The sequence below is a fragment of the Lytechinus variegatus genome, chromosome 10 (genome assembly GCF_018143015.1).
Source record: "Lytechinus variegatus isolate NC3 chromosome 10, Lvar_3.0, whole genome shotgun sequence".
Classification (NCBI taxonomy): Eukaryota; Metazoa; Echinodermata; class Echinoidea; order Temnopleuroida; family Toxopneustidae; genus Lytechinus; species Lytechinus variegatus.
Genome location: NC_054749.1, coordinates 21,065,631 through 21,187,526, shown reverse-complemented (window position 1 = coordinate 21,187,526; position 121,896 = coordinate 21,065,631). Strand labels below are relative to the sequence as shown.

At 35.0% G+C, this 121,896-nt stretch overlaps 5 protein-coding genes and 2 long non-coding RNA genes across 8 annotated transcripts; 2 read left to right on the top strand and 5 right to left on the bottom strand.

The window, feature by feature from the left end:
- Nucleotides 1–1,657: 1,657 nt before the first annotated feature.
- Nucleotides 1,658–11,570, bottom strand: LOC121422808 (phosphomannomutase-like). The gene is made up of 7 exons (XM_041618012.1): nucleotides 11,055–11,570; nucleotides 8,780–8,968; nucleotides 5,937–6,028; nucleotides 4,822–4,924; nucleotides 3,607–3,682; nucleotides 3,184–3,296; nucleotides 1,658–2,414 (listed from the first exon to the last, which is right to left on the bottom strand). The coding sequence occupies exons 1-7, from the start codon at nucleotides 11,121–11,123 to the stop codon at nucleotides 2,289–2,291; spliced, it is 768 nt and encodes a 255-aa protein (XP_041473946.1). The 5' UTR covers nucleotides 11,124–11,570; the 3' UTR covers nucleotides 1,658–2,288.
- Nucleotides 11,571–14,099: 2,529 nt separating this feature from the next.
- Nucleotides 14,100–28,945, top strand: LOC121422382 (phosphomannomutase-like). 2 transcript variants are annotated; one of them, XM_041617387.1, is made up of 7 exons: nucleotides 14,100–14,280; nucleotides 17,106–17,297; nucleotides 18,274–18,365; nucleotides 18,800–18,899; nucleotides 20,811–20,886; nucleotides 25,692–25,804; nucleotides 28,664–28,945. In XM_041617387.1, exons 1-7 carry the CDS (start codon nucleotides 14,215–14,217, stop codon nucleotides 28,769–28,771), a joined length of 747 nt encoding a protein of 248 aa, XP_041473321.1. In that variant the 5' UTR covers nucleotides 14,100–14,214; the 3' UTR covers nucleotides 28,772–28,945. The 2 variants fall into 2 exon arrangements, with proteins under 2 accessions (XP_041473321.1, XP_041473322.1); XM_041617388.1 differs by lacking the exon at nucleotides 14,100–14,280 and adding an exon at nucleotides 14,407–14,552.
- Nucleotides 28,946–38,180: 9,235 nt separating this feature from the next.
- On the top strand, nucleotides 38,181–51,149 carry LOC121423238 (lipopolysaccharide-induced tumor necrosis factor-alpha factor homolog). Its single transcript, XM_041618559.1, has 5 exons — nucleotides 38,181–38,339; nucleotides 46,289–46,325; nucleotides 46,971–47,236; nucleotides 47,796–47,944; nucleotides 49,751–51,149. Exons 2-5 carry the CDS (start codon nucleotides 46,292–46,294, stop codon nucleotides 49,857–49,859), a joined length of 558 nt encoding a protein of 185 aa, XP_041474493.1. The 5' UTR covers nucleotides 38,181–38,339; nucleotides 46,289–46,291; the 3' UTR covers nucleotides 49,860–51,149.
- Nucleotides 51,150–55,431: 4,282 nt separating this feature from the next.
- LOC121423237 (centromere protein M-like) lies at nucleotides 55,432–73,795 on the bottom strand. The gene is made up of 5 exons (XM_041618557.1): nucleotides 73,687–73,795; nucleotides 60,662–60,741; nucleotides 60,220–60,318; nucleotides 57,495–57,666; nucleotides 55,432–56,555 (listed from the first exon to the last, which is right to left on the bottom strand). Exons 1-5 carry the CDS (start codon nucleotides 73,765–73,767, stop codon nucleotides 56,421–56,423), a joined length of 567 nt encoding a protein of 188 aa, XP_041474491.1. The 5' UTR covers nucleotides 73,768–73,795; the 3' UTR covers nucleotides 55,432–56,420.
- Nucleotides 73,796–76,687: 2,892 nt separating this feature from the next.
- On the bottom strand, nucleotides 76,688–78,806 carry LOC121423261. The gene is made up of 3 exons (XR_005971251.1): nucleotides 78,767–78,806; nucleotides 77,533–77,662; nucleotides 76,688–77,050 (listed from the first exon to the last, which is right to left on the bottom strand). It is a non-coding gene; the product is annotated as an uncharacterized LOC121423261 (long non-coding RNA).
- Nucleotides 78,807–82,094: 3,288 nt separating this feature from the next.
- LOC121422239 lies at nucleotides 82,095–84,393 on the bottom strand. The gene is made up of 3 exons (XR_005971137.1): nucleotides 84,357–84,393; nucleotides 82,815–82,914; nucleotides 82,095–82,204 (listed from the first exon to the last, which is right to left on the bottom strand). It is a non-coding gene; the product is annotated as an uncharacterized LOC121422239 (long non-coding RNA).
- Nucleotides 84,394–99,191: 14,798 nt separating this feature from the next.
- Nucleotides 99,192–102,565, bottom strand: LOC121422657 (histone-lysine N-methyltransferase MECOM-like). Its single transcript, XM_041617817.1, has one exon. The coding sequence runs from the start codon at nucleotides 102,563–102,565 to the stop codon at nucleotides 99,785–99,787; it is 2,781 nt and encodes a 926-aa protein (XP_041473751.1). The 3' UTR covers nucleotides 99,192–99,784.
- Nucleotides 102,566–121,896: the final 19,331 nt, after the last annotated feature.

The window sequence follows — 121,896 nt, the reverse complement described above, 5'->3', positions numbered from 1 at the left end:
AACCTCGTATTTTCTTCGATCATAATGGTTTAATCATTCAATACATAGCAAAAATCGTTTGCCTTGCCATCAAATGGAATGGAATTAACTTTGAAAGGTAGTGTCAATACAATGCTCTATTTGGACAGCTATACACCCAAGAAGCTCAGGCAGCGATATGTGCAAGAAAAGCACCATCATATTATACAGTGGCGGACCGTGACCTGGAGACGAAGCATTGGAGGGGCACTGTATTGTTTGTGAACAATGCTGTGCCCCTCAAATGCTTTGTTTCCTCTGGGTTACGGGCCGCCACTGATATCATATGGTTGACTGTTGGAAACTTATTTTTTCAATCAGGCAGTCAAAAGTCTGACCAGCAGAAACTTCACCCAAGGATAACTTATTTCCTTCTTCTGACTTCAAATAAAAGCATGCCCAATGGAATGGGCACAAAATAAAAAGTATAAGACACAGAGTGAAATGTGATTTCTAATTTTGTCTTACTACATGTAGCACTGCTACCAGCATTTCCAGTATAAAATATAAAGAATCACTTGCTAATAACACCCAAGAATTTGCTAAAGGCCACAAAATATATAACTGATATATTTGAATATACAAACCCTGTAAATTTCAGATTAAGAAATTAATTGATATTTACAAGGGTCATTCAATGGAAATGTTTGCTAATATGTTGTAAGACAGTAAATGTGAACATTAAAAATTGAGTGTCAATAAAAATTTGGTCACATCCTTTGGATGGATTAAAAAAAAATGAGTCGTAGTAAGTAACTGCATAACCCAAAACCATTTGTAAAATCTGTGTCATAGTCAGAAAAAAAATCTACAGAAAATAATTCAAAAGAAGGTTAAAAGTTAGGAATAACTGTTATGGATTAGACTGTTACAGACTACAATGAATTAATACAAGAATGAACAAGTATATCATGATAAAATAGATACATCATATTAAATTATTAAGCTAAATCAATTTTTATCAAAATACTATAAAGTTGAGCCTGATACTATTTTCATAATTTGACAACATATTCTCACTTCATCTGAGGGAAGGCTGACTGAATTATCATTTTTGATTCAGAATGACAATGTGTATATTTCATATGAAATTTAAAGGTCAAATCCACCCCAGAAAAATGTTGATTTGAAAGAATAAAGAAAAATCCAACTAGCAAAACGCTAAAAATTTCATCAAAATCAGATGTAAAATAAGAAAGTTATGATATTTTGAAGTTTTGCTTATTTTTCACAAAACATTTATATGCACATCTCAGTGACATGCAAATGAGACAGTCGATGATGTCCATCACTCACTATTTCTTTTGTTTTTTATTGTTTGAATTATACAATATTTTATTTTTTACATATTTGATAATAAGGACAAACTTGACTGAACCATGTAGTCTTTGTTTCACTTGACAATGAGAAAATAAGAATATTTCATGTAATGAAATACAAAAGAAATTCATTCAGCACGTTCATTTGTTTAGAACCATGGCATGACAACATGGCAACTGACGTCATCGCTTTGGTACTATATAGACTTGGAAAAAGGGAAATGTTACTGGCACAATAAGTTTTTTCATAGGTAAATAAATTTCAATAGACTTCCTGAATGTTCATGTGCTCAGAACTAGCTTACTTTTCATGAAGCATGTCTTGTATTGTTCATCTGTTCCACCATTTTGCCCATGATTGGTTTCACAGAAGAGTAAAATCAATACTGTTCGGATGATTACATAACAACACCATGGAGCTATTGGAGCTAATTGGTGGAGAACCTGGCTAAACAAAAGGGGTAAATTGCAGATAGAAAAGCAAGCTATCCTGGGCTGGACTGATTAAAACTATTGTTGGATTCTTACAAAGCCAACCTGGCTAAGAGGTGCTTGAGTCTGATGATGAAATGTCCGAGCTTTATAAAAATATCGGCACGGCTCAATTCTACATCCATAACCCCGAGAGTGATGACTACTGTCCTATGCAACCATGTGTTGAAATTGGCCAAGGTGGACGACTCTGGCTTACATTAGTAATTAGTTAACCTATAATTTCCAAGGATTGGTTTTGCAGAAAAGCAAAACTGTCTGAAGAGCAAGTGACATAACATGCATGATCCTCTCATCTATGGTATTTGGACACTATGTCTGCTTCCTGACTAACTTTCAGCCATCCAGGGAGCCGAGCAGTGGAAGCGTTTCGATCTGGACACGAATTGGCAAGTCTGGTGCCAGTCCTACACAGAGTACTGATGCTGTAAAAGTAGTCCCAAGGCAATCAAATGACACTCATGAGTCTGTGTTTGGTTGCTGACTGAAGAACAGTTGTTGTAAGAGTTGCTTGGTGTGTTCAGGACTGGTCACAGTGTGGCTTATAGTCCTGCTATCGTGAAAGATCTCGTAGTCATTGCCATCCTAGAAAAAATAATAAATGGAGAAGGCATACAGATATTTTAAACCTATCAGCAGAAAGACAATTATGATATCTGATATAAATATAAACAATTTGAATAGAATGATAGTCCCATGCTTGAAATGATTTTAAAATTATCTTTAACTTTTTTTTAGGGGGGGGTAGATACATGTATACCAATGGATGTATATGGTATACTGTATTTTTCATTATAATCAATAACAATTTTGTTACATTATGTTGCATTATGTCAACCACAAGGATTAATCAGTAAGTAATATCAAATTAAAACCAAGAGATGGAATGAAAAAAAAAATTACTCACAATGGTATTCCACCTACTGGGAATCACATCAATCAATCTGAGCCACAGCAACACAGAAAATTTAGCCACAACGGTCCGTATTCTGAAGTCGGGTTTAACTTAAACTCAGGTTTAAAGTTGTGGTTTAAGTATGGACAGCCAATTGTTACATAATCACTAACAGTAGAGATATCATACTTAAGCTCATTCGGCTCTCAAATCATTCATAATTGTGTAGGAAGTATAAATAGATGATTGTCTTCACCATTGATGAATCAGGAAAGAGCACAGAAAACATAAGAAACATACAACTTAATAAAAATTTTGATACATTTGGCTTCCCATACTTAAACCACAACTTTAAACCTGAGTTTAAGTTAAACCCGACTTCAGAATACGGGCCTTTGACTCCAAGCGATTGAATTTGACTCTGCATGGATAAGGGTGTATATATGCCTATCAGCCTACCTTTGATGTTCTATCGCCAAAGAAGTATATCTCTTCATACTCTTGATCCAAGTATTGCAAACAGAAGGTCTTATCCCATCCCATCGGGTACACATCAAAGCTTGTTTGCCCTCCTATAAAATGATACGAGGAGATTACTAGTCAGTGCCATGTTGCATTTATAACAGACTTCAGGGAAAAGATCAAATAAAGTATACTAAATATCAAACCAAAACAAACATGTCAGATATAACGCACAACTTTTATTGCATCATAAGTTATTCATTGTGGCCCACTGAGGTGGAAGTAAAAAAGAACTGGAAGCACACATAAAGAATAAATTTATATTGCATACAAGGAAGTAAGTAAACTATGAAGAAGTGGGTATTTTTTTTCAATGGCTACAGAAGAAATACAAGTAAATTATTAGATGAAGAACCTTACCTATAGAAAATTTAAGCCCACTGGAAGAAAATCTCTCCCGGAGTGTTTTTACCATCTTCTCTCTGACTTTATGTTTCTACAGAAAAAACAAACGAGAGGAAAGTGCTTTGTAAGAAATATAATCACATCACTATCATCATCATAATCATATTCATCATCATCATCACCACCATCATTATCATCAAAATTGTCATCATTATCATCACTACCATAATCATTATTATGATGCTCCTCTTAATCAGCAGCAGTAGCGTATTCATAATCTTCATCACTATCACCACCATCAATCAATACCATAATGAACATGATCTAAATCTCCCATTATCAGCAGTACTTAAAAAATTAATACAAATAAAAAAGAGTGAAAATCATTCTTCATCAAAAATCATAAATTATCAGAAAAATATCACTATTATACAATTCTGATGACTCATCTGCCCACATCCTTGCAATAAAAGATATCCTGGCAGAAAACCACACACATATATACAAATAATATCACAGTAAATATAAAACAGTAAAGTGGTGTACTGTTTGTGGTTATTGGAGATAACTGCCTATTCCTTCCCAGAACAACAAAATTATATTCAGATATATATATTTTAATTTATTATTTTACAAAATATTTTGACACAATACTTGTCATTCTTTTATTCATATCTGACCTGTTTGACTTTTAACAAGCCAAATTCACACAAAAATCATTAGTTATTACATTTGTTTTATTAATATTTCTCCCTCTATTGCTGTTTTTTTTCTCAATGGTAAAACGTGTACCCTTTCCAGAGTGTTGGCATCCTCAAATACATATTCATTGCCTTACAATTCCACCATTCAAAATAAATACTCCTCCTGCCAAAAATTTGAACAAATTTCAAAGTGAGTTCATAACAGATATCAATAAAATTAATAACCTTAAGTGTCTGAATGTATGAATGAGACAATATATGCTAAAGTGTTCTGGTAGAAATCGCATAATTGATTAGGAATTAGCAAAAAAAAAATTTTTTTCCAAACAATAAAAGTACAAGTATCAGTGTTAGTGATCTTCAGTGTGATTATTTTTCAGCTTAGATTTTTTTTATTTCAAGAAGTTCAGTTTAAGTCACTGTTCAATGTTCTATTATAGAAACAATTGAAATTTGGTTTAATTACAGACTTTATAATGAAATCAGTATTTACTTCAACTATAATCTCACTTTTCTTTAAACATACCTTGTCATATTCACAAAATATCCTTCTGTCCTCAAACGTTGAGTTGCATCGTCCCATAGGGCAAATATTAATCATACCCGTCCGACATTCCACAAAACATCCTCTGAAAAACACAAATTAACCAAAATCAAATTAAACTCTCCTGGCACCATGACCTATCCAAAAAAAAACATATCCATATATAGCACACAACTGAACAGTTCCCACCTATGAGGAAGGAAAGGCTGAAGTTTTAAAGGTGAATATCATTGGGGTATTTGAAATAAAATAAAATCATAAATATATATAAAATCGGTGCCTTGCCTTTCAAAGAATTGCTATTAGCTACTTCCAATAGATCTTCACTATTTGTAAAAAAAAATATCTAAGAGCAATACAAATGAAGTTGTCCATGCTATTCAGGTCAGTCAATAAAATTATGCCTTTGCTACACACTAGTTCAGGAGGTCACAAAACATTCTGTGTCATATGCTAAATGTACACTGTATATAAAAAATATAGTAATCTAATCATGCTCTTAAGAGAAAATAATGGTTTTGAAATGCACAGTGTATACAATTTAAGTGAATCTTGAATTAGTGATTATACCCCCTCTCCATCCTCTACTGATGGAACAACAATGAAAGGTATAAGAAGAATACAAACATGAATGAAATTATACAAAAATACAGCAACAACTTTGACATGCAGATATGAGATCAGTGAGGAGGGGGCAGAAACTAAAAATGGTGTATTCATTATACATAGACCTAAGGGGTGGGAGGTGGCACAGATGAATACCTGAAAATGACACATTAATTGCACAAATCTGTACTGATGCCTCAATTTAAGTACATTTTTAGTGCCCCTCCCCCAAACAGCAACAACAACAAAACAAATAATCCTTTGCATTCATCCTCCTTCCCACCATATCCCTAAAATCATTCATTGAACAACAAACTGGTTCACTGACTCGATTGTTCTGTGATTTCAAAGTGCATTGTTAGTCATATAATAGTTAATAGGATACAGTATATAAAGCTCAGTGGCATATAACAATAAGAAGATATATTGAAGTGAATTCTCAAAAGCTATTGCGTCAAATAACAAGGCAACAGGAATGTAGGTCAAGATACCTTTTGATCGGGAGATGTAAGTCAGCCAGATAATGTAGCACATAGTTGATGACCTCTTGTAATTTTTCCTCTCCAATTTGCTCAGACATATTCTAAAAGAGAAAAGAATTGCAAAATGAAAATAATGGGCCTTATGATAAAAATGATTAATGATGATGGTGATGACGATGATGATGATGAAGATGATGATGATGATGAATAAATAATCATTCAAGATTCATTTATTTAGCCATATGTAGTTATATTTTAAATACAAAGAAACGTAAACATAATCATTATACAACCAGAAAATAAAATGTGGAAAGGACCCGGGAAGGACCGAAAGAAAAGTTTAAAGGACATACGAACCAGAAGCCTCAATAGCCCCCACTGCCCACTGAAGTCCTCAACTACTCATATCTGGTCAAGTTCTTTAACCATAATTCAACATTCTCAGCAGTGTATAGTGGGTCTATTGTTATGAAGGCACATTTGAATAACACACCAATTCACTACTCTATACATTCATATTGCTGTAATCATGTTAACAAGTTTCCAATTAGCCAAACAGCTACATAAAAAAAACAGTTTAAAAAAATAGTCACCTAATATCATCATTAATAATATTCCATAATATTCAGGTTTTTGTAACGTGATGGTCAGTGGTATCAAATACCTTAGGCCCCTATGAGTTATGATAATAACAATGATAATTATCAATTAAAAAAACCACTAATAATAAAACAATTCATTTTAATTACCATAAGAAATGAAAGGCACAATGAAAGAAATCAAATAGTCAGTTTATTCAAGGCTTCCATCATTTAACAAGGGAGGACTGTAATGTTAGATTTAAGGTCTGAGGCACAGAGTGACAGACCAATGCCAATCAGGAGTAAAGTTAACAAAAATATTTTTAGAACGTTCAAGACATCCAAGGTTACAATGACATGGCTAGTATGGATTGCTTATTTCTAAAAGGAAGTAAACCCACCTTTCTCAGATCTGAGAAAAACACATGTTTCCCATATTTTGTAAAGTTAGCCTAGTATATCAGTAGAAGACATAACCCACAGAAAAGTGCACTTTGTTTCAAAATTGTTCTCAAAGTTATATTCATATCATTATGTAGGCATATAATGGGATAATACTGAAATTCAAGGCATCAGGACCCCGTTGCATAAAAGTTACACAGCCAATCAAACTTGTGGATTTCAGGAAAGTTACCATTGTATGGCAAAGTTACCATGATAGTAAAGTTTATGCAAGTGGACCCAGGTTTTAAACAAGTGACTTTGGCATCTTTTGGAAAAATTTAATTATACAAACATTATCTTCATGATTGGCAGGGGCAGATCCAGGAATCCACTAAGGGTGGGGGTGGTCAGCCGACCGATTGCTCAGCATTTTGTGAGCAAGTAAAAAGCAAAAATACATCACTTAAAAGGAAACATTCATTGTCATAGAAGGGGAGGTAAAATTCTTTTTTTTTCCATCAATTGGTTCTTGCCCCAAGTGACCCCCTCAGATCTGCGCCGAGCCTAGGTAGCTGCATGGAGACTTTCAAGGATCTACATGTACTTGATGATAAATTTCCCAACTAGATCCTTGAACGTCGCCTTCTATCTCCCAACCTTTTAGTTATAAAATGAAATAATAACACAGAGGAAAAAGGACGAATATCAAGTAAAAAATATATGTTTGGAGATGCCATGTTTATTCTTTGTGTAAAATGGAGACCATTGTGATTGCCTGAGGAAAGTTTAAAATATTGTGAGATGGTGAAACTTATGATAGATGGATTGAAAGATGGACTAGTATAAAGGCCTACTTATCAAAATGTGAGGGAGATACAAAGAGACATGTTGAAAAAATAGATAAAGATATAAGATAATGGTAGATAGATAATAAGATATATATTTAAGATTTCGTTGTTAAAGGTCAAGTCCACCCCAGGATAATGCTGACTTTAATAAATAGAGAAAAATCAAAATAGCATAGTGCTGAAAATTTCATCAAAATTGGATGTAAAATAAGAAAGTTATGACATTTTAAGTTACCCTTATTTTTCACATAACAGTGATATGCACAAGTAGGTGAGTCAGTCAATGATGTCCATCACTCACTATTTCTTTTGTTTTTTATTGTTTGAATTATACAATATTTCATTTTTTATAGATTTGATAGTATGGACCAGCTCGACTGAACCATATTGTATTAAACAATGCTTATTCCACATTGTTCAGGGAGGAATTAATCGTTGCTTGCATCACTTGACAATGAGGAGAAAATTCGAATATTTCATATTTCCTATAATAAAATACAAAAGAAATAGTGAGTGATTGACGTCATCAGATTTCATTGATTATAAGCTACACCCCTTCAGGATCCTTACATTCCTCCACTTCCATTTCTCTCATTACCCCCAAAGTTTCCAAATCCCAGGGGAAAAGATCCTGTGTCCAATCATCCTTTAAGTTACGGAACAGCCTTCCTGAAGTCTTAACAAATATTTAACTTCTGGAACATTAGAAAAATACATAAAAACATTCCCCCCTTCTTCATTTCATTATTAAATAGCGTCTTGGGCACTCTACAAAGTAGATTTGGCGCTATATATAAATCCAAAATATTGCAAATAAGAGGGGCCAAGAATAGAGGTAAAGGGGAGGGGGAAAGAGAAATAAAATGATAATAGAAATTAAAGGAAAACAAAATCAGATGAAAACAAAAGACACCCCAAAGATTTGGGAAGATTGAAGACACATGCAGGTGAAACCCTGATTATTCTAGGTTGTCTTTAATTCTTTAAAGAGACATTTTAACTTAGGGTTAGTATTAATATTGTTTCTATGGTAACTGACCTTTTTAGCAAATACCTGGCCCTTCTGATATGCCACCATGCCGTTCTCTACGAAGACGTAATCAAATATCTGAAGGAGATCGTGACCAAGTTGATCCTCCACACTCTTAATGTCTGAGCCGGTGATCAAACCGATTGGAATGTCAGTCTGAAGCTCCAACAGGACATCAACCATTTCGGGCTCGATCGTCTGATTCGATTATGAAATGAAAAAAAAAACTCATAGTTTTATTTCAATCATATCTATGCATTGATCATTTATCATTGTTTTATTAATTAATAATTCAATTGTTTTATGTTTCAACTCAATCAGTCGTTCAATGATTATTTGAAATTCAATTTCAACTCTTATAATATGAATCATTTTTAGCTGAATGAAATTGTGATGTATGCTAAAATTTACATTAAAAATGTTTAAATATAATGTTCATTTACCTACATGTATTTGTTTTAATGCCAAATTTCAAATTTTTATTTGAAAATAATGTCTATCATACAGTTGATATTCATGCAAAGACATTTTCTTATGTCTGAGTAACATGAGTCTCAAGACGATGGAGGAAGAAGAAAAAAATTAAGAAGAAGAAAAAGGAGACTAAGAAGAAGATTAAGAAGAAAGAGAAGAAAGAAAAAAAAAGAAAGTGGGGCATGGTGGAGGAGGAAAGAAGAAGAAGAATAATGATAATAATAATAATTCAAAAATAATACTAAGAAGAAGTAGAAGAAGAAGAAAAAAAAGAAAAAAATAAGGAGAAGAAGAGGAGGAGGGGGGTGAGTAGGAGAAGAGGAAAGATGGAGATGATGGAGAAGAAGATGATGAAGAAGAAAAAGAAGAACAAAAAAAAGAAGATTAAATTAGAAGATGTGATGACACAATCCACAATACTAGGAGCAGGTGAGATGTGGGTATGTCTATTATTGTCTAGATTCTTATTCTAAAAAAAAATAACATAGGCCTGTAATACACCTTTTTAATGTAATAATGCGAATATAATTTGACCCAAAACCCGTACTCTTGAATCTTTTCAGGAAATGATAATGCAGAGTTGTGACGTAATAAAACAGTTGCTTTCCTGGTATTCACACTGTCTATTCATTTCCTATTCTCTGAGTTATTTCCTCATTTACTGTCACAACCCTTTACTCCATGCAGAACTTCAAATCCCCATTTAGTTATTATTGATGTAGCCTAGCTATAATGAATGACGCACGCCACCCTTTTATAACTGTAAACAAGTCTAGGCATAGTCATATGCATATAGGCCTACTCAATCACCCCCCCCGGTCATTACCTTTCATATTCTCCCCCCCCCCCCCCCCCCTTGCCACATAGGCGAACGGCATAAACATATTTTGGAGAATATGTCTATACTTGCTATGATCCGAAAGGAACGTTACCACCAATACAATGATCAACTATCCGATTCCCTTAGTTTCCTCAGGCCCCATTCTGGGTCCTGTGTACATATTTTACCATAGTCACCGATAGCTGAATGTCACTACAAAGTCAAACACGTCTTGTTATTGTGACGTCATCGACACACCCTCCATATACCTCCGCATTCCACCAATCAAATCACCGCTAGCCCGGTGGTAAACCGCGATGTTTTTGGAATGGAAATTTACATTGTTCAGGCGGCCGAATCCGGGATACACCAAGCCCATAAGCATAGCACGCAACTCAGACAATTGAAATATGGAAATACCCTTCTAAATAATGTATCTTAAAAAGAAATGAGGGTTATTGTGTCCTCCACTACCCGGGTCCCCTACCCATTCAAGATTATTGATTTACTGAGAGCGGGAACTCCCGAACTTAACTGTATTGCATCACCACGGCGCGCCACGGCCACAGCCATGGCATACATGGCGCAGCGAGTGTAATAATCAATGGTAAAAGGTCTACGTGCGAAAATGCTAGTTGCTCGAGCTCGGCCCCAAAGGGCAAGGTTCTGGTGCCGATTATCTGTGAAACTCTACGGAAAAATGCTATTGTCATGAAGTGATTTACAATCATGGTAAACAGGGATAATCTCACATGGATAATGAAAATTTAAATAAAATTAAATAAAATAATGCAACATGCATACTGATTGAGAGCACGATAAACATCGATCAAAATGTATTGATATCATCAATCGGAATTAAACAGGAAATTATATAGGGCATAGACATATGAATGTAAGCGTCATTTCTATCATCCGTTTGAAATAGTGAATATAAAATATATGAATATGAATTATTAAAACATGAAATCCATTAAGATACATGCTTACCTTTCGAGTGTGTGTTATTGTCCCGTCCATGTCAAATAGACATATTCTTCTACGATTTTTGCCCATCATGAATAAGAATTTATTAAATCCACCAAGAATCAAAGTGATCCAGTCGCCCTGGTCCAGTCGATGTGACACTGACAACAAAGCCTGGTCTACATCCTATTACAATATGAGTGAAATACAACTGATGGATCTGTAGAACATCGAATTTTAGAAGGCTTATATTCCACCGTGTAACGGCTTTTAATACACACTGCGATTGCGAGAGCTAGAGGGAGAGACTGATCTGCATCTGATCAGCGCTAGCCTGGCGGAGTGTGCACCAGACAACGTCTGTGCTTTCTATGTACTCAAGCGTACAGGCTCAAACTGGACTGAACAAGAGATGGGAATGACCTCAGGAAATCGAGAATATTCATTCGTATTTTGCGTTGTGTTGAACTTGTCAACAAACGAGAGCGGAACCGTCGGTGTCCCGGTCAAAATAGGACTGAGCCTGGATTTTGTCTTCTTGACACAGGGTCGATCCCCGGGTTGATTCCAGGAGGCACGTATACATGCAACCCCCCCGCATGATCCCCCTTTTTTCCTGGGGGGGGGGGGGGGAGGAGGTATACAGGTGTGCTTGAGAGTTATTTGTTGGGTATGGCGACCAGTTTTAATTTCATTTGTTTATTCATTTTTTTTGGGGGGGAGGGGAAGGGGGTGGGGTGATAAACCCAAGCTGACGTGACGACGATACATTTCATAAAACTTAAATATATACATTTCAAAATAGAATAACATAATTATTGTCTGTCGGGTAAAGTGACAAATTGATGCATGACCCAATCCCTACATGTATAACCTCAATTTCATTTTATAACAGATTTAAGCACAATCTAAAGCTATATTTGATCAAACGTGACTCTCGTTGAATTCTAAAGGATTTTTTTTTGTCTTTTACTTTCACCCCCCCCCCCTCCTCTGCTTTTCATTCTCTCCTTCCCTTTTCATGTATGTTTGTTCTGGGTTTGTTTTGGTACAAGACGCAATTCATTTTTATTTACTGAGTATTCACTGAATTTGTTCTCCGCTGTTATTAATTGATCAAATCTTATGTTATTAACTGTCTTGACAAGCCCTCTATGGTCTTTTACAGCTACACCTAATTTCAATACTTTTTTTTCCTATTCAATATGCATGTACATGCCATTGAATTACTTTATCTTATCTTGAATTGCATTTTTTATTATGTGTTCTTAAATGTTTTTAATATTGGAATTGAATAAAGTTGAATTGAATTGAAAAAAATTACTGTGACAAGATATCCGCGCTTGTGGATATAAAATATTTTGGCTCTCATTGTTTTGTTTTTAGGTAGAGGAGTGCCTCATATATATTTTCCTTTTACATATGCATTATGCCTTTTCCAATACTTTGATTTATCTTAAAGGGCCTTTTCATGATCAATAAAACGGTAAATGGGCGGACAAAATGAGCCCTGCTCCCCATTTTGTACTTTACTACCTGAGTGATCGGTAAAATATATAGCTCGATCACTTCTTATCCGCCAAAGCCAAGGGTTCTGTTTGAAATACCCCCCCCCCTGATATATTTCACTTCGAGCGAGACTTATGACAAAAATAATGTATGATTAGAATTTGTTAGGGCCCCGCGGGTTCAGTGGGACGGTGGAAGTTTCATACTGGAACTTATTTTTTTGTTTGGTTACCATAACCTGAAAGATGCGTTTGAATAAAGAAAGAAAATAAAACAAACAAAAAACTGAAAATTTCATCAAAATAAGTAAGTTGTGAGATCTTATGAGGAGTAAATTACAATATTTTATATTTCATGTTAGGAAATACAAAAGTAAAAGTGAGTGGATGGCATAATCAGTCTCCTCATTTGCATACCGATCGACCAGCATGTGCATAACTGTTTTGTGAAATTTTGAAATGTCATCAACTTTTTTTTAAATTTTACATCCGATTTTGATGAAATTTTCAGTCGCGTACTTGTTGGATTTAAAAAAAAATATATTATTCAAATCAACTTTATTGGGGTGATCGACTTGTCCTTTAAAAAACACTCGAAAAGCACAATATGTTCAGTAACAAGAAATTTTAGTGAAAACTGCTGCTTATTATCGATACTGAAGACAAAATGTAAATCAAATCATTGCAAATAGTAAGTCTAAATTAATACCGTAATCCGCCTTATAGGGGGCACAAGCGTCCCGCCCCCTCGTAGGTATAATTATGCACCCCCATCGCTATGTTCCTTATGCTGAAGTCACATATTTCTTCTACGGGGCCGTTCGGCGAGTCGAAAACAACCGTTTTTTCATTATTATTCAAACCACCATTCCTTATTAGCTGGCAGGCCTACAATTTTTTTTACAGAAGTAAACCGGCTGTTTTTGACTCACTATACGGCCACCAAATGTGACTGCGTCATTGATATTATATTGAGAAATGAAATATTCATGATAAAGTGATTTATAAATTTTGTTTATTATTATGGCCATATACTTCTTTTCGAAAAGAAGATATAATCATATAAAAAATAAAAGTATTTATTTATTTTTATTTCATATATATATATATATATATATATATATATATATATATATATATATATATATATATATTTTTTTTTTTTTTTGGGGGGGGAGGGCTAAAATGCGTGCTTACATGGACGTGAGCAGCGGATTTTTATGAAAATAAAACAAAAATATGAACAAAGGGTCATGGGAAGAATATGGGGGGGGGGTGTCATAGAATAATTACGCGCATTTAATATTTTGGCATAATTCTTATTTCTTTCAGTGAATTGGAAAATGAATGGATTGATTTATGATTTTTTGTTATACTAATTTCTTTTTTAATGGTACCTTGCATGATGTATCAAAGTTTAAGTTATGAAATTTATGAAGCCAGTTTTCACTGGAAGAAGCAATAAAAAATACTGCACGCATCGGTATAAATCAGGTATAAATCGTACACAATTCTACGTGCGTGCGATATATCGATGCAGTATAACAATACAACGAAACAGATCCCGCACTGGTTTTGACAACGTGTCACTTGTCGCTATCGGCTGCTCCTGTTTGTGTGTTTTTGTTTGTTGATCTCTTGCCGTTTTACATTAAAGTAAGAGATTACAGTTCAATATGTCACGTGATACATCTAAAATCATTCTTTTTGATGTCGATGGGACCCTTACTGCTGCTAGAAAAGTAAGTGATATAACAAACATTTTTCCTTAACTTTGAATGTAGAATGAGAGCCTGGTCCCATATGTGGACAATGATGTAATGGTTTAATCGGTGGGTTGTTCCATCCATATTTTGGCGCGAGCGATCGGAACATGGCCGTGTCTCTCGCCCCAATTCGGGACAGGGCACTGAACCTGTCATGTTGTTTGACGCAAGGAAGGATATGAAAGTGATAAGTGATTCAGTCTAGTGATTTCATGAAAGTTGAAGCTGTGGATGCATTCTGGGCCTGGGTATAAGACTTCCAATGTCCCCTCCAATTCTCCAACAACATGTCCAAAATTGAAAAAAAAAAGATATGGAGACATGTCATGGGAGAAGGTTTACTTTATCAAGAATTATCTAACATGCATAAATCTAAGAGATTTAAAAAGAAAAGTTGGATATATACCAAAATATGGCTTATCCGTCAAAATTTAGAGTTTGTGTATTTCCCAGTGGCTGGCAAGTGGCATTGATTTATTTAGTCAGAAGCCACTCATTCAATGAACAAGGTTATAATATAACCTTGTTCTCAGTTATATCTCCATGTGTGACAAAATAAGGGAAACAATGTTTGGCTTATTTTCTTTGGGGCAAATGCTTGATTTTTTTACACTGACAGCTTCCATTAGACCTGTTAATTCATACTGCTGGGCTCTTATTTAAATTTGATTCTTTATATCATTTATTCTTAATTAAAAATAGAGATAAAAAAATGAAAATTTTCTTGCCATATTACTTTCCACCAATAGAGGGCGTACACAAAAATATGCCCAAAATTCAAGTTTTTGAGCGCTCTGGTGAATACAAAAATTATTCCCACATTACTAATGATAAATAATAGCAACTGTATGGAAATTAGTAATTTTGGTCACAAAAGTGATATTTTAATGATTTTTTAAAGTGAGTGCTCTATACAGCATTGGCATACCATAGTCCTACCTGTAGATTCTCCACAGGCCAGATGGTAGCAGTGAACAAGTGTCAGAAGCTAGAACTTGAGAAAAGTAAATACCCAATTTGCAATTGCCACACTCTTGCAGAGTAGTAAGTAGCAAGGGGTTCACTCTAGCAGGATTTATTACCATTCTGCCTGTGGGAAATCAGGTCAGATTATATAGTATACCAATGCTGTAGGGGAGATCGGGGTTAGTTGGAACATGGGGTAAGTTGAAACATTGTAATTTTCTTTAGCACCTGTAAAATAGATTTATGCAACACTGCCCTCAATTTATTGCTATTAATAATACAACACTGTTGTATTATCATTTATCCCCTTTTTGCAAGTTTTATATTCTTGCCTATTTTTTATTTGCTGTTGAAATATGAATTTATGTAATTTAGCCTTTTAGTTTTGTTTCTTATTTTATTTTATTGCAATTATCACTAATTCATTTTCATTGTGAAAACTGAAAAAATCCAAAACTATTGATATTTACATCATTAATTAGATTTACAGGAAGTCACTCGCTGCATTGTTTGTAATAATGGAAATCCCAATTCTTGGCAAGAATGAGGATTTGCTAATAAATTGATATCATGATGATCCTAAGCACTGTTTAAAGACAATGAAATTTGTGAGATATTTCCTATTTTTGAGCAAGCGCCATGAGCGCCCAGCTGAGGCGGATACCGGCGCTTTACAAGAACCCATCATCATCAATGACATGTTGTAATGAATGAGGGATTTTTTTCTTGGGGAAGGTCTCTATGATCTCAAGTTACGAAAGAGCTCAACATCTGATGACAAAAAAGAGCAAGCAGAGACAATTAAAAGCAACCAAAGAAATAAAAATTAAGACAAACTTCAGCAAAACACATCAATGCAAATATCAAGTCGTGTTAAAGACCTTTTTCTTTTAATGGGAATATTGATGCAACATAGTGACAGTAGTATCCCATAGATACAAGAAACTCTGTCTATATAGTTGAATCTTTTTAGACCACAGAAATCTGTTTGATTTAGGAGGAATTTTACTTAAGGTATAGCGCTTTCAACTGCTTTGATTTAGAATGAAATGTAAAATTTGATGGGAACATTGAGATATATGGAATGTCTTACTGTGTAAAGGTCTAAATCATCATACAAATATGTATTTTCAAATCTGTGACTATGCTTCCATCCTTATTAGAATAAAGCGAATTGATAATTTTGTCGGAATGATGTCATAACAGTTGTTCGATTGGCTATGATATGAAACTGATTTGGCCTTTACCACTCATGAAGTCGACAGGCTTAACCCAGACCATTTTTTTCAACTAGCTGACAGTACTACAAGAGGTCATAGATACAAACTTGTAAAGCCAAGATGCAGAACAAATGTGAGAAAGCAAGCTTTTAGTCACCGAGTAGTCAATGATTGGAACTCTCTCCCAGCTGAGGTAGTTGAAGTTCCCACAGTAGACACCTTCAAAATCAGGCTAGACCGATACTGGCAAGATAAGCATTATGATTCCCACTACTCTTAGATATGAAAAGTCAATTTTCACCAACTTGCCCCACTGCCTCCTTAATTTATTGAAGCATGATGGAAGATGACTAAATTAGAAGATAGATCTGGAATCTCGACTGCTAATTCAGCATTCTTCCAGTATTTGCGGTAAGGTAAAGGTAAGGTAAAAAAAAGCCTCTCTTATAAAAGGAGAAGGGATATACATGTAGGCCTATGTGGAAATTTGAATCAATATCCAAATAATTTTGGAACAGTATGTCGCTTGTGTGTACTTATGTTTCCTCTTTGCATCATATACCAGTCTATGAATTAAAGATATCATGACTTCCCACTTTATCTTCTTCCATCTAGGTTATCGAACCTGATATGGTTAGCTTTTTGGGGAATTTGATGCGTAAGTACCCAGTTGGTCTCGTTGGAGGATCAGATCTGGCCAAGATTGAAGAACAGATGGGTGGAAGAGATAGACTCAATATGTTTGATTTCGTCTTCGCAGAGAATGGGCTTGTTGCATTAGCCAATGGAGAGATCATTGCTACAGAGGTATTCATTAGAAAGTAGGATTGTAGAATTGGAATTGGAACAGCACTCGAGTCATGAGTTGCAGTGATACTTGTTTGCATTGTGTCATTTCAATGCAGAAATGACAAAGATAAAAGTAACCCTTTTTTCCATTATGTTGTGAGAGTTAGCTACCCTTCGCAAAGAGGAAAAGTACTGAGTGAAATTGATTGTACATTATACTTTATGAGTCTCCTTTCTGCTCACAGTGAAGCAGCTGCTAATGAAATGGGATATTTATTGAGTATAGTACCCATGATGTAGTGCACAGCTTATGCAATGATTGGGAAAACTAGGTCCATGCTAAATATTGGCTTTCAGTAAACATCACACAAATTGGAAATAAACTATTGATTGATTGAAAGAATATCTGATTTAGAAAGGAGTGCCAATTTCTCTTTGGCAATGCAGTTCCATTGTAAAAGGATATTTTGTGCCAATCTTTTGTCCTGGCTTCACTGATGACATTGTGAAGCATAAATGCAATTTTCAGTTAATGCATTTCTTGCTGGTGAATTAATTGACTTTTTTATTTACTCCATTTACTTTATAATTCAATCTATATTTCAATTCATATTCTTCACAATGATCAGGTTTGTCATTCATGACCTACATGTAGACAATGATGTGATTGCCATCATTGTCACTAATAATATTACATACATGTAACTTGAAAGCCATTTTGATTTGTCAATGATACAGGTACCGGTAGTTTGTATGAAACGTGATTCATGATGCCAGCCATTTTAACTGGAACTTTTTAATCTACACATATGATACAGCCAAATGAGTGAATTGATTTGGGAATCAAATATTTCTCTGTCCACAAAAGTCTCCCTCTTTTTTTATACATTACTTCTATTTTACAAAAGTATTAGGATGGTTTAATTGTACCCGAAAGTTGTAATTATTCTTATGTACAATTCAATGTTTATTAATGTTCATTTTCATCCTTCAGAGTATACAAAAGTTTATGGGAGAGGACAAAATACAAGAATTAATCAACTTCAGTCTTGGATACCTCTCTGGTGTAAAACTACCACGCAAACGGTATGTGCAAAGTCTAAACAATATTTCAAATATTTTCATAATTCTTATTACCAAATACAAGTGTAGGATGCATTTATTAATTTGATAAACTTATGGATTGATTTCATAATTTCAGTGTTCACAACTTCACACTAAAGTTAGAATAATGATTTCTAAATTACTTTAGAAGAATATGCTTTAGCTATGGTAACATCCCATTCATGAACATTACTTTGTAGCCTGAATATTTAAATGGCAGATTTATTTTCACAAGTTTTGTGACTTAACATCTGCAAAATGTATTTTTTTGAAGTATACAGCAATTCAATTTGAAATGTTACCCTGTCTGAATTTTTTTTTACTCCAAACATCAGTCATCATGGTAATGAGAGAAACTGTTCTTCACCAAGTTGATTTAGAGTTCAATTTTTTTTAATATGTATTTGCTATTTCAGAGGTACATTCATTGAATTCAGGAATGGCATGCTTAACATCTGTCCAATTGGTAGGAGTTGTTCTTATGAAGAGAGGGGAGAATTCAGCGAGTTTGACAAGGTAAGATGTCAAATAATGGAAATGACTAAATTTGAATTATGAAAAATGGTGGACTTGGAAAACAAATAAGAATTTTCCCTGAATTTTCAAATTGGTAAATATATATTTTAGACAGCTTTTCATGCTGCAGGCAAGCAAATTCAAAATCCCAGCTGAAATCTGATATTTGTCCTAGCCCCAAAGTTTGCCCGACACTTCAGGTGTTTGGAACCATTGTCAATTTCAAATTGACAAATTATTTGTTATGAGAACCCTGTTTTAATATTTTGGTTAGTATTTGATAAGAATGTTATAATTTCTATGAATATCTCCAGATTCCCAGGTCATAATTTGTATCATATTTTACTTTTAGATTGCCTGATTAATATTGATCAGGTCAATCAGTTCAGACCTCTTTAATATATAGGCCTATCTGCTTTTGAAGAAACCACCCCACACTTCTTTGATTCAATTTTTTGGGTTAGTCTGAATTCAAGGCATTTTCATTTTACTGATCAGATATTCAATAGAAACTCAAGTCATTTTCTGTAAAGGGATCACTCACTTTTACTCCAATAAGTATCATTGCTGTATTTGTGCATTGAAAAATGATTCTCCCATTTTTGTCTTGCCTGCATAGCAGAGCGTGACCATAGGTGCTGCTTTTCCAACAGCAGCGACAGCATCAACATCAAATCTTAACCTAAGGTTAAGTTTTTGAAGTGTCATCATCATAACTTCAAAAGTTATGTACCTATTTCATGAAACTTGGACATGGGGGTTATCAAGTATTAGTGGACATCCTGCCTTAGTTTGAGGTCTCATGACCAAGGTCAAAGGTCATTTAGGGTCAATGAACTTAGACCATGTTGGGGGAATCAACATCAAAATCTTAACTGAAGGTTAAGTTTTTGAAATGTCATCATAACTTAGAAAGTATATGATTCTAGTTCATAAAACTTGGAGATAAGGGTAATGAAGTATTACTGAACAGCCTGCCTGAGTTTCAGGTCACATGACCAAGGTCAAAAGTCATTTAGGGTCAATGAACTTTGGCCATGTTAGGGGTATTTGACTTTGATTTCCATCATAACTCTGAATGTTTATGGATCTGGTTCATAAAACTTGGACATAATAGTAATCAAGTATCATTGAAAATCTTTTGTGAGTTTCAGGTCACATGACCAAGGTCAAAGGTTCTTTAGGGTCAATGATCTTAGATTATGTTTGGGAATAAAAACAAATTTTTAACCAAGGTTAAGTTTTTGAAATGTCATAACTTTGAAAGTACATGTACATGTATATGGATTTTAGTTATTAAACTTGAACATACATGTAAGTGTAATCGAGCATCACTGATCATATTGCACAAGTCTTCGGTCACACGGTCAAGGTCAAATGTCATTAAGGGTCAATACGAACAAAGCATTTTATCATCATATGAATGGTGTTTCTGTAGTCGTTTTCAAAGTCAGCACTGCTGCTATAATGCAGACGGGACTGCGAGAGGCGCTCCACTTGTTTATCTTTCAATTATAATGTATATGGTTGCCTTGAAGCTCTGGGGCCTTTAACACTGAGTTTAGCAATCAATAGTGCGGTTGACAGAGATGTTTGATTACACATGATGATCAATGTAATTTATTAATTGTAAATAATGATATCACCCTCTGATCAAATAGAAATGTCTGTGTTACAGGGCCCAGGTGGGTGTTTCATAAAGCTGTCCGTAATATACGACTGGTGACCCATTCTTATGCTAAATGATACATCTCTATGTCATTCAATTTAGGACATAAGAACATGTTCCAGTCGTTCGTAAAGTTCTGTGTAACTGTATGAGTAGCCTTATGAAACACCCACCAGGTTTGTTATGATTGATGTTAGACAATATGTGATGATTTCTCAAATTGTTTTTTAATGTCTTTATAGCAACATGGAGTAAGGACAACAATGGTTGAAGCACTTCGCAAAGAGTTCACCAAGGATGGTCTTGTGTTCTCTATAGGTGAGTCTATGTGAATTTTGCCATTATTATCAATGATTCTCATTTTATGGTAAAATACCAAAAGGTGGTTTGACAAAGCTGTCTGTAAAGAAATGTATGTTGAACGTTTTTGCTAGGAGGGATGGGCAGGACACTACAACTTGTAATAAGGGTGCTTTTGCACATTGTAAAGTGAAATTGAAGGATTTTGTGTATACTTTTGGTGAATTCAAAAAAATTAAGTTTTCAAAATTTATGGGGGGGGGGAACTGGCCCCTCCCCCTTGCTATGTTTGGCCATATGAACGTATGACATAACGGGTGACTAGAACATGTTTTGGGGTGATGAATTAGATCCTCAATCACTTAAATTCCTATTGGCTAAAGATGATATCTGTCAACCAAAATTATAAGTTGTAAATGAGCAGTTCCATGCAAACAGCTTTATTTGTCAGAGTTTGATCAGGAATAACGGATGTTCAGCCACACTTTATCAAAACATAATGGAAAAGGGAATCTCATGAGAACTTTGCAGCTCTATAAAACCGTCCATCTCACAGTAGTGATATAAAAACCAACACCACCACCAACCATTTCTTCTGCTGAGCTATTCTACTTTATTTTAGGGGAAGGAAAGCTCTGCAATATTAGCCCTATTTTAATCATGCTATTTCAGATCAGGTATTCATGGGGAGATCTGAAAGGGGAGACAAAACTGACTTTGCCTGCTGACCGCGCAATTGCATGCTAGTAGAGGCGGATGAAAACTACAAGACTGTATAGTAACATTTTTGAAATTACATCTTAATATTTTGTAAGTAATTAATTGTGCAAGTAGATGTATGAATTTTTTTTGTTGCTTTTCACTCACTTGTTGATTTTCACATTATGACCTCCTGATAACAGATGCACCCTTTTCCATTGTTGTTTTAATTATATTTCTTACTTTATTATTTACATGTTTATATATTTCCATTTCATATTTTTATCATTTTAATCAGCTTGGTATTTCATTTTTTAAAAATCTACACGTATGTGTATATTTTTCAATGGAAATACGGTACACTGTAAATAAATGAAAGAAATTTCTTTTAAGAAATTACCACAGCACAAAACAATTGTTATTTACATGTCCCAAGTTGTGGGGATCATACTGAATAAGTCCATCAAAATATAACGTAGGTAACACAAGTTGCTTTATCATGTACATGTATAGTACCCTCACATATCTAGTTTTAGTCCATCTTTGATATTGAGCTAACCCTGACTTTGTATCAAAGTGCAGTCATGTGAAACAAACTATGACAATGAAATAACACTGCAGAAACGCTACCACACCCTTTTTTTACTACCCTATCAATAAGAGTGTCCATTGTCCTATAGCAATTCTCTTTTTGTATGAATCTTTTGTAATTCAACTCGTTGTGTACTGAACTGATTTGTGAGATTTACACATGAAGGGTCTTTGTAAAGGTAGAGGGGATATTTCACTGATTTCTGTACAGCAGTTCATATAGTTCTATTAATGCATTAATGCATGCCTGTGGATGTGCTTCACCCATGTTTGCTTACATGAATATAAAGAATTAATGTTTGTCCAGACATTCAAAATAAAACTGTATCGTATTCCCATGATTTCTAATGAACTGCAGTTAAAAAAAAAACAGTTACTATTTCAGAATTTGTGTTTTTTATGTACAAACTTAGTGGAAGATGAAATTCATAAATGGGTGATTATTTTATTTTTCTAATTGGTCTGCTTAATTAATTTCTGTGTTCATTTGTTGAATGGTTGGTAATGATTTTTCGTTGGAAAAAGTAGGAGATGAAAAAATTAAATACATATTCTAAAAACAAATAAGTATAAAGGAAATAACCCCAACCCCTCCCTGTCATTATCTCTGAAAGTCCTTTTAGGGTTAAGAAACCTTCTTGTGTGTGTGAGTGTATTTACTGACTTATATGAATCAGATATGATTATTTACGTCAGCTAGGGTCCGACCATTGACATCACCATCCAGAAGACATGATCAGGGCTCGAACCTTGAACCTCTGCATCAATTTATAACTTCCCCACATAAATCAAGTTTGGATTTAGGTCTCCATCAGAAAGTCGGGACAAGGGCTCGAACCTCTAAGCTCTGTAAGATTTGTAACTTCCCCACGTACATGTTGCTTGGATTACAAGTGCACGCCACAACACCCAATTAAAGGAGAATGAAACCTTTGGAACAAGATAGCTTGTGTGAAAGCAGAAAAATCAAAGAAACAGATCAACGAAGGTTTGAGAAAAATCGGCCAAATAATGAGGAAGTTATGAGCATTTGAATATTGCGATCACTAATACTATGGAGATCCTCAAATTGGCAATGTGACAAAGATGTGTGATGTCACTTGTGAACAACTCTCCCCATTACTTTAGTATATTTCCCTTAAATTGCCTCTTATCACATCTATCAGTAGATCATGGGTTCTTTCTATAGACCAATTTCACGGCCGGTTTATGTATTTGGCCCTCTATCGGCGATGCCATTGCTGCGGTGGGCAAGTGCGCTGACCGCGATTGGCTCTGTGTACAAATTCAATGAAAGATTACAGATAAGCTCTGATATTGTGTCATTAACTTCATCATAAATCAATAAAATAAAGCATGGACACCTGGGTAGACGATGTAAGACAATGGCCATATCTGACCGATGAAGGTATGATGAATTTTTGCACTTTGGCTACTTTTTCCCCTTAGTTTTGTCAGTAAAAGTGAGTTGATGATGACCAAGAATCGCTGTTGGTTTTCATCAGGGAGCTCACTTCTTGTTGCTAGTAAATTGTGTTAGAGTAGCGGGAGAGCGAACGAGACATAGAGTGAGAGAGAGAGAGGATGAGAGAGAGGATGAGAGAGGGGAGAGAGGGGGGAGAGAGTATGTGTGAGAGGAGGGGGATAGTGAGAGGGGAGAGGGGAATAGTGAGAAAGGGGGGTAGTGAGAGAGAGGGGGGGGGGGGCTAGCGAGAGAGTGTGTGAGAGAGGGATAGTGTAATACAGAGAAGGGGATAGTGAGAGGGAGAGAGAGAGAGGGATAGTGTGAGATAGAGAGGGAGAGAGAGAGAGGGACTGATATTTCCATCTAAGCATGATCAAATAAATCCCCCCTCCCTCCCCCCCACAAAAAAACCACCACCACCACATTTTATGCAGGCCTATAAGTATCCAAAAGGAGGGGGCAAGGCAAGAGAATAAAACAGAGAGGAAGGAGAAAGGAGGAAGGGGAAGAGAGGGCCAGGGCCCTGTTTCATAAAAAGTTGTTATGATAGCAACTCCTGCTGGAATGTTAACTACCATGGTAACAGTGAGAATGCCCATTTCATAAAAAAAAGTTATGATAGCAACTCTTGCTGGAATGGCAACTTTTATTATAAAAGCCAATCAGGAAGCAGAATACTCACTTTTGCCATGGTAGTTACCATTCCAGCAGGAGTTGCTATCATAGCAACTCTTTATGAAACAGGGCCTTGAATGGCTTTTTTTTTGGTGAAAGTTGTCATTCCAGCAAGAGTTATTGTAACAGCTCTTTATGAAATGGGGTCCTGATCCAACAACATAATGCTTTTTTCATCTAAGTAAATCTACCTATGGGCCATCCACCCCCCCCCCACTCTCTTTCTCCAATTGTTGTGGCAATTGAACACAGCACAGCTGCGACCTGAACTTCTCCGATTAATGCTCATTGTGAATCTTACAAGAAATCTGCTCAATTGGTCCAAAATAAAAAAAAATCGAACGAATGTACCAAATACCCTATTGACTTGTGTACTATAAAAGTTGATTCGCCCACCGCAGCATGGCGACCAGTCTGCTGCCCTCTCACGTTGTGAAATTGGTCTATAGGAGGGCATGTAATACATATTTACAAGAATACATCATGGATAAAGAGTTTTTATCACCATAAGAAAAATCAGAAAGAGACATTTTGAGGGTATTTTATAGTCCATCAAAGGGAAAGTTGTTCACATGTGACATCACACATACATCCTTGTCACATTGCCAATGGAGGATCTCCATAGCATTAGTGATTGCAATATTCAAATGCTCAAAACTTTCTCATTATTTGTCCGATTTTTCTCAAACTTTCTATGTTCTTATTCTTTGATTTTTCTGTTTCGACACAAGCCTACTTATTCCAAAGGCCCGGGGGGGGGGGGGGGCCACTTCCATTCACGAGTGGATACCATGCGCGACCACGGGGTCTCGAAAAGCACCCTAAACACGTAATTTCCATATTATGAAAATGCACCCCTTAACAAGTATTGGCGTGTGAAACCCTACCCTTAACAAGTATTGGAAACAAAACGATACTCTTGGCAAATATGCCCTGAAATGAACCCCTAAACAAGAACAGGAATGTTTTATTGTTACGGGTCCTTCGGTCGTCGGCTTTACCTTATTTGGTTAAGTACGACCCCACCTTCTACACCTCGCGCAAATCGGACTCTAAACACGAAGTGTTTGGGCAAAAGGACATCCTTTATAAAACATTTTAATTTTGATTTATCATCCCCGCAAATTCGACCCTAAACACGTAATTTTCCTAGCGAAATAGATACCCTTTTTTCATTATTTTTGTGTTTTTGACACCCTTATCACGTTACGTACGTAACGTGCCCTATCGTGAAAAGGACATCCTTTTTACGTGTTTTTTTGGTCGCGCATGGTATCCACTCGTCAATGTAAGTGGCCCCCCGGGTCCAAAGGTTTCATTCCCTTTAAGAACGCACTCTGATAGTCTTCTCCATTACCCTATTTTCTTTCCATATATTTGTTTACCACCATAGGAGGGCAGATCAGTATAGATGCATTCCCAACAGGATGGGACAAGACTTACTGTCTTCGATTCGTGGAAAAGGACTTCAAAGAAATCTACTTCTTTGGTGACAAGACATACAAGGTGAGTTTGAAAATGCTGTGATTACCTCATGAAATATCAATATTTATCTCAGGAGAGTATTTCTTTCACGGAAGGACTCGTCAGACTGGATGTTTTATCCAACAAATGTCAGGATGTTGAATGTTCTATCCAATGTTCATCATAGGAACCTTGCATCTCAGCAAATCAACTCAAGGAAAGTTGTCAGATCTGGGGCCCGTTACAGAAAGAGTTGCATTTAAACGCAAGCCAAAAAATCAGTCGCAAGTCCCAAATGCACGCTGTTTATTGGTTGAAAATCAAGTTGCTCATGATTTATAGAGTTGCGATTGATTGTCACTCTTTCTACAACGGGCCCCTGGCAACTTGTCAGACAGCAAATAATAAGACGCTCTCTTGGGCTGTAGTACTGTTCGTATGTATTTGAATTATATGGTTGAATTGCCATTGACAGACACCCACAGGTTCAGGGAGTTTGCAAAACTAATCTAAAAGAATGGTATGCTATTTTGATTACCTATTCATGAATACTAGAAACCGATGCAATAATTACAAAGTGAATCGGTTATATTACTAACATTTATGTGAGATTGAAATGCGAGAATAATATTCAATTCGCATTATTGAAACATTAACAAAGTTAATGAGCTAGATTAGTTTTTGTCTCACCTGTGAAGCAAAGTGAGACTATAGGCGCCGCTTTTCCGACGGCGGCGGCGGCGGCGTCAACATCAAATCTTAACCTGAGGTTAAGTTTTTGAAATGACGTCATAACTTAGAAAGTATATGGACCTAGTTAATAAAACTTGGCCATAAGGTTAATCAAGTATTACTTAACATCCTATTAGAGTTTCATGTCACATGACCAAGGTCAAAGGTCATTTAGGGTCAATGAACTTAGACCATGTTGGAGGAATCAACATCGAAATCTTAACCTGAGGTTAAGTTTTTGAAATGTCATCATAACTTAGAAAATATATGGACCTAGTTCATGAAACTTGGACATAAGGTTAATCAAGTATCACTGAACATCCTGCATGAGTTTCACGTCACATGACCAAGGTCAAAGGTCATTTAGGGTCAATGAACTTTGGCCGAATTGGGGATATCTGTTGAATTCCCATCATAACTTTGAAAGTTTATGGATCTGATTCATGAAACTTAGACATAATAGTAATCAAGCATCACTGAACATTTTGTGCAAGTTTCAGGTCTCATGATTAAGGTCAAAGGTCATTTAGGGTCAATGAACTTTGGCCGAATCGGGGGTATCTGTTGAATTACCATCATAACTTTGAAAGTTTATTGGTCTAGTTCATTAAACTTGGACATTAGAGTAATCAAGTATCACTGAACATCCTGTGCGCGTTTCAGGTCACATACCAAGGTCAAAGGTCAATGAACTTTGGCCGAATTGGGTGTATCTGTTGAATTACCATCCTAACTTTGAAAGTTTATGGATCTGATTCATGAAACTTGTACATAAGAGTAATCAAGTATCACTGAACATCCTGTTCGAGTTTCAGGTCACATGATCAAGGTCAAAGGTCATGTTAGGTCAATGAACTTTGGCCATGTTGGGGTTTTTTGTTGAATAACCATCATATCTCTGTAAGTTTATTGGTCTAGTTCATAAAAAGTGGACATAAGAGTAACCATGTATCACTGAACATCTTGTGCGAGTTTAGAGTAGTATTCAAAGTCAGCACTGCTGCTATATTGAACCGCGTGATGCAGGTGAGACGGCCAGAGGCATTCCACTTGTTGTAATTTGTATGTTTTGTAAGTTGATATTTGTATGCGGTGCAACATGTGGGGGTGATATGCTTCCGAGCAACAGCTGTTTATTATGCTTTTATCACCCCTGACCAGCATGTAACATTGCTCTGGTTTTCTGTATTGTTTGTTTTACCATGTAGCCTATAATGTCATATGGTTGTATCATGATTTGGTCAAATAAATGATTATAATAATAATAATAAGTTTTAGACAGTTTCAACCCGGGTGTGGTAGAAATGAACAGTTTGGTAAGTAACATGAGTTGAATACAAGATGATCTCACACACTATGTACAAGGTGGATGTCTTGAAACCCATACTTAAAGGACAAGTCCACCCCAACAAAATGTTGATTTAAAAAAAAGGAGAAAAATCCAACAAGCAAAACACTGAAAATTTCATCAAAATCGGATGTAAAATAAGAAAGTTATGACATTTTAAAGTTTCGCTTAATTTCACAAAACAGTTATATGCACATCCTGGTCGGTATGCAAATTGGCAGACTGATGGCGTCACCCACTCACTATTTCTTTTGTATTTTATTATATGAAATATTCTAATTTTCTCCTCCTTGTCAAGTGAAACAAAGTTTTATTTCCCCCTGAACATGTGGAATTACCATTATTTTAACAGTTTATTGTTAAGTTAAGTTGGTCCTTATTGTAAAATCTGTAAAAATTGAAATATTGTATTATTCAAACAGTAAAAAACAAAAGAAATAGTGAGTGATGGACATCATTGACTCGCTCATGTTGTGCATTTAACCGTTTTGTGAAAAATAAGCGAAACTTAAAAATGTCATAACTTTCTTATTTTACATCCGATTTCGTTGAAATTTGCAGCGTTATGTTTGTTTCATTTTTCTCTATGGATTCAAATCAACAATTTTCTGGGGTGTACTTGACCTTTAATTACTTCCTAATCAATGTTCATTTGCTATCAAAAATGGAAATGAGCTTGTAAAAAAATTAAATAAATACATGTACTGCTATACCAATGACCTGACGTATCCATTACAGAGACATGCAATACTCACATCTTGTCTCTCTCTTTTCTTCAGTTCTTATTCTCTCATTCTTTGCATCTTTTTGCTCATCTTTAGGGAGGCAATGACCATGAGATATTCGAAGACTCAAGAACAAAAGGCTTTACCGTGGTGAGTCCTGAGGACACCAAGAAACAAGTATGCCAACTCTTTGGTATAGAATGATGTCTTCACTTGTAAATCATATTAGTGTGTATACCTAAGAATGTAACATATATTTTTACAAGATTTACAGAGTGGCTAAAACAGTTAGTGAACCCCACCAGAAAATGAACGTAAAAGTTCTGCCTTGTTACAGATATTTTAAAGGGGAATCCAGCCTAAGCCATAAAATATTGTGTTGGGAAGGAGAAAAATAAATTAAACAGAATGGTGAAAGTTTGAAAGAAATCGGACCAACAATAAGAAAGTTATAGATGCTTTAAAATTGAAATCACTAATACTATGTAGATTTCAAATTGGCAACTGAGTAAGTAAATTATGACAAGGGGCAAGGACAACTTTCCAATAGGCCATGTACTTTATTATCAGGTATTTGTGGTTTTCTCCTAAGAACCCATTCCCCTGGGGCCGTAATCTAAATATAACCCCAGTAGTATAATGTTTTATGTCCTAATGAAAGAAAAATATAATTTGAAATAAAACTTTTGGGAAAAATGACATTTTAGCCATAATATGTATTGGAGTACATGGAAGAGTGTCCTTGCCTTACATCACTATGACATCCCATATGCGGCCAATTTGAAGTCTACATGGGTATAGTGATTACCAATATTTACAACTTTTAAAAATTCATAACTTTCTTGTTGTTTGTCCAATATTGTTCAAACTTTCACCTATCAACTTGTCTGATTTTTCTTTTCCTTATAAAAACAAGTTTTTATTTGGGTTGGATTCCCCTTTAATTGTAAAGTCAGGTAATGAAGTTTGTTTCTCTGGGCTCGCCTAAACATTGTCGTGTTGTTCGTGCATTAAACACTCAGCATGAAGGAGTGCATCTTCTGGTGGAGTTCACTAACTTTCTAGCACCACTGTATGTGCTAATTTAATGTACATTCCGTTTTATTCTGTGATACATTCAAATTTTAATACGATGCAGCAGGGAGGAGGTGAAGTTAATAATTATTTTTGTAGTAAATCCATCGGCAATTTACAGAGATACTTCTGCAATTTTCAAGTGTTATTGGAAAAACAAAACTAGTAAAATTGACCTGGAACCCACTGTAAATTTACTCCCCAGAATGCAAAGTGTTGTTAATTAATTAAAATATGTTGATTAAAGAAAGAATGAATATTAAATTGGATTTATTTGTAAAGTTAGGACAACCAGATTGGTAAAAGACATACAGCTGGTATTCTTAATTTTAAAATGGAAAAACTGTACCTCTCCTTTATAGAATCATAGACTGATCATCATTATTGAGGAACCTACCTACAATTATTGAGACACCTATCTACCTGTATGTTTATGTTTATTCATTCCCAACGAATGGTCCTCATTAAATAAGGACCAGTAATCCTGATGATTTGTGACATATTTTTAAAGCTAAATCTATTATATTTTATGTGATTTGCAAGTTTGGATATAATTTTAAATAGTTTGGGGAGATTCATTTTAAGGGGTAGATGTTTAGGTTTTATCTGGGGTCCCCCCCTCATTAAGTATTCATTGAAATCTGAAAATGATTTCTACAAGTTTTGATTTTTCTATATTTCTGTATCAAATTCCTTATGATTTCTTGCTTGACTCTTGAATTATGTATTTGAATTGTGTGTGTAATGTTCATGTTTTTTATATGATAAATTTGATCACTTTCAGAGTTTCAGTACAAATAATTGGTGGAATTAAGATTATTTTAGATTATATTTTAATACATCCTGCAGCATTAAGTTATTTACAAACATAATTGGAAAAAGCTGTAAGTTTTAGTTTATAGTTGCAATAATATCATACAAAGAAACCTTTGAAATTTGAGACCTTATTATTGTCATTTTTTTGCTATTGTTTACAGAATCTGTTGTATAGTGAATATGCATGTATGTGATATTGGTAAAGGTCTTTCTAGGAGGAGTACTTTGATTTCAAAGTGGATTATTGTTGAAAAGTTTCTGTACATTTAAGATAGATATAATTCAAATAATTATCGATGCTGATGTAAATATTATTTACATGCCTAAAATATGTTGGAAACCATTATCTGTGGTACGTTACATGCCACTTATGTGAAATGAACATGTCAGGGTTTTTTTATAAGTTTTTACATAGTGAAGAAATGTTTGGTAATGTAAGTGTAATATATAGGATGTTCAAATTTATGTCTGCTGCATCTATACTACAATACTGTCAACGCATATTAAAACTTAAATAACTCCCTATTCATTGGGCTGAAATTTTCAGGATATAAATAACATTAATTCATGTTTAAGTACCATGTATAGATGTATTTTAGCAATAATTTATGATCATATTTTTTCCTAAGTGTATAAGTGGTATATGAGTTTCAGAAAACAAAAAATTATTGATTTTTAGCCATGTTTTTTTTACAATGAAAACAAAAATGCCAAGTCCTTCCTGTTTGTTCCCATGGAACAAAGTGACTTAAAAAAAATCATTACTTTCGATAGATTGTTTCATAATGATTTTGTAAATATATGACATGTTTATGGCTTGTTGAAGTAAACATAATGCATGTACCTAATTTAAAAAAATTAAAGGATCATATAAACGATGAGTACAAATGAATTATCTCTGTTTATTCGTTATTATTCAATTTATATTTTTGAAATGATAAAATGGAGGGATTGGTTTCAATACTGATGCTTATGTGTGAATGTACCAACAATGGATTTTGGAGAAATAAAATATGTGATTTGGGTTTAAAAACAAGAGGAAAATGTATAATGATCATCTTAGAACTTTTATTGGATTTTGCTTCACAGGCTTGTCAATTTACTTAATTTTTTTGTTGTATAATAACAATGAAATTGATCAATTTATTCATTTTGATGGATTTCCACAACTTTCATTGGTAGATGAAGTCAATGCTATTCTTGATCATCATATTTATTCATGATGTAACTTGAGTAAATTGGGACAAATTAGATTGAAAAATTAAGTAAGTTTTGTTAGATAGAAGAGCATTACGAGTTGATTTTATAAGGATATGGGATTGCATAGGAGACTTATATAGAAAGAACAACTTTGTGAAGTGATATAACTTGTGGCAGCGGTGGGATCAATCTTGATAGATGAACATGGTCAAGCACAATTAATAGAAAGAACCAATAAAAGCATGGAATGCTTAAACTATAGAACAATGAAAACTTTTGGAAAAGGGATGGAAAAGGAAGAGAGTCTAAGCCATGGAATGAGGTGTTGGTTGCAATGAACGCGTTGCTGTAGCCATCATTCAATGATTGTGGCGATGGAGTGAAGGGTGCGGACATGTCTTGGGATGTGAATAAATAAGATGTAAACAATGAAGTATGGAAGCAAAAATTTAGACTTTGCTTTATCAAATATTGGTAGATTTGACTGTTGTAGTAGTGGTGATGGCAGACTTATTGATCCTTGGAAGGAATACAAAAAAAAACACACAACTTATATCAAAGGTGGTTTATATTCAAGCAGTTGGCCTACTTCTAAGACAGTCTAATACAACATTGGCTAACCTACCCCATTTGATCTAATTGCTCTTAACACCACCCGTAGTTTGATGCCTACTTCGGGGGTGTTGCAAGAAAATATTTGCGAACAATCACAAATATGTTCCAATTTTACAACTGATAGATCAACGTTAGATGAAGCAAATCAGATTACACTCCTTGTTTCAAGAAGCAGATTGGCAAGCAATCATAAATTTGCAATTAATGGCAAGACATGATAGATTAAGGGAACAAAAATTGACTTGCAATATTGATCGCAAGTTTCTTGCAACACTGCAATTGCCATATATTGATTTTACTGCCCAGTTTCATAGTCTAATTTCCACTTATCTTTTATTTGGCCAAATGAAAATTTGGTTAAAATAAGACATGAAAGAAATCAAACAAGGGATATGAAAGTATGACTGCTATATCTGTCTATGACGATTGATCTGGCAATAGATCACTAAACTTTGCAAGTAAACTATGTAAATTGATGACAAAGTGTAGTTGCAAGAGAATAATTGCAATTAATTAATAGCAAATATTCTGTTGTAAACTAATAGATTTGAATGTAGTAAATCAGAATACACTCCTAGTTAAAAAAAAAAACAGGTTCTCGATTATTTTCATGATAGATTTCAAATAGATATAAAGGTAGACAGATGATTGATTGCAAGTTTTTTGCAACACAGCTCTTTTGCCACATATTTTCAAAATAACTTTCCTATTGTTTCAAAATTCAAGACTATCTGATATTGTTCAAACTTTCATCTACCCCTTCAGCTTGTCTGCCTTCTTTTGAAAGATATTTTCCCTCTGAAAAACAGCTTTCTACAAAGTTTGGTAAAAAAATGTTGATCTATGTGTCTACGTGTATTCAAGGCCCTATATAAACAAGGTTGCGACACCGGAAGTTGCCGTCATTTGCTCATGGAGCTTTTCAATAGTTCCAAACTCACCGAAGTTTGTGTACAAAGTCAATGGAGGAGATTTTTCAACAGCAAATTTCAGGTAATTTCAATTGTTATTAAGAAAAACAAAATGATAATTTTTAATGAGAATTTTATTTCCTTTATTTTGATATGATTGGTTTGCAATAATTTTGAATTTTAACATGCTTTTTTACTAATTTTTAATAGTTCCAAGGCGTAAACATGACAGTAAAGATACGGTATGGGACTGACAACTGTAGCCGGCAGTGCGGCTGGCTCAGTAGCCCGATATACCGTACGCTGTGGTTGTGTTTCCTGACGGGTTGGGTCCGGACTCATGACATCTCCTTTCAATTTTGAAAAGTTTACAAGAAATGTCTTTGATTTTTTTTTAGCACAGAATGTAAGAAAATATTATAAAGAACAAATAATGATGGTGAAAAGCAGTATTCAAGCTATACTTTTTGCTTTATTTTCCTGAGAAGTGAGATAAAAATTAAAAAAAAAGTGAGATAAAATACAAGGCTTCATTTTTCAGTGTCCGGACACCAAACCCCTCATCGATGTTCCACAGATCCAAATCAAGCTATATTTTTTGCTTTATTTTCCTGAGAAGTGAGATAAAAATTTAAAAAAAGTGAGATAAAATACAAATACAAGGCTTCATTTTTCAGTGTCCGGACACCAAACCCCTCATCGATGTTCCACAGATCCAAAACCAATTTTTTGAAATTCATAGACAATTCCTGGAATTTTCCATTTTGATTTTTAATGAAAATCTTGCAATAATAATACAGTGAGCCTAAATTTGGTCCAAGAAGACTCAAGAAATTAAATTTTTTTTGTTCATGTCCTCTTGAAAAATAGGAACAAAATTATGAAATGACGAGGGCAGAAAATTTTGAGCTCCGACGACGTAGCCTATGTCTGGATCCGGAGGAAGATCTAATGTTAGATCTAAATCTTTGTAAAATATTACATGAATATTTTTAAGTTGCTACAGTAAATTGTCATTTAATTGTAATCATGGGCGGATCCAGGATTTTCCAAAGGGGAGGCACATTTTCCTGAGGAAAAATTTGACATGCAAAAATAAAAAGGACTTCACTATTAAAGGGGGGGGGGCAGGGGCACGCTTGCATTTCTACATTACAATTTTGCTTCTGAAGGGGGCCCCCTTGTAATTTTTGGATTTCCCTGAATTTCCTGGAATTTTTTTAATTTCTGGAACCTTTCCTGGAAAAAAAAAATTCTCAAAGTTCGGGAAGAGTGGAAGCACCCCATCTACTTGCACTCTCCAACCACTCTTTCTGTCTTGAGTCAATGCAACATTCATGTACAATGCACACTCAAAAAGTCAGATCCATTCAGTTGTTTTCATTCTAGACTTAGAAATCTTTTTTTTTTCATTCACAAGAGTGCTCAAAAACTTCTAATTTTGAGCATATTTTGGTGAGGCCCTCTGTGACTGATGCAGATCTTCATCTCCACAGGCTCTCTTTTTCTCTTTTTAATTAGAAAAAAATAATAAATTTCAAGAATTCAATTTAGTTTTTTGCCAAGGCATTTTTTTATGATGATGAATTCACTGTATATTCAAAATTGACTGTTCCAAAATATCAAGTATTCATCCAGTCTAGATCAAGAGAAAATTGACAATCTTGTTCACCACACAGGTTACTAACTGCGAACAAGGTTATCACAACCTTGTGATAACAGTGGTGTTAGCTTACAATGTACATGTAGCACTGCATTTTTTAAAAGTGGTGTTAGACCACATGGATGTTATCACAACCTTGTAGTATTGGATAATTGACCCCATCCCCCATCATACCACTAGTTGCATGACCGGACAGGTTGGATATCTAGACCAAAAATATCTTCGACAAGGCCAAGTAATTTGAAATGGTTTGGAATTAAAATCAATTCTTTGTAGTTTTTCAAAGAAACTTTAAAGGCCTAACATGTAGACCTCTACTCTGTTGATGTTGTGATAAGTATTACAAAAGCCAATGATAATAGATGCTTAGTTGACAAGATAATCATTGATGCACCAAACTTATCTAAGTAAGGTCTTAATATAGATTTTATAGGCCCTAATTGCTGCCGATTGATCTGTTTTGGATGAGAGGAACTACTGGATAAGCCCGTAAGCTGTTTGATTTCCATCATGATAGTATAGTAATAAGATGTGATTATATTACATACATGTAGGGCTACATTGTGCAATCAATCTTTCTTATTTCCTTGAAATCTTCTCCTTTAAATCATGCATCATGTATCATTCCGCCTGTCTTCTGACCGCATTTTGTGCAATGTTGGATGAGTTCGACTCTCATGAAGTTCCAAATTTAAATTCAGAACTTTCATTGGTGGCAACAGCATAAAATAAGGGTCAATCTCTCACTCTCTACCTCTTGTTTCTTTTATTTCATATTAAGTGTACATGTAATGATAATATACGGTAGTTGGATCATGCGTTAATTTAGATACCGGTAGTTGTAAAGAGGTTGTTTTATTAAGCAAATACATTTTAATGCCAATATGAACATTATATGGCATTGGATGTGTGAGGAGGTGCCATGGCTGCATTAGTCTGCAGGCACAGACCGAATGAAACTTGTTTAAGTGTGGCTCCACGTAAAGACTAGCACATACAAAACTTGCTGTCTGAGTGAGAGGGCTTTCAGTACACAAGGCATGAGTAGGATGACAAGAACACACTTGTCGAAACATCAAAATTGGGTGGTCCTTTTCAGGACCAACATTTGCCCAAGAAAAATACATGATGACCATGAAACCTACTACACTATCTCAGATGTTTTTTGCTACACTATGCTTCTTCGCCATGGAAACTTCCAGAAGTTACAACATCTAAGATGGTACAGAGATTGAAGACTTGGTCTAGAAAATGTGCAAAGTATTAGCAGTGCAGAAATTAAAGTAATATTTAATAAAAAGGAAGCTACATGCAAACCAACTGGATTACTAAACTCATTTGTCCATGTACTGACACCATGAAAGCATTTAGGGTTATCATAGACTTGGTGGTCAATGATGTTCGAATATGCCTCGTGAGAATTGAACTCACCCAGTACACAACGAAGAGTTTATAGCCAAATTGGTACTAGGCTAGACAGGAATAATCATTTCTGGGGATTTATTAAAAAATTTCTGACACTTTACTATACGTGTGAGAAGCCAACGCAGTTCAGCAAAACAATTAAATACAGATACTTATGCTTTTGGTCTAGTACTGTACTAGGCCTTCTTGGGTATTTCACTTTCCTTCGGAATAGTTTTAGTTTTACATCACAGTGGCAACTATAAGGATAACCCTGGTCTGTATCATATGAAAATGAAATAAAGCATGTTGATCTCGAGAGCACCGAGATACATGTATATAAGGCATTGAAGAAGTATAAAATCCAAAGAACACCATGATGTTTTTACAGGGCATAAAGGGTAGAAATATTAAGAATGCTATAAAAAATTCTGTAGCGATAGGAATATAAGGGGAAACTAGCACTAGCCTTATTCTGGTGACAACTGACAAGACCACTTATCCAATGTAAACTTTTATGATATAAATAGCCTAACATGATCCTCATTTAGTAAACCTTGTGCTGTGTGGTGACTGAAATGAATAAATATTAATTTACTTTCTTTTTTATGTTCTTTTGATCTAAACTGGATAAAGCACTTCATTATTTGATACAGTCCTCAGTCCTGGTTGTAAATTCATTTGATGCATTGGCCCCAAAATAAATTGAATTATTGAAATTAATTTTGTTCTATCTTATTAAGAATAAGGTAAGTGGAATTGAATATCTGCATTCTGCACAGCACTTATCCCACTTTCCATCAAGCAATATATGTTTCATCTTCAAAATCTAAATTCACAAGTTTGATTCAAATTGTCAAAGTTGATTTTAATATTAAATGAATGTAATTCCCAATAGGATACCGATAATCTTTCTTATAACATGTTTGCATACATTTTTTCCTGTAAATTTTGGCATGTTTATTTTAACTCACTGCATGTAGATCTAGATCTAACGACTAACGTTAGATCTATTTGGTATCATTAATAGATCTAGTAACATTTTTTGCTGTTATTTTTTATAATAGGGCCACTTGTTGGAAAACCAACAAGTTGATATGTGCCGCCCTGTGGCCTATTTAAATATCAGAAATCAAAAATAAATATTTAAGGGCCTACTCAGTCAAACTCAAACTAAAGTCAAGCACAAAGATATCCTGAATCATTCATGTTTTTGAGTGCTCTGGTAAAAAAAATGGCCAAATCGTGGTTTTGGGAACCACTCGTAGATTTGTGTACGCGCACTTGTGTACAAAGTGAATGGAGGTGGAAATAGGGAACCGTGCATGTGACTGAATAAAGCGCTGCTGTATGAAGTGAATGGTGGTTCCCAATATCACGATAATGCCAAAAAATTGAATTCAGCTAAATTTACAACGGCACAAAATCTACAATAAGAATTTAGGATATAAAACTAGTATTTATGGCACCACATGACATACCGATACATCTCACCTCTCGCTCTCCAAACGACCCGTGGGGGACCAGCAGAGCCTTACATCCAGCCCCACAGTTCCGGGGAAAATCAGTGCAGCGTCCCGCTCGCTACAGCAGCAGTGAGCATTTACGGCGTGCGACGAACTCGATTGCCATTTTTCAAATCAACGATATTTCACGTATTTTGTTATAAAATCGTGCAAATTTCATAAATTTAGGTGGTCGCTAGTATACTGATATAAATGTGCAGCGTTAAAATAAATTTCTAACGTCAATTTCCGATATAATTATAAAAAATGATTCAAAATTTTGCACGCATTTCCAATGGTAGCAGTCGACAAAAAGGCCCGGTTGGAACTATTCGAGATCCTTCAAATTTGACCTTTGACCCCTCTTGTCGCAACCTTGTTTATATAGGGCTTTGCGTATATTGTGTGTGCGCCACCACTGGTACGGTATGGCACATTAGCGATTGTTATTGAGGTAAATTCCGGTAGAGACGTGAGATATAATTTCGAGTCGTAATTCTACATATCCTTATCATTTTGTGTAGATGAGACAGCCTTGATTAGTCAGAACATCTTCCGACCGAAGTAACCCCCAAACAATAACGGTAAGTATAGAGTATAATGTGGTTAATTAACTGTTTGAAACTAAAGTTTTCTTGACAAGTTGACTAAGGAGTCCATGGCATTAACCAGTGTTGGTGCATGCAATTCGTATCCAATGATGGTCCAATGGGTATATCACATCTTCGTGATATTGATGTACGAATTGCATAGGAGCTATTTCGCCGGGTTTTTGCTGAGGGTTGTTAACTGGGTGACTTGTGTTGTTGAATGTTGGTGATGATGTCATGACATGACTCATCATGATGGTGGCGGTGGTGCATGTCTTCCCACCTTTAGCAATCATTTTTAGTAGGGTGTTCGGTGACTTTTTGAAATCCACTCATTCATGAACAAGGTTATATGATATCCTTCAGTTAGGCCTATACCTCCATCCAAATGATCCATGTGTGGCAAAATAAGGGTGGCAATAATTGGCTTATTTTCTTTTTCTATGGGACAAATGATTGATTTTCTTATACTTTCAGTTTTCACTACAACTATTCATCATATAACTTGGCTCTTATGTAAATTTTATTCTTTAAATTATTTTTTCTTAATTGAAAATAGAGATTGAAAAATGAAAATTTTCTTGCCATATTACTTTCCATCAATCAGCGTTCTCGCCAGGATTTTTCTTACGCGTGTCGCAAACCCGCCGATTCGGTGGTGGCCGATTTTACACGTGATGTTTTGATTTTCACATGTGCTTTGATGATTTGATCCCGGTAAAGTCAAGTTTCATTGCCAATCCGCGAAGTTCACTGTAATATTGTTCTAATCGGCGGCGCACACCAATACCTAACTTAGAGTTGATATCGGCAAAATGTTGAAATGTTAAGTTGCTGTTTATCTAAAAATGTATGGGTCTTTTTGTCTGGAAATGTTTTAAAGTGTTTTGAGCTGTATTGACTTAAAATATATTTGAAATACCTTTCGTTATGGACTCCCGTTCTCCGAGAAGAAATATAAATCACGCATCTATCAGGACATGTTTTAACATTGTTTTGAGGTGCTTGAGTTGAAATATATTTGATATGCCTTTCGTTACGGACTCCCGTTCTCCAAGAGTAAATATAAATCACGCATTTTTCTGACAACCGCGGGAAAGAAAAATAAAAGAAAATAGAAGTCACAAATATCTCAGATTAATGAACGATCTATTAGGAATGTTTTAAAATTGTTTTGAGGTCCTAACGAGTTAAAATATATTTTATATACCTTTCGCTATGAACTCTCTAAGAATAAAAATCACACATTTATTCTGACAACAGCGGAATTGAAAATAAAAGAACAGAAGTCACAAACATCTAAGTTTAATGAACGATCTATCGGGACATGTTTTAACATTGTTTTGAGATGTTAATGAATTAAAATATATTTGATATATCTTTCAGTACGGACTCCCGTTCTCCGAGAGGAAATATAAATCACGCATCTATCAGAACATGTTTTAACATTGTTTTGAGGTGTTTGAGATGCCTTTCGTTATACATGTATATGGACTCCCGTTCTCCAAAAATAAATATAAATCACGCATTTTTCTGACAACCGCGGGAAAGAAAATAAGACAAATTAGAAGTCACAAACATCTCAGATTAATGAACGATCGATTAGGTATGTTGTAAAATTGTTTTGAGGTCCTAACGAGTTTAAATATATTTTATATACCTTTCGCTTTGAACTCTCTCAGAAATAAAATTCACACATTTATTCTGACAACAGCGGAAATGAAAATAAAAGAACAGAAGTCACAAACATCTAAGATTAATGAACGATCTATCTCAGGACATGTTTTAACATTGTTTTAAGGTGTTAATGATTTAAAATATATTTGATATACATTTCGTTACAGACTCCCGTTCTCCGAGAAGAAATATAAAGCACGCAATTTTCTGACAACAGCGGAAATGAAAATAAAAGAACAAAAGTCACAAACATTTTAGATTAATGAACGATCTATCAGGACATGTTTTAACATTGTTTTGATGTGTTGATGAATTAAAATATATTTAATATACCTTTCGGTACGGACTCCCGTTCTCCAAAAATAAATATACCGGTAAATCACGCATTTTTCTGACAACCGCGGGAAAGAAAATAAAACGAAATAGAAGTCACAAAAATGTCAGATTAATGAACGATCCATTAGGAATGTTTTAAAAAATTTTGAGGTCCTAACGAGTTAAAATATATTTTATATACCTTTAGGCTTTTGCTATGAACTCTTTAAGAAATAAAAAAATGAAGCTACAGCCAAAGCAAGTGATACCTCCTTCGTCATATAAGGTACATTGCGTAATACCTTGGGTGAAGCAGCTGGGCTAGATCTGTCATCAGGACACTCGACAACAAATTTAGATAATCTGCCAAGATTTGCTGAACCATTAAATCAGGTAAACATGAGATGAAAATCGTTTCTCTTGGGTATCATTTGGGCAGCCACTGAGGTCATTTTAAAACATGAGCCATGAGAGCGATTGCTTTGGGTGGTGACGGACATTTCATTGATTTTTTTTCAATCAGCGACTATACAAATAAAAAAAATTATACAAATTCTAATAACTTTTAAAGTCTTTGATGGATTTTCGTAAAACTTTCATCAATGCTTATCATTATGTTTAAGTTCTGCTATGTTTACAATAAACTTTTTGTCAGGGTGAACTCCCGCTTTAATGTTTGGTCACTTGAAAATGACACCTACGTATCACGAACGTGTGTTTTCAGTAAGTTAATTTTCAGTTGGGAAATATTGGAAATATACAAAATCACTTATTCATTTTTACCATGCTTTATTTTTTTTCAGGTTGAGACTTCGAAAATGTGTTGACCATTTTCATCATTTTGCAATTCAAATTCCCTTTAGAGAGATGTTGCAAAGTCTTAGGCATATTTCTGATCTGTACGATGCAGGATCTAGGGGCGGGGGAGTTGGCATGACATATCGATTAAAAATACCTAAACATCGATCTCACGCCACCCCCCCCCCCCTAGAACATCAATCAATAGAACTGTACACACATGTGAAAAACAATACAAGAAATTATAGTCTGTTTTAGATGAAAGAATGAAAAATAAATGGTGAATCCAGCAATTAGCTGTCATACAAATAACATTAACATCTCGCTCCCGGGATCTCGCTTTTTTCCTTTCACAAAATCATCCACATGTATATCGCAAACCGTTTTAACATTCATTCACATTTTCTAATATCAAGAATTAATTTCTTGATGTCAAGTATTAATTTCTTGATATTAAGAATTCATTTCTGATTTCGAGGGTCAATGTATTGCAAGAAATCATTCTGATTTTCAATCAGAAATTCTTGATATCAAGAAATTAATTCTTGATATGGGCAATTCCATGGAAAATGTTCACTTTAGAGAAAAAATGAAGTTTCAGATTTCACTCAAGCAGTCAAATTTTCTTAAAAAGTAATCTATAAAGTCTCAATTTCCAATAGAAAAATCGCAATATTGATAAAATTTTGTAGTTTTTTCCATCATCAAAAAAATAGAATAGTATATTGCAAAATGTAAAAAATGTGGCTATTTTTAAACAATTCATCTTTCCTGTCTCTACTAAAAGCAAACAAGGTCCCAGAGGTCTCTTTTAACTTTTGAATAGTTGATTAATGTTTAAATCAACAGAAAATAATCGTTAAATTTTATGCCATTCATCAATTTTACAGAAATCTGTCTTCAGATTTGTGTGATTTCTTTACCATTATCTGTGTCATGTCCGTTACGTTTTTCACTTAAAGTTTTCACAGCTTACAGGAAGTTTGTCTAAAGGTACTGCAGATTCAGATTCTATGTTAGAATTAAACCCCCTACCATGTGTAGCAATCATTTTCCCTTACCACTTCTCATTTTCATAAAAATGGCGTAACGGACATGACAATTCGCGTAACGGACATGACGCCTTATATATGGCAAATGGCAGCATTTACAAAAACAAAATATTAGGCTCAGTGTCACAGACTGGGGTTAGTCTCAATTGTTTGAGGATAGCTGAATGTAATATTTCCTAGAATCTGCATGTCATTCAAGCTATTTTTAGAACTTGGTGAATGAAGAAAGTTCAGCTCTTGTTCTGGTAGATTTTTCTGAGAATTAACGGTATGCCACATAATACTAGGATAAGATGCAGCTAGATCTGGCAACATACTCGGCTCACAATCTGCATCATTCGTGTTTGAACAAACATTTGATTATCTTAGGTTCTTGCACTGACAGTTTGGAGCATGATAAAAATCCAACTTGTGAATTCATGATCATTGAGGATATTACTTCAAAGTATCTGACATTCACCAACCTCTACATGTACTTCTTCAGTGATGGCATGGGAATTGGGCTCACATTTAAAAGCAAGTTTGTATTCGGATATCTGTGTTTCATGATGTAGCTCTATGAATCCATGAATCTACAGTGGCACTTCTTTGCAATATCACAAAGCAAAGGGGCCGTGGAAAGAATGTGGCGCGATCAATAAATTATGTCATCATAGTATTTTGGTCAGCCATAATCACGATTTGAATGATGTATCTTCAATTGTACATAAGCAGCGCGGACAATACAACAAAATTAGATACAGCCACATTTGTCAGCAAGCAAGATTGTAAGATTTACATGTAGAATATTCAAGATTTGATGAAAGGATGATTATCCTCAGGATGATACTGTACATGTAGTTATTTTGAATGACAAAAAATCTCAGAAGCTATTTACAAACATTCCGATTACCTTTCAACTCGTACATAATCGATAATGAAAATTCCAGGTACTGCTATCAAATTATAATACCATTTTTTGTAATCTTAAAACTGACATTAATACTAGTACATGTTCTTTATCATACAATACACTCCATAATATATTCTTAGATTTATACAGGTCTGGTAAATTTTGTTTTCTTGTCACAAAAAATGAGATTTGGTCTTCTCAGTGTGTCGTAGTGGTATGACAAACATTGTATTCAATATAGAATTATCACTTAGGCTATAGCTATTAATTTAATGATACCTGCTAATAATATCTACATATTTTTCTTTAGAGTGTTAGTAAAGGTTCTTTGCTGTTACACAATTGCATTTATTATTCATATTTCTTTCATTTTGAAACTAAGAAGTGCTATTCAAGTTCACTTCGTAAGGGTGTCATGTCCGTTACGCTAGTATGTTATCAAATATTAGGGCATGAATAAAAAATAATCTTTTCTATCAACTTTTTCTCCTTTAATTAGGTGTGGTGGATGGTAGTAACTGGAAAATACTCATTAACTGTTGTTAATCGGTGTAAAATAAATTTTTCTAAATATTTTTTTTGTTTTATAAAAATTGTACAAAAAGACCCCCTCTCAAATTGCAAAATAATAGGAGATATTACAGATTACCAGTTATGATATGTGTCTCTAACCTCTAGCCTTAACATGAAAACAATTAGACTTGTACCATATCTTGTAATAAAATAATTATATTCGCTTACAAAAAGTGGACGAAACTGTCATGTCCGTTACGCTTTGTGTGTCATGTCCGTTACGCTACATTTTGAGCTAGGAATACAGAATGCACTGTAAAACTGTTGTTAAACACCATTTTATGGATAGAGCATGATCTTAAGGTTAAATTAACACCAACGTCAGGTGCATGCAATCTAAGAATTCACAGGAATTTTGATAAGCAATAGGAGGTAAAAATGCTTCGTCCATTTCGTGTCATGTCCGTTACGCTCACAAAGAGTGCAATTTCTCCGCAACTGTTGAACGAAATGATTTGAAATTTTATGTGTATGTAACTGATACTTAAATGTGTCTGATAAGCTTAGTAACAATTATACAAAAAACTGCTATTTCTACTGTATAAACCTTTTAATTACAAAAATTTGTCTGAATGTCATGTCCGCTGGAATTGACCATATCAAGATCTTCATTTTCATTTCTGATTTTGTGCATGCATCAATATATTGCAAGAAATCGTTCTGATTTTTATTCACAAATGAATTATTGATATCAAGAAATTAATTCTTGATATCAAGGTCTTCATTTTCATTTCTGATTTCGTGCATCAATATATTGCAAGAAATAATTCTGATTTTTATTCAGAAATTAATTCTTGATATCAAGAAATGAATTCTTGATAACAAGAAAATCATTCTGATATTTATTCAGGAATCAATTCTTGATATCAAGAATTCATTTTCATTTCTGATTTCGAGCGTCAATGTATTGCAAAAAATCAATCTGATTTTTTTAAAGAAATGAATTCTTGATATCCAGAAATTATTTTTTTATATCAAGAAATGAATTCTTGATATCACAAGAAATGAATCTTTGATATCAAGAATTCATTTCTGAATTCGATCGTCAATTTATTGCAAAAAAATCATTCTGATTATTAATCAGTAATGAATTCTTGATATCAAGTTAGAAATTAATTCTTGATATAAAAATAAATGTTTTTGGGTATCAAGAATTAATTTCTTGATATCAAGAAATCGTTTTATGATATCAAGAAATGAGTTCTTGATATCAAGAAATGAATTCAAGAAATTAATTCTTGATATCAATAAATCTAATAATTTTTGATATCAGAAAATGTTAAAATAGCTTGCCATACGCACGTCGCTGGCCGGCCAAGCCTATTATATTAGAGTTCATACATCCAAGAATTTCAACAATTATTTCGTTGTTACATGACAGCAGAAATTGAGAATAAACGTTAAGAATATACTTAGCAAGTAATTACCAGGAAAATTATATGGAACAATTCATTTTAAAATCAAAATTACTTGAAAGTTATCAGAATACGGTATCATGTAAAAATGAAAAGTTACGTCGCATCGCGGACAATTCAGTTCCAAACATTGCGTGCAGGTCCGGCTCTGGCTCAGCTAGCTACCCGCGCCAGCGGGCTGGCAAAGCTAGCGTGGCTGGGTGGCTGGCTAGCCGGCTGGAAGTGGAAATGCGCCAGTGTCTATGCATGGATATTATCCGGTCAAGTGATAAGATCATAGTTTGTCTGTTGCCGAAATGATTCTGAAACATTCTATATTTTTTAGGATTGATGATGAATAATGCAACAATTATTTTCGATGATTTTCCCTCACTTTTTATAATTTTTTTTTGCCCGTGTCGCTCACTTTTTGCGCGTGACGCACCAGGAGCTTGTGGAATTTGCGTGTGTCGCATGCGACGCGTGTGTTCTACACTGGCGAGAACGTTGTTTCCACCAATAGAGGGTGTACACTTAAATAAAAGGGAATAACACCACTTCCTTTTTTTAATGGCATATGGAGGAGCTACTTAACTGATATTACAAGATTAAAATTTCAAAAATTCATAATTCTGTTATTTTTCAATGGTGTTTCATCGAACCAGCAGTTTTTCTGAAAATTTTCTGCTTTTAAAAACCAACTGTCAAATTGATCTAGATTAGATCTACTTGCCAAAAGTTGGCACTAATTAGACTTCCATGGCCAGCTAAATTACAACTTGATTAGCAAACTAATAGATTTTAGTTCAATTTTTACCCAGATTTGCTCTGCAAATTTTAATGTGTACTGTACTACTGTACTGGTTATTAATCACAGCTGAAATTCAGCCGCATTGGAATAGCTCTATTTCGGCTTCGATCTCGAAGTCGTCTATATCTCAGTCAGACTTTGTCCACGTTGGAACCTTTAGGGTACCGTACTACAGCATTGATTGAGTAGGCTCACTACGTAAAAAAAAAGTTAAATGATTCATTCAGTACCAGCTTAATTGATACCTAATTGATTTCTTTAGCCAATTAGTCAAAACTCTTTATATTGCAGATTAAAAGTATATATACAGTAAAAAAAAACACGAGTGACTATCTCATCTACACAAATTTCTATTACAATACAATTGTAGTAACTTAACAGGTTTTCTAAATATCATATGATTTGTAAAATCTTTTTTTTTTCATCTGCAGAACATGTCAGCTGTTCAGGGACCTCCCCCACAAGAAGGTACATTTTCCTCTTTTCTAACAATATAATAGTAATGGAATATGAACACATTCTTAGTCGTAATCTAAATTTTAATGGAGTTGAATAGATCTATCGAATTGACTGAATACTGGGGCTACATGGATTTATCCCCCCCCCCAAAAAAAAATTAATCAAGGTAAAAAAATTGGATAAGTATTTTTGTTTGTGTGCTTGCCTTTAAAAAAAATGAAAACAAAGTATTGAATGAGATAGTTCCTGTGCTGTTACAAGCAGATAAACAGTTACATTGTTTCAGAAATGAAAATTTAATATTATTAGCTACTTTCCTTTAACATATTGGGATGCAAATGAAATTAAATACCTTTTTCAGTATGATATTCTTATTCAGTTATTTGCTTGTACAAATGAATTTGAATAACCTTTCGGATTCTGTTTTTTGTTTGGAAAATTACACAATAATCAAAGATAATTTTCTTTACTTTTCTCGTGCCACATTCAAATATAACATTTCATTTTTTAAATGTTATTAAAATTATTTTTGAGAACTATAGAATTAATAAATTCAATGTTAACTTTTGACTCTCAAACTTTGGAAACTCTTACAAAATTTGGCAACATATATATTCCTATCATCTCTGACAACTTCTTTGTTGGCTTATGTAGATAAAAGCCAAGAAGCTGGAGGGATGCAAGCTCCACCCCCTTACACCCAAGCTGCGGAGCCATCCAGTTACCCCACCAATCCTGGCTATCCAACTCAACCTCCACCAGCATCAGGCTATCCTGTGCAGCCTCCTCCTGCTGCTGGCTACCCAGCCCAGCCCCCTCCTGCTGCCGGTTACCCAGCCCAGCCCCCTCCCATGACTGTACCGCCCTACACTGGTCAACCACAGGGAGTTGATCCTAGCAACGTGGTGATTGTTAATCAGGTTTGTGAAAATAAACGTAAAAAAATATATATATAAAAATATATATATATTGGACTTGCCCATAAATATGAAAAAGGAATGTTGATGAACACTTCAATGTCCTGTTGCAGGATAACAATTTCTGCAAAAGAATTTGTACATACTGTATATATAAAGTATGAGAGCATACATAAATGCTTGGAGGAGGGAGACACATGAACATGTTCAGACTTGATACTTTGTGGTTTAGTTATAAATCTTGTTCTTTTTTATAACAATATTGTGCCCCATAAAGATATTGAAAATAAAATCAATGGACTTAGTATCTTTTGACATCAACTTGTAAATCTGCATATCAGATTTTTTTGCAAGTTACAGAAGTCAAATTCTCCATTTCTTCAGCAAAAGTTTGGAAAAGATCAGAGAAAGGCAACAATTTCATTTGTTGCAAAAATGTTGAACTGTACTGACCTTGATAAATCATTCTGACAGTATTAAACATTCAGCTTACCGGTAAGTAGATTTTAAAACTTACAAGTTTCAAACTTCTGTCCATTTCCCTCCATTCTGTATTTATCAGCCTGGTGTAGTGGTCCATCATCACCTTTTATTCCGAGATGTTCCAGTGGCTTGCACATGTCCTAATTGTCACAATCAAGTGACGTCTAACGTCCGTCGGGAGGTTGGAGGACTTACTCTCCTCATCATGGGGGCGCTCTGCATCTTTGGGTAAGTCCATTTTTGTCACATGTAGAGACAGATTTTACTTTTTAAAGTAAGTCGCGCTTTGTATTTCAGAGGATTTGCATTTCATTTTTCAGAATGAGTTAAAAAGTTTTGCCATAGATTTTCATGCTATAGTGGGCCTACAAGTGATATTAAATTTGGAAAAAATAGGATGTGGATAGGAGTATGATTCCCTTACTCATTTCTAGATTCATTCATTTAATTTTAATTTAATTTTAAGATCTATGTTTTGAAGTGAATAGATAATGCAGACTAGTAGAAAATTACTCAACTACCTGTCCATTTTTTTTTCTGAGGGGGGGGGGGAGGGTTCACTGTAGCAATGCTAAAATTGCTTTCTGGAATTTGATTTTCTAGTGAATGACTGCGCCTTTATTTACTTTTTATTATTAAGTTATGTTATACTGATGTATTATATATCTGAATTAAGATACAATTGGAATAAAAATATCCCTGAATATTCATTTCTACAAATAGGTTTTGTTTCTTTTACCTTTTTATTTGCTAAGATTAAAGATGTTTGGTGATTGTCATTACCCTTCCTTTGTCACTTGATTATATTCTAATATAATATATCAGGCTTCGAGAAAGCATAATGGGAATTATTTATCTGAGGTTGGTCTGGTAATTACTATTATTGCCTGAAGGGCAAAGCCCAACCTTGGAAAAATAAATAATACTACATGTATGCTTTGGAAGGAAAAGCCTGATATATTTGTTTTATATCCAACTTTTGATAAATTAGAACCAAATTCTATGCGCTGAGCTTGCAGAGTGCGGTTACTTGCGATGAATGTCCTACTTTTACCTAAGCCACTGCCCCCAGCGGAACGCGGATTAGTGCCTGCGCCAACGAATCAAGGGACTTGCCCGGGAGGGACAGCTTGCTGACCGGCACGTCAGGCGCGCCTGAGAGATGAAATATCCAGTTTTCTTCAATAAGGATGTCAGAATATTGGTACAGTGAAAATTATATGGAGGTCTGACATCAGGCAACAGCATAGTTAAAATATATTTTGTCACATAAAAATACTATTTGAACCAATCACTATTCAGGAAGTAATGATATCTTACATACTTTATAATGTGAGTTTGTCTATAAAGGATGTTGCCATTACTTGAACACACCAAAGTTGGATTAAATTTAAAGCATGTTTGTTTTTAACATTTCCCAGCCCTTAACATGCACACCCACTATTCATTTTCTGCTTTGAGTATTTTATTCCTGTCCTGTCCTATATCATGGATCCTAGAATATGTGTCTGTATTTTTACTTTAGAAAATATAAACAGGTGCAATATTGAATTACGGTAAAAGATTTAGTTGGGGTAGAAAATTGTAATGATTCTTGACCCAGGTTATTTGGATATTGGATAAGAGTAAAATAGAATGTTTTGTAGTTATCATACTTGTCTTATAGTCTTGTGGTAGGTCTGTTATGTGAACACATTACAATAATAATAATAATAATAGGCATTTATATAGCGCCATCTATCTAGAAATATTCTATTCCGAGGCACGTTATTATTATTATTACCCCGGCTTTAGCTCGAGCTGCCTTTCAGCACTCATGCATTCAAGGAATTAATCCTGCCGGGTACCCATTCACCTCACCTGGGTCGAGTGCAGCTCAATGTGGATAAATTTCTTGCTGAAGGAAATTACGCCATGGCTGGGATTATTATTGTTATACCAATGAATCCTTTCATTCCTTTGACTTCCGTCATATGGCATTATTACTGAAAATTCAGTTGGTAATTCTTGCAAATTTGATCTTTGAACCTGCAGACTGTGGCTTTTCTGTTGCTTGATTCCACTGTGTATCGATGCCTGCAAGGATGCTGTCCATACATGCCCTGTGTGCAACCATCAGTTAGGCCGCTGGAATCAGCTTTAGAAGCGAGACCCGCCACCACAACTCCCAGATCAAAGTCAACCAAGTACTAGGTCACTCACTCCCCTCTGCCTGAGGCCCAGGACCAAAATTCAGTCCCATTTAGATTCCCTGCTTTATCATCAGAAAGACCCAGATGCAGGACCAGGAACACATGAGAAACCCTGTGCATAGTACATGTACCATCAAATAGGAAGATGGATGATGGATTGTAATCTTCAAAATAAATAATTTTCTGGATGTCTGTTATTGTTTTCCTTGGCTTGTAAAATAGATTTCTTTTTTCTTGATGGCTGTGGGACATATGTACTTCAATTAAAACATTGACCGTATAAAGAAAATTGATCTGGGGCCTGTTGTAGAAAGAGTTGCAATCAATCGCAACTCTCAAAATCATGCGCAACTTGATTTTCAACCAATCAACAGCACGCATTTTGGACTTGCAATTGATTTTTTTAACTTGCGTTTAAACGCAACTCTTTCTGCAACGGACCCCTGGTTTGCTAAACTGTTAGCAATTGTACAGAATGATCAGACTTAATACAGGTATACCAAATGAAAGTGAACAAAAATATGTTTTTAAATGCTCTGACTAGAATTTATATATTTTACAGCCTCCTAAGTTTTGGTGAATCCCCTAAAATTGGCTGTTACTATTCCATTTTACATGTAATACATGATGTGAATGGATATTATGGTGTGGATGATGGAAAATATTCATGTTTTCGTGGATGTATTTTGTGATATTTGATTGGGAATCTGATCAAAGTGAAAAATATCTGTGCATTTTTTTACTTTCGAAATATATATAAATCCACTTTTCAAGTACGAAATGTGCAGAAAAATTGCAGGATATGATCTTTGTATGTAGATTTCTGGTAGTCATTTATTGAATTTGTATTCAAAGTGTCCTTTTAAAGAAAGAAAAATTGTACTAAAGGGGAAAATAACATAAAAATTCTAATTTTCAATCAGTGGCGGAAAAAAAAATCCATGGCCACTAATTATGTGTAAGACTAGAGTGTAAAATAATGCTCAAGTATCCCATATATTTGACCAAAAGATGGGCTTTGATATTTTATGGTGATGTATGTTAGATGATATGTATCATATCTTTTCATTCTAATGTAGCATTAATGTTCTGAAGCATAGTGAACAAGCTTTATCAAGTCGTAAAAAAGCATAGAGGTATTCAACTTAGCTCAAATGAGTCTTGTTTTATGAAACTATGCGTACTACTATAACTCCACTTAATATGCAAAAGGAGTTTACATTTCTATTTTACAGAGATGATGAAGTCAAACTGTCAAAGTATGATTAGGACCAGATATATTCTAATGGTAAAAATTCAGAAATTATCGTACTATTATTCGAAGTATAAAGTATAGTGCATTATAAATATACCTTGAATTGGAGTAATTAAGATTTAAATGATACAAATTCCAGTTGCTAAGAAATCATGCGGGGGAACGGGCCTTTGCTCATGCAGGGCCTAGCCTGTGGAATTCTCTCCCACAGAGTTTGAAAACCCAGACTTCAGTGACCACTATCGAGGGCAACCTGGAAACATACCTGCATGTATAAGAGTGCTTTTTGATAGACATTGACTTATTGTTCAGACATGTATTATATGTAAATAGTTTTTGTTCTGCTCTGAAGCGCCTTTAGCATCTAATTAAGATGGAAAGTGCGCTACACGAATCTCATGTATTTTTATTATACTAAGAGACATTTGAATTCCCAGTTGCATTCAGTATAAAACACATCACTGCATCGGTCAAATCATGCTAAAAAGATGTATGGTAGGGAGTCCTAAAGCTACGTGGGTCCTAAAGCTATGCACCACTCATCGCGCATGCAGTTTTGAATGGCAAATGCGCACTCTGTGTGTGGAACTGTGACTGCAGAGTGACGAACAATTCCTATTCTTTTTTTTCAACAGAGGCTGCAATAAATCTCTAAATACAGAGAAAACCAATGGCTGCTTGGAATTTCGGAGTTATATTCACTTTAATTTCATATATCCTTTAATGTGAACATATTTTAGAAATTGTGGTACAGGAAATACTATTTTTTGCATGATAAATCGAGTGCGTACATGTAGCTTTAGGACCCTTTCTACATCGGGCGGCGAAATCAAGAGGTGTTCGGAAAACACAGCGGGATTTTCGTATTAGCGAGTTCTGTGATATTTTCTTCTTGGTTAATGATCTTTAGAATATTTGCCACAAATTAGTGAAAGATAATTTGTTCAAATATTGAAATTTGCATAGTTTTTATCGTTTGAAAACAAAGTGCGTAGCTTTAGGTCCCCACATCATACACTTTTGTGTTTTATCATGTGTGTTTCAGCATTTATGCATGACTCTTAAACTTTTCTTTGTGTAAAACACCACATTGGTCATTCATTATTCATCCACAATTCAGTTTGAAATTTTCCATAGAAATCGCTCAAATCAGTAGAAAATCTGCTTTTTAAAATCAGAATTTGATATCAACAAAGGTGGTTTTTGCCTTTTTGAAAATACCGTTTCTTCTACATTACCTTTTATATTGTTGGATTGTGTGTGATAATGTTTTTACAATTTCATATTATTCTTATTAGTATTATCACATAACTCTTTGTAATCATACTTTAGATATATGATAAATATGCAATATGGATTATCTATGTTGTGAAACTCTTAATACTCTGTATTTCAAGTGCTTATATTCACATGTATATTGGTATATCTGTGTATTTGGGGAGTTTTTGTATTTCAATATTCTATTCCATTTTCATAATGTAGTCTACTTTTTTAGTGCAAATAATTGTTTAGATATGGAAGATTTAATTTACCCATTTTAAAGTACACTATTGAATTGTGAACATATGTTTATTAATTATCTTTGTTTTCTTTAAACCCCTTTTTATTTTGGGATATGTGGAATATGGAATAGATATGGCTGCAAGTTTATTTTTATTGAGAAAGAAAATATTGTATTCTGTTTCTTTTTTAATATGGATATTCAAATATTTATTGTGATTATGTTATTCATTAATTGAAATAAAGGTATGTGTACTGTAGAGGTATATTATCCCATGGCACTCTCATATTTGAGGGTTTGCTTTGTCAAAAAAATGAGGAACAAAAATATTAATTGCCTGTTGAATATGACCCCAAAAGATCTAGATGTACACTGTACAAGATGCGTTTCTCTCAAGTGATCTTTTATTTACTTTATGGTTGCATAAGTTTCCTTAACCCCATATGCCTATACATCTAGATCTAGGATTCATTAATTTGAAATTGGACAATAGGCCTATACCGGCTGCACAGAAACGTTGTTAGTGCTAACAGATGCCTTGTTACATCCAGTAATGCCGGAGTGATGCCCAATATCACAACAATGCATTATTCACATCTTGGATCAACGTTATACATCCAAATTTGAAAAGGGTGTTACCAGGCCTTTTAACACTAAAAAGGTTTTTGTACAGCCGATACTGTTTACAAACCTATATATATATATATATATATATATATATATATATATATATATATATATATATATATATATATATATATATATATATATTCAAATCTTGAGACTTTTCTTTCTTGGAAACCTACTAATTACATGTTTGATATATTTTTAACATTTTATTTTGTAGTACAATTATTGAAATCCAGTTACTTGTTGCTAGGTCTGCCAAGCCTGTAGTATGGTTTGAAAATATCTTTGAAAATGTCTTTGACAATAGGTTAATTCTCGGTTAAGTTGTCAACTTAATCTGCCTTATGATAAGAACAAGAGCTGAAAATTTTGTGAAAGAAATATCTTTGAAAGAGGCTTTACTTTTCCATTCAGCTGAAGAAAATTTCAAACTAATTGTACTTATGATATCAATACGATTTCACCAGTTCTTTCTTATTTCAGAGTCACTTTATTGTCTGTCATATATACATATATATATTCATAATAAAGGAAGACACCTTAATACTCAAGAGATCTGTTTACAATGTTTTGCATTGATTATAATGTACAACAGAGTACTACCAACCAATGAGGAAGGGAAGCAACAGTATGAACAAAAATTACAAATAAATGTACATACATGATAAAACAATAATAACATAATAATTATGTCATGAATTTGTCAAGACTTCCATGGACTTGCCTAAAGATAAATAGAAGAACACTGCAATGTATATTGAGACAAATATCAATTTTGAAGCAAAAAAAAAAAAGATGAAGAGCAAAAGCAAAAGCCACTTCCCTTCATCATTGTATGAGTATGAAATGGTTCTTGGTATGGTATGGTAAACAATAATGATGCTTTGGTTTGCAATCATATCAGGAAGGGGGTGTTCAGTTGTGCATGACTTATGTACAACTGGTGACCTACAGTATTCTTCTGTGAAAAGATACCCCAAAATATTAGCTTGATTTCACAAAACTGGGATCATTTTTAACCAAAGAGTTAATATCTTACACCTCAATAATTTGTGTGTCAAAAAAAGAATTTGAGCCATTGTGTAAATTAGAAGTCTGGACTCATTTTGGAACATTTTGCAGCAAAATAATAAAAGTGCAGGTGAGCTATATAATGAAGAAGATTTCATAAAAGAAAAACTTTCTTTTTCTAGATAAAAAATGTCAGATTGCTAATATGAAAAATATATGTTGAATTTCCTTTCTCATGTATTTACAATTTCACTTTAATAGCAATAAATAATCTTTTAAATTATACACAGCTGTACACATTTACAATGGGAGTTTAAAATTTACAAGGTCAGCATGTTGAATCTCTTACTTGGATAAGCAAAAATAAAAGAAACTACAAAAATTGATTATTGATTTGAATTGTTCCCATGAATAGGAAGTGTAAACTCACTTCATTGCTTCCTTTGTACTTGCATACATTACAATCGTGAAGGAAAAATCCGAAGCAAAGGACTTCTTTATATGCTTGTAGGGAAATCACAAATATAAACTGCATATCACAGCCAAATGTATTCATAAGCATAAAAGAAAATAGGAAGAAAATGAGTTGAAAGTGACAGAGATTGAGGAGAAGAAAAGTTTATTTCCAATTATCAGATAGTAGCATAATAATACACTTTTATATAGCGCTTAATACATCGGAACGACATGTCCACAGATATATCATTACCCTGGTCACTGGATTCGATCAGTCATTCCCTCACATGATGTATGCACATCCTCCACTCCCTGGGGAACATTCCAGTCAGTCGCCAGTAAGGCGCACACATTACTGGACAAGCTACAATGACTTTCACATCCTACTGGGTACCCATTTAGCACCTGGGTGAAGAGTGGCAAGGTGTGATTAACGCCTTGCCAAAGGATGCCAGACCGTGGTGGGATTTGAGCACATAACCCTCTGTTTACAAGGCGAGAGTCAGAACCACTACACCACGGCTCCTCCACAAAGCAGATGACTCGGTGCAAACAAACTCAAAAGATAAATTGAACACCTTGGTACAGTTATCAAAACATGCATTTTTTGAGCACAGAATGATGAATACAGGTAACTACATTCATAAGTCAAATCTCTTGGGATCACAGAAATCTGTTCGACTTAGGCGAAATTATTATTCTATCCACATATGCTTTGCATATCCTGGTCTGAAAGAACGTTTCGAGTTTTTAGATGATTCAGTACGGAAGATCATCTCATGCAGCCTAACCTGTACTAGTAATTGGTTCGTTGCTTTTATCTCCTTTCTTGATCTCTGCATTCACACCAGAGATAAGAATACAAGATAGTGTATATAACAAATCAATCATGCAAGCAATGAAATAAGTATTAACAAAATGTACAGGGTATTGTTCATTTAGAATGACAATTTGAAGGAATGCAAGGGACTGTCATCATGCAACCCTATATTACCTCTTCTACAGCATGGCTGATATCATACCACGCAAGAATGTCAATAAATCCAGTTACCTCACCTATATATGAAGGTGGAGTATGTTAATGCCATGCCAAAGGATGTTAGTAATTTAACATGACATGATTCTCACATCCTTCAGTTGAGAGTTAGAGTAGACTTTTGACTGGAGGTTGGAGATCTCACGTTATTCAGTCTTTAGACACCAGGGCTCCGTAACACAAAGGTTTGCGATGAACTGCAAATATGAAAAAAACGTTCTGATTGGTCCCTGGTCAATATTTTAAACCTAATGTGCGTGTAACGTTGATAATGACTGGTCAGTTCATTTAGCGATTGATCGCTAATCTTTGTGTAATGGAGCCCAGATCCAACACTCCTTGGCTTGAACTTGAATCATCATCATCCGAATCATTCTGGATGTTACTAACCCTCTCGTCTTGATGACTAAAATAAAAGGAATCATTCTGCAAGCTTTGGAAAGTTCAACCTTGCTAGAGGCTCAAACAGCCAAGGACACCTCTGAACTGATTCTTGAATCTTCAAAAGGTTTGCTCTGCAATCTAAGACCAGCACCACCTTCCCAGAGCCTGAGAACATTTCTGAATCGACTCTTGAATGTTCAAAAGCAGTTGTTCTGCAGTCGTTGGACAGTTGAACATTATCAGAGGCTTTTAACAAACTGATATGAACGTCTTGTGGACTGGACGAGGAGAGGGCTTACACCATGCTTAAATCCGGCAGCTATCTCTGTCATCTCAACGATGCGCCTTGCCAGGGACTCCCTCTGTTCTTGTGTCTAATTGGAGAAAGAAAAAGCAAACAATGAATATAACATACTTTAATATTAAAGTTCATGTACTGAGAATGTTGTACAGCTGGCTAAAAATGAATTATGTAATAATTGTAGTGTTGTGCTCAGTGATTTTCTGATCTCTCAACCCCATATCTTTTCTTCCATTTAAAACAAAAAGTGTGTTGACTATTTATGCAGTAGAAGTTCATTGCACTGTTAACAAATGGCATGTTTAATCATGATTTCCAAGAACAGGTGATCATTTTTATCCAGGCTATCAGCTTTAGATTCTCTAGGTCTACAAACACTTGGTCTACTTTGCAGAGAGTCAAATACTATATGAAAATCCATAATTTATTGTTCGAAATAGACATGAAATGAAATACTCTGAAAATTTGCTTTGCCCAATTGATTGTGGGCCTGGCAGCCACTGTGCAGCGCCAGATCGACTAGGCTCTATCCCTTTAATCGTTGAACGCCAAACAGGGTAGCAGCAACTCTTTTAACATATTTTTGTCTGACCTGGCCAGGGTTTGAACCCTTGACCTCCCGGTTGTGAGACGGATGCTCTACCATCTGAGCCAACACACCGGGCTAGATCCATTTGATATTAATGTTGTTTGGTCTAACACCCACTTCGACTGGTTGGTCTAATGCCTAGCTGGTCTAATTTCCACTTCATTTATCAATCATATTTTACTTTGTCAAATCAAAGTATGGTCAGAAACACTTCATACATAGACCAGGTGGTGTTAAACAAAGTGTTTATTAGACTAAAGGGTATATTCTAAATGGACAAAATGGTAAATGGGCTAAATAACAATAACACCAATACGAACATGCTGTCAAAGACCTAGTATTAACTATGTGGGATGAGTTCAACTGGAATGAAGACAAAGCAGGTGTAGACCACTGGTACTGATTGGCTGACCAACTTCTCACCTCTAGATCCCCACAGATCAATGGTGAATCGTAGGAATCACACAGAGCTATGATGTCTCCTAAATCAGCGCACTGGGTCCTATCACTGGATGCATTTAGGGCTAGGAAACAAACCCTCCCAAGGAAGTATGTAGGGTCTACGTGTGGCAAAGACTCGGCAATAGTCTTCAAGCTGGAAACCAAGCATGCAAACAAATGAGTAGGGGAAGGCGGGGTAAGTTGTGACAGTTTTTGCTTTTTGCATGTTAGAATTGATATGATTAATAATCTTGTCGAAATAAGTACCTTGCCTTGAAATTTAATTCTTCTGAAATATTTTCCACCTATATATAACTTTCTATCCCCACACTGAAAGTCATCGTGACCTTTGAAAAAAACTATGTCAAATGGCTCAACTTGCCCCATATATGGGGTAAGTTTGAGCCACCTTCTGGGGTAAGTTGAGCCACAAAAACTATGTACAAAATGTATGGGGGAGAACCAGCATGTCAATTTTTTGTTTAAAGTCTTTTCACTTGCTAATTCTTTATAAATACTAACATCCTGTAAAAGGAAAAGAGCAGTCATGTAAATTTGCTCCTTTCAGCCTGCATTTCAATCGATTTTTATGGTTTGTTTGTTTTTTAAGATACATTACCATAGGAATTACCATGGCTCAACATGCCCCATGCTGTTTGGCTCAACTTACCCCAGTCCGAACTTAGTGCGATAATTTTGTATCCACACATTTATTATGCATCCATCGTATAAAAGACTATGACAAGAATGAAGATCCATACCTGGACTAATAATGTTGTTATCATGTCTTTATTATATTTAAAGACGTGTGTTTATAAAGCACTTATCTATTTCACACTCTTTTTTACTTTTTTGGCTGAAATTCATATTTTTCCCTCTAAAAAACTACTTTTTGTTTCAAAGTTGGAAACAATGTGGTGGGGTTAGGGGTTATGCTATGGGTCATCAATACATGACACCACCACAATGTCTGACTCATTCATTATTGGCCTGGGGCTGGTGGCTCAACTTGCCCCTATGCTCAACTTACCCCGCCTTCCCCTACATATTTGGAAATATTTAATAGAAATTTTCAAGTGAAATTAAATCATGTCTGAATGCTGAACAACATCAGAGTCATCATTCAAAAAGTTAAATGTAGTCAACCAATTTCAAATGAAGTATTTTTAAGCATATCCTTCATTAAACGATTATTTGAATGTGGTTATTCTAAAATGTTTATGTGAAAGATTTGAATAAAATGTGTTTTATTGGATAAATTAACACATTTTACATTAAAGGTATACTCTAGGCCGAGGATAATATGATTTGAACAAATAAAGAAAAATCAGACCAAAATCACTAAATATTCCATCAAAATCGGACAAGGAATAACAAAGTTATGACATTTTAAAGTTTTGCATTATTCTGGTGAAATAGTTCTAGGATTGTCTTCATGAGTAAATTGATGATGTCATATCCCCATTCCCCACTTGTTCTTTTGTATTTTATTATATGAAACTAGGTTTATTCAATTTTTTTTCTTCTTCAAAAACTTAAAACATTGGATTGAAAATTGATTAAGAGTATTACATATTCATTGCTGCAACTTATTTCATTATAAGGGAGACATATCATTCAGTTTCACACATGTATGAAATAATGAAACAATTATGATTTCATGTAATAACAAGAAACGAGAAGGTGGGAATGTGACATCATCAGCCCACCTAATGAATACTAATGATGATGTGCATATCACTATTTTCACAAAATGTTGCTTAACTTTGAAATTCAATAACTTCGCTATTTGGTATCAGATTTTGATAAAATGGTCAGCATCTTGCTCTGTGAAATTTACTTTATTTAGATACAAATACTTTCAGCCCGGAGTATCCCTCTAAAAGTTATTTTGATTGGGCACCCGATCAAAACTGTTTGCATATTTTTGTTTTGCTCATGAATATAAAACCCCTTCTAAAGCATTGAATGGACTGGACGTTTCAGGATAATCTCTTGCTTGCAGCTTTCTAAATGTGTTAAACTGGTTTTTCATAATTTAATGGACAAGTCCACCCCAACAAAACCTTGATTTGAATAAAAAGAGAAAAATTTAACAAGCATAACACTGAAAATTTCATCAAAATCGGATGTAAAATAAGTTATGGCATTTTAAAGTTTCGCTTATTTTCAACAAAATAGTGATATGAACGAGCCAGATACATACAAATGAGAGAGTTGATGACATCACTCACTATTTCTTTCGTATTTTATTTTATGAAATATTTTTATTTTCTCGTCAATGAATGTGAAATGAAGTTTCATTCCTCCCTGAACACGTAGAATTCCATTATTTTAACATCTTGTGCTTCAGGCAAGGAGGTCCCAATCGTCAAATTCGTAAAAATTGAAATATTGTATAATTCAAACAATAAAAAACAAAAGAAATAGTGAGTGAGTGACATCATCGACTCTCTCATTTGGATGTAACTGGCTCGTTCATATAACTATTTTGTTGAAAATAAGTGAAACTTTGAAATGTCATAACTTTCTTTATTTTACATCCGATTTTGATGAGATTTTCAGCATTGTGCTTGTCTGATTTTTCTCTATTGATTCAAATCAACATTTTTCTGAGGTGGACTTGACCTTTAATCATACTAAGACCAAGGCTTAATTCAAAACAGAGTTCGGAACATAGGCCAGTGGCTTGAAGTACAGGCCTTACCTCATGTTGATATTGATATCGAAGATGAAGACGATCAAGTCAATCTTTGGCCGTTTCTCATCATTCATGGATGGCAGGGGTAGCTGGGTAGCTGTACGACTAAAAATTGAAAACAATAAAGGCACTGTGAAATTCAAGATATTAAACCTCATTTTCAAAATATACTTTAACTTAACAAACGATCCCACTGGCCTTTTCTTTTTTCTTTTTATTCTCAATTTTGATTTCAGTTTGCATTGACTGTTAATATCAACCAATTCTAGGAGTGCAAAAGTTGGTCTGGAAAATAGGTTCAAATAATTGCGCCTTGTTTTGCATTCAGGGAGTTGCTAAAATATGTTTTGGGCTTGTTCACTGATTTTTCAGTTGTATTATTTCATTTAGATATTTCTTGTTTCAATAGTAGCAATTAAAAGGAATAGCTATCAGCAATTTTACTTACACTTGAAGACAGAAGTCAGTGTTGAGTGCTATCATAGCTTCCGCTAGCTCTTTTTTCTTAATAGACTGGAATCCAATCAGCTGAAATAAGAAGAATGTACCGGGGAATTTAATTTTGACTTGTCATAATTTACATACACACATGATTTTTTGTGAGAATTTTGGTATTCATTGACCTGAAATTATGATCCCTAATGTTTGGGTTTGTTGCAAGCATGCAGTTTAAGTTAAAGTTAATTTTATTATCTTCTGGAGGAGAAAAATCTTTTTTTTTCAGAGAGCTGATCTGCGAATGCAGATTGTCTTTGTTATCACTCGTTATTATCAGTTACTATAATTTTCTTTGAATGTCAACCCTTGCCATCATGCTTAAGAATTAATGCACGTAGTACCAGGGGCGGAGGAACGTCAGGCTCATACAATGAAAGTGGAGGGGCACCTTTTGTCTGCCAAACAATAGGTGCCCCTCCACTTTCATTGTCCGAGCCTGATGTTCCGCCGCCTCTGCATAGTACAGTGTAGCAGGGTTACAGGTCAAGACTACCATGTACTTCAGGCTAGCCTATAATGTAGGCAGAGACTGCTGCTATTAAGCAATACATCTGATGTGGCAAGACTACACACAGTGGATAGCATAGTTCAGAAAGTTTATCAAAGTCCCCAAATGTTAACTTAGATATCACTGTCAAATATTTCTAGATTTACTAAAGTAACCATCTAAATTATAATATTTGCAACTTAGAAGTACGTTCAATGCAATATTTAATATATTTTAAAAACAAAATGCATAAATGTTGAAAATGAAGTTCTAGCCCATTTACATGATTTAGGGCTAGAACTCTTAAAGGTCAAGTCCACCCCAGAAAATTGTTGATTTGAATCAATAGAGAAAAATCAAACAAATATAACGCTGCAAATTTCATCGAAATCGGATGTAAAATAAGAAAGTTATGACACTTTAAATTTTCGCTTATTTTTTACAAAACAGTTAAATGCACAACTCAGTGATATGCAAATGAAAGAGTCAATGTCCATCACTCACTATTTCTTTTGTTTTTTATTGTTTGAATAATAAAAAATTTCAATTTTTACAGATTTGACAAGAAGGACCAACTTAACTTAACTATAAACTGTTAAAATAATAGTAATTCCACATATTCAGGGAGAAATGAAACTTTGTTTCACTTGACAAGGAGGAGAAAATTATAATATTTCATATAATATAATACAAAAGAAATAGTGAGTGGGTGACGTCATCAGTCTGCCAATTTGCATACTGACCAGGATGTGCATATAAGTGTTTTGTGAAATTAAGCGAAACTTTAGAATGTCATAACTTTCTTATTTTACATCCGATTTTGATGAAATTTTCAGCATTGTGCTTGTCTGATTTTTCTCTATTGATTCAAATCAACATTTTTCTGAGGTGGACTTGTCCTTTAAAGGGAAGGTAGGCTACAATTTTGATGTGGCTAAATTTCAAGAGTGACCCATCCTGTGTGCACATGATATAGCCTATAGGGAAAATCCCTGGCTCCATGGAGAGTAAGCACGTTAATGATTTTGACCCTCTCAAAGAAGCCTCCTGGCTACTAATTAACTAGACTGATAAATCTGCTGTTTCGTCTGAGTTTTTCAACATTTTCTGATTTTTTGGGTCCTCCTCCTACACAGATGGATGACGGCCATTGGGCTTGTAATGGTCTAGTGGTTCTGACTCGCCTTTCAATCATAGGGTTGTAGGTTCGGATCCTAGCCATGGCATGTTTTCCGCTTGGCGACAGCACACGATTTGCTGTCGCCAAGCGGAAGACAAAGAAATCAAGATGGCGACGTAAACACGGCCGTAAGCTCTTCCCATCTTTTCATAACATTTTTCTTGTTTTTTTAATGAATTTTCCTTTACAGGTAAATGTTAGTTTTGGTAACGATATCAAAATAAGTTTGTACAGAATCCAATAAAATGACCACCAAAGTGTCTGCTTGTATAAATAAAACGCATGTGCCAAAGGATTCTGGAAGAAATTGTGTAATTGCTGAGGAATCAGCAAATAAGCACAGGATTCGGGTAGAGCGTCAGGCCCGACGCTCTAAGCAATAATTATACATTGTCCCACGTGCGCTTATCTGTGTTGGGGATCTTCGGTGTGAACATTTTTCAGCGTAGATTTCAAGATTTCACAAAGTTCAGTTAATGTAACTGTACCAGATCTAGATCCTTGATGATATACTGACAATCAAGCCTTGTTTTACAGACTTTCTCATGAAATCAGTGTTTACTGCAACTACTGGAATTTCTCTTTAAAAATGAAATCAATATCGCAAAAATGTTGGAAATGAAGTTGAACCCCATGTACATGTGTTAGGGCTAGATCTTTTAGAGGGAAAGTAGAAATCTCGAAGGCGAAAGTTTCAGGTTTTGTACCCATAGTCGTACGTGGGTGAATATAGCTTTGTGACCCAGGCGTCAATGGGGAGTAAGCCTACGTAGAGTAGATGACTTTTACTCCCCAGACGCCTCCAGGCTAGGTAAGCCGTAGACCAAAAGCTTTGGTCTCTGTTATGTTTGTTGTTCAGCTGAACTCCGTTGGCTTCACTTACCAAATACAGAGACTGAAGTTCTAGCGCGATCTGTACAGGGGACTCAATGGCCATTTGTTTATGTACTTAAGATCGGATAAAACGGGAAAGTAAATTTGCGCGACAGCCGAGGTAAGTCACTGTTTTTGTTCCTTTTTACTTGACTTTTCTCTGTTTTTTAGCAATTAATGCAAAGAGGGAATATTAATTTGCATTTTGGTTGCGTTTATTTTCAACATTTTTATTCATTAAACTAAAGGCAAAAATTGAAGGGCCGCGACGGGGGGATTTTGCATTGCAAGTCCCCTAATGGTGGCTGCAGGATAGCGAGCCGTCTGTGTACGAGGAGAAATTAAACAAAATGTTAAAAACTCTTCGAAACAGACGGCTGCCAGCTGTCTAGGTTAGCCCAGGCCGAGTCACAATGAATAGACCTGGCTTCATCCATATAATCGAGGTAAGTGCATAATTTATTTTTACCCTTTTGTCTGGGGTGCTATTGCGACCTCATTCTACCCCATTTTGAAGAGTATCCTCTGCCTAATATTACACGGATGAGTCCTGAGCTTCCTGGGTTATCCTGCCAGGTACCCATTCCCAGTCTTAGTCACTTGTTCACTGCAACCATCCTGCCTGTGGGGAATCTAGACTACAGGTAGGACTCACTTGTTCACTGCTACCACCCTACCTGTGGGGAATCTACAGGTAAGGACTATGGTATGCGAATGTTGCACAAAGCACACACTTTAAAAAAACATTTAAATATCACTTTTGTGACCAAAAATTACTAATCTCCATACAGTTGCAATTTACTTTTCATTAGTAACTTGGGAATAATTTTTGTATTCACCAGAGCGCTCAGAAACTTGAATTTTGGGCATATTTTTGTGTATGCCCTCTATTGGTGGAAAGTGGCAAGAAAATTTTCATTTTTTGATCTCTATTTTTAATTAAGAAAAAAATGATTAAATGAATCAAATTTGAATAAGAGAATAAGTTGTATGAATAAAATAGGTGTAATGAAAATTGTCAGTGTAAAAAAATCAAGCATTTGCCCCAAAGAAAAAGAGAAAATAAGCCAAACATTGCCACCCTTATTTTGCCACACATGGAGATATAACTAAGAACAAGGTTATATCATGACCTTGTTCATTGAATGAGTGGTAGGACTCACTCATTCAATGAACAAGGTTATGATATAACCTTGTTCTCAGTTACATCTCCATGTGTGGCAAAATAAGTGTGGCGATTTGGGCTTATTTTCTCTTTTTCTATGGGACAAATGCTTGATTTTCTTACACTGTCAGTTTTCAATACAGTTATTCATTATATAACTTGGTTCTTATGTAAATTTGATTCTTTAAATTATTTTTTCTTAATTAAAAATAGAGATTGAAAAATGAAAATTTTCTTGCCATATTACTTTCCACCAATAGAGGGCGTTCACAAAATGTGCCCAAAATTCAAGTTTTTGAGCGCTCTAGAGAATACAAAAATTATTCCCATATTACTAATGAAAAATAAATTGCAAATGTATGGAAATAAGTAATTATGGTCACAAATATGATATTTAATATTTTGGTCACAAAAGTGATATTTTAATGATTTGTTAAAGTGTGTGCTCTGTACAACATTGGCATACCATAGCCCTACCTCTAGATTCCCCACAGGCAGGGTGGTAGCAGTGAACAAGTTGTAGGACTATGGTATGGCAATGCTGTACATAACACACACTTTGAAAAATCATTAAAATATCATCACTTTTGTGACCAAAATTACTCATTTCCATACAGTTGGAATTTATTTTTCAATAGTAACTTGGGAATATTTTTTGTATTCACCAGAGCACTCAAAAACTTGAATTTTGGGCATATTTTTGTGTACGCCCTCTATTGGTGGAAAGTAATATGGCAAGAAAATTTTCATTTTTCAATCTCTATTTCTAATTAGGGCCTAAGAAAAAAATAATTTAAATAAAGAATGAAATTTACATGAGTGCCAAGTTATATGATGAATAGCTGTAATGGGAACTGACAGTGTGAGGAAATCAAGCATTTGTCCCATATATAAAGAGAAATTAAGCCAAACATTGCCACCATTATTTTGCCACACATGTCATGGGGATGTAACTGAGAACAAGGTTATATCATAACCTTGTTCACTGAATGCACTCATTCAATGAACAAGGTTATGATATAACCTTGTTCTTAGTTATATCTCCATGTGTGGCAAAATGTTTGGCTAATTTTCTCTTTTTGTTTGGGGCAAATGCTTGATGTTTTTACACTGACAGTTTCCATTACACCTATTATTCATACAACTTGGCTCTTATTTAAATTTGATACTTTAAATCATTTTTTTCTTAATTAAAAATAGAGATCAAAAAATGAAAATTTTCTTGCCATATTACTTTCCACCAATAGAGGGCGTACACAAAAATATGCCCAAAATTCAAGTTTTTGAGCGCTCTGGAGTCTGGTGAATACAAAAATTATTCCCAAGTTACTAATGAAAAATAAATTGCAACTGTATGGAAATTAGTAATTTTGGTCACAAAAGTGATATTTTAATGACTTTTTAAAGTGTGTGCTCTGGACAACATTGGCATACAATAGTCCTACCTGTAGATTCCCCACAGGCAGGATGGTAGCAGTGAACAAGTGACTGAATGGGTGATTTCAAGTACGGTGTTGAAATCTGGTGTTGGTGTTGGGACAACACCAACACCAGCTACAACACCGAACTTGAAATCACGCTGGTGATGGGATTGACCTCGGAAATATTGACATATTTCCGGCAGTTTGTGTTGAGCTCTGGTGTTGAATGTCGTCTGCTGAACCGAGCATTACAGCTGTTGACGATCTACGTGCAATTTCCCTATTCACCAACACCAACCCCCAGGGATTGGGAAAATCGTGATTTCAAGTTCGGTGTTGGTGTTGATGAACTAAAGTTCACGATTAGGAGGCGAACACGATGAAACACCCCCGTAAAATTATCTATTACAGTTAAGATGAGCGCAAATCATTAGAGTTTTACACATTTTAATGAAAAATAATATTTATGGTTTCTGATTATTGCAGTGATTTTAACCTGTGCATTCTGTACGATAAGATTTTACCGCAATTTCTTCCCGATTTCACTTTCGTCGTCGAGAATTTCTCGCGTAAAGTTAAGAAGATGATCAGCAGCGAAGCGCAGAGGCGTGACGTCATAGGATATCGATAACGTTATGGTAAAATGTACCACAGTCTGGGGCACGCGCGACTGCTCCCTACATATAGTACTGTGGGATGGGTTGGAACATAGATGATTCATGTACTAAAGAGGCTGTGTGCACACAACAATAGACCCCAAGCCCTGTGCATTCATCCATGCTTGGGTGCACAACTCAGCAGAGCTGCATTGTCAGGCCAGCCAAGGGATCTAATGATCACTTGAAGAGTCGACATAGCGAGACGAGGACGTCTGTGAACACAACACAACAACCTTTGCTTCGCCCTTTCGCTCTTCGAGTTTATCTACAACAGCTACAAGTACATTATATCTACAAGCTACATCTACATCAGGAATACGTCACATCCCATTAATATCACCACATCGTGCAAGTTACTTTGGCCTGTTTTCGGTTCTTGTTTTCACCGTGCTTTCGGTTATTTTCACCGTGCCTGGCACCATCACTTTCTTGGTAAGTATCACTGATACTTCCCTCCTGTTAACCCCCTTTCCTTCCTTCCCAACAGGTTAATCCCATAACCAATATTCTTATTATTTTACCACAATGGCGCTTGCGAATCTTACTTTGCGCGAATTGGCATCCCATTAGATTTCAATTCATTCGTTTCATTTATCTTGAGTGTGTGTTTTGGGAGTGTTCTGCTTCCTTCATAAATTTTTGGAAGGGGGTAGATTGGATAATTTTGAGTGTGCTCAAAAGATCTAAAATACATTGTGCTTTTGATTTGTTATTGCTTGTGATATTAAAGTGATATTCTGATTATTTTTCTGAATGCTTGTTGTGTTGCAGGGGAGCGAGACTCCACAAATAAACCTGTATTTTTGACATTTGCAAAGCATTATTTTTACATTGGCTTTGAATGGGGTGTCTTGTGTTGAGTTAGATGGTCAGTCTGTCTTTAACAACATTTGTACACCACGCCTCAAGCCAACTCATTGTCTATTGCAGTTCCTGTTATTTTTGGATTCAAAACTTGAACTAATTTTACTGTCCAATTTTAGTGGGATAATTGTATCAAATTCTCCAGATTATCCCAGCTATCAATTTTGTTATATTTCCCACATTGCGCAAAATTGCGAGATTTTGGAACTTTGATTTTCTAGTCTCTTTCCCATATTTTGTTTGTGTAATTTTTGAGTGATTCTGAATGCTGAATTTTCATGCTCTTTGCAGTGTTCTGTTTGTGAATATTTGCCTTGGGCGTGGCTCAGTTAGTGAATGAACCAAGCTGCATTGTGCTTGTTTTCTTTCACTTGTTTGGCTGAGCATTAGTTCAATAGTTTGTTGAATATTGTATAGTCACCACATTTTCCAATTTGAAATAATTATTGTTTTCTGGATTAAAATAAAATAAGTGGATACTTATTTTCAGCCATTTTCCAAGGAAGTTCCCTGTTTAATAATAAAAAATAAGGTAGCTTGATTTTAGGAATTGAAATCAGGGTAGACTATATTCGACTTTCTTTGGTAAATTTTCTTGCTATCAAATCTCAAGGTGGAATTAGCAAATTTATTTTCTGCTGGGAATTCCACATTAATATCAAATTTGAAATTGTTCTGCGCTGAATGCAATTTAGTAGGAAGGTATTTTCAGCCTGAAATTTTATATTCTACTTATATTCCTTCACTGTGATTGGTTTAAATCTTTGAACTAAGCAAATTTGCAAAGAATTTTCTGTTAGTAGGTCCAATTGGGTTTCATGTTTTTGAAATATGGTTGTTTGAAATACTTTTGATCAAACTGTGGAGGATACCACATGTTTTCTAGAAGTCAATGGCAGACCTCTTCCACTTGGTTTAATAAAGAAAAAGTTTCTGTTTTAGACAAACCAATTTATGATGGCATTAATGGTAGTTGGAAAGTTTTTCTTCAACAATTTTCTCGGTATGCCGATAAAGCAGGTTGGACCGCCAGGCAGAGAATCAATAATTTGTATTTGTGTTTGCAGGGGCAAGCTGCTGAATTTTGTGCAGCTATATTTGAAAGCAACCCCAGAATTGATTACTTTGATTTAGTTTTTGAATTGGGACATAGGTTTGGAAACGATTCACCTAATACATACCCTAAAAATGTCCAAACTCACCGAGGGCATCCTGCTTTTGTTTATAGCCAATTTTCTTCACATTATTTTCCCAACCCCAGAACACAATGTCCAGTTCAGGCTACCCCTGATATTTTGCGGGATTCTACCCCAAAGTCATGTAACTATAATTCAAGGGACTCTGATGGAATTGGAAAGTCTCAATGGAAGACTGAGATGGCTTCTATTAATAACAAGTTAGACAATCTCATTAGTACCCTTGCTACATGCAAACTTTCAAAATCTTATAACCACCCAAACTGGGAAGGGTTGAAGATAGAGGCCGACCTTCAACCCCAATAACAGAAGGCCAGGGTTCTAAAAAGAAATTAGATCCACCCAAATCTGGTAGTCTGATCTCTGGCAATGGGGAGGGCTTTGACCCAACAGTTGAAATAAATGTGGCTTTGACCACAGCTCTTGAAACTGAGGGCTCCCAATCCAATGGGGAGGGCTTTGACCCAACAGTTGAAATAAATGTGGCTTTGACCACAGCTTTTGAAACTGAGGGCTCCCAATCCAGTGGGGAGGGTTCTGACCCGAAAGTCGAATCAGAAGTGGCTTTGACCACAACTTTTGAAACTGAGGGCTCCCAATCCATACCTGACCAGGGACTGACTTCAACAGTAAGGGGGAAGTTTGATTTCAATAACAAATTAGATGAAGGTGTTTCCTCATTTTCTAGTAATGGTCCATCCTTATTTGTTAATACTCCTATTATTTCTGAATCTGCAAAGGAGCAGTGCAAAAATATTATTTCTGATCCTTTATTTCTAAGTCCTAAAGTGGTAGAAAAAGAAGCCACTCCAGCCAAAACAGAATTGACAGCTGACATTGTAAATAAAATGACTGTCAATTCTAACACTTCTGATAGTTCAGAAATTGTCTTTCAATCCAAGTCTAATTTGATTGTTGTAAATACTTATAAGATTGGGTTGAATTTGTTAGGATTTAATCCTAACCCAGATAAGCGTGCAGTCTGCTGGGATAGTGCTATAACTATCTCTTGTCAAGGTCTCTCTTGCAATGACCTACAAATTATGCAGCATAGGTTTGCGCGAGATCACCGTTGCTATCCTTTTAGGTTGTACGGTACCACCTTGGTACCACCATGGAATTGCGTAAAATATTTTGCCTGCATACTTTCAAGAAATTGTATTTTGGCATTGATGATTTTCCTTTACTATAATTTGAAAATACCTTGTTATTAATTTGCTCAAATTTGATAAGGTATTCACTGAAGAGAATTCTCGTAACATACTTTGTGTATTTATTACTCAGAGACAACTTGTCTTGTATTCTTTGATTTTGTTCAATTTTTGACTTGGGAATTTACACCATTGCTTGGTATTCATATTTTGTACCAAAATTGATTTAGATTCAAAAGCATGGTGTTCCAAATATCCAAATGTGAAGATAGTCTTTCATTTGTGATTAGGAATCAAAATCCTACACTCGTCATTTGCACAGGTGTCTCGAACACAATTAACTCAAAGTGTCGAGAACACAACCCCCAAATATCAGTCCCAGGGGAACGAAACCCTAGAAGAATTAAAAGACAATCGTTCGCTTAAACATTAAATGAATAAAAAGGAGGGGGTAGGGAATAATGAAAATTTCATTAAATATTTAGTAATTTTATTGATTTAAAATAAATCATGTCTGAACATTGTTACTTTATCCCTTTAAAGTTATATAATTATGTTGAGGAATGCTTTGGAAGTTAAGTTTCTTCTATCCAAGCTTAACATACAGCACACCCTTTAGTTTTTATCAAAAGGGGTAAAATGCTTTTGAATTCAAAATGATTCAATGTTAATTCAATTGATGTTTGTAAGCAGATTCCTTAGGCCATTGTGTTCAAAGCTTTTACACAAAACTACTCCCCATAATTAAGCAGATACTTGAGATAATTTAATTCAGTGCTTTCTATAGATAGTTATTTCCATTGATCAACAGGTTCTTAAATCAATTGGAAGATCTGCAGGAGCATCCCAAAATAAGCTATTGATCAATTTCCATCAAATAATGCAAATGTATTTCTTTTGTTTAAAGTTTCTTAAGCAGACCCTCTGAATATTTGAGAGCAGACTTGAGAAACATCCAAATTTATTGTCTTCAACCCTGCTATTTCTTCCATTTGATTGCAGAACATGAATAATAGGTTGGAATTGCTTTTGTCTATAGAAAGGTAGGGCAATCTAATTGTTTAACATGACCTCAACTTTTCAGACTAAAGGTGAAAGCATTGTAAATAGTTCACCTTTGGAGTAATTTCTCTTTTAGGGCAATGAGTTATGTAATTTGCATTCTTTCTCTAAGAATCTTCCAGGGCTTGGCGTTAGTTTATCTAAATTGTTCAGACATGTTTGCCTGAATTAATCTTAATTGTTAATCAGGGGTGTTACTAGGGAGTTCCAATTCAGTTGGTCTATTCAGCACATATTTTGAGAGTACTTGTTATTTCCCCATGTGCGTGTCCGTGGTGAAAATACATGTAGTTACCTCAGAATATTTTTTGTGCTGACAACTAACAATGTCTTTGTTAGAGTAGCTGCAAAATTGACATTCATTTGCATTTTTATTATCACTCAGGATGTCATTGACACTATTTAATACAATTATTCTTTAACATTGACATACATAAGTCACTTAAATAATGGGACACATTATTTATCATTATGCTACAAATCATTAATTAACTTGAAAAGCTGACACTGTTTTAGCATATATGTAATTGGAGACAAGAATTACACAAATGTAAACACTTGTCAATAATCTTATATCTTTTTGATAGATGAGTTTAATTTGTGGTCTTAAATTAGTTAATGAATAGAACTTATACTTGGAGCAAATGAGTTTCCAGTCCATTGCTTCCAAATGTTTGAGTAGTTTACAAATCAGGTGAAAAATATTATGCTACTTAACATTTTGGCACAATATTCCTGGGATTATTTTATGCAGGTTACATGTGTGAGGTCTTGAATTTTATGACTTCAGAATTCATCATTGTGCAGAGCTATTCATTTTTAAACTTCACAACAACCAGAATGTGTTTTTGTTTTTTCTGGTTATAACCTCCTTGGGAATCTGTTAACTTATAGATTTCTGCAAGGAAGATATGAAAATTGTTAACTAAGCAAATTGATAGAGTTCAATAAGGTTCTCTTTTTACTGGATAGATGACAAATATTAACAGATTCTCCTGAATCTGATTGTTCGTCTCTTGGCAATGAGGGCGGAGATCCATCGAAGGACTCCAGACCCAATCCTGGCGGAGGACGAGCCCCAGAAATTGGGATTTGTATTTATTTAGTAATAATAATCAAGCCTCAAATTCTTACAAGTCTAAGAATTTATCTTTTTGGAAGGGGTTAAGAGTAAAGTCAATTTTATAGAAATGTTGTGAGACCTTTGGATCAACTATTTTCCTGGCTGCTGCAAGCATGCATTCATATGTACATTACAAATTTTAGAAATTCCAGTATTCCTGGGATGAGGTTAAGCTTGTCAAGTGAAGGGTTCAATAATCAATTTAAGGATCCTTTCATATATTCACATTGATGAGCTACCCCATTAACCGTCTGCTCAAAAAGCATAAACTTTGTCATAGGAATTTTTCTGGTTTAAATGAAAATGTACATATCGGCTTCGGTAGACAATTGTTCGGGTGTCGTTCCCTTACAGGAGTAAAGATTTCTAGATCTTGACTTGTGGGATGATAGCCACCAACAAAGTCTTCCCAAGCATTTCAATGAATATATGCATTCATGTATTCTCCTTTCCCTTGCGGGCGTAAGGCTTGACCTTCGCTCTTCTGGTAGTCCATTTCCCTTTCGGGCGTAAGGCTTGACCTTAGCTCCTCTGGTTGTCCATTTCCCTTGTGGGCGTAAGGCTTGACCTTAGCTCTTCTGGCAGTCCATTTTGATATTAATATATTTTTGCAAAACTTTAGAAATCCCTCATGTAGTCTCGGTATTAGCATCAAGTTTATCATGTGGCAGCGTTTGTTTGATTAAAATACTTGTATCCAAAAGTCACATTGATAAGTCCCCCCTTGACCTTTTACCTGAGAAGTTGGATAGTTGTTTTATGTAAAATAAATTTGGGCATATAAATATACCGACTAAATGGCATGTTCATCCTCTGACCCTTGCGACTCCAGACAGTTTCTTGCAAACCTCTGAGAGCGGCAGTGGATTAACATTTATCGTTCCCTCCTTTCACTGAGGACTGCTTAGATCCACATGTGTACATATGACATATGGCAGGACAATGACAGTCCAAAAATAAGGGAAGTAACGATGTTCTAAAGTCGGGGGGAGTGTGGTAAAATGTACCACAGTCTGGGGCATGCGCGACTGCTCCCTACATATAGTACTGTGGGATGGGTTGGAACATAGATGATTCATGTACTATTAAGAGGCTGTGTGCACACAACAATAGACCCCAAGCCCTGTGCATTCATCCATGCTTGGGTGCACAACTCAGCAGAGCTGCATTGTCAGGCCAGCCAAGGGATCTCATGATCACTTGAAGAGTCGACATAGCGAGACGAGGACGTCTGTGAACACAACACAACAACCTTTGCTTCGCCCTTTCGCTCTTCGAGTTTATCTACAACAGCTACAAGTACATTATATCTACAAGCTACATCTACATCAGGAATACGTCACATCCCATTAATATCACCACATCGTGCAAGTTACTTTGGCCTGTTTTCGGTTCTTGTTTTCACCGTGTTTTCGGTTATTTTCACCGTGCCTGGCACCATCACTTTCTTGGTAAGTATCACTGATACTTCCCTCCTGTTAACCCCCTTTCCTTCCTTCCAACAGGTTAATCCTATACCAATATTCGTATTATTTTACCACAACGCGATCGGTATCGCTCCTCTGAACTCAGCTCGGTGTTGGGGCTCGGTTCACGTTCAGCAGCCTTTTTACGCTCTCAACACCAACACGGAACACCGTACTTGAAATCACCCAATGAGTGGTCTGAGTATTGGCACACTGACGCAGAAGTGAATACGTAGGACAACACAACATACATCCAGATTATTTTGTGGTATTTTACGAAGGTTAAGAAAAATTTTGCGTTCATGAAAGGCAGATTTATGATGCTTACCATTACAACGGCTGAATTTAAATCAGGAAGCTTATTGTAAGGATGTAAAATAGGTTGTTTATCACGTAAAGTTGTCTCCATTTTCCACAGAAGTTGTATTTCGCGCAAACCGGCTCAGGGGGTGGAAACTCACTGAGATCAGTGTGGAAACTCCGCTTCTGCATCCGATCGATCAGAATTGAAGAAAATTTTGGAGGGTCAAAAGTGCACACTGCTCCCATTTTACATGTACAAGCCTATGGACACCGCCACTGTTTTGGTACACCAGCGAAATGGAGGCGTGGTCATTAAACGTCCTTCGCGCATAGCGTAAAAATATGTAAATTAGCATTTGGTCACTAATTAGCATAATGCGCGACCTAATTTAATATCGTTGGTGTCTGTGATTATAATACATCATGCCACTCATTCATTCTTAAGTAATCTAATTTTTATTGATTTTAGCTGCAAGTTGCCAGGATCTTTGTTTAGGCAATAACTGGAAACTTTATGGGAGGGAATTTAATTGAGCTTGATTTGCCCTCTTTTCATATAATTTTCATTGTAATTACATTCACTATTTATATTACAGAAGAGGTTCCCAAAGAAAATGTTGCCATAATAATTTTTTCCCCTTAATCGTGTAAGTGTTCATCGGTTGACATTAATGGTTAAATGTAATTACGATGGCATCTATTTATGTTTCTGAAGCCCTTATTTGAAGAGCTCACTTGCAAAAGGGGTTAGGTCCATTTTTCATCAAATTTGATGGGGTTTTTTTCGTCTCAATGAATAGATTTTTTAGTAAATGATACCAAAGAACAGTTGAAATTCCCATTAAAAAGTGATCTAAAATGGCCAAGAAAAATCACTTTTTTTTCAAAAGGGGTTAAGGTCCATTTCGGTTTTGTTGCAAAAGGGGTTAGGTCCACACAATTTTTTATTTGGAAATGAATATTTTACAAAATATGAAGACAGGTAGATTTCTTTCATAGCCAATTTTATGTTCTCATGGTAGGGCGTCATAAAAATTAGTTTTGCACAAAAATATCGCAATATGGGAGAGTGGACCTAACCCCTTTTGCAAACAAACTATTCTGAAGAGCTCATTTGTCAAAAGGGGTTAGGTCCATTGTTCATAATTTTTATTGTTTTCTGTCTCAAAACCTCTATATTTTTAGTCGTTCTAATGAAAACAACGAAAATTTGAAATTCACATGAATTAAATCGTGAATAAAAGTGGCAAAGAAAAATCACCTTTTAATCAAAATTGATTGGATTCATTTCAGTTTAGTTGCAAAAGGGGTTAGGTCCACAATGATATTTTTTAAAGAATATATGGAAAAAAATTGAAGACAGGTACATTTCTTTTATACCCAATTTTAAGTTCACATGATAGGGTAGTACATCATGACAAATTAGTTTCTCATAAGAGTATATTAATGCAGTATAAAAAACATGGATTTTCTTGGAATGGTAAAAAGTGGACCTAACCCCTTTTGCAACTAAACTCTTCATTTATATTTTTATCTTTTCTGTTCATCTTAATTGCAGAAAACTAAATGAGCATTTATTTCATTATTTGAACAAAAATAAAAACAAATCAAATTCTTTTACATAATTAGTGTACAGTCTCCAATATAGGTCCTATTATAAATAGCAGTCGGGAGCACTCAATTTTAAATGGCGACTTCTATGTCACCATCATTTATCAATAACCATGACCTAGGTACAATATTTTAGGGGATTCTCAAAATTATCTAGGCAAGAATGCAAACCGATCGTAGGCTATAGGATATTTATTTTTCATTTTCAACTGGAAATGAATCTGGTATAATTTTTATGTGGAAAGAAAAATACATTTTATATACAGGTTCCACATTTTGTAGAAATAATTCCCCTCCCCGTATACCCATCATGAACAGTAAGGTCTTATGATTGCTTCTTCCAAAACAAACAACTTTCTCTAACTGCCCCCCATTTCCTGCCTCTTCTCTCTCTCTCTCTCTCTCTTAGAAACTGACACACACAAATATATGCATAAAGGCAAACAATTCTGTCATTTTACTTACTTTCCCACTCTTATCCTTATTTCTCTTGAAGAATATTTTAACTGCTGTTTGCTCTCATGATGTCACAGTAGTGTCATTACATTTGAGTACAGAGTGCAACATCTTGTGCCATTTGTGCATAAAAAATTTTGGTAGCAATATATCATCACAAATTGGTGATTAAGAAATGAAAATGACCAAGATTAGATAATTTAATTCAAAATTAACATGTTTATTAAGAAATCCATTTTCTAAAACATTGAAAATAACATAACAATAATAATTAGAGTCTACAAGCATTAAATCAGATTTTAAAAAATATAAAGGATTGAGTATATTTTTCTACACTTTAGTCAAAATATACAATGTTTATTAAAATTTCATTCAAAAGATGTCAATGAGCCTAATAGTTAATTTCATAAAAAGAGCATAAAAATCTGTGATATTCTATTTATTTTTTTCCACAAAAGTTGCCACTCAAAAAAAAGAGGTAAATTCCTTCCAAATTTGCTGACAAGAAATATTCTACTAATGTGAAAGCACTCCATGTAAAAAAAAAGGGGGGGGGGGGATAATTCCAGAATCTCCCTAAAGAGATTTGATATTGTCTACTGTCACTGTGGCTAGAATTCAATCTATTTTTTTAAATATTATATTTATATATTCTTGAAGAGGTAATCCATGTCAATTTTTTTTTTAAAGTAAGATAACAATAAATGCAATTTAATATCCCTACATAATTATTCAGCCATTATATGAAGACTTGCAATTATGGTAACTTTGTCCAAGCCCATTGCAGCTACCATAAAGACCTTGAGTTCTAGTTGCTCAGCCCTGTTACCATGGTAATTGTCATAGTGAAAAGATTACAATAGTAATAATTAACAGGAATGATACTAAAATTATTTCTTAATCCTCTGATCAGCTTTATTAACATTTATCTACGCATGATTTTTATTTCAAAAATATAAATTTTTGTCTTGTATACAATAGGCCTTTAAACTGGAAATTATATTTAATTTCACGAAAACTTCTAAGAACTAGTATAAGTATTAAATATTAATAAAAGTTGATACATTTGCCCATTGGAAAAAAAAATTCTTACTTGTATTTTGTGTGAAATTTTGTATACTTTAATATCATTGCCTGCTGATGAATCTGAACTTGAACTGCACTCTTTCTACAGATATGCAGTTTAAAGAACATTCAATGCTTTGTTGATATATCTATTCAAATTAATTTAAAGTAACTACTTATTAACTTGGCCTTCATATTTCTTCCGTCTTGGTACTTGTATTGATACCGGTACTTAAACAGCTTGGGCAGTGGGAAACCTGCATTGCAAAAAATAGAGAAAGAACAAAATGAACTGCTGATGTAAATTATTCTTACTCATCTAGTCCAGTTTTATTAAGAATATTTAAACTATATTTAATACTTTTGTCCTTCATCCAGATAAATTGATATATCAATATAACAATTTACAGTATGTTTTGATAGTAAAGAGTGCAAATTATTTCACATATTTATCAGATGATAACTGTTAATATCATGGTTTTTTATGTACAAGTACATAAGGTACAGAAGGTATGATCGGTGAAAATGGAAATACTGGTGAATCTGAATTCAGGCAAATATTCACTATCAATGGAGCTTTAATTTTACGTGATATCTTATCTTGATTCAGCTCAATTGGCCATACCCCCCCCAAAAAAAAGAGGGAATATTTATTTATTTAGACTATTTTTTTTTTTGGGGGGGGTGATGAGCTTAGAATTAGATACAGCCTGTATTATTATTAAAACAACAAGCATACCTTGCAATTTTCCAATTCAGATGTCCTGTTCCTCATTAGAGTGTAACTCACACTTGCAGCTGATCTGCATGGTTCTCAATTTTGTCCCTCTGACCGGGTGTGAACTGCTAAGATCTTCGTCCTATTGGATCTGCAATAAACATTTTTTAGTTTGAGAGTATTAGAGATAAATAAAACTACTCTTCTTAAACAATATTTTAAAAAATCCAGCTGCCCATATCATCGAAGTATGAATATTCCAAACTAAATTATCTGGTCCAAAAACTTCATTCTCTCTCTATCATGAAGTTTCACAGAGGCATACGCATACCAGGTACCCGAATGTTTATTAAAGTAAAATGAATGTAACCACATATTGCTCCAGCTGTATCAGGACCTGGTCAATGCTGGTCCTGTATATAACTAGAGAATAACATCACATTTCAAAATGTTTTCAGAATACCACCCCAGGCCAGGCCCAGGGCATCCTGTTCAAATAGAAACTTGATTTACGTCTAAGTCATTTCATTCAAAATCAAATCCTAACACTAAATCAATTGGATTTCATTCATGATTACTCTGAAGTAAAAAGTTTCTGAATAAAAGAAGCTGCTGAGAATTATACTTATTCATATGAAGATGAAATAGCGTGGACGGACTAGGCCTAAACTTCAACTTTCAAGCTTGAAGTTTGGGCCTAGTCCGTCCCCGCTATTTTCATACCCCATGACTACATCGACAATCTCGCTAGCCGGCTAGTGCCGGCGATATCAAGGCCGGATCTCGCTCTGACCAAAATCGATAGTTTGTCGTTACTAAAACAGGGGTCCGTTGCAGAAAGAGTTGCAATCGATCGCAACTCTAAAAATCACGCGCAACTTGATTTTCAACCAATCAACAGCGCGCATTTGGGACTTGCGATTGATTTTTTGACTTGCGTTTAAACGCAACTCTTTCTGCAACGGACCCCAGGAGGTGGGAAACAAGTCCACATCTACCCCTGATAATTGACAATAAAACTGAAATGCAGGTTTACTTTTTGCCTACATGAAGCATTCCGATGAGATCTACGACAAATGGTAAGTTAGGCCTATTTTTTAGAAACTCACTGATAGATGATTTATTTGGAAGTCAGGCAAAAGAAGTGTATGGAAATGGGGGTTACGTAGTAAAGTAATACGGGATGGGCCCCGAACCCCGGCAAACACATCACCATTGCAAGTGAGATCAAAACATGAAAATGAACTTAACTTACTTTTATTCTTATGGAATGTCATTAAATTAATATTGATGTTCCCTCCAAGATTTTCTGCTCCAATGAAGTTCACTCAGAAATCACGATTTCGAACATCAATTCTATAAACAGATGATTAGTCGAGCTATTTCGTTGTAGAAACTGGAAATTCGCAGAGTCCGAAAGAATAACACTTCGCACAGATCTCGTAGGGAATTGTGGGAAGGAAAAACGTGTTTAATTCATAAGATATGAATAAAACATTAGCGTCTTAGCCAATCATAGAAGTGCATTTTGCGTAATTTGACGTCATTCTTATGAATAAAACATTGACCCTCCCGCCGGCAGCCATATTGGCTGTGTACAAAACCTATGGGAAATAAAAACGCGCGAAAAGAGTTATACGTAAGATCGTATCTCTGTGAACCGACTCAGGGGGTGGAAACTCCGCTTCTGCATCCGGTCAGACATGGGGAAATTTTGGAAGGTCAAAAGTGCACACTGCTCCCATTTTTCGCGTACAAGGCTATGGACACCGCAACTTCATGGCACACCAGCGAAACAGAGGCGTGGTCATAAATTGGCCTGCGCGCACAGCGTAAAAATATGCAAACAAGCAAATTGTCACAAATTAGCATAATACGCGAGGTGATTGAATATGAAATGTACCGGTATTCATAGAGCTGCGCGTCTTTGGTAAATTCATATCATTGATCATTCCCCCGTTCACCCCCCCCCCCTCAAGGTATTCAGTTGTTTATTCATCTTATATTTTTAATTCTTTCGCGCTTATTACTACATCAATTAATTCACTTATTTATTTGCTAGATATTTCCCTGGAAGACATTTTGGAAGCTTATAAGAGATTCATTAGTAGGATTGAACTTAGGGATCTGCTTGCTCTATTCATCAGGTGTTCATCACTACCCATTATTTTCATTACACATCATGAATAGCCACAAATATTTGTTTATTTTGGGGGGTGGGGTAAATACTTAAAATGATTAGAAAAATCTGAGCAAGAGAGCAATCAGGTCATTTTGTCTTTATTTTGAAATTGAAATGAACAATCTGGTGCAAATCTTATGAAGATTTTTTTTTTAAAGTCTGAGTTTGGGATGGGAGCAAAAGAGAGCCCAGTACCCCCCCCCATGTATTTGCTCTCATCAAGGCTATCTTAAAGGTCACTTCCAAATAAAATAAAAATTTTGTACCTGCCCACCCCCTATATTTCTCTATCGATTCCACCCCCCCCCCCTCTCTCTTCCACACACACACATTCCACATAATCTGCGAGCAAACAATCATTCTCATTTCATTTTTATTTCTATCCCACTTTTAAATCAAACTCATTCATGTCTTTAATTCGGCTGCACCTGAATGTCACAGTATGCCATGTTGCAATGGCTTTTATGGGCTATCTTGCCACGCATGTTATTTTGATACTAAATACCTGTTGTACTAGTATTATACCCATGGATACCCGACATACAGAATCAATCAATCAGTAGCACCATCATATTCCAGTCATATAGAAGTAATCTTCAGTGCCATTTCATCACAACACAGTTTGGTAGCAATAACATCATCACCACATATCTTTCACGCAATATAAATTGGTGGATTAAGTAAATCACGAATATCAAGATTAGAAAGTAATATTTCAAATTAAAATGTTTATTAATTAATAAATTTTTGAATACATGATAAAAATATTTTTTTCTCTTTTTTCTCACCAAAGCATCAAATTACATCGGCAAAATGCCTATAATGAGTGCAACAGAAATTGCAAGGATATTACATGAGAGGGGATGTATTTTTTTTGTAAAATCTAGAGAAAAAAAATGAAAAAAATAAGTATGTATATTCACTTACATAGTTATTGATAAGCCTTACATAGTCAATATAAGGGGGGGCATCAAGGATGCCATTAATAAAAAGATTATCGATATACCTCTCTCTCAAAGTCAGTTACTCAAATATCAAATAATTTTTTTCAGCATTTGCTGACAAGAAATAGCATGCTAATCTAATTGGGGACACTTCATAAAAAAAGGGGAGCACATTGCCACATTTCTCTAAAGAGTGCCTTCCCAAATCTGCACATTAGAAAATTAGTAATAAAGTTGCTTATTGTCTATTGTTGTGAAGTGCTGCTAGAGCTGTGTTCTATTTCCAGCAAATTCTTTTATTTGCAGAGCTAATCTAATTCATTATATGGGACATCGACAATACAGTGTTACAAAAACAAAGAGATTAAAAACAAAAAAAAATAGTGCAACTTTTCACTTCCCCCAGAAAATGAATTCAACAGCTTAATGTCCAGCAATACATAGAGGTTCTTGTTTCATAAGGACTTCAATTATGGTAAATTGGCCCCAAATGTAACTAGCAACTAGCATGGGAACCCCAATTTTGATCTGTTGCTTTAATGTTTCCATAGTAATTACCAGAATTTCAAAGTTAGAATAGTGGTTAGTCTTAAAGGGGAAGTTTACCCTGACCAAAAGTTTATTGTAAAAATAATGAAAAATATTGCCAAAGGTTTGAGAAAAATTCATCAAATAATTAAAAGTTATTAGAATTTCAATTATTTGATTTGTGACGACATATGCGAGCAGCATTCACACATAGCGAATGGTAAAAAATCAAATAAATGTCATTTTCTCAGAAAATTGAAAATGGTTTTCACCCTACCTTTTGTGTATCAATAGACAAATCATTTCATGCCCAATCATGAATAGAAAACAAAATTAAGTCATCAGGAACCATACAAAATTTGAAATTCATGCATGTTATATCACATAACACATGGGGCAGCTGCTCGTCTATGACGTCACAAATCCAAAACTTTGAACTCTAATAACTTTCTTACTTTTTAACGGATTTTCCTGAAAAGTTTTCTTCAGGGTGAACTTCCCCTTTAATGAATTGGGGTCCAGGACTGAGAGTGATTTCTTCGCCCTTTGTTCTGTCACATTGTTTTTTATTATGCACATTTTATTCAATGAAAATCCATTATTTCTTATCACCATTTATATGTCTGTAGGCATGTATGTTACATAGCCAAGACCTCAGTAAAGGCACATTCTGCATTGTTTAGATTACCAGAATACAACCTATCCCTTTAAAACTACTAATATTATTCAAAGTGCTTTCACTACTATAATTACTACATGTAGATGATTAGAACACTAATAAGGGGGGGGGGGATAAGTGTGCCCTTTGAAAAATATTTTAATCTTGTGTGAAACCTATGGACCTAAATATCTATACTCCAATTATTTTTTTTTTCAACAGATGTGTAGTTTAAGCAGCATTCAATATGTATTGACACATTTATTTAAATTCATTCAAGTTTTTAAATCTGTAATTGCAATGAAGAAACTGCTTGTTATGAACCTGGCCTTCATATTTCTTCTTGATCTGCCCTGGTGATACTCAAACAGCTTGTGAAACCTGCATAGTAAACAAAAAGAGAAAGGAACAAAATGAGCTGCTGATATAAATTATTCTTACTCATCTAGTCCAGTTAATTTAGAAGTTTTAACATTTTTATGAGCCCCTACTCTTCCATGCAATATTATTTAGAAAATGCACATGTAGTAACTTATGTTGCCAGATAAAAATCATAGATCACTATTATAGATCATTATTCATATAACTTTTTTTATTAAGTGTGAAAACCCATTCAAATATATATCAAAATATTTTGTCCTTTTTTATTTCTGTCTTCAGAGTAACTGAGTTTTAAAGTGATTTTATGTATGATTAATATAGCTAAGAGACATGGACAATAAGTATGCATTGATATTAATGGAAATACTGGTGAATTTGAATCCAAAAGAATACACTCTAAAAATGAAGTGCTAATTTAGCTCTTAAAGAGCGTGTATAGTGACTGCACTTCGGAGTGCTGATTTGTCTAGTTCAAATTTGAACTAGACAAATCAGCACTCCGAAGTGCAGTCACTATACACGCTCTTTATCTCATCATGGAGCTTTACTTTATGGGATAACATGATTCAGAAAAAATAGGTTTTTTATATTTTTATGAAAACAAGCATACCTGGCAAGCTTTTAGATCAGATATCCTGTTACTCATCAGATTGTACCTCTTGGTGATGTGCAAATGGTATTTGACTTTGTACTTCTGACTCCCACTGGATCTGCAATTCGATATACATACAATACTTTACAGTTAAAAATTTCAAAAGTGATAAACAAAATTCCTCTCTTAAAAAACAATTTTTTCAGAGTTTCCAGTTTTCACAATTCCCAACTAGAAAAAAGCAGGTCTCGACCAAAAACTAAATGGTTCAAGCATACATGTCCTACTATAGTGAGGTCTTTTGTCAATCTTCAATATATATACACCAAGCCAGCTTTGACAGATGTAGGATAATTATCATTTGTGTGATAATATGGCTTTCGCTCATTCATCAGTGCGAGACAATCATTAATTTTTTTGCACTCGTCTATAAACATGTCTGATTTGAATCTCTACGTTAAGTGATATCCTCTTTAAGTTTGATTTTTATTTAAAAAAAGGGTTAGCTCACTTGCTGGCAGGTTTAAATGACCCTTTGCCTTTCACCACAAATAACATCAAGTGAGGACAATAAAGATAAATCAATTAGATCAGCTGCTCTCTCTGCTTAGCCTTATACTTAAACAATTCAAAATAGGGCACTATAAATTTTCTCAACCCTTCAAAAAAAAAATTGAGCAGTTTGAACCCTGACAAAGAAATGTTGCCCCCCCCCCCGAAAAAAAAGAATCATTAAACTCCGTTGCTAGGCTAATTACATTTTAGTCCAATGGCAATGGTCCAGCCAGGAACTAAAATAAAGTTAACTTAAATCTTTGTAGAAAAGAAGTCAAACCAGACAGATCTAGAATTTTATTTTTTTAAATCTATATCTAAGTTAGACCTATCCTAGGGCCTTACTTTTATTTAAAAAAAGAAAAACGTTAACATCTGTCTCAAATCATTCCATGAGCATGGAAAAATCTACCAATATCATTCCAAACAGATTCAGTTCATTTAGATTTAATTTCATTTCATTTTAAATGCAGATAATTATATTGAAATAGCGGTGTCGAAAAATCAGTACTAGGCCCATGGCCTATAACTTCAAATTTCAACTCAAGCTTGTCTGACAATTAATTTCCAACACCTAATGACCTAGCCTACATCGGCAATTTCGCAGCCGGCTGGCACCGGCGATATCAAAGTCCGCATCTCGCTCTGGCTATATACGGTACGGTAATCGGTATTTGGCTTAATTTTGATGCAGCTTTGCCGTTAAACAAGTCCACATCTACCCCTGATATTTGACAATTAGAACTGAAATACAGATTTAATAAGGGCGGACATGAAGCATCCCAATTAACCAACTTAGTTCTACGAAAACTATGTTATTTTCTGAGAAAATATGTCAGTCATATTTCAGACTTATTTAGGATCAGGACAGGAAAAAGAAATGGAAATATGGAAATTGTGGTTTGCGTTGTAAACTGCACATAAAGCCATGCATGCGACGCCGAACCCCAGCAAACACATTACAATTTCAACTAAGATCAAAGTAAGGAATTGAACTTAACTTACTTTTATTCCTATGGAATGTCATTAGATTGATATTAATGTTTCCTCCAAGATTTTCTGCTCCTTTGAAGTTCACTCAGAAATCATGTTTTCAAACATCAATTCTAAAAACAGATAATTAGACTTGCTATTGTATTTCAAAAAGTTGAATTTCGCAGAATCAAAAAGAACGACACTTCGCACAGATATCGTAGGGAATTGTGGGACGGAAAAAAATGTTTAATGCATGAGGACATGAATAAAACATTAGCGTTTTATCCAATCATACAAGTGCATTGTGCGTATTTTGACGTCATTACTCATGAATTAAACATTGACCTTCCAAAATCAACCTTCAAATTGGACAAATGGCAGCCATGTTTGTTATGTACAAAACCTATGGAAAATCAAAAACGCGCGAAAAGAGTTGCCTCTCTAGCTCCCTTCGTATCTCTGTGGAACCGACTTGCAAGGCCCTTTATATAGGGACTTGCCGACTTGTAGATAGCGCCCTCGCTTGGCCGCGCGCAGGCTATGCAAGACACCAGAGAAAAATATCGATTTGAATAGAGAAAAATCAAACTAGCAATTAAAACACAGAAAATTTCATCAAAATCGGATGTAAAATAAGTAAGTTATGACTAAGGTTTTGAATATTTTTCACAAAACAGTGATATGCACAACTCATATGAGACAGTCGATGATGTCCCTCACTCACTATTTCTTTTGTTTTTTTTATTGTTGAACTATACAATATTTGATTTTTACAGATTTGACAATAATTAGGACCAATTTGACTGAATCATATAGTATTAAACAATGCTCATTCCACATGTTCAGGGAGGAATTAATCATTCTTTTACTTGACAATGAGGAGAAAAATAGAATATTCCCCATTTCATATAGTAAAATACAAAAGAAATAATTATTGAGTGGATGACGTCATGCTTTGTGAATGGAAAATGAATAAATCTAAATCTAACTCTAAATCTATACTCACCACGATGAGCATATAACTGTTTTGTGAAATAAAGCAAAATTTTAAAATGTCATAACTTTCTTATTTCACATCCGATTTTGATGAAATTTTCAGTGTTATGCTTGTTGGATTTTTCTCTTTTTATTCAGATCAAAATGTGGACTTGTCCTATAATGATGATAACGATTTGAGAATGTATCATGAATTAAAATACTAATCACAATTGGCAAGTGTATACTGTGTATTTATGGATAACGAGATAATAAAAACAGTGAATGCGGAATGAATAAATAATGAACTTAACTAGTGATTAAACGAATGAATGTACAATAAAAATGAAAAATTGTCTAAGTTTTATTAGGAAAATCATACAACTCGAATAGAAAAAACTATATTTTTTGGCAATAGGCCTTTACTTGAATATTTTATTTGACTAAGCCATTCTGACCCCTTTGCCAGTTTGTCCATGTTGACTTCAAGCACATTAAATCACATGCCAGGGTAATCCCTGTGTGAATTTTTTTTTCTGTTTCATCTATTTTACCATCTAAACATATAAACACGATCTGGACAATGTTTTGAAAGGCATGTTTTACAGGGTTAAGTTCCTTCCTCTTTACCCTTACAAGGAAAGCATGTGAATTATATTTTGTGACATGGCCCATTGGCGTACAGTATCACATTCCCTTGTAAGTATATTGCATGTATTATCTGGCCTGGAATGTATATGCAGGGTCCTAGTGACTGAACACCGACGTGAATGTTCCAAATGTCATTATTCAATGTAAAATATTGCTATTAATGTTGTGCATTCGCCTAGAATAATGAGTGCCTTCAACATCACGGTTTCTTGAACGCGATCACGCGTATCATTGATTGTCCCGGAGATTTTTTTCCCCTCTGTTTTGGCCTTGTCTCGAACAAGTTCAATTTGTGATAAACGAATATATGAACATTTATTTTGTACCTGTGAATTTTCAAAATCACCTAAGGAAATGTGTGCAAACTGAAGTTTAATTTTTGAAGTACCACCAATTATAGTTGGCAGGAAATTCTTTTGGGAAGCACGATCTATCGATTAATAAATCAGCTTTTAATTCTTATTGAATATCCTGTATATTATGTACAAAAACAGATAACTTAAAAAAACACTATCATTGAATGAAATTTAAAAATATACTATTGTAGTCCATTTTTCTAAATGGGGAAAATTCAACATTAGACCAACAAGAGCCAGTCGTCCAACAGATAGGGATGGAGATGTTTTTGAAGGGTGTGTATGTGGGGGGGGGGGGGGAGAGGTTGTAGGCGAGGCCTGGTTAGGGCCGAGGCTATGTTCGGATATATATTATTTAAGCGAAGAGGTCGAGGTTTTGGGCGTTTTTAAAGAAAATAATTGTTAATGGCGCCATGCAGTGCTGAGTTCCATTCTGCGCATGATCAGAAATTTGTACTAAAGTGACGTGGCGGTTTAATATTCACCAACTTTGATATCTTGATATTCTTTTGAAATGTGTTTTCCATTAGATTCATAAAAAACAACAATGCATCCACTAGCGACTGGTATTTCACAGTTGGCCAAGTACATTGAAATAACAACATGCTAATGCAATGCAACAAATACCTTCATAGAGTGTTCATTGTGTGTTATTTTTAGAATCCTAGTCTATGCAATTTCTGCATCCTGCTATGTAAGGCATGCTTACACATCTTGCTTTGAAATCTGCCTATCATAATGAAAGATTTAAAAAAAAGGGTAAAAAAAATAGCCATGAGGTAAATCCGAACTGGTCTATTCGTCTACGTTAGATTAAATATTTGATTTTAGTATTTGGAAAATCTTTTTTTTTCTGTAAACTTGAATATTTGACACTCGAAAGGAAAGTGGGTATGATTATATAGGCGGAGTTTATACTTAATGCTTATGCATTGTTACCATCAATATGTATTACTATGTATTGGAAGATAGTGTGATATGGAGTTTCAGTGTAATACTCATTGATACGACACTGTATTAATACATACATGGTTGTATTTAAAAAAGAAGAAGATAAATAGCAAGTTAAAGAAAAAAAAAGAAAAAGTAGTGTTAAGTATTTGGGTTGTCATTGCATCTATTTGTAAAGAGATGATATTACATTTGCTGTGTATGTGTGTATGTAGGGGAGGGTGTATGTATGTATGTAAGTGTGTATGTGTGTGTGTATGTATGTATGTATGTGTGCATGTATGTATGTATGTATGTATGTATGTATGTATGTATGTATGTATGTATGTATGTATGTATGTATGTATGTATGTATGTATGTATGTATGTATGTATGTATGTATGTATGTATGTTAGTTATTTTGTATATGTCAAGAATTGAAGTTATTATCAAATAAAAACATCTCAATGCCAATAAATTCTAGTTTTATCAGCGGCGTATGAGGTAAGAACAAAATTAAGGGAGCATATATAGGCCTAATGTACACCTTACGACTGGTCCACGATCCGATTTTGGAACACTAAATCGCATTTTGCTCATTTTCTTAAAATGTGAATGAAATTATCTTTTTATTTGTGGTACAAATTTACTGAAGGTATACTAGGTATACTATTTTTGAAAAAATTGTTGACGGAAATAAATAAATCTAAATCTAACAATTGGGATGACTAGAAGCCTTTATTTTGAGTAAAGACCATACCAAATTAGTTTCAAATCGTAGCCAATCGTACTAACGATGTACCTCATTACGACTCGATATCATATATACAAGATAATAGGATGATAGCATTGTCACATATTTGAACATAGGAAATCTTACGATGATTTAGGACATTATTTGGTAAGATATTCCGCGTCTCATTATAACCATCGAATTCCACCACGGTTTATAATAATAAAAACAATAACAGCTGGATTTATATAGCGCTTTTTGGATGAGGATACAAAGCGCTTGCTATTAATATTACGCCCGTTTTAGCTCGAGCTATCATAGCCGGCGATCAGCAGGCAGGAATTAATCCTGCCGGTGAATTAATTTACCTCATTTGTGTCGAGTGCATCACATTGTGGATAAATTTCATCTGTAAGAAAACACGCCATGGCTAGGATTCGAACCCATGACCCTGTTCAGTGACGCATCGTGGGTCATGACAATTAAGGGGGGGCACCAGCTAAAATTTTGTGTCACTTAGTGGGCGCGCGAAGCGCGCTCAACTGCCAGGCATACTGACCTAATGGACTGTGCTATTAAAAGGATATATATCTCACTGATCAAATAATGCTAGCGCCAAGTGCGAGCTGAAAATTTTTTATATTCAGGTTAGAAAAAGGACAATTTAATCACTGATTTTCGGAATTCATAAAAAGGAGACATATCTCACCAATCCACTAATGCGAACATTAACACGGACTGGAAATGTTTTATATTTAGACCTTAAAAGGGGCAATCACTTTAAGAAGCTGTGAAAAGTTAAGAAGCATAAGTCACTACATAAACAATATTAACTCGAAGTGCGAGGAAATTTGGTGTATATTGAATTGAAAACGGGATGTTTAAGTACAACAGGATTATTTACCTCGTTAAACATACAATGCGAGCACCAGGAACGATAAACACATAGCCCCTGAGAAAATGTTTCATATAGTTATGAAAAAAATTATCATGTATGTAGTATAATATAATAAGATATAATACAACATATTATAATGTAACTTGTTTCTCTTCCTTTCTCCCTCTTTTCCTCCTTTCCCCGTTGTTTTTTTGCCAGCCGATGGGGGGGGGGGGGGCACGTGCCCACCGTGCCCCCGTAGTTACGCCACTGCCTCTGTTGAAAACCGAGAGTCAGAATAACTAGACCACTACGCGCCCGAGCGTTGTTGTAGCGGTCGTGGAGCGGTATGGAGAGAGGGTCGAATTTCGCTCACAAAATTGGGGAAAAAAATCGAAAACCCAAATCGAAAACAAAATAAAAACAATCGAAAATGTTGAACGGTAGCGAGCGGTGATGATTTTTTTTCTCTCCGCTTCACGACCGCTCCAACAACGCTCGGGCGGTGTGGCCAGGCTTTAACCAATCGGAAGGCGTGTGGTGGCCTTAAGGTGTATGGGGCAAATTATTTTTTTTAAGTTGGGAGCGAACAAAGAAAGCGAGCGATATTACGACTCTATCAAACTCATAATCTGCTTTAGTGATAGATTTTAACAAAATATATTAAATAAAATATTTTATCCGTTTTTTGCGTGGGGGGGGGGGGGGCAAAGCCAAAGCGGGCACTTTAGGGCAAACAGATATTTCTCCCTGAGGTTATCATCTGCGTGAAGCAGTTATGTCTTTCTTAGTATTAAGTTAAGCAAGGCTTTTAAAAAAAAGTGATTTCTGATTGATAAGGGATTTATTTATGCTATATTTTTTTTCCGCGCGATAATGTAGCGAGCGAGCGGTTTGGAAAAAAATTCAAATCTTGCTTTGTTTGGTCAACTGTGACGCCAATTAATCAATATGGTAAGCAATCATTTTTCGTGATCTACTGCATGTAACATTTCTTAAAGAAAGAAGAAGAGTAGGCCCTTCTTGGAACTGAAAAAAATGTTTTTAGAGAGAAGGGTGCTTGTCAAGAAAAATCAACCAAATTATATTAATGAAGGCCTGGATTCGCAGCTAATTTGAACTGTCGGCTTTGACCTGTATTGTGTAGCATTCATCTGGTATTTGATTTCCCAGGAATAGTTTATTCTATATAGCAATGATTTTCTTTAGAGAATCTCCACTGAAGGGAAGTCGTTCGTACAAAGGTGTCTGAACAGTAATGCATTATTGGTAGTACGAAGACTGGTTTTTCTTTTTACAGGTGGCTTGTTACCTACAATACCAATGAAGATTATGCGTGAAAAATGAAAACCCATGCCATTATGTATGAGGCACTGCAATTAAAATGAAATCCCCGTTACCCCCGTCACGCTCCATTCGGCTGTGTTTCACAGTCTCGGACTAGTATGAATTATGTTTGTATTTATTTCATCGGTTTAGATATAACCTTGTGTTGTAAAACAAGCAAAAATAAGCAAAGTCAGCCACAATGCATCTACCTAACTTTGCTTACTGACTTTCTGACTAAAACTTACTATAACTATCTAATTAACTAAGTAACCAACTAACTAAGTAAATAACTAATTTACTAACTAAGTAAGTAATAAACTAACTATCTATCTAACCAACTAACTTAATAACTATCTAAAAAATCATGATCAAGAAAAAAGAGAAAAGGAAAGAGATAAGAGTAAAATATGACATGATTTTCTGAATTTCTAATATGTCAAACATATCGCAAAATTGGATTTTTGTAATTAAAAAATCCGAAAATTTTGCTCGCTCGCTTCGCTCAATGACAACTGTACATGTATATAAATCTTGCCTGATGCGCCATATCTGGCACCCTCAATTTTTTGGCCCATTACGCCACTGATATCAGGTTACAGTTCTTCAATTGAAAGGTTCAAGTATTCCAAAGGTTTCAGAAGATTCGTAAATCCGAAAATTGAAAAAGGTTTGCTAAATGTTCACCCTGACAAAAAGTTTATTGTAGAAATGAGAAAAAAATAATAGAAAGATATTACCCGAAGGTTTGAGAAAATACATAAAAAAGAACATTTATAAGAATTTGAATTATTTGATTTGTGACGTCATATGCAAGCAGCTTTCCTACAAATCGTATTGTAAAAAAGATCAAATGAAATGCTTTGTAATGTACCTTTAGTATATCAATAGACAAATCATTTCACCCCTTCCTAAAAAGAAATGATTGCTCATGAACCATTAAAAAAAAATGCAATAATATATAAGTTATGGGGCAACTGCTCATTTATGACGTCTTAAATCCAAAAATTAAAATTCGAATAACTTTTTAATCTTTAATAGATTTTCTCAAACCCTTACCGATATTTTTATTATTTTTTCCTGCATTTTTTACACCAAACTTTTCTTCAGGGTAAACTTCCCCTTTAATCCGAATATTCACAAGTCTGGAACTGATATCTTTTTTATTCCGAGGGTTCGATTGTCTAGAATAGAACCATTCTGATGTTTTGTGACAAATACGATGTTGAAATTTTAAAAAAAATCCTTTAGGGATGTGAAGCGATTTTCATTTACATGTATTTAAAATCAGTGGCGTACCGTGGGTCGTGGCATTGGGGGCCGGGCACCAGCAAAATTTTTGAGTCACTTAGTGAGCGCGCGAAGCGCGCTCAGTTGCCAGGTATACTGACCTAATAGCGACATTTTAAGGACAGTGCCATTAAACAAATATGTATCTCACTGATCAAATAATGCGAGCACAAAGCGCGAGCTGATTTTTTTTATATTCAGACGTAAAAAGGGACATTATAAGAAAATTTTTGTAATCATGATACGTACCTGTTTCGCTAAACAAACAATATGAAGCGTGAGTTGAAATTTTTGTATGGACCCCAAACAGGGACATTTTAAGGACCATATTTTAGGAATTCATTAGGATTATACATCTCTCACCATAGTCGTCTAATCGAGTGCCAAGCGCTTGCTGATTTCTTTAATTACCTTTAAACACATGAAGAACTTGTGGTCATTGTAATCATGATTGACATAGTTACGCATCTCACCAATCAAATATTGCGAGCGCGAAGCGCGAGCTAAAAAATTAGACCTGAAGAGCATTCTAAGGCTTGTTTGTAGGAATTCACTATAAGACCACACGTATATCACTAACCAAATGATGCGAGCGCGAAGCGCGGGCTGAAAACTTTTGATATTCAGATCAGAAAAAGGGACATTTTTAAGGACTGATTTTAGGAATTCATGAAGAGCAGACATAATTATCTCACCAACTCACTAATGCGAAAGTAAGCACGGACAGGAAATGCTTTATATTAAGACTACTTTGAGTCGTCATGAAAAAGAAGCAATCGTCACTACATAAAACAATAATAACTCGAAGTGCGAGGAAATATATTTGGTGTGTATTAACCTGAAAACCGGAGGTTTTAGTACAGCAGGATGATATATATAACAGACAATGCGAGCACATAGGCCCTGAGCAAATTATGTTTCATAAAGAAAAAAATGTTTCTTATGTAAATATAATTATAATATAATATAACATTATAATAAACAATAAATTCTTCTTTCTTTGATATTGTATTAGATTAGTATTTACGTTGTGCAACACTTTTGCTGGTGATTAAACCAAAACTTTTTATAAAGAGAGAAAAAAATTTCAATCGACATTTCTAATGAATATGATTGGTCTTCCTTGTTAAATTTAGCAGAGTATGCGCGGCGAGTAATAGCAAAAATGTGAAAAATTGCGGAGCATCAGTGGGCTAAGGTGTGATAGTGTTGCAGCTAACGACGGGGCGTTTAGCATGTGTAGGGGGCTCTTGGACTCTGTCTTCTGAAGCCCTCAGAGTTCTGGAAGACCCTATGAAATAAGTAATTGTATTTGATTTTTTTCTCTAATGATTTTCCCGAAATTATCGGAAGATGACTTCGCACCCACAAGAATTAATGTAAGACAATATACAGCTACACTCTCCACCCCCCCCCCCGCAGCCACAAATTATTTTGTTAATTTCCTCTTTTCTGAAAGAAGAGGAGTGACCTTCTGATTACTGGGCAATTATTTCATGATCAAATTAGCGAACTTTGGAAATAACTGACCTTCTTTAAAAATCGGATCAACGAAACTTCAGAGTAATTCCACTTAATTTACATTATGAACCCCTTTCTTCGGACTGACGGACCTTTTGGTATATCATGCAATTCGCATGAGCTAGCGCTGTGCGCTCGCATTTAGATTGGTGAGTTATGTATACCTATATATAAATTCTTTAACAACCTAATTTAAATCCCGCATTTATGACAGTTAAAAAAAACGGCCCGCGATTTGAGCTTGCAAACTATATATTATAATTTGTCTACAAAATATTTTGTATTATTCTTTATATGTTAGTTATCATGATTATCATTAATGTATTGTAAATATTTGTTATAATGTATGAAAATGATTTGTATCAATATTTATGTTATTTCTGTTGGAAATGAATCTGAATCTGAATCTGAATTATTTGTTAAAATATTTCAACCCATGGATCCTATTCATGATTACGAAAGTGCTTGAAATATCCAGTTTTCAGGCCTAAATGTCAACAATTTTCTCGCACACATTAGGCTTATTGTATTAATAAATATGATGATAATTTTTTTAGGAATACCTAATAACTAAATTGTCCCTTTTCAGAAAGAAATGTCGACAGGTATATCGCTTATATATCGCTCAGGAAGAGGAATAGGAAGAAAGTCATCATTTTCATATGATGACAAAATGTCCTTAGGCCTAGTCCAGCTCCTGGGTCAAAATGATAAAATACCAGCTTGCGCTTCGCGCTCGCATCCTTAATGAGTGCTATCCACATCCATCTCACAATTTCCCTACAAAGTGCTTTAAAGAGCGTTAAATAGACCAATTTCATATCGGAATATCAAATATTTTCAGCTCGCGCTACGCGCTCGCATTATTGGTTTTCATGATAAAAAATAAAATGTTTTCAGATTCTGTCTAACTCTTAAACATGCGTACCAATGTTTATTGAAATAGGCAACTTGATCTTTATTCAAAATGTGCTAAAATTATGCAGTTTCAATTCAGAATATAAAAAAATGTTCTGCTCGTGCTTTGAAACCAAATTATACCTATCCCTTTTTCATGATTTACAAAACATGAATATAGTGTCCCGTTTTTAGGTTTGAAATCTATTTTTTTTTCCTCTCGCGCTTCGCACTCGCATCGATTGTTTGGGTATATACCTATAACGTTCATGATTACAAAAAGTGCATAGATCGAACGTCTGATCTCATTGTTTTTGTCGGAATGTGAAAAAAATATCTAGCTCGCGCTTCGCACTCGCATTATTTATTCATTAAAATATGCATCGTCTTAATGGCTAACTTCTAAACGTCCTTAACGGCCCTTTTTCGACAAGGCCAGAACGCATATCAAAAATGTCTGCTCGCGCTCGCAGTAATTATCTAGTTACATGCGCATCTTCTTCAGGTTCACAAACATTGCCCTGAATGTTCAATTTTCAGGTTTAGGGTGAAATATAATACTAAATTTATTTTTCAATTATTATGTTAAAATCTATCACGATCTTGGTAATAAAAGTGTCAAAATTTTTGCTCCTCGCTTCGCTCGCTTGCAACCTATTATCAATTTTGCGCGATACGCCATATCGAGCTCCCTCAAAATTGTTGGCTCATTACGCCACCGGGACAACCCCTTTAAAGAAACAAACAAAAATCAACTTTTAGCGGCCGATCGGGAAAATATGGGTGAAAAAATTAGGCCCCCCCCCCTATTGATGGAAGCTGGATCCGCCCCTGTCTCCTTCACTTTCTATTCTTTTTCTCAACCTATAACTTTTTCACATTTTTTTTTCTATCAACCTATGTTTCCTTCACTTTCTCTTCTTTCTCTCAACCTATGTTTCCTTCACGTTCTCTTCTTTCTCTCAACCTATGTCTCCTTCACTTTCTCTTCTTTCTTTCAACCTATGTCTCCCTCACTTTCTCTTCTTTCTTTCAACCTATGTTTCCTTCACTTTCTATTCTTTCTCTCAACCTATGTTTCTTCACTTTCTCTTCTTTCTCTCAACCTATGTTTCCTTCACGTTCTCTTCTTTCTTTCATCCTGTTTCCTTCACTTTCTCTTCTTTCTCTCAACCTATGTCTCCTTCACTTTCTCTTCTTTCTCTCAACCTATGTCTCCTTCACTTTCTCTTCTTTCTTTCAACCTATGTTTCCTTCACTTTCTCTCCTTTTTCTCAACCTATGTCTCCTTCACTTTCTCTTCTTTCTTTCAACCTATGTTTCCTTCACTTTCTCTTCTTTCTCTCAACCTATGTCTCCTTCACTTTCTCTTCTTTCTTTCAACCTATGTTTCCTTCACTTTCTCTCCTTTTTCTCAACCTATGTCTCCTTCACTTTCTCTTCTTTCTTTCAACCTATGTCTCCTTCACTTTCTCTTCTTTCTTTCAACCTATGTCTCCTTCACTTTCTCTTCTTTCTCTCAACCTATGTCTCCTTCACTTTCTCTTCTTTCTATCAATCTATGTCTCCTTCACTTTCTCTTCTTTCTATCAACCTGTCTCCTTTGCTTTCTCTTCTTTCTATCAACCTATGTCTCCTTTGCTTTCTCTTCTTTCTATCAATCTATGTCTCCTTTGCTTTCTCTTCTTAACGTATGTATCCTTTACTTTCTCCTCTTTCTTTCTACCTATGTTTCCTTAATTTTTTCTTCTTTCTTTCAACCTATGTCTCCTTCACTTTCTCTTCTTTCTATAAATCTATGTCTCTTTCACTTTCTCTTCTTTCTTTCAACCAATGTCTCCTTCACTTTCTCTTCTTTCTATCAATCTGTTTCTTTCACTTTCTCTTCTTTCTTCCAACCTATGTCTCCTGTCTCCTTCATACATTTCTTTCTTTTATTTGCCAATCCCAAAAATGAAAAAAAGTAAATGCAATTATTAGAAGAAACAGAAAATTTTATTTAAAATAAAAATTCAAAGAACTCACAAAAGATCCCAATCCGAAATAACGTAAACAGCTGCCTCTTTACAGAGAAAACTTTAGAGAAGAGTACACTTTCACCAGAAATATGAATCAAGATAAATATATTAAGCATACAATCATGATATTCTTGTTCTACAACCATTAATCATCTTGTTCCTAATATTCGCATTTTTCGAACGAAATATTCTACACAATATGGAATGATAATCACAATATTCAAACAAGTGGCTTGTTAAGCATTCTGACTATTAATTGAATGACCATTGTATCGATTTGGAGTTATTTCTTTATTCATTTGCTTTGTTAATTTTACAGGTAACGGGTTACAGGTAAAAACTTACATAAAATCATTATGAATCATGATGATATGCTGGTGATTACGATTGCGATGATTATTATGATGATGATTATGATGATGATGATGATTATTATGATGAATGATGAAGGTGATGATGATGATGGTGGTGGTGGTGGTTGTTGGGTGGTGATGGTGGAGGTGGTGGTTGTGGTAGAAGTTGTGATGTAGGGGGTGGTGGTGGTTGTGGGGGTTCCATGACATTTACTCCGACTACAATTGGTCCGATGGAAAATCTACATGTTATCACGGTTATGGGAAGCATAAAAACCTCAAAAACTGGATTAACCATAATTCACATCTTTGCGTTATTCTAAACCAAAAACTCTGTTACAATCCCAACTCTGCCCCTACGTATGTCCTCTGGGATATTAAGACCGAAGCAAATGTCACAGGAGCAAATGACTTGTCACCGATGAGGTTGACGACGATGATGATGATGACCATGATAATAACGATGATGATATAAAATGATAATAATGACACGATAATGACATTTGTTTTTCAATTATTATTCAAAACTAATAATACCCTACCAGGACCCTACCACAGCTCCTATAACTACTACAGCATACTTCTACTTTCCATCTACTTTATAAAATCTACACGCTTATACCGTTTAGTAATTCCACACATTTTCCCTTGATAAAATATATCTCATACCATCTGAATAGTCTGCATAAGTATTTGTTTCGGAAGCTAACATCGCAAAATACCGTTTTACCAGCGTTAGTTTTGATAATAACAACAAGAAGTATAAAGAGTTCTTTAACTTTGCCAATGAAATAAACATTACAAACAAAATTATACAAAATAACGCAAATCTTCATGCGATTTCAAAGAAAATGCTTTGGCAGAATATATTTTTTTATGAATAACATAGTATAGAATGACACGAATGAATTGCATGAAAACATAAACTCAAGTTTCTCCGGTACAATATACAATTTCACACATTAAAATGTAATCATAAGACAATTATATTGTTTGTTAATTATGTTGCAATATTTACATTATGTTCATTAAAAAGTATGTTCATTAAACAGTATGTTTCAGTTGGTCCGTAAAACAATCTGGATGTCCAACGCTACGACATTTTAAAATTCAAATATCTAACATTTCTAGTAGTACCACCACTATGAATCTAATTTATTTGAACGTGGACTTTCTAAGTGCTTGTTAATCATGTGACAATTCATATGCTCTATTATCAAAAGAAGATTTATACATTTTGATAATACGGTACACCCCAAGTATAGAGTGATTTGGTGGCATGACATTTGCTCGGGCGACATTGCTCCGATGGAAAATCTCACGTTAAGCCGAACATGAAATCTAACCTCCTAAACTAAATAAACCCTAATCCTTATCTTTACATCATTCTGAACCATATTAACTATATAACCATATAAACTATATTACAATCTTAACTCCAACCCATATGCCCTCTGAGAGCAGGGGAATGTCGAATGAGCAAATGTCGTGTCACCAAAAATTTTGACAGGCTTCTTGATACAAGCAACCTTTAATTTGTAATTACCTTAGAGTATAGTTACTACTACCGTAAGCATTTTAGTTTGTGGCGCCTTAAATACAGAATAAGGTTGGTTATGTACATGTATATAGGTCAACATTAATTTCTACCAGGGGAGGTGCTAAAGCGGGGGCAACTACACCCCATATGGTTTTTCTAATAATGAAGGATATATATATATATATATATATATATATATATATATATATATATATATATATATATATATATATATATATATATATATATATATATAGATATATATATATAAAGAATGTGGGAAAGGAACATAAAACAAGAATGCTATAAATCGTCATCCGACTGTCTTAAGATTGTCAATCCATATATCCGTATACAGTATATATATAAAAGAGTTTGTGAAGTTATTCCAAATCATACATCAGATCTTTTGCTTACATACCTATAAGATATGTTTGACAACAGTGTTAAAGTACATTTAGAGCAATATATATATATATTTATCATCAGCGGCAGCAGCAACGTAGTGCATAGACGTAATAATATAAATCAGCAATTACACAATCGATAAGTATTCAATACCGCGCCATAGCTTACAATTCTTCTGCTTTTACTTACTCAGACTATAGTCGGAGAATGTATAGGCCCTTAGACACTTGAAAATAAATGCTAACATTTGAAACGACAGAGAGATGAGCTTGTGGAAGTTGTATTGTTTAAATATATTTGTGGTTCAGTCAGGTTGGTCATTATTTTCAAAGCTATTAAAAAAAAAAGAAATTTGGTATAATTCAAACATTAAAAAGGAACAATTGAGGGATATAACCGACCCTCTCATTAATGTCATAAATTTCTTATAGTTTGCATCCGATTTTTTTGAATTTTTCAGCATTATGCTTGTTCGATTTAAATATCTTCATTCAAATCAATAGTTTTCTTGGGTGGACTCGTCCTTTAATTTAAATAGTTTCAAATCAACTCCAGGGTCTGCCTCGAAACATTCTATCTCGAGTTCCTTATTACATTCATGCAACATTGATTTAATATCCAAGATGGAGTATACCAATCCTCTCATATTCTGTACAAATATAAATAAGCTTTTGATAAAGGCAAGTATAAAATTATGAGTAAAGACTGAAAGTTAAAAAAAGGGAATATATTTCACCAAGAAATCTTGCCTCCAAAATACCTGTACATAGCAAATATTACAATTATATTACACATAAACGTGATAAGAACTTTAACAATCAAAATGTCTTATCTTTGATCAAAATATCTACGAATTTTCTTTTGCTTTCATATGCTTTCATTGACTTCAGGAAATAACATAATTTTGATACCAAAGCAAACTTTCCCATCTTCTTGCGAAACAACAGGAACAAATACAAAGCAAACGGGAACATACGCTAGCGTCAAGAATATTAGAGAAAAAAATTCCAATCTATAATACAATTACCCTGTGATTGGTTTCCGTTAAACATTCAGTAATTATCTTTCTCTCAATATTCTGCCCTTATTAAACTCAATTTTAAGTCAGGGTGGACTTGCAATTCCATATTGTCAATACGATTTCAGAGATAAACTTTAAGCCCGCCATACACTAGACGATCTGCCTGCGATCAGATGATAAAGTTTTGTATATATATGTATACTATACTGTCTTCATAAAACTTGTTTCATAATAACAAATTTGCATTAACAGTTTTGAACTCTTGAAATCATTCGATATGATTGACTGAGAGTGAACTTGCAAGAGTGAGATTTATAGATATTGTGATTTTGTTGTACAAGTCTTAAACGGAATCCAAGTTTGCAATACAGGCTTACACTGAGCTGAAACTTAGATTTTAGAAGAGCTAGTACAATAGCATGAATATTATTTATGATATCAAATGAAATGATTTAATTTGGTTATTCTTTAATGACCGTAACAAAAATTCCGTTAATTTTAAGTCATGGTTGCGACTGAATTGTAAAGTATGTGGCGGGCTCTAGCTAGCTAATTTGTGGATCAAATCTTGCAACTGAGATCCAAAGGGGAACTGTCAGCTTCGCTACTAACTTGATTTGAAGGTAGCCTTGAAGGGGCTTCATGGATGACCAAATTGAAAGCAGTTTGTGGGTTCGGATTCTTTAAAGACGATTGACTTTGGTTTGGTTTAACAGATCGATTGGGAGGTCCACTCATAGTAAATGGATTGGTCACAGTATCGACATGGGCAGAGGCATACTTACTATACACAGGGGATACTTGTGTTGGCTTCGTTGGTTGATTATCATATCCTGTTTGCATTGCCTCTATCGGTTCTATCTCTCTTTGGTTGGCGAAATCTTCCAATCTCTGAAGCTCAGTCCGCATTGTTTTTGCCAGGGCGGGGCGAAATCGCTTTGGCGTCGGACGCTGAGGACTTGAAGGAAGAACGTAATCGGGAGGAGGTGGTAGGGTGGTCACAGATGGGAATCGATGGCTTGAATTCTGCGGAGACCGGAAAGGTAACGGTGGGGGACGTAAAATGGTTGGTGGTGGCTTCATTTGGCGGGATGAATTATGGGGAAGCGATGGTCGATGGTGGACCAACATCGGTGAAAACGGGGCTGGAGATCCTTGCTTTCTGGACCCAAAAGATGCATCTTGCTGCTGTATTTCTGATTCGTCTGCATAATGCGAAGGTAAGCTTGGTGGCATTGATGCTAACCTTCTTCTCCCTCTTCTGGGCCTACCAAAGCGTGATGTGAAAGATCTGAGGTGCTGAGAAGCACTCCAGTCGTTGGAAGACTCATCTGAGACATGCGGCGACGAAAGCTGAACATGACTTGAAGTAGGCATATCCAAAATACTTGGACTTCCCTTTTCGATATCCGGTTGATAGGGTGCGTGGGTTACGGTATTGAAGGCACTCAATCGTCTAAGTTGTGCACTTGCTTGAGATTCGGTCAAGAGACTTTGATTGATTAGATCAGATGGAGTCCCCCTGGATGTATTATCTCTCTCTTGATGTCCAGATTGACCACCTAGTAGATACGCTCCTCTGGAGAGATCCGCCTGGAAAGAGTCGTCATAACTTGGTGAGGTTCTGGGCGAAGTATTTCCAGTCATTGACTTAGGATCAATCAGCGAGTTAGCGTTTTTGAGAGCTTCTGCCCTTCCAAAGTCACTACCTCCTTGAGCAATGAGAGAATCCATGTCTCCAATCTTTTCTTTTAGCGCGATCTCCTTTTTCAAATCTTCGAGGACGTTACTCGACGGCAGGCCGTATTTTCGTCTCAGCTTCAGTTCCTCGAGCAGCAATTCTTGGTGAAAGAGCCGCTCAGTTTCTATTCTACGGATTGCATCCACAGCACTCTCAACGTCTGGGTACCTTGACAGGAAGAGGTGTGCATGCGAATCTTCTTCATCTCCTGAATTCATGGATGACACCCGACTTTGAGTTAGCGAAGTGTTAGGTTGATTTTTTTGGAGATCAGGTTTGTCTGAGGTTTCAGGGTTGACATAAGGACTATGGTCTAATTCAAACTTGTTCAGGGGCTGAGGGAAGTCTACGATATGGTCTGCACTGCTCACCGTATTGTTTTCCAGCTCTTGATGATTGGAAACTTGTTCATAACGAAGAGATGGATTAAAGTCAATCGGTGGAGCAGCGAGGTTTGTCGCTGAAATCTGACTATCTTTATAAGAGGCTGGTGATTGATATGGATGGGAAATTGACCGAGGAACCATTCCGAGAGTTTGGATGGGAAATTTTGCTTTAGGCAGAGTATCTACTGGGTGTGGCATGTTAGATCTTGGTACGGAACTCACAGGCCTTCCTCGTCGGGGTTCTCCGAGGTCTACCTTGCTGTTATGAATGCGTTGATAGTGTCTATTCAGATTGGATTTGATTCGAAATCCTTGTGAGCAGATGGAACAAACGAAAGGTTTAGTTTGCTCGTGTGTCACCATATGACGTTCCAGAGTGCTCTGGTTTAAGAATCTCTTAGAGCATACTGGACAAAAGTAACGTGGACGCAGATGGGTTTGAAGATGCATCTGCATGTCCTGTTCATAGTTGAAGGAAACTTTACAGGAAAGGCATTGGTATATCTTTCCTCCTTCTGTATCAATAGTTTCAGTCTTTGGTACTTCCAAGGGTTCTTCGTAGGTGCCCATCCGCGACAGAGAGAATCTGTTTTGCATCCTTGGCCGACGATCGGGGCCTCTCCGTTTCGTATCCATCACGGAGTGGTAGGCAGGCGGGAGACTGTGCTCAAGAACTTCATCTGTGTTTTCATGAAGGACAGTTTCTTGACCAAGATTGGTGACACCCGTTGGGTTGTCAGAGGCAGAGCTCAATGCTTCATCCTGTAGCTGCGTAGAGCTTACAATCTCCCCTGGCGGAAGTGGCAAAGGAGGTTCCTTGAAACCTTGTTTTCCTACACCAACATCATCCATACTCGCAACAGTGCCTTTGATTATCGTAGAAATAAGTGTCGACAAACTGATGGAGGTAGGTCCTACTTTCTCTTCAGCATTTCCATTATTTTTGTTCTCTGTCAGATCCTGTGGGTCCTGATCATTCATTCCATCTGCGTCTCCACCTTCGGGAGAAGGGGGGCTTTGGTTTGGCGAGTCTCCTACTTCCAAAATATCGCATTCTTCGTCCTTCTCCTTCTCATTTCCCATGCTTTCAGTGTCAGGGTTTTCAGTTGGAGCTAAGTCGATTTCATTCACTTCGGCCTCATTTTTAGAATCTGAACTTGTCTCTGGCGTCGATTCCTGAGCTTGAATACCATTCCCATTATCTTCCTTTTCCATTGTCTAAGTCTGTTTCGACGCCTAACATGAAATCATGAAATTGATATCAACATTTCCTAATTGGGCATTTTATATGCTCAGCCGTTGTTTCCGTTGATTGGTATAAAGTTCAAGTTCTCGAGCCCAAATTCCTTCTCTTCAATTTTGTACAACGATCAGTATTTGTCTTGTGGACAAAATATGAATTCCGATATCTACCAGGCCTACTCATACATGTAATATATTACAACTATGCGAATAAACACGTCTGCATTTGGACGAATATGAAAATACAATGGCATGCGCTAGACTGGATCCATATACTTTGTTCTGTTTGTAGTACTTCTAGCGGTGTAGTGCAATGTTATTTGCTTCATATCCATAACTCAGAACAACAGACACGGATGAATGAACAGTGGTGGGGAATTTTTAATGCAAACTTATTTCCCGGTCACGAAGCCTGACTCGGCACATCTTTAGTGTCTAACAAGCATGGCAATGGCAAACATGAATACCAAGAATCTAAAAACATTGAATGTGCTGCATGGTTACATTACCAAACTACGTGTGTGCAGATTTAGAGAAAAAAAATCAGTGCCGAAAACTGAAAGGAGTGTAAAATCAAAGTCTGTATTATTGTTCGTCTCCTCTAAATCTTTCTGGCTGTCTCTCTTTCGCCCTCAGTGGTTCAAAGACACAAAAGATTAATAAATGCCGGGGCTACGCATCATTGGTTATCGAAATGGATTCTGATTTTATTCAAAAGAACTGAAACTTCATGGCACCGCATGTTTTCAATGGCTTCATATAGGAATAGTTTTCGTCAAACCAGAACTGTATTATGGGTTCCTTTTTCACAACCAACTGTATTATTGTATGTGAAGTTCAATTAATGTAGCAGGACTGATTGTGTTACACGTGTAATCGGCATGCGTACGGTTCGCTCACACAACGGAAAACTAGTTCACCAATGTTCTCCCTTACATACAGTTTTTATGGCTATAACTGGATGACAATAAGTGAACAAAATGATCCGGATCAGATCAGGAAAATCAAACGATGAATATTCACTGCAGCCACTCATTGAAAAGGATAGCTGTTCTTAATAAGGAAAAAAAATCATGTCGCTAGAAATATTTACCGATCTTAAAGTTAAAGTTGTTAAAATAGAACAGACCAATGAATTTACTAGAATAAGCAACCATCATGAAAAAATGTATAAATGGAGAGACCTGAAAGATATTTTCGCAGTTCTGTTCCAAATCCTGGATGACGTCCTCTGACATGTCTGACCATATTCAAGCACAGAGCCTCTTTGGTCAATTATATACCATTTCCACAACTTCTAGGATCTTTTTCTGGACTCTTCCTTATCATATAAGGTTAGTCCTGATCTGGACTGAAGTCTGGACTGAATGGGATGACAAAGCTTTCTTTACTACATTAGTATATTAGGCCTACATGTTATTCTTACCAGATCTTTGGCCATACCATTGTAGAAATAAATGCACTGATAATTTCTAGACAGTTTTGCAATAGTTGGCCTATGCTAATAAATTGATAATATTCTGATATAAATTGTGTCAAATTTGTATATAAGACTCCAGTTTACAGGAAATTTACTATCAACGGTTATCAACGGAATCCTGAACGAAATGCAACCTTTGTATTATGCTGTGATTCGCAGATGTGGTTTACGGTACACCATGTGGAGTGTTATAGAAACAGTGGATAGAAGAAGAAAAGAAACGGATAGGCGAGAAAGTGGAGATTTGAGAGCATAGTAATCTTTCTTGAATGTAGTCTGAAAAGGACTGTAAACCAGAAGAGATTGGTGAGTTGAAAACAGCTTGAGTAGTAGGATGGATGGGGAGACGCTGGCTTGAGTAGGAGAGTAGAGATGATGACTAGAAGCAGTAGAGAGACTCGACGTTTCGGGCAGGTTGGCTGTCCGTCTTCAGAGTGTTGCTGTGCTGTGATTATAGGCCTACCGAGCAGAATGATGACGCAATTATACACTCTTACTCTTTACTACCTCTATCTCTTCTTTTATGTTGCTAAGAATTAAATAAGGATAACAAACTGTCTCCAAATAACCATATTTTCCAAAAATCTTATTCTACACCAAACTTCACACTATACAAGTCATTTTATAGTTACGATTGCCTTATAATAGGGTTGGTATTTACTCCCACGTGCCCGTTAAAGAAAACGTTGCGTTTGAATACATACATGTATATTCTATTTGGACTCCAGGAATCTCCAAACAAGTAGAAGTGGGGGATCAGCTATAAGAGAGAGATTTTGGACACAACTAAAAAAAATCAAACACAAGTCCCTAGAATGAGCATATCATTTGTTGAAAACCATGAATGATTATGTATGTCAGTACCTGAATCTCATTCCATCATCTATAATGACTGACTAAGTTTGAAAAAAACATGTATGCCAATGACTATTGGTGGCATGGGTGGGGAGGCTCAAAATTCCGATGAAAAAGGCCGTTAATTTAAAAAGGATACTGGTATAGATATACATGTATATGTGAAATAAATCGTTGAGTCAGGTCAGTGTTTGCCAATGCGTATGCTCTTTTATTTGGACTCGCTGACCTAAATCCGTTCTACCTGAACTAGCTTTAGTTCACTGTGAAACACAATTTAAAAAAAAGCCATATTCAGCTAGATGAATGAAATATGATAATAATGCATCATCACAGGTCATATGCTTTACAACCCTAATTCTCTCTAGGAGGACTACTTACATACAATATACAGTATGATGCGATATACATGTATAAATCGGTCTGGTAAAACACATAGAGGAGTAGATGGAAAGTTCCAATTATTTGTACAATTGTCAGAGGGAGGCAAAATTTACACTAGACCAAAGAATAGGCACTTGCAACTTGTACTTGCACTTGAAACTACACTCTCAAAAATATTGGGTAATTTTGCTCCATGAGGGTAATTATGTGTCCAACCAACATTGGGCATTTTTATTTATTCAGTGTGATTAAATTTTGCCCATTTTAAAGAAATTGCTGCTTATTTTTTTTTTACCTTACTGGACAATATGCTTCCCGCATTCGGGTAAAATGCTTCCTCAAATTGGTTGGACACATAATTACCCTCGTGCTGGTGAAAATTTTACCCAAATTTATTACAGCATAGTTCGTACAACTAGTTACACATTAGGCAGCATCGTTTTATGTTATAATGAACTGATATTTTGGAAATTGAATTATATGAAAACAATTGCTCTTAACTGATCAAATATAGAGTGATTTTAAAATATAAAAAACGTGATAAAATATATACATATCATGATATAATGTTGATAATCTTATGGGTCTATGGTGCATCTACATATAGGTCCACATTTTATGACAGGATAAAGAAATTAAATGATGATTGTGCATGGTTGTTCAAGATGATCAAATAGATATACGATGTATTTTGATAATAAATAATGATGATACAGTTTAACACAAATACAGTGTTTGTTTCCTCTTTCAGTGTGCCCGCTCTAATTATGTTATGAGATCAGAAACAGATTTTAGACCGGCATTGGCAGAAAATAATCACACCTAACAGTATAAGCATACTCGGCCCTTCATAATAATAGTTTCCTAATTGTTCAAACGATTTTCTCTCTTGAGAAGCTCAAAAGCTCACAACTTATTTTGTTCTCGACACCATAGATTTTCTTTCGGAATTGATGAAAATAAGCGGTTTGCATGGAGGGATTTAGAAACGCCACATTCATCTTCACTTTGGCTATCCACCACCCCCCTCGAAAATTATTTCATCCATCAAAATTCGATAAAAAAGTATCTTTACTTCTAACAGGTGTTCTGTTTACAAAAACAATTGATGAAAGATCGAGAGAGATAAATACGCCCAATACTACCACAAAGTCTCCCCCGTATACCCCTTTGCACCCAATCCCGTAATACGTGCTACACTACTGAAACATCATTATGGTGGCAGCAGTGGGATGCGGTAGGAGAATTCAAAATATATAGTTGTAGTAAGGTGTCCCTTCTTATTTTCTTCTCCCCGCCCACCCATTTTGTAACACGCGCTACGCTATTAAAATATTATGGTGGCAGCAGTGGGAACAAGTAACAGAGTTCAAGAACATAATTTGAAGTTAACATGTCCCTCTCTGATTTTCTTCTTTTATCAACATGGAATCAAGGCAGGAGACGCTAAATAGAGACAACTGCGTTACGATATTCATGTTGGAAAAAAATAAAAGTAAAGAAAAAGAATTATGAGTATGAAAATAGAGGTCTTGGCCGTTTCACCATTCTAGCCATGTTGATCAATTGAGAAGAAAAGTTGACGTCACCTCCAGGCCTGTATCCCGGGCGAGGCTCAAGATTATTTTCTTGGGGGGGGGGGGATTCTGGGGGCTGCTTTGAAAATTTGTGACTGTGACGTTGGTCAGTTCAATACATAACCTACAATGAGCAACATAAGCTGGGAGATTAGGCAGTAATAATATCAGCCAGTTTAACCTTTGCCAGGGATCATTACCACGACTTTTGTATGGCGACATGAACATGATACTGCATTATTAAAGTTACATTTTTTCCCCTTGCGGTAATTTTTTTTTTGGGGGGGGTAGGTTAGAACCGCACCTTGTTTTACCCCCGCTGGAAATACCAGGGTACCGCTCCTTTACGAAAGAGCACTTTCCTCCCAAGATAAATAAGGGACATGACGAAACATTAAAGGAATTGCCTTATTTAATGTGTCAATAATTCTTATTTGAAGTAGTTCGACTGGAATTGTCTGGGTCATACACTGTCCGAGAAAGCTGTCTCTCAATAAAATTAAAGAGAACAAAAGAATAAACAAACTAGTATACCTACTTTATGAATAAAATATGAATTATTGCACAAAATTGACATTTACAGTATTATATCATAATCAGGCATACATGCAAAGATTAATTGGTAGGGAGTAGGCCTACTAGACCTTACAGACTGAACAAGAATGCGCATTCATTGAACGCTTTAAATTCTTTCATTATTTGGTTGGGAGTATGCCTTCCAGGCCTTACAGGCTGAACGAGAAAGGGCAATATTCGTTGAAAGCTTTAAATTCTTTCATTATTTGGTTTATATTTGTGATTATTTCATTAAAAAAGAAACTGACCGAAATTCGCCCTACACTTCTAAAAAATGTTTAATGAGGAGATGTATTTCGTTTTCGAAAAAAGATCACTCAACAAAGAGTCATTTTTTAAATCATGGTGTCACTCCAATTTCTCTTTGATAAAGGAGAATATAAATATATAGAGGATAAATGCGTTCTCATCCGTGATATGACCAGAGTAAAGTTAAAGTGAGGTAGCGGAGCGACGGAGTAAGAACCTTTTAAAATCAAACGTTGAGCCAATTTGCTATTTAACGTCATCAACATGACAATTCATTTCCTTTATCAATATTATTATATTCCACTTAATCATTTTAATATTTACCATGGTAAAAATATTATTTCTTTCGTAAAAGAACGTGGGGTGAATATGTGCAAGGGGTGTTTTTCAATACAGGGTTAGAGATGGGTTTTTTTTTGAGGGAGCTTGATGAAAAGTATGTCTCAATCATATTTCTTAAGGTTTAGATTATCGGTAAATACATGAATGGACTTACACAAGAAACTGTAGATTACATTATATATGAAATAAAAAAATAAAAAATAAATAAATTGTGCACCCTGTAGTTTGTTGTAATGTAACCGAGCTCTGTAAAATGATATCAAATGAATTCGGTCAAAATTTGCCAGATAAAACTATTTTGTATACACACATTTGATGGTAATTTATTACGTTTTGTTTCAAGAGACAACCCCTACCTGAGTCTTCGATAATTCAGAGATTCAGAACCAACCTCGCATCTAGGGGCTTGCCGTCTGGTTTTGATAATCACATTTCATGATCTTCAAAAGCTATTGATTCCCATCAATGTGAAATTATTAACCACATATTCATTGCAATACGGTTCCTCTGCAGGAATCCACTTCAAAGTCAGACACTTTTCTGATTGAAAACAATATGTTTCATACTAAATGAACAATAACATAGTGACGCTTGAGACACATTGAACGTTCGTTTTTGTTTATGATTTTATACCTCTCCGTCAATGATTGATGAAACTACATTAAATAAGGTTTGTGTACATTACATCGTAGTAAAATGATGCTGAATGAATGTTTGAGAGCTCTTATGAGAGCGGGATAATGTTCAGAAAGGAGCTTTGATTGATGAACAGACAGTCAGGCCCACTGCATTTTTTAAAAATCAAAATAAGTAAAGTAAGTAGGAACGGGATTGGTTACTATACTGCACACACTCAAAATGAAAGAAAACGAAAAAACAAATTAATTGAAATTCAAATTGCGATTCAAGTTCAAATTTAAATTGAAAATTCAAATTCGAAATATTAAAAGGGGAATGAAACATTTGGAATAAGTAGGATTGTGTCGAAACAGAAAAATTAGATAATAAGAACAAAGAAAGTTTTAGAAAAATCGGACAAATGATGAGAAAGTTATGAGCATTTGAATATTGCAATCACTGATGCTATGGAGATCCTCTCATCGGCAATGCGACAAGGATTCGTGATGTCACATGTGAACAACTTTCCCTTTGATGGACTATAAAATACCCTCAAAATGTCTCTTTCTGTTTTTTCTTATTGTGATACAAACTCTTTATCCATGGTGTATTCTTTAGAAATCTGTATTACATGCCCTCCTCTAGAAAAAACACATGATCTACTGATAGATGTGATAAAAGAGGCAATTTAAGGGAAATATATACTAAAGTATAATGGGGTGAGTGGTTCACAAGTGACATCACACATTTGTCGCATGGCCAATTTGAGGATATCCATAGCATTAGTGATCGCAATATTCAAAATGCTCATAACTTTCTCAATATTTGTCCGATTTTTCTCAAACTTTCGTTGATCTGTTTCTTTGATTTTTCTGTTTTCACCCAAGCTATCTTGTTCCAAAGGTTTCATTGTCCTATAAGTTTTAATTCGTATTCATACATTCCCCAAAGGAAAAAAGATACTATAATTACATGTAGGCCTACGCTGGATTGTAAAACTGGTAATTAATGTATAATATAAAGAAAGTATACCAGCCTAGACTATTCATTACAGATTATTAAAAAAAAATCGCTTGAACGGAAAGTATTTGATTGGATGCAACGTTCATGACGCGTTTAACATGATTAGGTTGACGAATCGCTTGGAATAGCTCAGTTAATAATAAGCCTATACATTTCTAGATTTGTGTGCGCGGGAGGGTGGGTGTGTGTGTGTGTGGGGGGGGGTTGTGATGGGGGAAATTGTATAGATGGAAGGCAGAGATGGAGAGAGAGGAAGGAGAGGAGTGGTTCGAAGCCAGCCTAATTACACACCCAACAGTGCAATAAGTTTTTATTTAAACACGAAGTTATGATGAAAATGATCATCAGAATAATCTTCGATTGCATAGATTGGGAGGGGAACCAGTACGCATACACCCACAAAAAACGTAAATGATATTACCAGAAAGGGCATAAATTTTGCGATCTGTAAGCCAGCAAGTGCCTGATTCGTAAAAATTGAGAAAAGAAACATCAGGCATATCGCCCTCTATCATCAGATAAATAGCAATGGTTGCGGAAAAACTGAATATATCCTTTCTTGGATGTTCTTCTCGGGCCTTCGTCATTCTTTAATAGATTCTGAAATGATTTTTTTTTTAATTGACAACAAGAAAAAACGGATATCTTTTTCTCCTATTTTTATTTTCTGCTTTTTTCCTTCTTCTCCCCAACTTTTAGTTCTTTTTTCTTTTAACTAATAAGAATAATGAATAGCACTCATTTGGAATATTTCTCGACCTATTAAAAGCCTTCGACCTCATATACATGTACAACAAACTCTCATAAATTATCTCATTAAGGTTTTGGTATGCTATGAGGGATGGGATCCAGAGCTACACTGTTAAAAAAACCCGTGATTTTACAGAAAAAATAGAAGATTTTGCAGAAGGCAATAACGGAATCATTTTATAAATTCATAAAACAAAAATTTCTCTGCAATTTAACAGAACAGGTCTGTTTACAAAGGGGAAAAGGGTGTTTTCTTTAAGGAAATTTGTAAGATTACATACACCCGTGGGGGCCACTTCCATTCACGAGTGGATACCATGCGCGACCATGGGGTCTCGTAAAGCACCCTAAACACGTAATTTCCATATTATGAAAATGCACCCCTTAACAAGTACTGGCGTGTGAAACCCTGTATACCCTTAACAAGTATTGGAAACAAAACGATACTCTTGGCAAATATTACCTAAAACAAGTACAGGAATGTTTTATTGTTACGGGTCCTTCGGTCGTCGGCTTTACCTTATTTGGTTTGACGAACCCACGTTCTACACCTCGCGCAAATCGGACTCTAAACACGAAGTGCTGGGGCAAAAAGGACATCCTTTATAAAACATTTCAATTTTGTTTTATCATCCCCGCAAATTCAACCATAAACGCGTAATCTTCCTAGCGAAATAGATACCCTTTTTTCATTATTTTGTGTTTTTGACACCCTTATCACGTTACGTACGTAACGTGCCCCATCGTGAAAAAGACATCCTTTTTACGTGTTTTTTTTGTCGCGCATGGTATCCACTCGTCAATGTAAGTGCCCCCCCCCCCCGGTACATACACCAAATACCAATTTCCTGTAATATTACGCAATCTGGTAAGATTCTCGAGACTCTGCTGCAGGAACTTCTTTTATTTTAAGGACAGATTTCTAACAGTGTACCTACTTGTCACCTCCATTAACAATTATGACTCCCAGTATTTGACAGCCCAGTATGGCGTCCCTCATGGCTTAATGATAGGCCCGCTCATCTTTCTCATTTATATTAATGATTTATGTTTAGCATCTAAATCATTTACTTATGTTTCATTTGCAGTTGAAACTTTTGTTATATATCCATAGCAACTTCATTCATTTACTGAAAAAACCCATACAGTTAAAAATATATAATATGTGATTTGTTGGATGCAAACTAACTAGTTTTTAATTATGACAAAACTTATTTTATGTATTTTCGAAAACCTCGAATATATCCCACAATGTATCTTTCGACTTTAGTATCAAAATTAGAGATGCAACTTTAAACTTCGTCACTTTTGCGAATTACCTAATATCTATACTTGATGACAATTTGTTTTGTAACGAAAATGACCTTTGTTATTAATAAGGTGTCATAGAATATACACTAGGTATATTAGCTAAATTACGTACTACCGTTACAGATAAATATTAACTCTTTATGCTTTACTTTTATGACTGTTAATTACTTAATATCAATTGGACAAAACGAGCACCACAATATGAAACCTTGTACACATACTCTAAAACGAGCTTTGCGAATCTGTTCGACCACGCTCTTAGCTCATTCACGCCCACTATTTCTAAATTTTTTTTTTTTTTACGATTTTTCAGATTCATGAAATTCAAATCGGGATTCTCAGGTACTACATGTTAATCATAATTTAGCACCCCTCAATTCAATAAATATATAACAACTTCTATCAATACAATACTCATCCCCACTCTAAAGTCAATCATGTCAATTGTCCCGTAGCATTCAAACAGTATCTTTTGATCTTCGAATATGAAATCTTAACTGGACCTAAAATCAAACTAAAAAAATCTACAGTATTTGTCAAATAACCACACGATCGTTCCTCACATCCATTTCTCCGCCCCCATTTCATAAAACTTTTGCTGTTAGGGACACCTAAGTCATTTGAAATGTATTTATTATTTGATAAAACGAATTGAATTAACGAGAATTGAACTAAAATTGAATCTTTCCCGGTTGTTCTATTCTGTATAAATTTAGAAGATGAAATACCTATTTGATCTGTATAAGAGAAATTGATTTAATGAAAAAAAAATAATGAAGATGCGTGAGTGTGTGTGTGTGTGCGTTGGATCTATTGGACATGTTGGATGCGCACTGTGGATGTACATGACTGTGAGTGGGAAGAAGGGGGAGGGGGTGCAAAAACTGGGGTGAACGTACTGCCACTGATGTAGCAATTGAGTGAGACCAACACCCCCTTCGGTGGGGTCAATTGCCCAGGTCTTAATAACAGCTGACCCGTAGGATAATCTCGGTCATGACTCTGTCAGCTCTTTCGAACCGCGAGCTCTCGGCAGTGTCCGCATGTATGTTAATTGAACTTCTGTTTTAATTCAAAGAAAAGCTAAAACAGTAAAATATTTACAACAATGTCGCAAAAATATGAATAATGAGAGACACAACACTACACAAATTCACTCAAGATGAGAAGAAACAAAGTGAGACAAAACGAGGCATTTATTGATGTGAAGTCTCCATCTAAACATCAATATTTACATAAAACATGATAAACATGCAATAATCAACAGTGATTAAACTTGTCAATGCGAGACTCGACCATGGCTATACGCAGCAGAGGGGGACAGCTAGTCCCTGAAATTTAAAAAACTAAATCTTTTTAACTGAAATGTTACACAAAATTTACCAAAAGAATGTGCACGAAATCCTGAATTTTCAACTTTAGGAAAATCTAAAGCTTGGTCGCATTACTCTCTTGCTTTAGAGTTCTTTGATAAACTAAATGCCTCTTGCCCCCCCCCCCACCCCAGGAATGTTTTTTTGCGTATGGCCAATGGGCTCCACTGAATAACAGCAAACAATATTTCATAAAATAATTATCAAATATCAACATGGTCTAGATATACCCCCAAAGATGGGGGTGGATGTGGGAGGCAGGTGAAATCTTACGAGAATGAAAGAGACCATTTGACAAAAAGAAAAGAAAATCAGTATACCATTTTCCTCTGCACTTTGAATCCTAAAAAAATATTTTTAACGAGTTTTAACCAGTCGACGGTTCAAAATATCAAAATATATATCAAGAGTCGGGAAAGATTATTTATTATTGTCATGACCTACATCCTTCTTATATATAAATATAAAAGATGATGAGAACAGAAGCCAATGACTTCTAGCAGCTGTTCATGAGTTTGGAATATATTTTTACTCAGTTATCTTTAGGATATCCAACTTCATCTCTAAAAATAGTTCCATATATGGAAGTAATGGATGCATCGATGAGCCATCGGCGGATCAAGGATTTGATAACTGAGGGGGTTTCGGGGTCGTTGATAAGAAATGACGTCACTGTCAGTCAAAAGACGTGGCAAGCAAAAATAGTTTTAAACGGGTTATCACTTCGGAAATTTTGCATTTTCCCCCCAAATCAGAAATAAATGGGTAATGACTTGAAAAATTATCATGACGTTTTAAAAATATCAGCATGCCTCCTTAAACAAAATTGAATAAACAAAAAAACAAAAAGAACAAAAATACTAGTAAATACAAAGGCGGATCATCCAAGGGCTAGGGTGCCATGTTGCCTCCCCTCCCCCTCCTTCTGGTTCCGCCTCTGAGATGAACATATCATTAAGATTCGCATGTAAACGAAAATTGAATCAGGTCCCCGAAGATGGGAGATTTAGTGGAGGTATATATCGCAAGAAAGGAATGGTCATTATTGGATTAAGGCGGACTATATTGCATGAAAATCACTAGATTTTGTCAGGTATTATACACGTGGGATCGGAACAATATTGAATAAATGAAATCCATGATTCAATTTCAGCATACGATTCTTCCTAGTAATGTAGTTTGTAATCGTAATACAGGTCTGCCTTCAGAAATCATCGAAATGTCACTATGAATATTGAAGAAGGTTTGCGATCTTCAAAGAATATTTTACCAAGTCGAAAAAAATATTTATCTTTGTATGATCATTATAAATGTAACATCTGTTTTTATTTTTATAAATTGTGAAACCAATGAGCAGGTTACAATGACATATATCAAATAGAGTATATTGCCTCTTTATTAGTACGGGATTTAATGAGACATCGAAATAAATAGAAAATATATTACTGGAAAAGAACTACCCCATCCGCAAAATATAAATTCATTGCCAATGCATCCAGAAATAATTCTGATAATATAATCCTAAAGTTAATATCTCGGTGATATGATCCTAATACATTTGTCCAGTCTGGGTTTTTTAAATTTTTATTATTATTGTTCATCTGGCGAGTTCTTGAGAAGTTTCAATGCTGTATATGCCTTAAACAGCGCCCCCTTTCCTCAAATGATTGAATATGAAAAAGCATTTATAAGCATCATTTCTTGCAAACTTAAAAAGCCAACGGGAAAATGTGAATATATCATGTATCTTCCATGAGTCATTGCAAAGCTTTTAATCGGTATAAATTGTGTATTCTTTAAAGATTCACGTTGCAGTTCAACGATAGTTTTATGGTATCAGTATCACGACAACGAAACCTATTAACGGTATGCATCGCAATGTCGTCACACACGTGTATCAATTATCAATAAAGTCACCCAATTCCTCGGGGAAATCACACAGACAATTGCACATCTTTACCGAGGCATGGAACATGACTGCATGTTGTTATAAATTTTATCGTTCCAAGATGACGTCATTCCGATTCATTGTTAGTAAAAAGATTCACGGGAACTGGTTGCTGACCTCTGCTAACGATCTGAATATTGAAACGAATTTAAATTTATCATGTTTATAACCATTCTGACGACGCTGAATTGAAATGTCAGGTCAGTGCCAAGTTGGAAGAAAGTTACTCATTCATTTTCAAAATTTACTTTCATTTATTTTAGACTTGACAATCTTTGCCTTTCATGAAAAAACATGCCACTTTTAAAGTACATTCATCGAGGATTCATTCGTATTATAGTTCATTAATGCAATTTGTGGTTTAAAAAGTTAGCAGTATGTTATTGAGTAATTGGGAACGGAATAGAAATGTTCAATAAAACCAATTAAGCCTGCTTATTAAAGAATCCTGTACAATGTTTAGTTGAATTTCAAGTACTCTTCTAAGTCAACTTATTACGCTTTTAGTTTGGCAGGGATTGTAAGAACTAAATAGTAAGAAAAAATAACAACCCAGTGTTCTATTTGTAGAAACAATCCTCCAGTGTATTAAAGCTTCTGTCGACACTGATAATTCATATCATCTGTAAAAATGAATAACTTCACGAAACATTATGACTGTGATGTTGTCGTCACACGTCATTCACCAACTGTTCCCATCTTGTAAAAGAAATTTGGCATTACCTTTTGAACTTTTTTCGTCGAATGATATAAACCCAAACTGTAATTTAACACATGTATAGTTTGTATAGTCGAATCAATAGCTCAACATTCGCAAAATATCTTGAAAAATGTTTTAAAAAGCGGTATCTTTCGACATGCGACTGGTATCTCCTGATGTGAAGCTATTTGTTTTCACAGCAATTACAGGATATAAATCATTCGTGACAGTTATGTAGAAAAACAAATAATTTTCTTTTTTCTCGCATTCTTCAAAAACTAGGACAGCGAACAAATTTTGAGTTAACTTCAAATTGTATTTGTGGTATATTTCTGCAGTGCACTTTCTTCATGGTCAATAAAAAAAATTAGGAGCGTTCATTGTATTCATCTTCAATGTTTATGTTTGGTCATTTTGAATATGATTTTTTTTAATTCATTTTTGTCAACGAAGAGATAATATGCCTGGAATTCAAACCTACGTGCTTTTTTTAATGTCACGGTACTGTCGTATAACCTGTATATCATTATATTCAAGAATTGAAGGACATAATATAGACAGATAGTAAATGAATCGCATGATTTTTTTTGGGGGGGTATCTTATCAATGTTATTGATAAACTTATTAAATTATCTATTCAATTCTCAATCGAAAGTAAGCAAACTAATTTTTTATCAGATGGCAGAGATACATTTTAATTTCCACATCCGGAGGATTTTAGGTCAAGCGACAATAAAAGATGATGATGAAAATGATGATGATGATGAGGAGGAGGAGGAGGAGGGTGATGATGATGATGATGAAAATGATGATGATGAGGAGGATGATGATGATGATGATGATGGTGATGATGATCATGACCGCCGCCTATGATTATAACACATGCAAGGCGATTGAATGCTGATATGGAAAATTATTTTTATTAGATCTCTAAAAAATTATTTTTATTTATAAAACATTGGATATGAAATAAACTTACATGTATGATTATGATAGAGATGTAATTTTTTTTCAAAAGTATACATTGATCCAAAAATATATGGAGATTTTCTTTCGTGTATCATAGGTCCATGTTTAAAGTTATAACTGCCAAAAAAGGCGATATTGGCATAAACCTGAGACACACTAAAACTATTAAGACGGGTTAGCGTTATGAGATGGGATGTCCGTATATAATAATTTGAAAGATGAAACACGTAAAAATAGTTCTTATAGTCATGTTGCTTCTATTGGGATGACAAAGGACCCAATATTTTTAATGAATACTTAGAAAATGTACTTGGCCCATACATTTATAACTTTGGAAATATGAAAATTTGTTTTGGAATCGTACATAAATGAATATATTTGAGCATGGCAGTACGCAGATTTTTTTCCTGGGGAAGTGGGAAGATTGGTAATTTTTTTTCTTAAATTAAATTGAAAGATTTCGTGCACAGTATTGGTGAATTTGGTGAAAATTATTAATGAAAAGTGTATATAATTTTGCGAAAATTCGGGGAGGGGGATGCTTCCTGCCCCCCCCCCGCAGCATAAGGCCATGTATTTGAGTAAAACGAAAGATAAGATAAGAAAATTATCATACTAACTACTAATTAAGTCATTTTGAAATTTTTAGACTTAGGATTATTGTTTAATTGAGTTTTCTGAATCGTTAATTGTTACAACTCGTCCCCAATTTATTTCGACATTAGACTATTGGGAGAATTCCTTTTGGTTTTATTACAACAATTGATTCAAATCCATAATTCTATGGAATAGTTCATAATATTTCGAAGAAAGTAAAAATATGTCCAAAACATTATCAGGTATAATCCCCACTGTGAATTTATGACGCGCAGTCAATCATAAAGCGGAAATTATCATGTTGATGTTTCTAAATATAGAACTACTTCTATGAAAGTGATAGGGGGTGATGACTTTAGGGAGAAAGTTTGAACTTGGTTAATATATTCTAAATATCCAGCGGCACGTTGGTGGACGAATTATGGAACGATGAATGACTCAAGTTTGGTGAAAAACAATCTGTTTGCCATTACCCCTCAACTTAACCAATTAAAGGGAGTCAAGGAAATTGATTCTAATCATTATGATACTCGTCTCCTCATTTAAATAATAATTATTTTCCAGTGGATTCCTCTAATCCTGTAAAAATCTAATCTTTAAAGATCTTTACTGGCATCCAGTTCGCCAACGAATATCTTTCAAGATTTTGTTAATCGTATACAAGGCACTAAGTGGCCAAGCCCCCAGTCATATTTCTGAGCTTATACAAAGAAAGGAGTTCACAGACACTCTCACAACCTGCGCAGTTCTCATGATAATTTGCTCCTTCATATCCCCACTCATAATGCAAAGATAACTTTGGGAGATCGTGCTTTTGCCTGTGCAGCACCAAAATTATGGAATGGTTTGCCGTATGTAATAAGATCCTGTCCATCAGTATAAACGTTCAAACTCAAACTAAAAACCTATCTGTTTAAAAAATTCCCATACATCTTTTTACCCCCTTTTCTAATTTTGTTCTTGAGCATTCACCAGTGCGCTATATAAATCAGTATATATTATTTGATATTTATGAACATAATATTGTCCCAGATATTAATGAAGTTGTCTCATGGCAGTGCTTGGCTCCGGCAATTTTCAAACCTATACTGTTTTTAATGCAAATTTTTCTCGAAAAATCCATTGAAATTATATGCAGCAGATCATTTATTTTCAGTTCAAAAATATATTTAAAAAACACTGATGATAGAATAAAATCGCCCTTGTAACTAGCTCGGTTCCCTCGCTCGCTCGATCATGATATGTATTATGCACCCTATAAAAAGGTACGGCAATTTATTCGAGGATGTGCAAGCTCGATTGCCTTGATTGGTCTCAGATCTGTCAAAGGAAATGGACGCGTTATTTATTTATTTATCTATTAGTTAATTGATAAATTAATTGATTGATTTATGTATCTATTTATTTATCATTATTTCTTTTTTAAATAAAATATCTTTATACACGTTCAGAAAATATTTACACAGGTCATTTTCATATATCGTTGAGTCCCAACATTGGCTTGTACGTGGTGGGAATGGGCCGTCGGTCAGTCGCATAAAAGTTGGGATCAGAGTAAGTACACATATTAAGATGTGTTGAGCTGTAAGTTCCATCCACTTATGTTAAGCTTCCATGATTTGTTTTCACACAAAAGACATGTATTCCTCCAACAAAAAGAGTTCTCCTTCAAGAATTTCGCAACCGATATATCATTAAGTCATTTTTATTTGTCTACCCCTGCACCGATTTTTTTTGGCCGAATTATGCAATAGATTGTCTGTCATCAAATCCATTGGTGTAATGTAAAATGAATTAGCCCCAAGGATGCATTTTTCAGTAATTTCATTGCCTCACACAAAGTCTTGTATCAGCATAATGTACTCCACTTCCAGCTGACTCTCGAGTTCTGACTGACTTTAATTCCGTGACAACCATGTGCAGGCTTGCATCCTATCAGGGTTTCAGCTCCTGTCATAGGGCTCCTGTATGATGACGACTGGTGAGACATGGAGGGGGCCTATAGTGCCCGAGGTTTGTTTCGATACAGGACCGTCCATCATTCATCAACCAAACACGTGAAGTCAGACAAACACACCCTCACATCACATGGGTAGAAGCGAATTCAAGTTCAAGATCTTTTATTTTTTCCTTCTCTTCTGGGAGAATGAGACATTGATTTGGTTACCCCACCAGAGGAACTTACCCAGACGTGTACCACCAATTCGCTTTGAGCGATGAAGTTCTGAACGCGTTTACACCGCATTGGAGTTGTGTTGGGATCGAATGAAATTTCAAGTTCAAGTTAAAGTTTATTCAAACCAATCAAAACGAGAGACATATTACATAGTTTAACAAGAAATGAGAATACATGATTGGTTTGGGACCACACAGAAGCAGAGCTTGTGAGAGGGGCCCCTTATACAGTACATTACAGCAAGAATGAGATGAAAAATATATACAATGATAATCTAGAGAGTAAATAAGAAAAATACATACAAAAATCCACACACACGCGCGCGCACACATTATGGTTTGTCAAGATTCAATTAAAGACACTTTGTAATCTTTCAAATAAATATTTTCGACATGAATTTTTAGATATGGGCAGTGTTGGACTGGATCTAACATGTCTAAAGCTCTGTGGTAATTTTTTCCATTCTTTGATGCAAACTATCACAACAGAATTCAAAGCAGTATTTGTTCTTGCAAGTGGTTGGTGGATAAGATTTTTCTGAAATCGTTTTTTTTTTAATTATCTATGTCCGAGATAATGATTATTCACACGCTCAAGGACAACACGTCATGAACCGAAATCCCGATCGAGAAGTATTATAATGTCAATATCGGCCTGAAATTTCAATATTGGGCGCAAATTTAAAGGTTATACTGTATAATTGTTTCATATGGGGAAATTGTTTTGTTTTGACCATTATATTTATGATTATTACAACCATTTTATTACAAAGGATGAACGTAAGATTTTACTTGTTTTGTTATGTTTGTTTTTATAGGAATTGGTAAAGAAAGCCTCAGGCTATACATAAAGTCATTAAGTTAACTTTTTTCTGTAACTGGCGGCATTCGAGTGGTTATACGTATAATCTAGATCCTTTTTAATGTCAAATGTTTGTACTTCGTCATGTTTTCCTCATTGCCAAACTTCATGATTGTATGAGATGATAAAGCATGATATTTACCCCCTCCCCTCACCCCTACAATCTAATTTTAGAATTTTTAAGCCTAAATTGTACAGCATTTCATTCACGCATTATAAATTATGTACCGGAAATATGTACAAGAAGACTAAAACAAGATAATGAAATAATGATAAATTAGATAAATAGTAATAATGAAATATTTTGGTTTATCCACCTACAATCACAATACCTTTTTTATCAGATGTCATGGTTTGCTAAGGGATAGAGACCTATATCATAAAACCTTTTCCCTTTTGGGATGGGGATCTACATATGTATCGTCAAATCTTTTCCCTGTTCATTATCATGATTATTTTGTTTAGAAGTTAGATGAACGTCAAACTGCTATTTCTCAGCTAGTAAAAAGTGCATTACGCAGTCTTGAATTTGTCGCGTCCTCTCTTACAGGTCGCCTATTCATCCTAATCATTAATTAATCAGGAAATTTATCTGATAAAAAAGGACCTTGACTTTGCAGGAAAAACAGGAAGGAATCGAATACGTTTCATTAGCAATCAGCATAACAGATTCGTCTTCTGGGGGCCCCCGTCTTACAAAGAGTCGTGATTGATCTAATCTATCTCAAGTATGGTAAGCCACTGGTGTCTCAATGACATGTACTGATCCCGAGGATCGAAAGTTCGATCCTTTCGCATTCTAGATGATGGCGTTGCTCGATAGTTAGACTTGATTATATTTTACAAATCGCAAAGTTTTTTAAGAAAGGTTCTTTAGAAATGGAAAGTTATTGTCTCGTCACTTCGTATAGACACTTATTAGTAAAATAATTATCAATGTCTCCTTAATGAAAGATGTATTCGAAAGGGTTTAATAGCACCATTCTATAGGACAAAAATAATTTTAATCAAATCGAGCAATAATTAAAAAAAAAAAGAATTTTGGGGATACACGATAGTTAATTCACCATCAACATGCATATATCGACATAATTGTTTCACAAATTGAAAAAAAAATGGTCGTAGAGTCATGCATAGAATAATTCATATTTAGATTTCCATTTATCACAATCATATTCATAATTTTAAAAAGCCATCATACTTGACCAAATAAGCATCTGAAACACACCCTATATGCCCTCTATCAATTGCAATAATCACGCCAATTTTAGATTAATCGTTTCGAAATTACTCCATCATTAACAATGTTTGGAATTTATTACTCTGTGTAGTCATGGTAATGCGAAAATCTGATCCCCTGCCAGCTGACAGGCACCTCTATTAACTTAGTAATTTAGCCTTAAAAACGCGAAGCCCATAACCCCATTTATCTAAATTGGTGATATTCATAATGATTAATACCATGGCTCCTTTTTGATAGGTCGAAAACATAAACAAAAACTACGATTCAAGCGC

What these genes read in the sequence shown, in the direction of transcription:
- LOC121422382 (XM_041617387.1), top strand. Translation starts at nt 14,215, where the DNA reads ATGTCACGTGATACATCTAAAATCATTCTTTTTGATGTCGATGGGACC. An exon ending in GAGAGATCATTGCTACAGAG is followed by an intron (nt 17,298 to 18,273) that starts GTATTCATTAGA and finishes TTCATCCTTCAG; the next exon opens with AGTATACAAAAGTTTATGGG. An exon ending in TGGTCTTGTGTTCTCTATAG is followed by an intron (nt 20,887 to 25,691) that starts GTGAGTCTATGT and finishes TTACCACCATAG; the next exon opens with GAGGGCAGATCAGTATAGAT.
- LOC121422657 (XM_041617817.1), bottom strand. Translation starts at nt 102,565, where the DNA reads ATGGAAAAGGAAGATAATGGGAATGGTATTCAAGCTCAGGAATCGACG.
- LOC121423238 (XM_041618559.1), top strand. Translation starts at nt 46,292, where the DNA reads ATGTCAGCTGTTCAGGGACCTCCCCCACAAGAAG. An exon ending in ACGTGGTGATTGTTAATCAG is followed by an intron (nt 47,237 to 47,795) that starts GTTTGTGAAAAT and finishes TGTATTTATCAG; the next exon opens with CCTGGTGTAGTGGTCCATCA. An exon ending in GGGGCGCTCTGCATCTTTGG is followed by an intron (nt 47,945 to 49,750) that starts GTAAGTCCATTT and finishes TTGAACCTGCAG; the next exon opens with ACTGTGGCTTTTCTGTTGCT.
- LOC121422808 (XM_041618012.1), bottom strand. Translation starts at nt 11,123, where the DNA reads ATGATGGGCAAAAATCGTAGAAGAATATGTCTATTTGACATGGACGGG. An exon ending in GCCAGGTATTTGCTAAAAAG is followed by an intron (nt 6,029 to 8,779) that starts GTCAGTTACCAT and finishes TTTCTCTTTTAG; the next exon opens with AATATGTCTGAGCAAATTGG. An exon ending in TGGGCTTAAATTTTCTATAG is followed by an intron (nt 3,297 to 3,606) that starts GTAAGGTTCTTC and finishes ATCATTTTATAG; the next exon opens with GAGGGCAAACAAGCTTTGAT.
- LOC121423237 (XM_041618557.1), bottom strand. Translation starts at nt 73,767, where the DNA reads ATGGAGACAACTTTACGTGATAAACAACCTATTTTACATCCTTACAAT. An exon ending in ACTGACTTCTGTCTTCAAGT is followed by an intron (nt 60,319 to 60,661) that starts GTAAGTAAAATT and finishes TTCAATTTTTAG; the next exon opens with TCGTACAGCTACCCAGCTAC. An exon ending in GATATCAATATCAACATGAG is followed by an intron (nt 57,667 to 60,219) that starts GTAAGGCCTGTA and finishes CTTGGTTTCCAG; the next exon opens with CTTGAAGACTATTGCCGAGT.